Source organism: Podarcis muralis, chromosome 9 (genome assembly GCF_964188315.1).
Source record: "Podarcis muralis chromosome 9, rPodMur119.hap1.1, whole genome shotgun sequence".
NCBI lineage: Eukaryota > Metazoa > Chordata > Lepidosauria > Squamata > Lacertidae > Podarcis > Podarcis muralis.
Genome location: NC_135663.1, coordinates 3,514,062 through 3,657,701, shown reverse-complemented (window position 1 = coordinate 3,657,701; position 143,640 = coordinate 3,514,062). Strand labels below are relative to the sequence as shown.

The 143,640-nt window shown below is 45.1% G+C and overlaps 3 protein-coding genes and 1 long non-coding RNA gene across 5 annotated transcripts; 1 reads left to right on the top strand and 3 right to left on the bottom strand.

The window, feature by feature from the left end:
• Positions 1 to 59,218: 59,218 nt before the first annotated feature.
• On the bottom strand, positions 59,219 to 64,229 carry LOC114589770 (uncharacterized). Of its 2 annotated transcripts, XM_028716192.2 has the most exons (5): positions 64,012 to 64,229; positions 63,756 to 63,809; positions 62,766 to 62,885; positions 60,888 to 60,986; positions 59,219 to 59,681 (listed from the first exon to the last, which is right to left on the bottom strand). In XM_028716192.2, the coding sequence occupies exons 1-5, from the start codon at positions 64,031 to 64,033 to the stop codon at positions 59,539 to 59,541; spliced, it is 438 nt and encodes a 145-aa protein (XP_028572025.2). In that variant the 5' UTR covers positions 64,034 to 64,229; the 3' UTR covers positions 59,219 to 59,538. The 2 variants fall into 2 exon arrangements, 1 of the variants encoding a protein (XP_028572025.2); XR_013394313.1 differs by lacking the exon at positions 62,766 to 62,885 and having other exon boundaries at positions 64,012 to 64,226.
• Positions 64,230 to 72,449: 8,220 nt separating this feature from the next.
• LOC144328829 (uncharacterized) lies at positions 72,450 to 87,728 on the bottom strand. The gene is made up of 5 exons (XR_013394115.1): positions 86,317 to 87,728; positions 81,238 to 81,336; positions 78,045 to 78,208; positions 75,458 to 75,567; positions 72,450 to 73,367 (listed from the first exon to the last, which is right to left on the bottom strand). It is a non-coding gene; the product is annotated as an uncharacterized LOC144328829 (long non-coding RNA).
• A 5,664-nt stretch (positions 87,729 to 93,392) lies between these two features.
• On the bottom strand, positions 93,393 to 120,116 carry LOC114603767 (lithostathine-1-alpha-like). The gene is made up of 9 exons (XM_077934600.1): positions 120,015 to 120,116; positions 119,052 to 119,123; positions 116,709 to 116,798; positions 115,352 to 115,471; positions 113,298 to 113,396; positions 110,151 to 110,237; positions 100,181 to 100,332; positions 98,476 to 98,591; positions 93,393 to 94,015 (listed from the first exon to the last, which is right to left on the bottom strand). Exons 2-9 carry the CDS (start codon positions 119,062 to 119,064, stop codon positions 93,844 to 93,846), a joined length of 849 nt encoding a protein of 282 aa, XP_077790726.1. The 5' UTR covers positions 119,065 to 119,123; positions 120,015 to 120,116; the 3' UTR covers positions 93,393 to 93,843.
• Positions 120,117 to 122,654: 2,538 nt separating this feature from the next.
• LOC144328923 (killer cell lectin-like receptor subfamily G member 1) lies at positions 122,655 to 136,638 on the top strand. Its single transcript, XM_077934589.1, has 5 exons — positions 122,655 to 122,756; positions 124,216 to 124,314; positions 127,949 to 128,035; positions 129,185 to 129,339; positions 136,519 to 136,638. Exons 1-5 carry the CDS (start codon positions 122,741 to 122,743, stop codon positions 136,636 to 136,638), a joined length of 477 nt encoding a protein of 158 aa, XP_077790715.1. The 5' UTR covers positions 122,655 to 122,740.
• The last annotated feature ends 7,002 nt before the right edge of the window (positions 136,639 to 143,640 follow it).

Below are 143,640 nucleotides of genomic sequence, written 5' to 3'. Positions count from 1 at the left end.
CCTCATCTCACACAGACGCAGGACCGCTTCTACTCTGCTCTCCTGCCAGGTCAGCTCCCTAGCAGAGCCACGCAGGGAAGCCTGTCTGGACGCAGGATTTATTTACGCAAAAGCATAGGTTATGGAAGTTCCGCGTTTCCTGACAAGTGTGAGAAGGGAGGAAGACTGCCAGCGTTACGTTGCTGAGAACTCCTGCCAGGAAGGGCAGTGAGGACTGCTGGAGAGCGGAGCCAAAAGCCAAGAGAGACGGCTGCTTCGGAGGTCCAGCTTGCTGGCAAACTTGTGAGTACGCTTAAAGCCCCGGGGGGAGGAAGATGGCTGCTCAGCAACAGCAAGGCCATGAGAGCTACCCCGGTGAAAGACTGCATGGGGCCAATTGGGAAGACTGGAGAAAGCGCATGTACTACTGGCTGGCAGAAAGGCAGCTTTGGGAGTGTACACAAGCTGATTCAGTCTTTGCCCAGCCCAGTGAGAAGTCTGCAGGCGCAGTGGAAGCTTGTGAAGCAGACGTGGCTGATGCTGTAGAGAGAGAGCAAAGGGTGCTAGCCATTTTAAGGGCCAGCGTTGAGGCTTGGCTGTTGCCAAAGCTCCAAGGGAGGAAGCCCTGGGTCGCGTGGCAGGCACTGAAGACGGCATGTCAGGCCGCAGTGGGAGCCAGACCAGAGGGGGCTAGAAGATGCCCAGAGAGAGCACTAAGCCCAGAGGGGGCTGGGACTGTTTTGGGAAGCTGTTTCTATGCTTCAACACATCTGTGTGATGGACTGTGTGCTGGAGAGAGGCTGAGAGCTGGGAAGCGGAAGGCAGTTGCAGTCTGTTCCTCAGGCAGCAGAGCACCCGGGAGTGGGGGTGCAGGCCAGGCTGGCCATTCCAAGAGCTCTGAGAAAGCCAAATGCTCCGAAAGTTGTTTGTGCTCTGAGGCGACGTCCAACAGCGCTGGGAAACATCCGCTAGAGGCCCAGGCTGCCAAGGACACCGGCCGGCGTGGAATGTCAACAAAGCAGATAAGCGGCGGTTCCAGGGCTGGTTCCCAGCAAAGACGTGGGAAAGCAGCAGGCCAGGAGAAAAACAAAGACAGGCTCTTTCTGGTGGAGATGCCTATTGAAAATGGGACTGGTGGAAAAATGGGACTGGTGGAAAATGGGGCTAGTGGAAAGTCCATTAAAGACGCCCAAGTGCAGTGTGCAAATGTCCCACCACACCATGATTGTATACACTTGTGGCACAGGAAATTCGGACATGCAAGGTGGTCATATGTGCGAAAAGCCATTGACAACACAATTGGGTGTAGGTTCAAGGCATGTGACAGATACCTAGATTGTCAAGCCTGTAAGCAATCGAAGGTCACAACATGCACATACCCCAGGTCAGAGAGGAGAACCAGCAAACCCTTTGAACTTGTGCATGCAGATTTATCAGGGCCCATGCCAACACCTTCTTTAGCTGGGTCTAAATGGGTTCTGACGCGGGTGGCGCTGTGGGTTAAAGCCTCAGCGCCTAGGACTTGCCGATCGAAAGGTCGGCGGTTCGAATCCCCGTGGCAGGGTGCGCTCCCGTCGCTCGGTCCCAGCGCCTGCCAACCTAGCAGTTCGAAAGCACCCTTAAGTGCAAGTAGATAAATAGGGACCGCTTTATAGCGGGAAGGTAAACGGCGTTCCGTGTGCTGCGCTGGCTCGCCAGATGCAGCTTGTCACACTGGCCACGTGACCCGGAAGTGTCTGTGGACAGCGCTGGCTCCCGGCCTATAGAGTGAAATGAGCGCACAACCCTAGAGTCTGTCAAGACTGGCCCGTACGGGCAGGGGTACCTTTACCTTTACCTTTACCTTAAATGGGTTCTGGTTCTGATTGACGATTTTTCTAGGCATTCTTGGGTTTTCTCGCTTAGACAGAAGTCAGAAGCAGCTGCACTGATCAGAGATTGGATCACAGCGGTAGAGCTGCGGTTCTCTACCAGGGTGATTTCCTTTCAATCTGATGGGGGGGGAGTTCACAGGTTCTGCGCTGCAATCGTTTTTCAGGCAGAAGGGTATCAGTCATCGATTGACGGCCCCCTACTCTCCGCAACAGAACGGGAATGCAGAGAGAAAGTTTCGCACGCTACAGGAAGCTGCAAACGCTATGTTGGCAGACTCGGGTTTGCCACAGCGCTTTTGGGCTGAGAGTTATAAGACAGCATGTTTTCTGCAGAACAGGGTGTACAATTCTAGTGTAGGCAACACACCATATTTCTTACTGCATGGGAAGAAACCAAAAGTGGACTTTCTGCGCGTTTTCGGCTGTGAGGCTTGGGTCCTCATTCCAAAGGCCATGCGCAGAAAGGGTGAGCCAAGATCTAGGAAGATGATCTTTGTAGGCTATGAGCCGGGTTCAAAGGCATGGCGTTTTGCATACCCTACTGGCAACCAGTCTAAGCTGCTCATTAGCGGCAGTGCTGAGTTTTGCGAGCAGAGTGGGTGGAAACGTCTCCACGGGAACCCGGATGTTCTGTTAGACTCAGATGAGGAGGAGGAGGACAAGGCTGAACCTGTTGCTGAGGTGCACGGTCCACAGCCACAGAGTCCAGAGCCGGGATCTCCAAGGGAGAGGCTCCGTGTCTCTCCAAAAGGGAATCCCAAGACCCCTCCACAGGTCTCTGTCAAGTCTGAGCCAAGGAGTGAGCCATCCTCGCCAGCAGAACCAGCTGTACGCCCGAAAAGGTGCAGCAGGTCAGAGGGGGAGGTTTCTGACACGGGATGGTAGGGTTGATCCAGGTGAATCAGGCGCAGTTCCAGAATTCACACTGAGGAGGTCAGCAAGATCAACCAAAGGAAAGCCACCTGAAAGGTATGAAGCCACTAGCATCTGGGTTGGTGTGGCTAGGTGTGAACCTGAATCCTTTGAGGATGTTCAGAAGTTGCCTCGGGAAGAAGCCAGCAAATGGCATGAGGCGATGCAGAAGGAGATGAACTCAAGGAGTCTCTTGGTGTGTTCTCACTCACTCAGCTGCCGGCTAAAAAGCAAGCTGTCAGCTGCAGATGGGTTTATCGACTTAAACCCACAGAAACGGGAGAACCACAGTATAAAGCGAGGTTAGTGGCCCGAGGATTCACACAGAAGAAGGGTGTCCACTTCACGGAGGTCTATTCGCCGACCTCGAGAGCCGAGACTTTGAGAACGCTTTTGGCGATAGCAGCACAGAGAGGTTGGAAGGTGAACCATTTTGATGTAGATGTCGCCTACCTGAACTCAGATCTCCAGGAGGAGTTGTACATGCTTCCTCCTCCAGGGTTTGAAGTCAGTGAGCCAGGCGTCGTGTGGCGATTGCACAAATCCATCTATGGATTACGCCAATCTGCCAGGAATTGGAATATGTGCCTACATGAAGCCTTATAAGTGCTAGGTTTTAAGAGATCTCTTGCAGACAGTTGTCTTTACATTAGAGATTCAGGCTTGAAACAGCAAGTGGTTCAGGTGTTTGTTGATGATATCTTGATCATGGCACAGACAGGTGAACAGGTGGAGAAGTTTGCTAAAGAGCTTGGAAAGCGGTTCAAGCTAAAACAGCTTGGAGATGTCAAATCCTATTTAGGCGTAGAGATCACAAGAGCAAGTGATGGAAGCTTTTTGCTTCACCAGAAAGGTAAGATTGAACAGTTGCTTGAGAAATTCAGGATGAGTAATTGTGCAGGAGTGAGAAGTCCTATGGAGACTAGTTTTGTGAAGGACAGCCAGCAAGTAGAACGCGCTGCGTTCAAAAATACTGAAGTGTTTCAGTCAGCCCTAGGGAGTTTGTTGTATTTGTCTCAGCGGAGCAGACCAGACATATCGTTTGCTGTCAATCTGCTCAGTAGAGAGGCTTCAAGTCCTAGTGTACAAGCCTGGAATGGCATCAAGAGAGTTCTGAGATATTTGCAGGAGACCAAAGACTTTTGTCTTAGGTTGCCAGCACAAGGAGAAGTGAAACTGACTTGCTTTGTGGATTCGAGTTGGGCTAACCTTGAGGATCGCAAATCAGTGTCAGGCCTAGTGGTGAAGTTTGGGGACACAGTAGTTGGGTGGAGGTCCCGGAAGCAAAGTCTCATAGCGCTTTCATCTACTGAAGCTGAGTTCAGTGCATTATCAGAGGTTTGCAGAGAGCTGGAGTTCTATGTGTGTTTGGTCGAGGAAATCTGTGGAGAGAATTGTCTGCCCGTTGTGGTGCATGAAGACAATCAACCATGCCTCAAATTGGCTGGTTTATATATAATCACCAGCTGGTTGTATATTACACACACCGGAAGATAGCAGTATCCCCAAGGAAGAGCACTATGGACTCCTGTCTCTGCTAATTAGATTTGGGACAACTGGACTAAAAAAAAACTTCACTTATTGGGAAAATATTTGCTTTGTCATTATGTACAGCTCATCAGGCCCTGGAGAGGGGAGGGAAGAGAACCAAACAAGATGGCGGCGGCCGGCGCGGACGCGAAGGGGGACTGAGAGGAGGCAGCTCGGCGGCGGGGCGCTCCTTTGCCGGCCCCCCCTCAGAGGAGGTGCCCCGAAAAGGAGGGGAGAAGCCGGCCCAGCTGGAGCCTCCCTCCCCGTAGGGCCTCGCTCCCACCCCAGCCTGGTTTCCTGTCACCCCCCCTCCCCACACCTATTGACATCTGTGGGGCGGCTCTCTTTTTTGGGGGTGGGCCCATTTTTTGGGGGGGAATTAGTCCTCCTTCCTCCGTCGCCCCCTCCCTTGTATTTCTTTTTTTGAGGGAAGGTGCCTGTTCTCCCACCCCCCAGTTCTGAAGGGGAAGGGTGTATATGTGGGGTTTGGGGGCCCCCCGCAATCGCCCCACATCGATCTTCCTCCCCCCCCCTAGATTGGGGTTTTTTAAAATAGGCATATTCCTCCTCCCTTTAATATCTTCCTTATATCTATCTTTCACCTCCACCCTTCGATTTTGGGGTCTGCTTAGCATTCCAGCCAACCCCCCCAAAAAAGGAAGGGGCTTTATTTATTTATTTATTTTTAAGATATTTATTAAAGTTTTAGACAATAAAACAAACTTCACATTCACAACCAAAAAGAAAAAACACCATCACAATCAATCAAAAAAAGCCAAAAAAGAAAAGAAAGTACAATAAAAAAACCCCCATACAAAATAGAAGAAAAAGGACATAAAAAAAGAAAACATAAAAAACCAGTTTCTTAGATATTATTTTCATAACCCTCCTTCCAGACTTCCTCACATCTCCCTTTTCTGTGTTCCCTTTTACAAAATCTTATTCAGCAATACTTCACCCTCTTTCAAATCTTATTTTGTATTATACATTTCAACTATTATGTCTCCAATTTTTCCCTTTTTTATCAGTTATTTGAGTTTGACATAACATTATTCTAACTTCACCTTTGTTCTTATAAACCAGTTTTTGCATACTTATTTCAGCTATGTCACTAATGCCATATTATCTTTATATCCTGCATCATTCTAACATTCATACAATTTACAATGCTTTAGCAAGTAGTCTTTAAATTTCTTCCAGTCCTCTTCCACTAGCTCTTCTCCCAGGTCTCGGATTCTGCCAGTCATTTCTGCCAATTCCATATAGTGTATCAGTTGCATCTGCCATTCTTCCAGAGTGGGCAAATCCTGTGTCTTCCAATGTTTTGCGATGAGTATTCTTGCTGCTGTTACTGCATACATAAAGAAAGTTCTATCCTTCTTTGGCACCATTTGGCCAACAATGCCCAAAAGGAAGGCCTCTGGTTTCTTAGGGAAGGTATATTTAAATACCTTTTTCAATTCATTATAGATCATTTCCCAGAAAGCCTTAACCCTTGGGCATGTCCACCAAAGGTGAAAGAATGTTCCCTCAGTTTCTTTGCACTTCCAACACTTATTATCTGGCAAGTGGTATATTTTTGCAAGCTTGACTGGGGTCATGTACCACCTGTATAACATTTTCATAATATTTTCTCTCAGGGCATTACATGCCGTGAATTTCACACCAGTGGTCCATAACCGTTCCCAGTCAGCAAACATAATATTATAACCAATGTCTTGAGCCCATTTTATCATAAATGTCTCAGCCCGTTTCATCCTGAGTGTTCCATTTTAACAGCAAATTATACATTCTTGAAAGTACCTTAGTTTTAGGTTCTAACAGTTCTGTTTCTAGTTTCGATTTTTCCACCTGGAAGCCTGTTTTTTTGTCCATATTAAAAACCTCCCTAATTTGACGATAATGTAACCAATCTCGCACTTTGTCCTTTAGTTTCTCAAAACTCTGCAATCTCCATGTGTCTCCCTCATTTTCTAATATCTCCCAATATTTTGGCCACTTGGCCTCCATATTGAGTCTTTTCTGAGCCTTAGCTTCCATTGGTGACAACCACCTTGGGATCTTATTTTCTAATAAATCTTTGTATCTTGTCCAGACATTAAACACTGCTTTCCTGACAATATGGTTCTTAAATGCTTTATGAGCTTTAACCTTGTCGTACCACAAATATGCATGCCAGCCGAACACATTGTTGAACCCTTCCAAATCCAGAGTATCAGTGTTCTCTAGAAGTAGCCAATCTTTCAACCAGCAGAAAGCTGCTGATTCATAATACAGTTTCATGTCTGGCAGGGCAACCCCCCCTCTTTCTTTAGCATCAGTTAGTATTTTAAATTTTATTCTGGGCTTTTTGCCCTGCCAGACAAACTTAGAGATATCTCTCTGCCACTTCTTGAAACAATCCATCTTGTCCACAATCTGCAAAGTCTGGAACAAAAACAGCATTTTTGGCAATACATTCATCTTTATAGCAGCAATTCGACCCAGCAAGGAAAGCTTCAATTTTGACCAAATTTCTAGATCCTTTTTGATTTCTGACCAACATTTTTCATAGTTATCTTTAAATAAATTCAAGTTTTTAGCCGTCATATTAACCCCTAGATATTTCACCTTTTTTACCACATTTAACTCTGTCTCCTTCTGAAACCTTTCTTTTTCCATAGTTGTCAATTTTTTTTCCAAAACCTTAGTTTTTTGTTTGTTTAATTTAAATCCCACCACCCGACCAAATTCTTGAATCAGTTCTAAAACTCTTTTCGTACTAGATTCTGGCTCCTGTAATGTCAAAACCAGGTCATCTGCAAAAGCCTTAAGTTTGTATTGTTTAGCTCCGACCTGAATTCCTTCAATCAACCGGTCCCTTCTGATCATGTTCAAGAGCACCTCCAGGACCGAAATAAATAACAATGGAGAGATAGGGCAGCCCTGTCGTGTTCCTTTTTCAATTTTAAACTCTTCTGACACCACATTATTGACTATCAATTTTGCCTTTTGTTCTGAATAAATTGCATCTATGCCATTTTCAAACCCCCGTCCCACTCCCATCCCTTTAAGATTTTTCTTCATAAAGTTCCAAGAAATATTGTCAAAGGCCTTCTCTTCATCAATAAAGATCAACACTGCTTTTGTATTAGTGTTCATTTGCAATAGTTCCAAAATGTCAATAATGTTCCTTGTATTATCAGACAAATGTCTGCCTGGGAGAAAGCCTGCCTGGTCTTTGTGAATCACTTCATTTAACACTTTTTTTTAATCTATTAGCTAAAATATCTGCAAAATTTTTGTAATCCACATTTAAAAGGGAAATGGGACGGTAGTTCTTAAGTTGTGTCTTTTCAGTTTCAGATTTAGGTATAAGTGTGATGAAAGCTTCTTTCCACGACTCCGGTGCCTTCTTCCCCTCCATGATCTCGTTACAAACCTCCTTCAGTGGTTGAATTAGATAGTCTTTCAAGATCTTATAATACTTGGAGGTTAGCCCATCCGGCCCTGGAGATTTGCCCAATTGCATGTTCTGGATGGCACCTTCAATCTCTTGTTCTGTTATTTTATAATTCAGTATTGTCTTATTTTCTTGAGATAGTTTTGGTAATCCGTTGTTTCTTAAAAAATGGTCTATCTCAGTCTCTTTTTGCGGCCCTTGGGTATAAAGTTGTTTAAAGTATCTCTGGAAGCATTTTCTAATTTCCACAGGGTTCTGAATGTTTCTCCCTTCAATCTCTAGGTTAGTAACCGTGTTCAACTTCTGTCGTTTTTTCAACTGCCACGCTAGCAGTTTTCCACATTTATTTGCCGATTCAAAAGTCCTTTGTTTCATTTGTTTAATTTTCCATTCAACTTCCTGATTTATCAATTTCATATATTGTGCTTGATAAAGTTTAATTTCTCTCAGGATCTCCTGTGACTTTGGTTTCGATCTTAATTTTTTCTCTCCTTCTTTTATTTTCTCCAGAATCTTATCTTTTTTCTCATTCTGAGCTCTTTTTTTAATTGCATTCTGTTGTATCAGAAACCCCCAAAAAGGAAGGGGCTTTAAGACTCCTTTTCTCTTTCTCCCCTTTTTGAGGCTGGCATTTCCTCCCCCCCCCCATTCAACCTGATCCTCTTCCCACAACGGTGGGATTTGGCAGCCCCCAACATCTAAAGCAAAGGTTTTAACACCCCCACCCCTTTTTCTTTCGTCATCATGGTCATATTCACTCTGTGAATATGTGAGATACAACCAAGAACTTTATCAGATCATAATTCAATAACTTTACACTTAAAATGGGATACCCAGGGCATATATAAGTGGAGAATGAATGATTATCTATTTGAAAAAGAGGATGTGATTGGAAAGGCTAAAACAACTTTGAAAGAATATTTCGAGTTAAACAATAATAAAGAAACTAATATGAATATAGTCTGGGATGCCAGTAAGGCTGTGTTAAGAGGTTTTTTGATACAAGAAAATAGTTATAGGAAAAAGGTGAAAGAACAAAAAAAAGAAGAGTTAATTACCCAATTAAGAAAATGTGAAAAAAATCTGATAGAGAAACCGAATGATGAACAAAATAAGCAGCTATACAAGATGCTGCAAACGCAATACTCAACATTAATAAATCAAGAGGTCGAATGGGGAATTAAGTTAATGAAACAGAAATTTTTCGAGTCTGCAAACAAAATGGGGAAACTACTGGCATGGCAACTAAGAAACAGGAGAAAACACAATGTGATCAATAGAGTAAAAGTAGAAGAACGTGTAGTGGAGGATCCCAACGAAATAAAAAAGAGCTTCATTAACTTCTACAAAAATTTATATAAAAGAGAAGAAGGAGATGTAACAGAAATAGGAAAATATTTGGAAGAGAATAGAATCAGCAGTGTATCGGAGGAAGAAAGAAATTTATTAAATAAACCTATAAAAGCAGAGGAGATTCAGGAGGCGATAAAAAGGATGAAATTAGGGAAAGCTCCGGGGCCAGATGGCTTATCGGCCAAATATTACAAAGTATTAGACGAACTCGTAACTCCAGTTCTTTGTGAAGTAATGAATGAGATCTTAAGAGGAGGAGGAATGCCAGCGTCATGGAAAGAGGCATACATCACATTAATACCTAAACCAGACTCGGACAAACTCAATATTAAGAACTATAGGCCAATTTCATTATTAAATAATGATTATAAGATTTTTGCAGATGTGATGGCGGGTCGACTTAAAAAATGCCTAGTCAATCTCATTCACCATGATCAAGCTGGTTTTTTGCCTAATAGACAGATTAAAGATAACATAAGACATATAATAAATCTTATTGAATACTTAGAAGGTAAAAATGAAATTCCAGCGGTATTAATGTTCATAGACGCCGAAAAGGCGTTTGATAACGTCTCTTGGCAGTTTTTAATAAAATGTTTGGAGGTGGTTGGGATAGAGGGAGCATTCCTGGAAGGAATAAAAGCAATTTATTCACAACAAAGTGCTAAACTAATTATCAATAATAGCTTAACAGAATCTTTCGACATCTCCAAGGGAACAAGACAGGGGTGCCCCCTATCGCCTCTACTATTTATCATGGTGTTAGAAATAATTACAAACAAGATAAGGAAAACACCAGAAATACGGGGAATAAAAATTGGACGGAAGGAATATAAACTTAAAGCTTATGCTGACGACCTTATGTTATCATTGGAGGACCCAGAAACAAGCGTTGGTAGAGTGTTAGAGTTGTTAGAAGAATTCGGAAAATTATCTGGCTTCAAATTAAATAGAATAAAAACGAAAATGATGACAAAAAATTTGAATGAAGAGATAAAAAACCACCTTGAATCGCAGACTGGAATTAGAGTAACTAAAAAAATAAAATATCTTGGAATCTGGCTGACAATGAAGAATATAAATTTAATGGAAGATAATTACATGAATACATGGAAAGAAATAAGGAGGGATTTAGACACCTGGAGCAGAATAAAACTATCCTGGTTGGGGAGAATGGCCGCAATAAAAATGAATCTATTACCGAAACTGCTGTTTCTGTTTCAAACTATACCAATAATTAGGGGAATTTCAACATTTAATGATTGGCAGAAAGTACTCTCCAAATTTATATGGCAAGGAAAAAGGCCAAGAATTAGATTTAAATTATTGACAGATCAAAGAGACAGGGGAGGATTTGCAGTCCCGAATTTGAAGTTGTATTATGAAGCCTCATGCCTCTGTTGGGTAAAAGAATGGACTACAATTAAAAATACAGATCTGTTAGATCTAGAAGGTTTCGATATAAGGTATGGATGGCACTCTTATTTATGGCGGGACAAGGGAAAGGTCCACAAAGGATTCTCTAATCATGTTATTAGAGGATCACTGTTGGAAGTATGGGAGAGAAATAAAAAGTTATTGGAAAGAAATACCCCATGGTGGTTATCACCAATCGATATTCTAACAGTAAAGAAAACCAATATCGAAGGGAAAAGATGGACATACGAAGATCTGTTAGTAAAAACAGAAAACGGATGGAAGATCAGACCATACGAAGAGATAAGGAACAAACTGACAGGTTGGATCCAATACCATCAAATAAATGCTATGTGGACCGAAGACAAAAAGAATGGGATGAGTGGAAAAAAATCTAGATTCCAGATAGAAATACTAGAAAACGAGACAAAACTCCTATCAAAAATGTACAGTCAGCTATTGGAATGGGACACCGTAGATGAAGAAGTAAAAGATGTAATGGTGAAATGGGCGATAGACTTTGGATATAATATAGAGTTTGAAAAGTGGAAGAAACTTTGGAATATAGGTATGAAGTTCTCACCTTGTACAACACTTAGAGAAAATATGTATAAAATGATGTACAGGTGGCATATCACACCTGTTAGATTAGGAAAAATGTACAAGAATGTAGACAAATCATGTTGGAAATGCAAAATTAAGGAGGGTAATTACTATCATATGTGGTGGTCCTGTGAGGTGATTAAAAAATTTTGGGAATCCATATACAATGAACTAAAAAAGATATTTAAATACAACTTTAAAAAGAGACCAGAGGCCTTCCTTTTCGGGATAGTTGGAGAAGAAATTAGAAAGGAAGACCAAACACTTTTCCAATATGCTACAGTAGCCGCTAGAACAGTGTTTCCCAACCTTTTTTGGGCAAAGGCCCACTTGTTTGATGAAAAAAATCTCGAGGCACACCACCATTACAGCCCCGTGACGTCAGCGCGCAGCGTCGCGCCGGGAGGGATGCACGAAAGTGTAAGTTTCAATTTTTTCCCCTCCCATCCTGTGTAAAGGGGAATGCACTCTGCTAAGTAAAGGCACTTGCCACATCAGCGTCAACGTCACAGCACCCACCGGCACCCAAGAGAGAAGGGGTCTCAGCAGCCCTTTTGCCAGGAAGAGGAGCAAGAACGAGAGGAGGAGGAGGAAGAGGAAGAGAGTCCCCCCCAAAAAACATTCTCCTTTTGATCTTCCTTATTTGCAATTCCTCATTGCAAAACAGCGGTTGATATAGAGCTGATTTTTTTGTTATTACAGTCCCCACCCCCTCACCTAGAAAAACACCCCCTGTCAATTTTATTATTATCATTATTATTATTATTATTCCCCGCCACTCTGGGAGGCTGAAGCCCTTTAAGGCTTCCTTCTGTCCACTCTCTGTGAATTACCTGCCCGGAGCGGGTTTCGGGGGGGGGGGCGCTGCTGCCGGTGTCCTCCCCGTCGAGTCTCGCCTTGCCCGGCGCGTGGCGGCCGCCCTTTCCCACACTCTGCCGGCTGCGCTGCCAAGCCCCGCGGCTCGGCCTGTCAGTGTTACCGGGCTCAGCGGGCGGTAATTCCCGAAGAAAGCCGGCAGCGCTTGAAGAGCTGGCAAGCCCCCATTTGCATGTCTGTTTTCTGCAGCCCTTGGAGAGGATTAAGTTCCCTCCTTCCTGCCGGGGAACCTCCAAGCTTTGGGGGTGGGGGGGGAGGAGGCAGCAAAGCAAGGCAGGAAGGAGAGCGCGGCTTGGCTGGGTGAGCTTTGGCAGGGGCAGGGAATGAGAGCCGCGAAGCGGGCGCTGCGGGCGGAAGGGCTGCCCGCCGAGCTCGCAGGCAGCCAGGCAGGCAGACGGCGAGAGCCCCGCACTGGGCGGCCTCTCCTCGCCGCCGCCGCCCCGCCTCTCGCCGCCCGACTTGCCCGCCTCCCTCCCACGGAGGTAGGCTGGTGTGCCGTGGGAGGGAGGCGGGCGAGTCGGGCGGCGAGCACACGCGGGGCGGCGAGCGAGCTCCCTCCCACATCCCATCGCCGCTCGCTTCGGCCGGCCTACTGGGCTGTCGCAGGCGGAAGGCCTGCGCATGCGCGAGGTTTTCGCGCCTTCCTCCAGTAGGCCGGCCGAAGCGAGCGGCGATGGGATGTGGGAGGGAGCTCGCTCGCCGCCCCGCGTGTGCTCGCCGCCGCCGCCCCGCCTCTCGCTGCCCTACTCGCCCGCCTCCCTCCCACGGAACACAAGGCAACGTTCCGCGGCACACTAGTGTGCCGCGGAACACCGGTTGGGAAACACTGAACTAGAGCATGCACCACTCTGGCGAGACAGTCTGTGTGCAGGTAGGGTCTCAGCCTGCGTACCAGATGGAGCTGATGAACAGCTGCCCTGGACACAGAATCAGGAAAGTCTGGTCCCATAAGATCCATAGCAGGGGTGGGCAATTTGCGGTTCTATGGTTGTGTGTGGCCCTTGCCTGAATTTCATGAGGTCTATTTAAAAATAAAACACTGAAAGCAATCAGTTCAGACCTCTGGCAAGAGTGATCTGCCAGACTGTTTTTAGGCAGGCTGGCAGGTGGGTGGCAAAAGAGTGACAGGTGAGGCAGGAAGAGGGCTCTAGCCTTGTGCACCACAGCCTTCAGGACCCCCCCCCACCTCCTCACTCCCAACAGATTACATCTGAGGGACAGGAAGCCCCTCACCCTGACGGTTGTTCACCCCTGGCTTGGAGCAAGGTTTTGTTGAGTGTGCAATTGGATGCAAAACATTGAGTTGGGGGTGAGAAAGTGCAGTTAGAAAGCTGGCAATGATGCCGTTTGGAAAAAAAGGAGCAGAGAAATTAGCTACGTTAGTTTATAAGTGTTTATTAAGCAGTCAAGGAACAGGCAATGCCAGGGCCAGCATGTGCCCAGGTTATAGAATGTGCTGCATTCTTCCAATCAAATGCCCAAGCCAGGCCAAAACCCCTGCTTCTTCAGGGATGGAAGCTTCCGTACTGCGCTGTCTTCTGGCAGAAAATGCTTTATTTCACCCTTGCAAATACCTTAGTTACTGAACTAAGTCAGATTCATAAATGAATTGTCACTGTAGAGTAGATAAGAACTGCTGACTCCTATAGAGAAACTGTCACGGATAGAGGGTGTAAGCAAGGAGCAAAGCACGCTTTGTGCTTTTTCTTGTTTTGGTGTGGGGTGTCTGATGGAGAATTTGTGCATTTGGAAACACTGCTTTTTTAAAAATACTGTAAAAAAAGAAAGCCTGGCTGGCTTGGAGAAGCCAATCCAGAGTGCTTACTGCTGAATGTCTTTGTTCTGCAATAGGGTGGTGAACGTTTTGTGTTTTGAGTCTTCACTCCTGGGATGGTCTTCAGGAAGCAAGAATTCTCCCATCTCTACCTGTTGAATTTCTGCCTGTTGGGCACAGTTTAAGGGGGCTGGGAGGGAGCTGGCAACCAATTCCATGTCCTTGCCCATGCGTTTGGCTCTGCTTCTCAAAAACTAGCCTGTAGAAAACAGACTCGGATTTTGGCTTCCACTGTCTCTACATACAAAGGACAGTTCCAATCTTCTAGTACTTGTCCCTAATTAATTTTTTTAAATAACTTTTTTGGGAACTTCTAGCTACAATAAGTTGCTAGAGTTGTTATTCTCAGGGTCCAGCTGCATATACACAACAATTTATTCTAGAGTGAATGGGGACAGGGCACTCATTTTTTCCTAAATGGTCTGTGCAGCTGATCCATTGCGTATTTTTTGACTCTGAAAAATGCTTCTCAATAAACTGGTTTCATTCTGAAAATAAAGAATGGTGGGCACCTTTTTCTTTTTCTTCCTCCTCCCGTACCTGCAGTTGGAGCCAAGGAGGATCTGCAACAAAATGTTACATATGGATTTGCAGCTGTGTGTGCTTTTCTCTGCCCCTCCAGATAAGTGGAGTTTTTTAATCCAGGCAGGCAGACGGCGAGAGCCCCGCGCTGGGCTGCCTCTCCTTGCCGCCGCCGCCCCGCCTCTCGCCGCCCGACTCGCCCGCCTCCCTCCCACGGAGGTAGGCTGGTGTGCCGTGGGAGGCAGGTGGGCGAGTCGGGCGGCGAGCACACGCGGGGCGGCGAGCGAGCTCCCTCCCACATCCCATCGCCGCTCGCTTCGGCCGGCCTACTGGGCTGTCGCAGGCGGAAGGCCTGCGCATGCGCGAGGTTTTCGCGCCTTCCTCCAGTAGGCCGGCCGAAGCGAGCGGCGATGGGATGTGGGAGGGAGCTCGCTCGCCGCCCCGCGTGTGCCCGCCGCCCCGCCTCTCGCCGCCCGACTCGCCCGCCTCCCTCCCACGGAACACAAGGCAATGTTCCGCGGCACACTAGTGTGCCGCGGAACACCGGTTGGGAAACACTGCGCTAGAACACTTACAGCACAAAACTGGAAAACATCGAAAATCCCATAAAATGCAGAAAAAACCCACACAAGCTCCCAGATTCTTGCAAACCCCTCCTCAACTGTTCCCCCACCCAGCACAGCACACAGAAATTCAAACCCACAATTTTTTTTAAAAAAAACACAACATGGCCCAATGGTCACAGAAAACCATAAAAATGCAGAAAAAACCCACACAAGCTCCCAGATTCTTGCAAACCCCTCCTCAACTGTTCCCCCACCCAGTACAGCACACAGAAATTCAAACCATAAATATTTTTTTTTTAAAAAAAAACAGCATGGCCCAATGGTCACAGAAAATCATAAAAATGCAGAAAAAACCCACACAAGCTCCCAGATTCTTGCAAACCCCTCCGCAACTGTTCCCCCACCCAGCACAGCACACAGAAATTCAAACCCACAAATTTTTTTTTTTAAAAAACAACATGGCCCAATGGTCACAGAAAACCATAAAAATGCAGAAAAAACCCACACAAGCTCCCAGATTCTTGCAAACCCCTCCTCAACTGTTCCCCCACCCAGCACAGCACACAGAAATTCAAACCACAATTTTTTTTTAAAAAAAAAAACAGCATGGCCTAATGGTCACAGAAAATCATAAAAATGCAGAAAAAACCCACACAAGCTCCCAGATTCTTGCAAACCTCTCACCAACAACAAGTCCTTGAATTCTAAACACCCCAACCCAAAACCCAAAACCCACCAAAAAAGTTTCAAAAGTTTAACTTACCAAATGGCTGCAGAAGAAGTTTTGGAAAAGCTTCAAAAATTCAGCAAAGTCTTTAAAAAAGCTCAGAAAGGCTACCACAACGCGTGCTATGTGCTGCTCCTCGAAGTGAAGTCGCAACTGCACCTCTTCAAGCAATGCACCCTGGGTTTTAACGGTTTTAAGACAAAGGAAACAAACTTGCAAGACGTTTTCGTCTTGCGAAGCAAGCCCATAGGGAAATTCGTCTTGCGAAGCAACTCGCAAACGGAAAACCCTTTCGTCTTGCGGGTTTTTCGTCTTGCGAGGCGTTTGTCTTGCGGGGCACCACTGTACTGTAGGTGTTCCCTTGCCACTTCTTTCCCTTTCTTGGGCCCCAGTTCCTTCCTTCCATTGTTCATTCAATTCTCTCCAGACTAGGCACTGTTTTCCTTTCGTGTGAAGACAGAGGCACAGGAGGTTGCATGCTACAGTGGTGTGGCAGGAGAGGGTGGGAAGCGTGGCAGGAAGATTCAAGGACAATCAAAGAAACATTTCAGCATTTGAGTGTAGTATAGTCAAGTATTGTATCGTATTCACCTTTCCAGTGTATTCTAGCTAATTTCATGCATATATCTTTTTCCTGGTGACACTACTGCAGTGATATTACATTTCAGGTGTCAAGGATAGGAAGAGGCACCCAGACACACACAGCAGCTGCTGCTGACAGCGAACACCTGATGCTCTACACAAAGAAGCGCCTGCTTGATCATGGCACCTACAGAGATCAGCAGAGCTCTTTCTTGGCATTTCCTGGCAGTTGGTCACTGAGTGTTAGTTTTGTTCTGACTGCTGTGGTGGCTGAAATTTAGATGACTATTTGGATGGTTTAGCTGTTGTTATTCAGTCTAATGACTTCATCAAATTCATAAATGTATGAATGAACAAAATGTGCACCAATTTTTTTAATTAATTAATTAATTAATTAATTAATTAAAATACATACATACATGACAAAAGTTCAACTTCTGTCCCCTGGATCCTTGACACCTGTTGTAATATCACTGCAGTAGTGTCAGCAGGAAAAAGATATATGCATGAAATTGGCTAGAATACACTGGAAAGGTGAATACGATACAATACTTGACTATACTACACTCAAATGCTGAAATGTTTCTTTGATTGTCCTTGAATCTTCCTGCGACACTTTCCACCCTCTCCTGCCACACTATTCTAGCATGCAACCTCCTGTGCCTCTGTCTTTACACGAAAGGAAAACAGTGCCTAGACTGGAGAGAATTGAATGAACAATTTCTACCCTAAAAGCTTCTGGAAAGAGAAGGCTGTGATCCTGTTAGATAAACTTTGATCTAATATCACAGGAGTCCTTTGCAGACCTTGCAAGATATCAGTAATCAAAAGGACAAACTAGAAACCAGATCTATCCGTTCTAACATTGCTAGGTAGATACACACAGTTAATCTATTGAAACGTACACAGACTGAATTCTTCCACACTTTATTTCACTGCCCAACTAAGCCTTGGCAGGTGTAAAACAATGGCTCTTTTCCAGCCTCAGAATAGCAGGATTGACAAGGTGGTATAGAGTGCAGATTATCAATTATTTCATCCACTTTTTAATAGGTTTCCTTTTGCAGACGCACCGTTTTAGGCCTTGGCACAAAACATCATGCCAACACGAATAAATATTGTCGCAGCCCCTTGTGATGATGACACAGTTGTTCGAATCTGGTTTTGCAGGACCTTTATTTCTTGGACGATTACTATCCCAGTAGCTGAAAAGGAGAGGAGAAACTACTCAGTCTGAATACTTATTTTATTGTGTACCTCTTAGAATCAAATACTTGCCTATCCTCCACACACTTATTCATTATTTTTGCAGTAACCCAGAGGAGTAACATTCAGAGAAGAATTCTCTTTTGGTCTAGCAGACTCCCCTGCCTCTCCGCCCTACCCTGTAGTCAGAGCTTACACACTTTCTGCACTACCACCAACACCAGATGAGTCTCATTTTATTCCCTGTATCAAGAAGTTTTTAATGATTGCTTTTTTATGTTTTGATATATGCTGTGAGCTGCCCAGAGGGGTTGGGGGAAACTAGCAGATGGGTGGGGTATTATTATTATTAGTGTCTGATTGGAAGGCAAATCATGTGCTAGCCTGCAGAAACACGTACATCCAGCCAGCACTTATTGTGCTTTCCTCAGGAAAATAAGGGGGGAAATATTCTTGCAGGCAAACCCTATAAATTAATAAATGGTAGGATTTTGATTATTTGGAGTGTTGAAGGGAAGATTGCAGGCCAGTGGAAAAATACAGGCTAAACCTCCTTTCCAAGGCAGTGCCTCACCTGTGACAAAGTTGCACGGTGTGATGGCCTGGGACCCGTGCTCTGACTCGAAACCAGAGGAGTCTCAATCCGCACCGGATCCTTTGCCTCAGGCGGCATCTGAACCTAGTCTGGGGCCTGATTCTGAAGAGCCCCAGTCTGCACAGGTTCCCCTGCAACAAGCACCAGCTGGGTCGAGTCAGGGGCCTGATCCTGCCCTGGCTCCAGATGCGGGCATGACCTCGTTGCCTTCAGCTGGGCCATCACTCACAGCTGCTCCACTACCAGTTGGGTCAGGAGAGGCTGAGGTGGCCTCTGGGTCCATTAACCCACCGACATCTCCCGAGATGCAGAGACTGAGGTCTGAGAGAAGGAGAGACCTGAGTACTCGCGGGAGGAGTGCTTGCCTTTGGGCGAGACAGGGAGGTGAGTCACCGGGGGATCAGGACTGGCTGTTACCCTGACAAAGAAAAAAGGCTGTCAGACCTCAGCCATAGGCGCCGACTCCATGGGGCCTGAGGGGGCCCGAGCCCCCTCAAAAATTTTATTGGGGGGGCTCTGCCCCCCCAATAATTTAAGAAAATTATTCAGCGGCGCCCAGCAGAGCAGCCCTCTCGGCCACGGCAGCCCGGCTCTCCCAGCCCCCGGGGGCCGCCCTCCTCCCTCGCCTTGGCTCCCGCGGCCGGCGAGGGGAGCCTGGGCCGCGCGCGGCTGCTGCTGCCGCCGCCGCCTCTCCTGGGGGCGCCGCCTCCCGGGCGGGGCCGCTGCAGAAGGGTGAGTGGCGAGGGCGGGATGGGGCTGCGCGCTCCTTTCCTCGGCTGCCCTCGTCGCGCGCCTTGGCTCCCCGCCGCCACCGCCAGCCTTGCGCCCTAGCGCGCCCCCCACCGCCGCTGCGGCTGCGCTCCGCAGACTGGCCGTTTTATTTGGCTTTGAAAGCCCAGCAGCTGCAAATCAGGCGCTCTCCCCCTACCCGTGCCCAGCGCCTCTCCCCTTTCTCTCCCGCTTCTCCCTTTCCCAAGGAATCTGAGAAGACCTGTGTTTAATGAAACGTGAAGTGTGAAAACTTCCTGAGCTGCAGAGGCGACTCCTTAATGATGTTCCCAGATGTGGCGGGGCTGGAGAATGGGGTGAAGGCGCGCAGAGGCGCCTGCCGGAGAGGGAGAATCTCACCTTGCTGCGGGCACCGCTAGGGCCCGGGTAATGGGGGGAAAAGAGCTCTCCAAGCCGCGCGTAATTACGCACCGCAGAGATTCTGCCCTTGCGATGGGCGGCTTCCACCTCGCTCTGGAAAACAACCAGTCCTTGTTATCTTTTTTTATTAATTATTATTTCTTTTCGCGCTGGGGACTTGTTTCATGGGGCTGAGGGGAGGGGAAGAGTCCGATCACTTGTTTAGAAAACGAAAAAGCGGGGGGGGGGAGCGGGCTGCCAGCACCTCCGAGCTATTCCGGTGAAATTCAATTTGCACTGAATTCTAAAGATCCTCTCGCCGATTCTCTTCCAGGCTGTTACGCGCCGCAAAGACAGCTTGGAGGAACAGCCCACAAGGCAAAGCTGAAACTCCTTCCCTACCACAAAAATACTTTGTATTGGACTTTGTGGTTGGAAATAATTTCACTGGGTGCCCACCGGATACCCGAGCGGTTGCAGGGAGAATGGGGCTTTGGTAATCCTGGTCCCTAGTTAATTCTGAGAGGGTGTTTTTCGGTTTCCCATGTGAGGGACAGAAAGGATGAAATTTCCACCCTATCTGACACAGCCTCATAGAATCATAGAGTTGGAAGAGACCACAAGGGCCATCGAGTCCAACCCCCTGCCAGGCAGGAAACACCATCAGAGCACTCCTGACATATGGTTGTCAAGCCTCTGCTTAAAGACCTCCAAAGAAGGAGACTCCACCACACTCCTTGGCAGCAAATTCCACTGTCAAACAGCTCTTACTGTCAGGAACTTCTTCCTAATGTTTAGGTGGAATCTTCTTTCTTGTAGTTTGGATCCATTGCTCCGTGTCCGCTTCTCTGGAGCAGCAGAAAACAACCTTTCTCCCTCCTCTATATGACATCCTTTTATATATTTGAACATGGCTATCATATCACCCCTTAACCTCCTCTTCTCCAGGCTAAACATGCCCAGCTCCCTTAGCTGTTCCCAGTGGCGTAGCGTGGGGGGTGCAGGGGGGCCGCCCGCACCAGGCATCTAGGGGGGGGGGGCGCTCGCACTCAAGTGCTAAAATCCACGGGTTAGGGGGCGCAAATTACTTGCCTTGCCCCGGGTGCTGACAACCCACGCTACGGCACTGCTCTGCTGCTATAGCTATTCATCAGTATGAATATTTAACTTCAAATCGCTATTAGCATGCCACGTTTTCCATGCAGTCATTTTAGCCTGCGTTTTGGCAGAACAACACGACTTGCAAAAAAACATAAGATTCTGGGCATGTTATGTAGATGGCATTTAGTCCTTAGATGGGCCTTATCAGGGTGAGTTTCGTTTCTAAAACCTGCTTTACGATAAAGCTTATTCTCTCAAATATTTAACCCAAAATCCAGAGGGCAATGAGATCATCACTTCTCCATTCTCACCACCTTCATTGCCATCTAAAGAGCTGCATGTTCCAGGTGTTTTGCGTACATTTAGTAAAGTGTAGCTTGTTTTCCTTTTTAAAAAAGCAAGGTGAAAATAATACCCCATGGCATCCCTCGCGCACCCGCAGCGTTCCCGCCCGGGGAGGCGGCGCCCCCAGGAGAGGTGGCGGCGGCAGCAGCAGCCGCGCGCGGCCCGGGCTCCCCTCGCCGGCCGCGGGAGCCAAGGCCCGCGACGAGGGCAGCCGAGGAAAGGAGCGCGCGGCCCCGTCCCGCCCTCGCCACTTACCCTCCTGCAGCGGCCCCGCCCTGCGGGGAACTTAGAAAACTTCCCGGGGCAGGACCCCGGTATGGGCCCCCCCAATATTTTTTATAAGTCGGCGCCCCTGACCTCACCCCAGGTAGTGGGAGCAACATTGCTGTTTGCTAGAACCTGTCTGAGACCCTGAGCCTGACCTTGCCTGGTTTCCTGCCTTGGCCCTGTCAGACTGATTTGGGACTGGACCTGGACCACGTTGCTCGGGTTACCCCCGGGCCCAGCACACACAGCTTACAGAGAGGGCAATCCTAATACACTCCTTTTGCAAGAGGACAGTCCTAATCAGGTCCACCAGGCAATTTGTTAGTAGCATTTTCCAGTCTTTATCTTTTGTCCATTCAGAGAACAAAGCAGGAGAAGACAGAGAGGGAACAGGGGTTGTGGGAGGGGTGTCTACCATTGGCAAGTGCCACAGTTCAGTAGCAGAGCATCTGATTTGAAAGCAGAAAGTCATTTTATGACTTACTAAATGTGTGCTCTTTTTGTGTGCTAGGGAAGTTGGGAAGAACCTTTGAAAGTGGGATACTCTGGAGTACACTGGAAAGAGGACATTTTTCAGGGTTTACAGCCGACATTTCCTTACTTTTATTTGCTGCATCTTTTGCTATCTTAAATCTCTGCTGGGGTTCTCTCATCAAAGAGTACTCACCCCACACTTGGGTCTTGGCTTCCAGGATTCCCAACACTCAGAGTGTGGGCTGCCTTTGCACTCTGATTGAAGCAGGGGTGTCCAAACTTTTTTCAAAGAGGGCCAGATTTGATGAAGTGAACGTGCGTGAGGACCGATCAAAGTTTTTTTTTGGGATTGAAGTTGTTTACCTTTTTTTAGGATTTTACCCCAGAAAATAAACTGCTGCATGGGCCATATTAAACTAACCGGCGGGCTGGATTAGGCCCCTGGGCCTGACTTTGGACATGCCTGGTAAAGCATCTGGGAAGCTTGAAAAGCAATTGCTTTGGTGCACTCCAGGTCCCTTCCCTCTGGAGTGCTGGAGGAAGTGGAAGGGTGGTGGCAGCAATGACCAGAGAGTGAATCCCACTGGTTGCCCTCCAGGGTTGTTGTGTTGCAGCTGGGCAACAAAGGTGGTTTGAGAGCCTCATTTAATCACACCTTTCCTGGCTGTGGATTTTGTTCTTTTCTATTTTAACCATGTGCAATTGTTATTGTATTTTGTAAACCACTTTGAAGCTCTCTGGAAACGAATTGGTCTATAAATTAAACCATCATAATAAAGAACAATATAAACACACAAACATCTTGGCTCTCTTCAAATACTTATTGGTTATGAAAGTTCCCAGATGAGGAGGAGTTTGGACTTACAGTTTATCCAGGCGAAAGCCCTTTTGATAGCAGCGCCAATCTGAGCCTACCATGTTAATTCCAATAAAATAATCGGTCGGTCTGGGCTTCACTATGGCTACAGCAAAGGCCTACATCACAGAAAAGAAGAAAGTCTAGATAAGGGGGAAACGAAGGAGCAAAAATGCCTAGGTCTTGGTCTCATTGAGGAGCAGGAAATTTCAGCTGGTAGAAATGCAATGGGCAGATTGATCACCAGAAGAAGACGGTTTGCGCATGTAACACCAATCGGGCACAACTGCACTGGCTGCTGATTAGTAGTCCAAATCGAAGTGCTATAAAGCTTTACATGGCTGAGGATCCAATATCTTAAGGATTGCCTCTCCCCTTAGGAACCCACCATACCCCGTGCTTGTCATGTGAGGCCCTCCACAATGGCCCAGAGAGGTGAGAAGGATTGCAAAAAGAGAAGGGGCCTTTTCTGTGGTGGCTCCCAATTATGGAATGTTCGTCCCAGAGAGGCTTCTCTGGCGTCATCATTACATGCCTTTAGGCATCAGGCAAAACCATTCCTCTTTCCCCAGGCTATAAAGTAATCTATAGCCTGTAATAGTGTGGGGGAGAGGACTGTTATTATGATTGTTTTATTATTAGGCTGTCTGTTAGTATGCTTTTTTATTATTTCATGGCAGAGTGGGGATTCAAATCCTGGTTTCCCAGGTCTCATTATTCCTGGTCTCCCCATACAATTGTATCCTGAACTATTGTGTTTCTATCACTGAAAAATATGTAATTTTTTAAAAATGTTGTACACCACCCTGGGTTTTTATGATAAAGGAATAAATGGAATAAATGGAATAAATAAATACTAATACTAATATGCAACCTTTTCCTCCAAAGGAGCTCAAGGTGCCGCATGACCTTCTCCTCTCCCCATTTGTCCTCACGACAGTCCCGTGGGGTAAGTTAGGATGAAAGGCAGTCCTGACCAGTAAGCTTCATGGCAGAGTGGGGATTCAAATCCCGGTTTCCCATGTCTCATGTCTGTCCCTTATCAGTCTCTACAACCACGGCAGATGCTGAAATCTACTCCCAAAGTCACACTCTTCCATTGTCCCTGAAGAATTTGTTGCATGATCTGCTCACCTGCTCCTCATCACTTTCAACACATAACAATCTTGTATCGTATTTCATCCTTTCGCAGTATTGAATGCACTGTTTCCAAGTCCTTGGGGTGGCAATGAAGTCAAATATATATAGGGCTCCATGCCAAACAATCCATTCCTCGCGTAACCTGTGGTGAATGTCACCTTTGAGCAATGCCCAGAATGTGAGAGGAATAAAATGAGAGACAGGACAAGTGAGGTTGTAGTAGAAGCCAGCTTGTAGGACTCTGCAGAGTTTAAAACACTGATATTAGGGGGAACCTTGGGAGCACCTTGGGTGGGGGAACCACCCTCACTGAAAAAAATCTAGCATTGTCCTCAAAGACCCACTAGGACCCGCTGGCTACGCACTTAAAGGATAAAGTTGCTCATTTGTTTCTCCAAATGTTGCATCTCCAGTTGAAGAAGCCAGTGGCTCTATAGAGGATGTTTAGTGGGATCAATTTCACCTTATGCAATTAGCTGATGTGGAGAAGGTACTGGCAGCAATGCATCCAACCCCATGGCCCCTCAACTCCAATCCCTCCTGGCTTAGCAAATCTATCAGAGGTGGCTGACTGGTTGGGTCCAGATTGTGGTTAATGCTTTGCTGCATGAGGGGGTGGTCCCTGCTGCATTGAAAGAAGCAGTGGTGTGACCACTCCTAAAGAAAGCAGCTCTGGCCCCTTTGGATTAGAACAGCTATGGGCCATTGCCAATGTTCCCTTTTGGGGGAAGGTAGAGGAGAGGGCCATGGTAGATGCCCCAATGGCTAGAAGTGGCTTTTACCAGCTGCAGCTGGTTCAACAGGTCTGGTCATTCCTGAACCAAGATTCCTTGCCACAACAGTTCATACTTTGCTCAGTTCAAGACTGGATTAATGCAGAATGCTCTATTTGAGGCTTCCCTCGTGCTTGACCTGCAGTTGGTGCTGAATGCTGCAGCATGATTGCTGACAGGAGTGAGGCCTTGTCAGCATATAACTTCTTTGCTCAGGGATCTGCGCATAGCTTATTTGGTCTGAGAAGTACCATTCATGTCCTTCCTCTTTTTCTTTTTGCGCCCATTAAAAATTCACTAGCCAGCTTTCTAACAGATTTGGGTCAACAGCCCAAAGTACCAGACACAGACTGAAAGGTGCAAGGGAGCTCCACCAGGTCTCCTGTGAAATGCGACTTTGCTGTAGCCAATTCCTTCTAGACAGTTTCAGAACTGGTTTTGAGTGCAGAGTATATACCAAATAACCTAGAACGACCCACCATTTGAACAGTAGGAAAGAAAATATAGGAAACAAAAGCAGTACTACTGGTGTAATGGGAAAGAAAATACTTTTTTCTTACTTCACAGGCTCAGGATGAATTCCCTTAGCATGGAAAGGAGGACATGTGGGGACTGGTCATTGAGTCATGAGTCAAGTTCAGTATTTGGCCCTCAGGACAAATGCCTCAACAGACATGCTAATGCACCAGCTTGTTCCTAAAAGTACTATGGGATTAACCAGACATCCATAATAATAATAATAATAATAATAATAATAATAATAATAATAATAATAATAAATATTTATACCCCGCCCATCTGGCTAGGTTTCCACTGTAATGGAGCTGTTGCTCTCATAGGCTCAACAACATGGCCTTTTGACTGTGTCCATACTATTTAAAATCCTGTACCTGATAGAGAACTTGTACATAGTACACAGAGAACTTGTGACCTTCCCTATGTTGCTGGTTCACAGCTTGAGGCCGTCACCCTGCAATTTCACAGGGAAGAGCCCTAGTGGGCCAGAGCTAGTATGCTCATCCCTACAGCCCTCTGCGCATGTGCTCACTTGAAAAACCTGAAGAGAGCTACCCATTCTCTGTTTCCAGCTGTGCTAATCTGACTGATATTTCAAAACAGGATTGGCACCAGAATTGTGCCATTCTAGCCTGTAATGGAAAAGAGAAGTCCATCCCAATGGTTCTGAAATCGCCTATTGCCTCAAAGGTTCTGGCACCTTGACCTTGACCAATAAAAGTGGTTTCTGAGTAACTTACTAATAGCCTGCTGTAGTTCACTGATTTTCTTTTTCTCTTCGGATATTGCTGCAGATATATTCTCAGCTTTCTTGAATTTTGTGATATCTAAGAGAGTGGCAACAATTGAAGTCGGGAGGAATCTCAAACAGCCATGTAAAGATACTGAACAGCCATGTTTCTCAAAATCTAATATTTACTTTTCATATATAGGAACCTAGGAAGTTGCCTTATACAGAATCAGACCATTCATTAATCTAGATGAGAATTGTCTATGCTGACTAGCAATGGCTCTGCAGGACTTCTGAAAGAGGTCATTCCCACCTCTGCCTGGAGATGCTGAAAATTGAACCCGGGGCCTTTTTTAACACAACAACAACAACAATGGCATTTGCACGTCCACTCAGCTGCAGTCCTTTCCTGGAGCTTCTGGATAGCTCAGTCAGTAGAGCATGAGACTCTTAATCTCAGGGTTGTGGATTTGAACCCCCCCATTGGGTGAAAGATTATTGCACTGCATGGGGTTGAGCTAGAAGACCCTTGTGATCCCTTCCAACTCTGCAACTCCAAAACGTAGGTTAATCAGCCTCGTATAACCCACATGCTTAACTCTAAATAATGCATTAAGGTGTTCAAGCCATAGAGTATGCTGCCCTGCTAGACTCAGCTACATTGGGAAGAAATCGGTAATCAAGCCTATTGTTTTTCCCCAGGCTACTTGAGAAGCTCAGTATGTGATGAGGTTTGATCTGGTTGCTCAAGCTCAGCCCCATGCTCCTCATGAGCCACTCTTGAGTTCCTGTACCAATACTCTAGGATATTCCTCCACATTGTTGCTAAGCTAAGTTTTCCTGCCGTGCACCTTTTCTGAAGCACCTGGCTCTGACCTTTGAAGAGTTTGTAAGCAAATCATTCTTTAACTTACCAAGTGCGTGTTCTTGTTTGCTGGGGGAAGAGGGAAACTTTGGAAGTCACTTGGAAGAGCCTATTTTAAAGGTCTAGCAGGCTATACTTTCATGCTGACATTTGCTGCATATTTTGTGACTGTAAATCTCTGCTGGGTTCTTGCCCCAAACTTGGATCTTGGAATTCAGGAATTTTCTTTCTTATATCAATATATTTTTCCACCAACACGGCGCGCACACACACACACACACACACACACACACACACACCATCCTTATGGAGGAGTTGAGAATAGAATGAGCTTGAGGCAACCCACCCATTCCTGTTCGACTTCCCTGAACTGAGTAATGAGAAGAAATGGTGGGCTGTGGAAGGAGCTCCTGCGCAGACAAAAAGTAACATATGACTTACCATCTGCCTCAAAAAGATCCGGAAAGGTGTCTTCTACCATTTGCAGAATCTTTGTCGTTCCTTCTTCAAATATGGCTCTCCTTTGCACTTCCTTAACATCTAAAGGTGATGATGGGGAAAGTTGTTCAACGCATGTGGGAGAATAGCTTTGCTTCCCCCAGCACCCCTTTGGAAGGGATTAAGTTGCATTTGGAATGAGACTTCTGTTGTATAAGTTCCAATATGTAATGCACTTCCCAAAATTCGTAAAGGAAGAATTTCTCCTCTAGGAAGGTCCATTTTCAAGCCTCAAGATCTGATTTAGAGTCCTTAGCCCAATATCTTCATAGATAGATAGATAGATAGATAGATAGATAGATAGATAGATAGATGAATGAATGTGTGTGTGTGTGTGTGTGTGTGTGTGTGTGTGTATTCTGAATTGCAAAGGTGCCGGGCCCATACAGGAGATGGACATGATGGCTACCTCATCTTGACAAGGAGATTGAGACCTAGAATCCCCTCCTCCCTCCACCTGACCCTTGACAGAGGTGTTCTCCATGACATCTGTGGGTACTCCAGCCTCTCGATACCCTTGGGAGTTGAAGAAAGCATTCCAGCCTTGGGAAGCTCTCCTTCCCCCAGAGGTGAAGCAACCTGCTCTGGTACTTGGAGCAGCACTCGTCCCAGGGGGTGTGGTGTGCCACCCACGGGCGATGTGGTATGTGCCCCGGAGGTCATGGCACGCGTCCCGGGGGCATGGAATGCCGCCCGTAGGGGTGGCGTGCTTCCTGGGGGGATGCATATCGCTGGGGTCGGTGCACAGTGAGTAGGGCGCGCCCCGGGAGTCACTGCTGATTGGGGGTCGGCATTTTGCCCCCCCTTTTGGAATGACACCCAGTGCAGCCGCCCCCCCCCCCATGGAACGCCCCTGCCTCCCCCTGACTGAGTCTCTTTCAGTAGCAGGATAGCTGCCGCCAGGTGGGCTTGGCTTGGCTGACCAGGGTTGGGTCTTCCCTACTCTCACAGTCCAGATTTGTCAAGAAAGGAACAGCTGAATGCACATATTTACGCTGGGCCATGAACATTAGGAAGGTTTTCTACAGGCTCCCAAGATTAACAGTCTGGCCCCCAACCTGCTTCATCCGTGAGGTAGTGTAGCTGCTTTGGGTACTTCTACGATTTGAGGACCCTAGGCCGCAACAGATGGTAGAGATTGCAGTGTGCTCATCCAAGGAAGGGGTTAATCGCCTGAGTACAAAGGAGCAAGGCACATTCCAGAAGAACTCCCAGAAGAACCAGTTGGGAAACGGCTGGTGCTGGGGTCTAAGCCACTGAGCCTAGGGCCTGCTGATTGGAAGGTCGCTGGTTCGAATCCCCGTGATTGCTCAGTCCAAGTGCCTGCCAGCCTAGCAGTTTGAAAGCATGCAGTGCAAGTCGATAAATAGGTACCACTGCAGCGGGAAGGTAAACGGTGTTTCCGTGCGCTGCTCTGCTTTTGCCAGAAGCGGCTTAATCATGCTGGCCACATGACCCAGAAAAACTGTCTGTGGACAAATGTCAGCTGCCTCGGCCAGTAAAGTGGGATGAGCGCCACAACCCCAGAGTCGTATGTGACTGGACTTAACTGTCTGGAGTCCTTTGCCTTTTTTTAACAAACCAGTTAAAAGTCTCTGAGCATTTCTTCAGGGACAACCCTACGGTGCCACTGGTTTCAATGGGAGAGAGTACATTAAATATTTATCTCACCAACTGAAATCAGGGGGTGAAAGGGCTTAGTGGAGACCAGAACCTATCCTTTCCATTTAAAGGTCTCCACTGAAATGAAGCAAGCAAGAGTGAATTGTAATTCTGCCCATTACCCTTTTATATTTTCCTAGAAGACTGGAACTTACACAGATAGGTCAGCATTATTGCCCCTATAACGGAGCCCATCACAAGCACTACGCCAACATACAGGGAATATGAAGATTCGAAGAACTTTTTCACTTTTTCCTGCAAAGGTGTTAGTTCTCCTTGATGGACAGGAGGAGAGAAAATTCTGCTTTAGGCATCAACAGACAACAACCCAGTGCCACCCCAGTCAAGAAATTTCCCATAATCTCTGGCAACCCATCTAGATCAACATATGGCAGTCAGCTTCCCAAACCCATGGTGGGGGGTTGCTCCACTGTGAAATGCCAGGGGGCCAGACCCTTTGGAAAGTAAAGTGGATGAAGGACTCTGGCATGGAAGTATTGCTTCTTGAAGATACTTTTCTGCCCATGTTCCCTGTCTGGGGGCCTCAGGAGCATGAAGAGACATCACCCGGGACCAGACGTACCTTGGTCTGACCCAGCAAGGTCTTGCTATGTTCTCATAGAATAATAGACTAAGGCGGAAGGGACTACGAGGGTCATCTAGTCCAACCCCTGCAATGCATGAATCTTTCCCCAATGTGGGACTCAAACACATGACTCTGAGATTAAGTGTCCCACTCTGCCCACTAAGCATAATGTTCTTATAGTGAAAGGTAGAGCTGAGATGAGAGTTCACATCGAGAAGTTGATCCTCAACTAGCAGAGTAGATTGGACACAGCATACTCATGGGAAGATTGGGGTTGTGGAGTTCCATCTGGCTGCCCCCCATCAAGTAAGTGGAAGGGGCTGCACCAGTGGATGAGTTGTAGTGAGGGCGAGGGCCCATCAAGGAGAGCTTTCATTTCAAGCTGGGGCTGTTCACTGCCAGCAGCAGATGGTGGACACAAGCTCAAGTTCATTGCTCCTCAGTTGGACTTGGTGGATGCCCTGGTCCTATAGAAAATGCTTGTCCTAACTCTGGTCTTCCCCATCATAACTTTCCTTTACTGTTCCTTCCTCCTCCATGTGCTAATGAGCATACAGACCTGGTGCTTTTGCGGCCTTGTCTCCTGCGGGTGGTTCAGCTTTCTCCGGCTTATCTATATAAAGACAGCATGAACATAGTAATGTTATATGATGAGATGAGATGAGATATGATCAACATAAAAATAAACTTTGAGCAACAGCCCGAAATATCTCAGCTCTGTCAATTCTCTACAGTATAATGTACTGGAGGGAACATATCAAGTCAGCAGATCTCTGTGTTCCTGTGAAGAGAAAATAGTAACCGAAGGGACTTACCTGGTGGCTTTTTAGGAGCCATTGAACTGGTTTCTTATTTTATTCGCAACCTGTGGGAGTATAAAGTAGACAGTGAAGTCAATGCCTTATTTAAAAGCAGAGTCACAATGGGCAATTTATAGGCAGTGTTGCCATGGAGACCCTCTCCCAGTTAATATAATTGTTAGAGGGAGTTACTGTAACAATGCACTTACCTGCATTTCTTATCACCCTGATCTACCTCTCTACAATCCCACTATAGAACGCTGCAGGCATCTTTTAAAGTGTTGTGTGGTTCACAATAACACAATACATTTGATAGTCTTTAAGTTGCCAAAATAATAATGTATTGTTTTTGCTGCAGAAAGACTAATAAGGCAACTCTGAAGATGTTCTTATACTGCTAATTCCTTCATACTTGACCTTGATTGTTTAAAGCAGTTAAGCAATCACTGTTTCACTGTGTGTGTGTGTGTGTGTGTGTGTGTGTGTGTGTGTGAGAGAGAGAGAGAGAGAGAGAGAGAGAGAGAGAGAGTGTATATATGTACTTTGCTTGTTGAACTTAATTCATTCCGGGAGTCTGTTTGACTCCAGGAACCATTTGAAAACCAAGGTACGGCTTTCAATTGGCTGCAGGAGCTTCCTATCTGCCATTGGAAGCCACGGAAGCCCTGTCGGAAGTTTGGCATCCAAAAAATGTTCGCAAACTGGAACACTTCCGGGTTTGTGGTGTTTGGGAGCCAATTTGTTTGGGAGCCAAGCTGTTCGACAACCAAGGTACCGCTGTAATGTACATTATAAAAAAGCTTGAGGAAATGATTTAGGAGCAGATATAGTATAAATAGTTTTGTTTGAGTAACCTTCCCTCTATCTTAGGGAAAGGTAAAGGGACCCCTGACCATTAGGTCCAGTTATGACCGACTGGGGTTTGCTGCGCTCATCTCGCTTTATTGGCCGAGGGAGCCAGCGTACAGCTTCCGGGTCATGTGCCCAGGATGACTAAGCCGCTTCTGGCGAACCAGAGCAGCGCACGGAAATGCCGTTTAACTTCCCGCCGGAGCAGTATCTACCGCATTTTTCGCCCCATAGGACGCACCGCCCTATAGGATGCACCTTGGGTTTTTTTGGGGGGGGGAAATAAAGAAAAAAAATTATTCCCCCCCCCCCCCGGCATGGGGCTGGCGCAGGGGAAGCCCGAGCTTCCCCCGACCCCAGCCCCCAGAACAGCCTGCTATCCGCAAGCCTAGGGAGCCGCGCTGGTTCTCTTAAGCGCGCCCGAGGCTTCGGAATGCAGGCAGCTCTGCGCAACCTTTGGGAGCCTGGCGCGGCTCCCCGCTGGGCTCCCTAGGGTTGCGCAGAGCTGCGGGAAGCCCGGGAGGGCAGGCAGGTCTGCGCAACCCTCTGGAGCCTGGCACGGCTTGGTGCCGGGCTCCTGAGGGTTGTGCAGTGCTGCGCGGAGGCCGGGAGCGCAGGCAGCTCTGCGCAACCTTCCGGAGCCCAGCGCGGCTTCCCGCTGGACTCCCGAGGGTTGCGCACAGCTTCCTGAAGCCTGGAATACAGCGAAAGCCTGTATTCGCCCAATAGGACGCACACACATTTCCCCTTCATTTTTGGAGGGGGAAAAGTGCGTCCTATAGGGCGATAAATACGGTATTTATCTGCTTGCACTTTGACATGCTTTTGAACTGCTGGGTTGTGTTCAAATGCTATGGCAGCTTCTTCAGTTTTGCCGAAGGTTGTTGAGCTTTTTGAGCAAAAATGCAAGAAAAGAATAAGAAAAAACAAAAAACGGCTGTTTTGTCTTTTTATTGGGGGGTGGAAATGGCAAAAACGGCACTTCCAACATAGGCTGCCATACACCCAGATTTCCCTGGACATTTGTCCGATTTTACGCCCGGTCACTGCTGTCAGCTGCAGTATTCCGTATATGTCCAGGTAACCCTATGGCAATCCTAAGCTAACTTCACAGCATGAACTTTGGCTCAACTATAGATAGCATGAGATAGCTGCATAAGTTTACATGAGACTTCCTGAAATGGTTTACTTCCAAACTACAAAGGTCAGGTTCATGTGCTTTTCCACAAGCATGGGCATTAAAACACGGGGTTAGTCACAAAGTAGTAAAAGTTCCTGTATTATTGATACCGGAATTCAAGAGTGGCTTGTGAGAACCATGTGGCATGAGCTGGAGCAACCACCTCCAACCTCTTTACACACTGAGCTTCTCAGTAGGCTTGGGGGGGGGGGGATGACTGTAGGTTTGATTATCCATTTCATCCCAAGGTAAAGTAGGTGGACATAAGTAAGCCTGGCCGGACAAATTAGCTATGGTATTAGCCCATTTATGCATTAGAGTTAAGAATGTTGGTTAAGAATTAAGAGTTAAGAATGTTGGCAGGAGTGCCTGGCGTGCTCTGGTCAATGGGGTCACGAAGAGTCGGACACGACTAAACGACTAAACGACAACAATGCAGAATTCTTTTAAAATTCAAATCTACTAACTTGGGGGACCATCCCGCCATATTCCATGATAAGATCTTCAATGTATTGTTGGCGGCAATTGTATTGTTGACCTGCAGAATTCCTTATTGGAGTTATAGCCTCATAGTCAAACAAGACTTGAACTTCATGTTTTCCCCAGAGGTTTGCATGGTATTGGGTGTTAAAAACTCTATTGAACTGTTCATTAAAGAATCATTATATCAATCCACTTCTACAGTTGGATTTAATTCCCTACCTTTGTCCACAAACACAGACCCGCCTCCTATTAAAGGGTTAAAAACTCCTTTTTAGTAGTTGGAATTTGGCTTGATTTCAGGTCAGCGAGGCCTAATTCTTCCGGATTAAGAAATTTTCTTTGGAGTCATTCAACAGAAGTTATAGAATAAAGCCACTTCCGACATCAGGAGGAGGTAGTGTTGCGGGCTTCCAGCCCCCGCGTGATCAGGGGAATCCTCGGGCCACGTCATCCCCTGAGCCAGCCAATCGGCTGGCTCAGGGTGTGTGGCTTGCCTCATTTAAGGCAAGCGCGGCCCCAGGATCTCCCTCTTTGGTCTGAGCAGCTGCTGTGGTTGTTATGTAGATGTGTTGGGGGAGGGGGCGCCATCACCCCCCCCAATATTAATGGGTAGTCCTGTAAAGGATTCCGGGGGGCGTGGCCTCGTCCGAAGCCTATGAAGGTCAGGGCCTAAAGCGCCCCCTCGAGTGGTGACCCCGGGGGAGTCACTAGTTGATGTGCATCAGCAGGGCTCCCCCTGCTGTTGTTAACCCTTCCCAGTCTTCAAGCAAACAGGCTGAAGCTGGATAGTCGGTTAGGACCAATGCCTAAGCCAATACCGCTCTTTACCTGTGACCAATAAAGTCGTGGCCAATTTTAGCCCATTAACCTAAAACAATGGTGTCATGAGTCTTTATTTATACTGGGGGGAGGCGGGAACTCGGCATGCAACTTGAAGGGACAGTACAGTTATATTCTCTGATAAGAGGGTGTTCCTTACCGATTTGGTTATCTTTATTTATAGAGGGGAGTTTCTCCACCTCATCCCTTTGTTTAGCTGTGATGGTTAGATGTTATTTCCATAAATTGATCCGTGATTGTACAGAGGTACCTCAGGTTATCTAGAAATGGGTGGGCTTCTACTAAGCTTAAAAGAATGCCTCTGTCTAAGCTTGTCGTTTTGCCCCAGTTTATTTCTCAGTTTTGCCTTGTTTATGTTCTCTGCCAAGGCCAATTCTAGGGCCAAATTTATCAAAGAACTTGTATTCCCAAGTTCTTGCATGTCCCCTTGCTCGACTCTTTTTTCTGTCCTGAAGGAAAAACTGTGTGATTTTACTTTGTCTTCTCCAAGGTTCAGGAGTTGTTGTTGTTGTTGTTTAGTCGTTTAGTCATGTCTGACTCTTCGTGACCCCATGGACCAGAGTACGCCAGGCACCTCTGTCCTCCACTACCTCCTGCAGTTTGGTCAAACTCATGCTGGTAACCTCGAAAACACTATCCAACCATCTCGTCCTCCGTCGCCCCCTTCTCCTTGTGCCCTCCATCTTTCCTAGCATCAGTGTCTTCTCCAGGGAGTCTTCTCTTCTCATGAGGTGGCCAAAGTACTGGAGCCTCAGCTTCACGATCTGTCCTTCCAGTGAGCACTCAGGGCTGATTTCCTTAAGAATTGATGTGTTTGATCTTCTTGCAGTCCATGGGACTCTCAAGAGTCTTCTCCAGCACCAGAATTCAAAAGCATCAATTCTTCAGCGATCAGCCTTCTTTATGGTCCAGCTCTCACTTCCATACGTCACTACTGGGAAAACCATGGCTTTAACTATACGGACCTTGGTTGGCAGGGTGACGTCTCTACTTCTCAAGATGCTGTCTAGGCCTGTCATTGCCCTTCTCCCAAGAAGCAGGCGTCTTTTAATTTCGTGGCTGCTGTCACCATCTGCAGTGATCATGGAGCCCAAGAAAGTAAAATCTCTCACTGCCTCCATTTCTTCCCCTTCTATTTGCCAGGAGGTGATGGGCCCAGTGGCCATGATCTTCATTTTTTTGATGTTGAGCTTCAGACCATATTTTGCACTCTCCTCTTTCACCCTCATTAAAAGGTTCTTTAATTCCTCTTCACTTTCTGCCATCAAGGTTGTGTCATCTGCATATCTGAGGTTGTTGATATTTCTTCCGGCAATCTTAATTCCAGCTTGGGATTCATCCAGCCCAGCCTTTCACATGATTTATTCTGCATATAAATTGAATAAGCAGGGAGACAAAATACTGAATAGGTTCAGGAGAGCTACTTGTAAAGTTTGGCATAATTCCCAGAGCTTTACAATCCCTCCTTTTATACACCACATTGGTCAACCACTTGGGGAGAGAATGGAGCAAAAGCTGAAATCTTAAGCTTACACAGAGTTCCACAAGAAGTTACATCCATCAAAGTGGAGAGGGGTTAATTGTTCCCTTTCTTCCTCACCTTATCAGTAAAACACTGACTCTCTCTCAGTGTTTTTCTCAGCCCTCACCACCCCTATCACCGCAGTCTCCCTAGCAGTCTCTCAACTGGGTTTTCTGATCCGGTAAGTTGCAATTACAGTTGTACCTCAGTTTTTGAACAGCTTAGTTCATGAAGAACTTGGAATTCGAACGCCGCAAACTTGGAAGTAGGTGTTCCAGTTTGCGAACTTTTTTTGTAATCTGAATGGGCTCTGTTCTGAGTGTTGCACTTCTGTTTTGAGTGCCACACTTCCATTGCCCACTTGCTTACTTCCCAGCCCAGCCTTCCCTCACTCAGTGCTGGGGCCACAGGCAACACCCAGAACCAGAGGAGGGGGTAGATGTTGCTGCAGCAGCAGCGGAGGGACCGGTGTGTGTGTGTGACATCCCTTGCCTGCTCACTTGCCGCCTGGCCCGGCCTTTCTTCACTCAGCGCTGGGGCTGGGGTGATACCCAGAATCTGAGGAGAGGGTGGTTGATGCTGCAGAGGTGGTGGTGGAGGAGGGACCCAACGCTGGGGGTTGGTGGTGGCATTCCTTGTCCACTCCTTTGCCGCCCAGCGCTGGGTCCCTCTGCCACCTTCGTCGCCTTATCATACTACAAGCAGGTATGGCTTCCGTATTGATTTCCATATCCTTCCAAATCTAATCCAATTCCCTTAACCAAATCAGACTGAGAATCCATTAATTTAAATCTTTAACATCCATTAATTTAAATTTAATCCTCGGTCTTTCCCCCTACCAGATAAATTTTGATAACTCTTTTTGCCATTGTTTGAAGCAGCTCATATTACAGTGGTACCTCAGGTTACATACGCTTCAAGTTACATACACTTCGGGTTACAGACTCCGCTAACCCAGAAATATTACCTCGGGTTAAGTATTTTGCCTCAGGATGAGAACAGAAATCGTGCTCCAGCGGCGCGGCAGCAGCGGGAGGCCCCATTAGCTAAAGTGGTGCTTCAGGTTAAGAACAGTGTGAGGTTAAGTACGGACCTCTGGAACGAATTAAGTAGTTAACCTGAGGTACCACTGTACATTTGTCTAGGATTGTCTGAAACAGAAATGACATATTAGGAAAGATATTCATTTTTACCACCAAAATCATTCCCATTAGAGGAAATTTCATTCTACTCCATCTCTCCATCTCTTCTTTATTCTTACTCACCATAATGATATAATTGTTTTGGATCAGATTAGCATTGTTATTTGTTATCCCCAAACAGTACCCAGGTATTTTACCTGGTGAGAGCCAGTGTGGTGTAGTGGTTAAGAGAAGTGGACTCGTAATTCGCGTCCCTGCTCCTCCACATGCAGCTGCTGGGTGACCTTGGGCCAGTCACACTTCTTTGAAGTCTCTCAGCCCCACTCACCTCACAGAGTGTTTGTTGTGGGGGAGGAAGGGAAAGGAGAATGTTAGAAGAAAAATCTACTTCTTCTTCTTCTTCTTCTTCTTCTTTTTCTTCTTCTTCCACTTCTTCTTCTTCTTCTTCTTCTTCTTCTTCTTCTTCTTCTTCTTCTTCTTCTTCTTCTTCTTCATTTTAATACTTTCTTGCAGTTTCTCTTTCCCTTGCCCGTCTATTTTTTTTTTGGTGTCATCTTAGTTTTATTCTTGTATCGCAATACTGCTTCATTACTTCCAATACCTTAACCACAGGTTCCACCAGGTTTTCCAAGAACAACAGCGCATCATCTGCAAATGCCTTCAGTTTATAAGAATGGGAACCCACTTGAAGGCCTTGTATATGTGGAGTTTGGAACTGACAGGGTTAAAACTCTGTGGTGTCCTGTATCTGGGAGGAGCTCAACGCAGAGAAGCACGTCACAGTCTGTGTCAGTTTGCAGACTTGCTTTCGATTCTGCCTGAGAGACGCAGCTCAGCTTGAAGGCTGCGTGTGTGCTGTTGGAGCACAGAATGTCGGAGGTTTCTGATGGATTTACTGCTCTGTAAATAAACGCTTCTAGAGATAAGAACCGAACTGTCTTTGGACTTGATTTATCCCTCATCTCACACAGACGCAGGACCGCTTCTACTCTGCTCTCCTGCCAGGTCAGCTCCCTAGCAGAGCCACGCAGGGAAGCCTGTCTGGACGCAGGATTTATTTACGCAAAAGCATAGGTTATGGAAGTTCCGCGTTTCCTGACAAGTGTGAGAAGGGAGGAAGACTGCCAGCGTTACGTTGCTGAGAACTCCTGCCAGGAAGGGCAGTGAGGACTGCTGGAGAGCGGAGCCAAAAGCCAAGAGAGACGGCTGCTTCGGAGGTCCAGCTTGCTGGCAAACTTGTGAGTACGCTTAAAGCCCCGGGGGGAGGAAGATGGCTGCTCAGCAACAGCAAGGCCATGAGAGCTACCCCGGTGAAAGACTGCATGGGGCCAATTGGGAAGACTGGAGAAAGCGCATGTACTACTGGCTGGCAGAAAGGCAGCTTTGGGAGTGTACACAAGCTGATTCAGTCTTTGCCCAGCCCAGTGAGAAGTCTGCAGGCGCAGTGGAAGCTTGTGAAGCAGACGTGGCTGATGCTGTAGAGAGAGAGCAAAGGGTGCTAGCCATTTTAAGGGCCAGCGCTGAGGCTTGGCTGTTGCCAAAGCTCCAAGGGAGGAAGCCCTGGGTCGCGTGGCAGGCACTGAAGACGGCATGTCAGGCCGCAGTGGGAGCCAGACCAGAGGGGGCTAGAAGATGCCCAGAGAGAGCACTAAGCCCAGAGGGGGCTGGGACTGTTTTGGGAAGCTGTTTCTATGCTTCAACACATCTGTGTGATGGACTGTGTGCTGGAGAGAGGCTGAGAGCTGGGAAGCGGAAGGCAGTTGCAGTCTGTTCCTCAGGCAGCAGAGCACCCGGGAGTGGGGGTGCAGGCCAGGCTGGCCATTCCAAGAGCTCTGAGAAAGCCAAATGCTCCGAAAGTTGTTTGTGCTCTGAGGCGACGTCCAACAGCGCTGGGAAACATCCGCTAGAGGCCCAGGCTGCCAAGGACACCGGCCGGCGTGGAATGTCAACAAAGCAGATAAGCGGCGGTTCCAGGGCTGGTTCCCAGCAAAGACGTGGGAAAGCAGCAGGCCAGGAGAAAAACAAAGACAGGCTCTTTCTGGTGGAGATGCCTATTGAAAATGGGACTGGTGGAAAAATGGGACTGGTGGAAAATGGGGCTAGTGGAAAGTCCATTAAAGACGCCCAAGTGCAGTGTGCAAATGTCCCACCACACCATGATTGTATACACTTGTGGCACAGGAAATTCGGACATGCAAGGTGGTCATATGTGCGAAAAGCCATTGACAACACAATTGGGTGTAGGTTCAAGGCATGTGACAGATACCTAGATTGTCAAGCCTGTAAGCAATCGAAGGTCACAACATGCACATACCCCAGGTCAGAGAGGAGAACCAGCAAACCCTTTGAACTTGTGCATGCAGATTTATCAGGGCCCATGCCAACACCTTCTTTAGCTGGGTCTAAATGGGTTCTGACGCGGGTGGCGCTGTGGGTTAAAGCCTCAGCGCCTAGGACTTGCCGATCGAAAGGTCGGCGGTTCGAATCCCCGTGGCAGGGTGCGCTCCCGTCGCTCGGTCCCAGCGCCTGCCAACCTAGCAGTTCGAAAGCACCCTTAAGTGCAAGTAGATAAATAGGGACCGCTTTATAGCGGGAAGGTAAACGGCGTTCCGTGTGCTGCGCTGGCTCGCCAGATGCAGCTTGTCACACTGGCCACGTGACCCGGAAGTGTCTGTGGACAGCGCTGGCTCCCGGCCTATAGAGTGAAATGAGCGCACAACCCTAGAGTCTGTCAAGACTGGCCCGTACGGGCAGGGGTACCTTTACCTTTACCTTAAATGGGTTCTGGTTCTGATTGACGATTTTTCTAGGCATTCTTGGGTTTTCTCGCTTAGACAGAAGTCAGAAGCAGCTGCACTGATCAGAGATTGGATCACAGCGGTAGAGCTGCGGTTCTCTACCAGGGTGATTTCCTTTCAATCTGATGGGGGGGGAGTTCACAGGTTCTGCGCTGCAATCGTTTTTCAGGCAGAAGGGTATCAGTCATCGATTGACGGCCCCCTACTCTCCGCAACAGAACGGGAATGCAGAGAGAAAGTTTCACACGCTACAGGAAGCTGCAAACGCTATGTTGGCAGACTCGGGTTTGCCACAGCGCTTTTGGGCTGAGAGTTATAAGACAGCATGTTTTCTGCAGAACAGGGTGTACAATTCTAGTGTAGGCAACACACCATATTTCTTACTGCATGGGAAGAAACCGAAAGTGGACTTTCTGCGCGTTTTCGGCTGTGAGGCTTGGGTCCTCATTCCAAAGGCCATGCGCAGAAAGGGTGAGCCAAGATCTAGGAAGATGATCTTTGTAGGCTATGAGCCGGGTTCAAAGGCATGGCGTTTTGCATACCCTACTGGCAACCAGTCTAAGCTGCTCATTAGCGGCAGTGCTGAGTTTTGCGAGCAGAGTGGGTGGAAACGTCTCCACGGGAACCCGGATGTTCTGTTAGACTCAGATGAGGAGGAGGAGGACAAGGCTGAACCTGTTGCTGAGGTGCACGGTCCACAGCCACAGAGTCCAGAGCCGGGATCTCCAAGGGAGAGGCTCCGTGTCTCTCCAAAAGGGAATCCCAAGACCCCTCCACAGGTCTCTGTCAAGTCTGAGCCAAGGAGTGAGCCATCCTCGCCAGCAGAACCAGCTGTACGCCCGAAAAGGTGCAGCAGGTCAGAGGGGGAGGTTTCTGACACGGGATGGTAGGGTTGATCCAGGTGAATCAGGCGCAGTTCCAGAATTCACACTGAGGAGGTCAGCAAGATCAACCAAAGGAAAGCCACCTGAAAGGTATGAAGCCACTAGCATCTGGGTTGGTGTGGCTAGGTGTGAACCTGAATCCTTTGAGGATGTTCAGAAGTTGCCTCGGGAAGAAGCCAGCAAATGGCATGAGGCGATGCAGAAGGAGATGAACTCAAGGAGTCTCTTGGTGTGTTCTCACTCACTCAGCTGCCGGCTAAAAAGCAAGCTGTCAGCTGCAGATGGGTTTATCGACTTAAACCCACAGAAACGGGAGAACCACAGTATAAAGCGAGGTTAGTGGCCCGAGGATTCACACAGAAGAAGGGTGTCCACTTCACGGAGGTCTATTCGCCGACCTCGAGAGCCGAGACTTTGAGAACGCTTTTGGCGATAGCAGCACAGAGAGGTTGGAAGGTGAACCATTTTGATGTAGATGTCGCCTACCTGAACTCAGATCTCCAGGAGGAGTTGTACATGCTTCCTCCTCCAGGGTTTGAAGTCAGTGAGCCAGGCGTCGTGTGGCGATTGCACAAATCCATCTATGGATTACGCCAATCTGCCAGGAATTGGAATATGTGCCTACATGAAGCCTTATAAGTGCTAGGTTTTAAGAGATCTCTTGCAGACAGTTGTCTTTACATTAGAGATTCAGGCTTGAAACAGCAAGTGGTTCAGGTGTTTGTTGATGATATCTTGATCATGGCACAGACAGGTGAACAGGTGGAGAAGTTTGCTAAAGAGCTTGGAAAGCGGTTCAAGCTAAAACAGCTTGGAGATGTCAAATCCTATTTAGGCGTAGAGATCACAAGAGCAAGTGATGGAAGCTTTTTGCTTCACCAGAAAGGTAAGATTGAACAGTTGCTTGAGAAATTCAGGATGAGTAATTGTGCAGGAGTGAGAAGTCCTATGGAGACTAGTTTTGTGAAGGACAGCCAGCAAGTAGAACGCGCTGCGTTCAAAAATACTGAAGTGTTTCAGTCAGCCCTAGGGAGTTTGTTGTATTTGTCTCAGCGGAGCAGACCAGACATATCGTTTGCTGTCAATCTGCTCAGTAGAGAGGCTTCAAGTCCTAGTGTACAAGCCTGGAATGGCATCAAGAGAGTTCTGAGATATTTGCAGGAGACCAAAGACTTTTGTCTTAGGTTGCCAGCACAAGGAGAAGTGAAACTGACTTGCTTTGTGGATTCGAGTTGGGCTAACCTTGAGGATCGCAAATCAGTGTCAGGCCTAGTGGTGAAGTTTGGGGACACAGTAGTTGGGTGGAGGTCCCGGAAGCAAAGTCTCATAGCGCTTTCATCTACTGAAGCTGAGTTCAGTGCATTATCAGAGGTTTGCAGAGAGCTGGAGTTCTATGTGTGTTTGGTCGAGGAAATCTGTGGAGAGAATTGTCTGCCCGTTGTGGTGCATGAAGACAATCAACCATGCCTCAAATTGGCTGGTTTATATATAATCACCAGCTGGTTGTATATTACACACACCGGAAGATAGCAGTATCCCCAAGGAAGAGCACTATGGACTCCTGTCTCTGCTAATTAGATTTGGGACAACTGGACTAAAAAAAAACTTCACTTATTGGGAAAATATTTGCTTTGTCATTATGTACAGCTCATCAGGCCCTGGAGAGGGGAGGGAAGAGAACCAAACAAGATGGCGGCGGCTGGCGCGGACGCGAAGGGGGACTGAGAGGAGGCAGCTCGGCGGCGGGGCGCTCCTTTGCCGGCCCCCCCTCAGAGGAGGTGCCCCGAAAAGGAGGGGAGAAGCCAGCCCAGCTGGAGCCTCCCTCCCCGTAGGGCCTCGCTCCCACCCCAGCCTGGTTTCCTGTCACCCCCCCTCCCCACACCTATTGACATCTGTGGGGCGGCTCTCTTTTTTGGGGGTGGGCCCATTTTTTGGGGGGGAATTAGTCCTCCTTCCTCCGTCGCCCCCTCCCTTGTATTTCTTTTTTTGAGGGAAGGTGCCTGTTCTCCCACCCCCCAGTTCTGAAGGGGAAGGGTGTATATGTGGGGTTTGGGGGCCCCCCGCAATCGCCCCACATCGATCTTCCTCCCCCCCCTAGATTGGGGTGTTTTAAAATAGGCATATTCCTCCTCCCTTTAATATCTTCCTTATATCTATCTTTCACCTCCACCCTTCGATTTTGGGGTCTGCTTAGCATTCCAGCCAACCCCCCCCAAAAAGGAAGGGGCTTTATTTATTTATTTATTTTTAAGATATTTATTAAAGTTTTAGACAATAAAACAAACTTCACATTCACAACCAAAAAGAAAAAACACCATCACAATCAATCAAAAAAAGCCAAAAAAGAAAAGAAAGTACAATAAAAAAACCCCCATACAAAATAGAAGAAAAAGGACATAAAAAAAGAAAACATAAAAAACCAGTTTCTTAGATATTATTTTCATAACCCTCCTTCCAGACTTCCTCACATCTCCCTTTTCTGTGTTCCCTTTTACAAAATCTTATTCAGCAATACTTCACCCTCTTTCAAATCTTATTTTGTATTATACATTTCAACTATTATGTCTCCAATTTTTCCCTTTTTTATCAGTTATTTGAGTTTGACATAACATTATTCTAACTTCACCTTTGTTCTTATAAACCAGTTTTTGCATACTTATTTCAGCTATGTCACTAATGCCATATTATCTTTATATCCTGCATCATTCTAACATTCATACAATTTACAATGCTTTAGCAAGTAGTCTTTAAATTTCTTCCAGTCCTCTTCCACTAGCTCTTCTCCCAGGTCTCGGATTCTGCCAGTCATTTCTGCCAATTCCATATAGTGTATCAGTTGCATCTGCCATTCTTCCAGAGTGGGCAAATCCTGTGTCTTCCAATGTTTTGCGATGAGTATTCTTGCTGCTGTTACTGCATACATAAAGAAAGTTCTATCCTTCTTTGGCACCATTTGGCCAACAATGCCCAAAAGGAAGGCCTCTGGTTTCTTAGGGAAGGTATATTTAAATACCTTTTTCAATTCATTATAGATCATTTCCCAGAAAGCCTTAACCCTTGGGCATGTCCACCAAAGGTGAAAGAATGTTCCCTCAGTTTCTTTGCACTTCCAACACTTATTATCTGGCAAGTGGTATATTTTTGCAAGCTTGACTGGGGTCATGTACCACCTGTATAACATTTTCATAATATTTTCTCTCAGGGCATTACATGCCGTGAATTTCACACCAGTGGTCCATAACCGTTCCCAGTCAGCAAACATAATATTATAACCAATGTCTTGAGCCCATTTTATCATAAATGTCTCAGCCCGTTTCATCCTGAGTGTTCCATTTTAACAGCAAATTATACATTCTTGAAAGTACCTTAGTTTTAGGTTCTAACAGTTCTGTTTCTAGTTTCGATTTTTCCACCTGGAAGCCTGTTTTTTTGTCCATATTAAAAACCTCCCTAATTTGACGATAATGTAACCAATCTCGCACTTTGTCCTTTAGTTTCTCAAAACTCTGCAATCTCCATGTGTCTCCCTCATTTTCTAATATCTCCCAATATTTTGGCCACTTGGCCTCCATATTGAGTCTTTTCTGAGCCTTAGCTTCCATTGGTGACAACCACCTTGGGATCTTATTTTCTAATAAATCTTTGTATCTTGTCCAGACATTAAACACTGCTTTCCTGACAATATGGTTCTTAAATGCTTTATGAGCTTTAACCTTGTCGTACCACAAATATGCATGCCAGCCGAACACATTGTTGAACCCTTCCAAATCCAGAGTATCAGTGTTCTCTAGAAGTAGCCAATCTTTCAACCAGCAGAAAGCTGCTGATTCATAATACAGTTTCATGTCTGGCAGGGCAAACCCCCCTCTTTCTTTAGCATCAGTTAGTATTTTAAATTTTATTCTGGGCTTTTTGCCCTGCCAGACAAACTTAATGATATCTCTCTGCCACTTCTTGAAACAATCCATCTTGTCCACAATCTGCAAAGTCTGGAACAAAAACAGCATTTTTGGCAATACATTCATCTTTATAGCAGCAATTCGACCCAGCAAGGAAAGCTTCAATTTTGACCAAATTTCTAGATCCTTTTTGATTTCTGACCAACATTTTTCATAGTTATCTTTAAATAAATTCAAGTTTTTAGCCGTCATATTAACCCCTAGATATTTCACCTTTTTTACCACATTTAACTCTGTCTCCTTCTGAAACCTTTCTTTTTCCATAGTTGTCAATTTTTTTTCCAAAACCTTAGTTTTTTGTTTGTTTAATTTAAATCCCACCACCCGACCAAATTCTTGAATCAGTTCTAAAACTCTTTTCGTACTAGATTCTGGCTCCTGTAATGTCAAAACCAGGTCATCTGCAAAAGCCTTAAGTTTGTATTGTTTAGCTCCGACCTGAATTCCTTCAATCAACCGGTCCCTTCTGATCATGTTCAAGAGCACCTCCAGGACCGAAATAAATAACAATGGAGAGATAGGGCAGCCCTGTCGTGTTCCTTTTTCAATTTTAAACTCTTCTGACACCACATTATTGACTATCAATTTTGCCTTTTGTTCTGAATAAATTGCATCTATGCCATTTTCAAACCCCCGTCCCACTCCCATCCCTTTAAGATTTTTCTTCATAAAGTTCCAAGAAATATTGTCAAAGGCCTTCTCTTCATCAATAAAGATCAACACTGCTTTTGTATTAGTGTTCATTTGCAATAGTTCCAAAATGTCAATAATGTTCCTTGTATTATCAGACAAATGTCTGCCTGGGATAAAGCCTGCCTGGTCTTTGTGAATCACTTCATTTAACACTTTTTTTTAATCTATTAGCTAAAATATCTGCAAAATTTTTGTAATCCACATTTAAAAGGGAAATGGGACGGTAGTACTTAAGTTGTGTCTTTTCAGTTTCAGATTTAGGTATAAGTGTGATGAAAGCTTCTTTCCACGACTCCGGTGCCTTCTTCCCCTCCATGATCTCGTTACAAACCTCCTTCAGTGGTTGAATTAGATAGTCTTTCAAGATCTTATAATACTTGGAGGTTAGCCAATCCGGCCCTGGAGATTTGCCCAATTGCATGTTCTGGATGGCACCTTCAATCTCTTGTTCTGTTATTTTATAATTCAGTATTGTCTTATTTTCTTGAGATAGTTTTGGTAATCCGTTGTTTCTTAAAAAATGGTCTATCTCAGTCTCTTTTTGCGGCCCTTGGGTATAAAGTTGTTTAAAGTATCTCTGGAAGCATTTTCTAATTTCCACAGGGTTCTGAATGTTTCTCCCTTCAATCTCTAGGTTAGTAACCGTGTTCAACTTCTGTCGTTTTTTCAACTGCCACGCTAGCAGTTTTCCACATTTATTTGCCGATTCAAAAGTCCTTTGTTTCATTTGTTTAATTTTCCATTCAACTTCCTGATTTATCAATTTCATATATTGTGCTTGATAAAGTTTAATTTCTCTCAGGATCTCCTGTGACTTTGGTTTCGATCTTAATTTTTTCTCTCCTTCTTTTATTTTCTCCAGAATCTTATCTTTTTTCTCATTCTGAGCTCTTTTTTTAATTGCATTCTGTTGTATCAGAAACCCCCAAAAAGGAAGGGGCTTTAAGACTCCTTTTCTCTTTCTCCCCTTTTTGAGGCTGGCATTTCCTCCCCCCCCCATTCAACCTGATCCTCTTCCCACAACGGTGGGATTTGGCAGCCCCCAACATCTAAAGCAAAGGTTTTAACACCCCCACCCCTTTTTCTTTCGCCATCATGGTCATATTCACTCTGTGAATATGTGAGATACAACCAAGAACTTTATCAGATCATAATTCAATAACTTTACACTTAAAATGGGATACCCAGGGCATATATAAGTGGAGAATGAATGATTATCTATTTGAAAAAGAGGATGTGATTGGAAAGGCTAAAACAACTTTGAAAGAATATTTCGAGTTAAACAATAATAAAGAAACTAATATGAATATAGTCTGGGATGCCAGTAAGGCTGTGTTAAGAGGTTTTTTGATACAAGAAAATAGTTATAGGAAAAAGGTGAAAGAACAAAAAAAAGAAGAGTTAATTACCCAATTAAGAAAATGTGAAAAAAATCTGATAGAGAAACCGAATGATGAACAAAATAAGCAGCTATACAAGATGCTGCAAACGCAATACTCAACATTAATAAATCAAGAGGTCGAATGGGGAATTAAGTTAATGAAACAGAAATTTTTCGAGTCTGCAAACAAAATGGGGAAACTACTGGCATGGCAACTAAGAAACAGGAGAAAACACAATGTGATCAATAGAGTAAAAGTAGAAGAACGTGTAGTGGAGGATCCCAACGAAATAAAAAAGAGCTTCATTAACTTCTACAAAAATTTATATAAAAGAGAAGAAGGAGATGTAACAGAAATAGGAAAATATTTGGAAGAGAATAGAATCAGCAGTGTATCGGAGGAAGAAAGAAATTTATTAAATAAACCTATAAAAGCAGAGGAGATTCAGGAGGCGATAAAAAGGATGAAATTAGGGAAAGCTCCGGGGCCAGATGGCTTATCGGCCAAATATTACAAAGTATTAGACGAACTCGTAACTCCAGTTCTTTGTGAAGTAATGAATGAGATCTTAAGAGGAGGAGGAATGCCAGCGTCATGGAAAGAGGCATACATCACATTAATACCTAAACCAGACTCGGACAAACTCAATATTAAGAACTATAGGCCAATTTCATTATTAAATAATGATTATAAGATTTTTGCAGATGTGATGGCGGGTCGACTTAAAAAATGCCTAGTCAATCTCATTCACCATGATCAAGCTGGTTTTTTGCCTAATAGACAGATTAAAGATAACATAAGACATATAATAAATCTTATTGAATACTTAGAAGGTAAAAATGAAATTCCAGCGGTATTAATGTTCATAGACGCCGAAAAGGCGTTTGATAACGTCTCTTGGCAGTTTTTAATAAAATGTTTGGAGGTGGTTGGGATAGAGGGAGCATTCCTGGAAGGAATAAAAGCAATTTATTCACAACAAAGTGCTAAACTAATTATCAATAATAGCTTAACAGAATCTTTCGACATCTCCAAGGGAACAAGACAGGGGTGCCCCCTATCGCCTCTACTATTTATCATGGTGTTAGAAATAATTACAAACAAGATAAGGAAAACACCAGAAATACGGGGAATAAAAATTGGACGGAAGGAATATAAACTTAAAGCTTATGCTGACGACCTTATGTTATCATTGGAGGACCCAGAAACAAGCGTTGGTAGAGTGTTAGAGTTGTTAGAAGAATTCAGAAAATTATCTGGCTTCAAATTAAATAGAATAAAAACGAAAATGATGACAAAAAATTTGAATGAAGAGATAAAAAACCACCTTGAATCGCAGACTGGAATTAGAGTAACTAAAAAAATAAAATATCTTGGAATCTGGCTGACAATGAAGAATATAAATTTAATGGAAGATAATTACATGAATACATGGAAAGAAATAAGGAGGGATTTAGACACCTGGAGCAGAATAAAACTATCCTGGTTGGGGAGAATGGCCGCAATAAAAATGAATCTATTACCGAAACTGCTGTTTCTGTTTCAAACTATACCAATAATTAGGGGAATTTCAACATTTAATGATTGGCAGAAAGTACTCTCCAAATTTATATGGCAAGGAAAAAGGCCAAGAATTAGATTTAAATTATTGACAGATCAAAGAGACAGGGGAGGATTTGCAGTCCCGAATTTGAAGTTGTATTATGAAGCCTCATGCCTCTGTTGGGTAAAAGAATGGACTACAATTAAAAATACAGATCTGTTAGATCTAGAAGGTTTCGATATAAGGTATGGATGGCACTCTTATTTATGGCGGGACAAGGGAAAGGTCCACAAAGGATTCTCTAATCATGTTATTAGAGGATCACTGTTGGAAGTATGGGAGAGAAATAAAAAGTTATTGGAAAGAAATACCCCATGGTGGTTATCACCAATCGATATTCTAACAGTAAAGAAAACCAATATCGAAGGGAAAAGATGGACATACGAAGATCTGTTAGTAAAAACAGAAAACGGATGGAAGATCAGACCATACGAAGAGATAAGGAACAAACTGACAGGTTGGATCCAATACCATCAAATAAATGCTATGTGGACCGAAGACAAAAAGAATGGGATGAGTGGAAAAAAATCTAGATTCCAGATAGAAATACTAGAAAACGAGACAAAACTCCTATCAAAAATGTACAGTCAGCTATTGGAATGGGACACCGTAGATGAAGAAGTAAAAGATGTAATGGTGAAATGGGCGATAGACTTTGGATATAATATAGAGTTTGAAAAGTGGAAGAAACTTTGGAATATAGGTATGAAGTTCTCACCTTGTACAACACTTAGAGAAAATATGTATAAAATGATGTACAGGTGGCATATCACACCTGTTAGATTAGGAAAAATGTACAAGAATGTAGACAAATCATGTTGGAAATGCAAAATTAAGGAGGGTAATTACTATCATATGTGGTGGTCCTGTGAGGTGATTAAAAAATTTTGGGAATCCATATACAATGAACTAAAAAAGATATTTAAATACAACTTTAAAAAGAGACCAGAGGCCTTCCTTTTCGGGATAGTTGGAGAAGAAATTAGAAAGGAAGACCAAACACTTTTCCAATATGCTACAGTAGCCGCTAGAACAGTGTTTCCCAACCTTTTTTGGGCAAAGGCCCACTTGTTTGATGAAAAAAATCTCGAGGCACACCACCATTACAGCCCCGTGACGTCAGCGCGCAGCGTCGCGCCGGGAGGGATGCACGAAAGTGTAAGTTTCAATTTTTTCCCCTCCCATCCTGTGTAAAGGGGAATGCACTCTGCTAAGTAAAGGCACTTGCCACAGCAGCGTCAACGTCACAGCACCCACCGGCACCCAAGAGAGAAGGGGTCTCAGCAGCCCTTTTGCCAGGAAGAGGAGCAAGAACGAGAGGAGGAGGAGGAAGAGGAAGAGAGTCCCCCCCAAAAAACATTCTCCTTTTGATCTTCCTTATTTGCAATTCCTCATTGCAAAACAGCGGTTGATATAGAGCTGATTTTTTTGTTATTACAGTCCCCACCCCCTCACCTAGAAAAACACCCCCTGTCAATTTTATTATTATCATTATTATTATTATTATTCCCCGCCACTCTGGGAGGCTGAAGCCCTTTAAGGCTTCCTTCTGTCCACTCTCTGTGAATTACCTGCCCGGAGCGGGTTTCGGGGGGGGGGGCGCTGCTGCCGGTGTCCTCCCCGTCGAGTCTCGCCTTGCCCGGCGCGTGGCGGCCGCCCTTTCCCACACTCTGCCGGCTGCGCTGCCAAGCCCCGCGGCTCGGCCTGTCAGTGTTACCGGGCTCAGCGGGCGGTAATTCCCGAAGAAAGCCGGCAGCGCTTGAAGAGCTGGCAAGCCCCCATTTGCATGTCTGTTTTCTGCAGCCCTTGGAGAGGATTAAGTTCCCTCCTTCCTGCCGGGGAACCTCCAAGCTTTGGGGGTGGGGGGGGAGGAGGCAGCAAAGCAAGGCAGGAAGGAGAGCGCGGCTTGGCTGGGTGAGCTTTGGCAGGGGCAGGGAATGAGAGCCGCGAAGCGGGCGCTGCGGGCGGAAGCGCTGCCCGCCGAGCTCGCAGGCAGCCAGGCAGGCAGACGGCGAGAGCCCCGCACTGGGCGGCCTCTCCTCGCCGCCGCCGCCCCGCCTCTCGCCGCCCGACTCGCCCGCCTCCCTCCCACGGAGGTAGGCTGGTGTGCCGTGGGAGGGAGGCGGGCGAGTCGGGCGGCGAGCACACGCGGGGCGGCGAGCGAGCTCCCTCCCACATCCCATCGCCGCTCGCTTCGGCCGGCCTACTGGGCTGTCGCAGGCGGAAGGCCTGCGCATGCGCGAGGTTTTCGCGCCTTCCTCCAGTAGGCCGGCCGAAGCGAGCGGCGATGGGATGTGGGAGGGAGCTCGCTCGCCGCCCCGCATGTGCTCGCCGCCGCCGCCCCGCCTCTCGCTGCCCTACTCGCCCGCCTCCCTCCCACGGAACACAAGGCAACGTTCCGCGGCACACTAGTGTGCCGCGGAACACCGGTTGGGAAACACTGAACTAGAGCATGCACCACTCTGGCGAGACAGTCTGTGTGCAGGTAGGGTCTCAGCCTGCGTACCAGATGGAGCTGATGAACAGCTGCCCTGGACACAGAATCAGGAAAGTCTGGTCCCATAAGATCCATAGCAGGGGTGGGCAATTTGCGGTTCTATGGTTGTGTGTGGCCCTTGCCTGAATTTCATGAGGTCTATTTAAAAATAAAACACTGAAAGCAATCAGTTCAGACCTCTGGCAAGAGTGATCTGCCAGACTGTTTTTAGGCAGGCTGGCAGGTGGGTGGCAAAAGAGTGACAGGTGAGGCAGGAAGAGGGCTCTAGCCTTGTGCACCACAGCCTTCAGGACCCCCCCCACCTCCTCACTCCCAACAGATTACATCTGAGGGACAGGAAGCCCCTCACCCTGACGGTTGTTCACCCCTGGCTTGGAGCAAGGTTTTGTTGAGTGTGCAATTGGATGCAAAACATTGAGTTGGGGGTGAGAAAGTGCAGTTAGAAAGCTGGCAATGATGCCGTTTGGAAAAAAAGGAGCAGAGAAATTAGCTACGTTAGTTTATAAGTGTTTATTAAGCAGTCAAGGAACAGGCAATGCCAGGGCCAGCATGTGCCCAGGTTATAGAATGTGCTGCATTCTTCCAATCAAATGCCCAAGCCAGGCCAAAACCCCTGCTTCTTCAGGGATGGAAGCTTCCGTACTGCGCTGTCTTCTGGCAGAAAATGCTTTATTTCACCCTTGCAAATACCTTAGTTACTGAACTAAGGCAGATTCATAAATGAATTGTCACTGTAGAGTAGATAAGAACTGCTGACTCCTATAGAGAAACTGTCACGGATAGAGGGTGTAAGCAAGGAGCAAAGCACGCTTTGTGCTTTTTCTTGTTTTGGTGTGGGGTGTCTGATGGAGAATTTGTGCATTTGGAAACACTGCTTTTTTAAAAATACTGTAAAAAAAGAAAGCCTGGCTGGCTTGGAGAAGCCAATCCAGAGTGCTTACTGCTGAATGTCTTTGTTCTGCAATAGGGTGGTGAACGTTTTGTGTTTTGAGTCTTCACTCCTGGGATGGTCTTCAGGAAGCAAGAATTCTCCCATCTCTACCTGTTGAATTTCTGCCTGTTGGGCACAGTTTAAGGGGGCTGGGAGGGAGCTGGCAACCAATTCCATGTCCTTGCCCATGCGTTTGGCTCTGCTTCTCAAAAACTAGCCTGTAGAAAACAGACTCGGATTTTGGCTTCCACTGTCTCTACATACAAAGGACAGTTCCAATCTTCTAGTACTTGTCCCTAATTAATTTTTTTAAATAACTTTTTTGGGAACTTCTAGCTACAATAAGTTGCTAGAGTTGTTATTCTCAGGGTCCAGCTGCATATACACAACAATTTATTCTAGAGTGAATGGGGACAGGGCACTCATTTTTTCCTAAATGGTCTGTGCAGCTGATCCATTGCGTATTTTTTGACTCTGAAAAATGCTTCTCAATAAACTGGTTTCATTCTGAAAATAAAGAATGGTGGGCACCTTTTTCTTTTTCTTCCTCCTCCCGTACCTGCAGTTGGAGCCAAGGAGGATCTGCAACAAAATGTTACATATGGATTTGCAGCTGTGTGTGCTTTTCTCTGCCCCTCCAGATAAGTGGAGTTTTTTAATCCAGGCAGGCAGACGGCGAGAGCCCCGCGCTGGGCTGCCTCTCCTTGCCGCCGCCGCCCCGCCTCTCGCCGCCCGACTCGCCCGCCTCCCTCCCACGGAGGTAGGCTGGTGTGCCGTGGGAGGCAGGTGGGCGAGTCGGGCGGCGAGCACACGCGGGGCGGCGAGCGAGCTCCCTCCCACATCCCATCGCCGCTCGCTTCGGCCGGCCTACTGGGCTGTCGCAGGCGGAAGGCCTGCGCATGCGCGAGGTTTTCGCGCCTTCCTCCAGTAGGCCGGCCGAAGCGAGCGGCGATGGGATGTGGGAGGGAGCTCGCTCGCCGCCCCGCGTGTGCCCGCCGCCCCGCCTCTCGCCGCCCGACTCGCCCGCCTCCCTCCCACGGAACACAAGGCAATGTTCCGCGGCACACTAGTGTGCCGCGGAACACCGGTTGGGAAACACTGCGCTAGAACACTTACAGCACAAAACTGGAAAACATCGAAAATCCCATAAAATGCAGAAAAAACCCACACAAGCTCCCAGATTCTTGCAAACCCCTCCTCAACTGTTCCCCCACCCAGCACAGCACACAGAAATTCAAACCCACATTTTTTTTTTAAAAAAAACAACATGGCCCAATGGTCACAGAAAACCATAAAAATGCAGAAAAAACCCACACAAGCTCCCAGATTCTTGCAAACCCCTCCTCAACTGTTCCCCCACCCAGTACAGCACACAGAAATTCAAACCATAAATATTTTTTTTTTTAAAAAAAAACAGCATGGCCCAATGGTCACAGAAAATCATAAAAATGCAGAAAAAACCCACACAAGCTCCCAGATTCTTGCAAACCCCTCCGCAACTGTTCCCCCACCCAGCACAGCACACAGAAATTCAAACCCACAAATTTTTTTTTTTAAAAAACAACATGGCCCAATGGTCACAGAAAACCATAAAAATGCAGAAAAAACCCACACAAGCTCCCAGATTCTTGCAAACCCCTCCTCAACTGTTCCCCCACCCAGCACAGCACACAGAAATTCAAACCACAATTTTTTTTTAAAAAAAAAACAGCATGGCCTAATGGTCACAGAAAATCATAAAAATGCAGAAAAAACCCACACAAGCTCCCAGATTCTTGCAAACCTCTCACCAACAACAAGTCCTTGAATTCTAAACACCCCAACCCAAAACCCAAAACCCACCAAAAAAGTTTCAAAAGTTTAACTTACCAAATGGCTGCAGAAGAAGTTTTGGAAAAGCTTCAAAAATTCAGCAAAGTCTTTAAAAAAGCTCAGAAAGGCTACCACAACGCGTGCTATGTGCTGCTCCTCGAAGTGAAGTCGCAACTGCACCTCTTCAAGCAATGCACCCTGGGTTTTAACGGTTTTAAGACAAAGGAAACAAACTTGCAAGACGTTTTCGTCTTGCGAAGCAAGCCCATAGGGAAATTCGTCTTGCGAAGCAACTCGCAAACGGAAAACCCTTTCGTCTTGCGGGTTTTTCGTCTTGCGAGGCGTTTGTCTTGCGGGGCACCACTGTACTGTAGGTGTTCCCTTGCCACTTCTTTCCCTTTCTTGGGCCCCAGTTCCTTCCTTCCATTGTTCATTCAATTCTCTCCAGACTAGGCACTGTTTTCCTTTCGTGTGAAGACAGAGGCACAGGAGGTTGCATGCTACAGTGGTGTGGCAGGAGAGGGTGGGAAGCGTGGCAGGAAGATTCAAGGACAATCAAAGAAACATTTCAGCATTTGAGTGTAGTATAGTCAAGTATTGTATCGTATTCACCTTTCCAGTGTATTCTAGCTAATTTCATGCATATATCTTTTTCCTGGTGACACTACTGCAGTGATATTACATTTCAGGTGTCAAGGATAGGAAGAGGCACCCAGACACACACAGCAGCTGCTGCTGACAGCGAACACCTGATGCTCTACACAAAGAAGCGCCTGCTTGATCGTGGCACCCACAGAGATCAGCAGAGCTCTTTCTTGGCATTTCCTGGCAGTTGGTCACTGAGTGTTAGTTTTGTTCTGACTGCTGTGGTGGCTGAAATTTAGATGACTATTTGGATGGTTTAGCTGTTGTTAGTTATTCATTCTAATGATTTCATCAAATTCATAAATGTATGAATGAACAAAATGTGCACCAATTTTTTTAATTAATTAATTAATTAATTAATTAATTAAAATACATACATACATGACAAAAGTTTAACTTCTGTCCCCTGGATCCTTGACACCTGTTGTAATATCACTGCAGTAGTGTCAGCAGGAAAAAGATATATGCATGAAATTGGCTAGAATACACTGGAAAGGTGAATACGATACAATACTTGACTATGCTACACTCAAATGCTGAAATGTTTCTTTGATTGTCCTTGAATCTTCCTGCGACACTTTCCACCCTCTCCTGCCACACTATTCTAGCATGCAACCTCCTGTGCCTCTGTCTTTACACGAAAGGAAAACAGTGCCTAGACTGGAGAGAATTGAATGAACAATTTCTACCCTAAAAGCTTCTGGAAAGAGAAGGCTGTGATCCTGTTAGATAAACTTTGATCTAATATCACAGGAGTCCTTTGCAGACCTTGCAAGATATCAGTAATCAAAAGGACAAACTAGAAACCAGATCTATCCGTTCTAACATTGCTAGGTAGATACACACAGTTAATCTATTGAAACGTACACAGACTGAATTCTTCCGCACTTTATTTCACTGCCCAACTAAGCCTTGGCAGGTGTAAAACAATGGCTCTTTTCCAGCCTCAGAATAGCAGGATTGACAAGGTGGTATAGAGTGCAGATTATCAATTATTTCATCCACTTTTTAATAGGTTTCCTTTTGCAGACGCACCGTTTTAGGCCTTGGCACAAAACATCATGCCAACACGAATAAATATTGTCGCAGCCCCTTGTGATGATGACACAGTTGTTCGAATCTGGTTTTGCAGGACCTTTATTTCTTGGACGATTACTATCCCAGTAGCTGAAAAGGAGAGGAGAAACTACTCAGTCTGAATACTTATTTTATTGTGTACCTCTTAGAATCAAATACTTGCCTATCCTCCACACACTTATTCATTATTTTTGCAGTAACCCAGAGGAGTAACATTCAGAGAAGAATTCTCTTTTGGTCTAGCAGACTCCCCTGCCTCTCCGCCCTACCCTGTAGTCAGAGTTTACACACTTTCTGCACTACCACCAACACCAGATGAGTCTCATTTTATTCCCTGTATCAAGAAGTTTTTAATGATTGCTTTTTTATGTTTTGATATATGCTGTGAGCTGCCCAGAGGGGTTGGGGGAAACTAGCAGATGGGTGGGGTATTATTATTATTAGTGTCTGATTGGAAGGCAAATCATGTGCTAGCCTGCAGAAACACGTACATCCAGCCAGCACTTATTGTGCTTTCCTCAGGAAAATAAGGGGGGAAATATTCTTGCAGGCAAACCCTATAAATTAATAAATGGTAGGATTTTGATTATTTGGAGTGTTGAAGGGAAGATTGCAGGCCAGTGGAAAAATACAGGCTAAACCTCCTTTCCAAGGCAGTGCCTCACCTGTGACAAAGTTGCACGGTGTGATGGCCTGGGACCCGTGCTCTGACTCGAAACCAGAGGAGTCTCAATCCGCACCGGATCCTTTGCCTCAGGCGGCATCTGAACCTAGTCTGGGGCCTGATTCTGAAGAGCCCCAGTCTGCACAGGTTCCCCTGCAACAAGCACCAGCTGGGTCGAGTCAGGGGCCTGATCCTGCCCTGGCTCCAGATGCGGGCATGACCTCGTTGCCTTCAGCTGGGCCATCACTCACAGCTGCTCCACTACCAGTTGGGTCAGGAGAGGCTGAGGTGGCCTCTGGGTCCATTAACCCACCGACATCTCCCGAGATGCAGAGACTGAGGTCTGAGAGAAGGAGAGACCTGAGTACTCGCGGGAGGAGTGCTTGCCTTTGGGCGAGACAGGGAGGTGAGTCACCGGGGGATCAGGACTGGCTGTTACCCTGACAAAGAAAAAAGGCTGTCAGACCTCACCCCAGGTAGTGGGAGCAACATTGCTGTTTGCTAGAACCTGTCTGAGACCCTGAGCCTGACCTTGCCTGGTTTCCTGCCTTGGCCCTGTCAGACTGATTTGGGACTGGACCTGGACCACGTTGCTCGGGTTACCCCCGGGCCCAGCACACACAGCTTACAGAGAGGGCAATCCTAATACACTCCTTTTGCAAGAGGACAGTCCTAATCAGGTCCACCAGGCAATTTGTTAGTAGCATTTTCCAGTCTTTATCTTTTGTCCATTCAGAGAACAAAGCAGGAGAAGACAGAGAGGGAACAGGGGTTGTGGGAGGGGTGTCTACCATTGGCAAGTGCCACAGTTCAGTAGCAGAGCATCTGATTTGAAAGCAGAAAGTCATTTTATGACTTACTAAATGTGTGCTCTTTTTGTGTGCTAGGGAAGTTGGGAAGAACCTTTGAAAGTGGGATACTCTGGAGTACACTGGAAAGAGGACATTTTTCAGGGTTTACAGCCGACATTTCCTTACTTTTATTTGCTGCATCTTTTGCTATCTTAAATCTCTGCTGGGGTTCTCTCATCAAAGAGTACTCACCCCACACTTGGGTCTTGGCTTCCAGGATTCCCAACACTCAGAGTGTGGGCTGCCTTTGCACTCTGATTGAAGCAGGGGTGTCCAAACTTTTTTCAAAGAGGGCCAGATTTGATGAAGTGAACGTGCGTGAGGACCGATCAAAGTTTTTTTTGGGGATTGAAGTTGTTTACCTTTTTTTAGGATTTTACCCCAGAAAATAAACTGCTGCATGGGCCATATTAAACTAACCGGCGGGCTGGATTAGGCCCCTGGGCCTGACTTTGGACATGCCTGGTAAAGCATCTGGGAAGCTTGAAAAGCAATTGCTTTGGTGCACTCCAGGTCCCTTCCCTCTGGAGTGCTGGAGGAAGTGGAAGGGTGGTGGCAGCAATGACCAGAGAGTGAATCCCACTGGTTGCCCTCCAGGGTTGTTGTGTTGCAGCTGGGCAACAAAGGTGGTTTGAGAGCCTCATTTAATCACACCTTTCCTGGCTGTGGATTTTGTTCTTTTCTATTTTAACCATGTGCAATTGTTATTGTATTTTGTAAACCACTTTGAAGCTCTCTGGAAACGAATTGGTCTATAAATTAAACCATCATAATAAAGAACAATATAAACACACAAACATCTTGGCTCTCTTCAAATACTTATTGGTTATGAAAGTTCCCAGATGAGGAGGAGTTTGGACTTACAGTTTATCCAGGCGAAAGCCCTTTTGATAGCAGCGCCAATCTGAGCCTACCATGTTAATTCCAATAAAATAATCGGTCGGTCTGGGCTTCACTATGGCTACAGCAAAGGCCTACATCACAGAAAAGAAGAAAGTCTAGATAAGGGGGAAACGAAGGAGCAAAAATGCCTAGGTCTTGGTCTCATTGAGGAGCAGGAAATTTCAGCTGGTAGAAATGCAATGGGCAGATTGATCACCAGAAGAAGACGGTTTGCGCATGTAACACCAATCGGGCACAACTGCACTGGCTGCTGATTAGTAGTCCAAATCGAAGTGCTATAAAGCTTTACATGGCTGAGGATCCAATATCTTAAGGATTGCCTCTCCCCTTAGGAACCCACCATACCCCGTGCTTGTCATGTGAGGCCCTCCACAATGGCCCAGAGAGGTGAGAAGGATTGCAAAAAGAGAAGGGGCCTTTTCTGTGGTGGCTCCCAATTATGGAATGTTCGTCCCAGAGAGGCTTCTCTGGCGTCATCATTACATGCCTTTAGGCATCAGGCAAAACCATTCCTCTTTCCCCAGGCTATAAAGTAATCTATAGCCCGTAATAGTGTGGGGGAGAGGACAGTTATTATGATTGTTTTATTATTAGGCTGTCTGTTAGTATGCTTTTTTATTATTTCATGGCAGAGTGGGGATTCAAATCCTGGTTTCCCAGGTCTCATTATTCCTGGTCTCCCCATACAATTGTATCCTGAACTATTGTGTTTCTATCACTGAAAAATATGTAATTTTTTAAAAATGTTGTACACCACCCTGGGTTTTTATGATAAAGGAATAAATGGAATAAATGGAATAAATAAATACTAATACTAATATGCAACCTTTTCCTCCAAAGGAGCTCAAGGTGCCGCATGACCTTCTCCTCTCCCCATTTGTCCTCACGACAGTCCCGTGGGGTAAGTTAGGATGAAAGGCAGTCCTGACCAGTAAGCTTCATGGCAGAGTGGGGATTCAAATCCCGGTTTCCCATGTCTCATGTCTGTCCCTTATCAGTCTCTACAACCACGGCAGATGCTGAAATCTACTCCCAAAGTCACACTCTTCCATTGTCCCTGAAGAATTTGTTGCATGATCTGCTCACCTGCTCCTCATCACTTTCAACACATAACAATCTTGTATCGTATTTCATCCTTTCGCAGTATTGTATGCACTGTTTCCAAGTCCTTGGGGTGGCAATGAAGTCAAATATATATAGGGCTCCATGCCAAACAATCCATTCCTCGCGTAACCTGTGGTGAATGTCACCTTTGAGCAATGCCCAGAATGTGAGAGGAATAAAATGAGAGACAGGACAAGTGAGGTTGTAGTAGAAGCCAGCTTGTAGGACTCTGCAGAGTTTAAAACACTGATATTAGGGGGAACCTTGGGAGCACCTTGGGTGGGGGAACCACCCTCACTGAAAAAAATCTAGCATTGTCCTCAAAGACCCACTAGGACCCGCTGGCTACGCACTTAAAGGATAAAGTTGCTCATTTGTTTCTCCAAATGTTGCATCTCCAGTTGAAGAAGCCAGTGGCTCTATAGAGGATGTTTAGTGGGATCAATTTCACCTTATGCAATTAGCTGATGTGGAGAAGGTACTGGCAGCAATGCATCCAACCCCATGGCCCCTCAACTCCAATCCCTCCTGGCTTAGCAAATCTATCAGAGGGGGCTGACTGGTTGGGTCCAGATTGTGGTTAATGCTTTGCTGCATGAGGGGGTGGTCCCTGCTGCATTGAAAGAAGCAGTGGTGTGACCACTCCTAAAGAAAGCAGCTCTGGCCCCTTTGGATTAGAACAGCTATGGGCCATTGCCAATGTTCCCTTTTGGGGGAAGGTAGAGGAGAGGGCCATGGTAGATGCCCCAATGGCTAGAAGTGGCTTTTACCAGCTGCAGCTGGTTCAACAGGTCTGGTCATTCCTGAACCAAGATTCCTTGCCACAACAGTTCATACTTTGCTCAGTTCAAGACTGGATTAATGCAGAATGCTCTATTTGAGGCTTCCCTCGTGCTTGACCTGCAGTTGGTGCTGAATGCTGCAGCATGATTGCTGACAGGAGTGAGGCCTTGTCAGCATATAACTTCTTTGCTCAGGGATCTGCGCATAGCTTATTTGGTCTGAGAAGTACCATTCATGTCCTTCCTCTTTTTCTTTTTGCGCCCATTAAAAAATCACTAGCCAGCTTTCTAACAGATTTGGGTCAACAGCCCAAAGTACCAGACACAGACTGAAAGGTGCAAGGGAGCTCCACCAGGTCTCCTGTGAAATGCGACTTTGCTGTAGCCAATTCCTTCTAGACAGTTTCAGAACTGTTTTTGAGTGCAGAGTATATACCAAATAACCTAGAACGACCCACCATTTGAACAGTAGGAAAGAAAATATAGGAAACAAAAGCAGTACTACTGGTGTAATGGGAAAGAAAATACTTTTTTCTTACTTCACAGGCTCAGGATGAATTCCCTTAGCATGGAAAGGAGGACATGTGGGGACTGGTCATTGAGTCATGAGTCAAGTTCAGTATTTGGCCCTCAGGACAAATGCCTCAACAGACATGCTAATGCACCAGCTTGTTCCTAAAAGTACTATGGGATTAACCAGACATCCATAATAATAATAATAATAATAATAATAATAATAATAATAATAATAATAAAAAATATTTATACCCCGCCCATCTGGCTAGGTTTCCACTGTAATGGAGCTGTTGCTCTCATAGGCTCAACAACATGGCCTTTTGACTGTGTCCATACTATTTAAAATCCTGTACCTGATAGAGAACTTGTACATAGTACACAGAGAACTTGTGACCTTCCCTATGTTGCTGGTTCACAGCTTGAGGCCGTCACCCTGCAATTTCACAGGGAAGAGCCCTAGTGGGCCAGAGCTAGTATGCTCATCCCTACAGCCCTCTGCGCATGTGCTCACTTGAAAAACCTGAAGAGAGCTACCCATTCTCTGTTTCCAGCTGTGCTAATCTGACTGATATTTCAAAACAGGATTGGCACCAGAATTGTGCCATTCTAGCCTGTAATGGAAAAGAGAAGTCCATCCCAATGGTTCTGAAATCGCCTATTGCCTCAAAGGTTCTGGCACCTTGACCTTGACCAATAAAAGTGGTTTCTGAGTAACTTACTAATAGCCTGCTGTAGTTCACTGATTTTCTTTTTCTCTTCGGATATTGCTGCAGATATATTCTCAGCTTTCTTGAATTTTGTGATATCTAAGAGAGTGGCAACAATTGAAGTCGGGAGGAATCTCAAACAGCCATGTAAAGATACTGAACAGCCATGTTTCTCAAAATCTAATATTTACTTTTCATATATAGGAACCTAGGAAGTTGCCTTATACAGAATCAGACCATTCATTAATCTAGATGAGAATTGTCTATGCTGACTAGCAATGGCTCTGCAGGACTTCTGAAAGAGGTCATTCCCACCTCTGCCTGGAGATGCTGAAAATTGAACCCGGGGCCTTTTTTAACACAACAACAACAACAATGGCATTTGCACGTCCACTCAGCTGCAGTCCTTTCCTGGAGCTTCTGGATAGCTCAGTCAGTAGAGCATGAGACTCTTAATCTCAGGGTTGTGGATTTGAACCCCCCATTGGGTGAAAGATTATTGCACTGCATGGGGTTGAGCTAGAAGACCCTTGTGATCCCTTCCAACTCTGCAACTCCAAAACGTAGGTTAATCAGCCTCGTATAACCCACATGCTTAACTCTAAATAATGCATTAAGGTGTTCAAGCCATAGAGTATGCTGCCCTGCTAGACTCAGCTACATTGGGAAGAAATAGGTAATCAAGCCTATTGTTTTTCCCCAGGCTACTTGAGAAGCTCAGTATGTGATGAGGTTTGATCTGGTTGCTCAAGCTCAGCCCCATGCTCCTCATGAGCCACTCTTGAGTTCCTGTACCAATACTCTAGGATATTCCTCCACATTGTTGCTAAGCTAAGTTTTCCTGCCGTGCACCTTTTCTGAAGCACCTGGCTCTGACCTTTGAAGAGTTTGTAAGCAAATCATTCTTTAACTTACCAAGTGCGTGTTCTTGTTTGCTGGGGGAAGAGGGAAACTTTGGAAGTCACTTGGAAGAGCCTATTTTAAAGGTCTAGCAGGCTATACTTTCATGCTGACATTTGCTGCATATTTTGTGACTGTAAATCTCTGCTGGGTTCTTGCCCCAAACTTGGATCTTGGAATTCAGGAATTTTCTTTCTTATATCAATATATTTTTCCACCAACACGGCACACACACACACACACACACACACACACACACACCCCATCCTTATGGAGGAGTTGAGAATAGAATGAGCTTGAGGCAACCCACCCATTCCTGTTCGACTTCCCTGAACTGAGTAATGAGAAGAAATGGTGGGCTGTGGAAGGAGCTCCTGCGCAGACAAAAAGTAACATATGACTTACCATCTGCCTCAAAAAGATCCGGAAAGGTGTCTTCTACCATTTGCAGAATCTTTGTCGTTCCTTCTTCAAATATGGCTCTCCTTTGCACTTCCTTAACATCTAAAGGTGATGATGGGGAAAGTTGTTCAACGCATGTGGGAGAATAGCTTTGCTTCCCCCAGCACCCCTTTGGAAGGGATTAAGTTGCATTTGGAATGAGACTTCTGTCGTATAAGTTCCAATATGTAATGCACTTCCCAAAATTCGTAAAGGAAGAATTTCTCCTCTAGGAAGGTCCATTTTCAAGCCTCAAGATCTAATTTAGAGTCCTTAGCCCAATATCTTCATAGATAGATAGATAGATAGATAGATAGATAGATAGATAGATAGATAGATGAATGAATGTGTGTGTGTGTGTGTGTGTGTGTGTGTGTGTGTGTATTCTGAATTGCAAAGGTGCCGGGCCCATACAGGAGATGGACATGATGGCTACCTCATCTTGACAAGGAGATCGAGACCTAGAATCCCCTCCTCCCTCCACATGACCCTTGACAGAGGTGTTCTCCATGACATCTGTGGGTACTCCAGCCTCTCGATACCCTTGGGAGTTGAAGAAAGCATTCCAGCCTTGGGAAGCTCTCCTTCCCCCAGAGGTGAAGCAACCTGCTCTGGTACTTGGAGCAGCACTCGTCCCAGGGGGTGTGGTGTGCCACCCACGGGCGATGTGGTGTGTGCCCCGGAGGTCATGGCACGCGTCCCGGGGGCATGGAGTGCCGCCCGTAGGGGTGGCGTGCTTCCTGGGGGGATGCATATCGCTGGGGTCGGTGCACAGTGAGTAGGGCGCGCCCCGGGAGTCACTGCTGATTGGGGGTCGGCATTTTGCCCCCCCTTTTGGAATGACACCCAGTGCAGCCGCCCCCCCCCATGGAATGCCCCAGCCTCCCCCTGACTGAGTCTCTTTCAGTAGCAGGATAGCTGCCGCCAGGTGGGCTTGGCTTGGCTGACCAGGGTTGGGTCTTCCCTACTCTCACAGTCCAGATTTGTCAAGAAAGGAACAGCTGAATGCACATATTTACGCTGGGCCATGAACATTAGGAAGGTTTTCTACAGGCTCCCAAGATTAACAGTCTGGCCCCCAACCTGCTTCATCCGTGAGGTAGTGTAGCTGCTTTGGGTACTTCTACGATTTGAGGACCCTAGGCCGCAACAGATGGTAGAGATTGCAGTGTGCTCATCCAAGGAAGGGGTTAATCGCCTGAGTACAAAGGAGCAAGGCACATTCCAGAAGAACTCCCAGAAGAACCAGTTGGGAAACGGCTGGTGCTGGGGTCTAAGCCACTGAGCCTAGGGCCTGCTGATTGGAAGGTCGCTGGTTCGAATCCCCGTGATTGCTCAGTCCAAGTGCCTGCCAGCCTAGCAGTTTGAAAGCATGCAGTGCAAGTCGATAAATAGGTACCACTGCAGCGGGAAGGTAAACGGTGTTTCCGTGCGCTGCTCTGCTTTTGCCAGAAGCGGCTTAATCATGCTGGCCACATGACCCAGAAAAACTGTCTGTGGACAAATGTCAGCTGCCTCGGCCAGTAAAGTGGGATGAGCGCCACAACCCCAGAGTCGTATGTGACTGGACTTAACTGTCTGGAGTCCTTTGCCTTTTTTTAACAAACCAGTTAAAAGTCTCTGAGCATTTCTTCAGGGACAACCCTACGGTGCCACTGGTTTCAATGGGAGAGAGTACATTAAATATTTATCTCACCAACTGAAATCAGGGGGTGAAAGGGCTTAGTGGAGACCAGAACCTATCCTTTCCATTTAAAGGTCTCCACTGAAATGAAGCAAGCAAGAGTGAATTGTAATTCTGCCCATTACCCTTTTATATTTTCCTAGAAGACTGGAACTTACACAGATAGGTCAGCATTATTGCCCCTATAACGGAGCCCATCACAAGCACTACGCCAACATACAGGGAATATGAAGATTCGAAGAACTTTTTCACTTTTTCCTGCAAAGGTGTTAGTTCTCCTTGATGGACAGGAGGAGAGAAAATTCTGCTTTAGGCATCAACAGACAACAACCCAGTGCCACCCCAGTCAAGAAATTTCCCATAATCTCTGGCAACCCATCTAGATCAACATATGGCAGTCAGCTTCCCAAACCCATGGTGGGGGGTTGCTCCACTGTGAAATGCCAGGGGGCCAGACCCTTTGGAAAGTAAAGTGGATGAAGGACTCTGGCATGGAAGTATTGCTTCTTGAAGATACTTTTCTGCCCATGTTCCCTGTCTGGGGGCCTCAGGAGCATGAAGAGACATCACCCGGGACCAGACGTACCTTGGTCTGACCCAGCAAGGTCTTGCTATGTTCTCATAGAATAATAGACTAAGGCGGAAGGGACTACGAGGGTCATCTAGTCCAACCCCTGCAATGCATGAATCTTTCCCCAATGTGGGACTCAAACACATGACTCTGAGATTAAGTGTCCCACTCTGCCCACTAAGCATAATGTTCTTATAGTGAAAGGTGGAGCTGAGATGAGACTTCACATCGAGAAGTTGATCCTCAACTAGCAGAGTAGATTGGACACAGCATACCCATGGGAAGATTGGGGTTGTGGAGTTCCATCTGGCTGCCCCCCATCAAGTAAGTGGAAGGGGCTGCACCAGTGGATGAGTTGTAGTGAGGGCGAGGGCCCATCAAGGAGAGCTTTCATTTCAAGCTGGGGCTGTTCACTGCCAGCAGCAGATGGTGGACACAAGCTGAAGTTCATTGCTCCTCAGTTGGACTTGGTGGATGCCCTGGTCCTATAGAAAATGCTTGTCCTAACTCTGGTCTTCCCCATCATAACTTTCCTTTACTGTTCCTTCCTCCTCCATGTGCTAATGAGCATACAGACCTGGTGCTTTTGCGGCCTTGTCTCCTGCGGGTGGTTCAGCTTTCTCCGGCTTATCTATATAAAGACAGCATGAACATAGTAATGTTATATGATGAGATGAGATGAGATATGATCAACATAAAAATAAACTTTGAGCAACAGCCCGAAATATCTCAGCTCTGTCAATTCTCTACAGTATAATGTACTGGAGGGAACATATCAAGTCAGCAGATCTCTGTGTTCCTGTGAAGAGAAAATAGTAACCGAAGGGACTTACCTGGTGGCTTTTTAGGAGCCATTGAACTGGTTTCTTATTTTATTCGCAACCTGTGGGAGTATAAAGTAGACAGTGAAGTCAATGCCTTATTTAAAAGCAGAGTCACAATGGGCAATTCATAGGCAGTGTTGCCATGGAGACCCTCTCCCAGTTAATGTAATTGTTAGAGGGAGTTACTGTAACAATGCACTTACCTGCATTTCTTATCACCCTGATCTACCTCTCTACAATCCCACTATAGAACGCTGCAGGCATCTTTTAAAGTGTTGTGTGGTTCACAATAACACAATACATTTGATAGTCTTTAAGTTGCCAAAATAATAATGTATTGTTTTTGCTGCAGAAAGACTAATAAGGCAACTCTGAAGATGTTCTTATACTGCTAATTCCTTCATACTTGACCTTGATTGTTTAAAGCAGTTAAGCAATCACTGTTTCACTGTGTGTGTGTGTGTGTGTGTGTGTGTGTGTGTGAGAGAGAGAGAGAGAGAGAGAGAGTGTGTATATATGTACTTTGCTTGTTGAACTTAATTCATTCCGGGAGTCTGTTTGACTCCAGGAACCATTTGAAAACCAAGGTACGGCTTTCAATTGGCTGCAGGAGCTTCCTATCTGCCATTGGAAGCCACGGAAGCCCTGTCGGAAGTTTGGCATCCAAAAAATGTTCGCAAACTGGAACACTTCCGGGTTTGTGGTGTTTGGGAGCCAATTTGTTTGGGAGCCAAGCTGTTCGACAACCAAGGTACCGCTGTAATGTATATTATAAAAAAGCTTGAGGAAATGATTTAGGAGCAGATATGGTATAAATAGTTTTGTTTGAGTAACCTTCCCTCTATCTTAGGGAAAGGTAAAGGGACCCCTGACCATTAGGTCCAGTTATGACCGACTGGGGTTTGCTGCGCTCATCTCGCTTTATTGGCCGAGGGAGCCAGCGTACAGCTTCCGGGTCATGTGCCCAGCATGACTAAGCCGCTTCTGGCGAACCAGAGCAGCGCACGGAAACGCCGTTTAACTTCCCGCCGGAGCAGTATCTACCACATTTTTCGCCCCATAGGACGCACCGCCCTATAGGATGCACCTTGGGTTTTTTTTGGGGGGGGGAAATAAAGAAAAAAAATTATTCCCCCCCCCCCCCGGGCATGGGGCTGGCGCAGGGGAAGCCCGAGCTTCCCCCGACCCCAGACCCCAGAACAGCCTGCTATCCGCAAGCCTAGGGAGCCGCGCTGGTTCTCTTAAGCGCGCCCGAGGCTTCGGAATGCAGGCAGCTCTGCGCAACCTTTGGGAGCCTGGCGCGGCTCCCCGCTGGGCTCCCTAGGGTTGCGCAGAGCTGCGGGAAGCCCGGGAGGGCAGGCAGGTCTGCGCAACCCTCTGGAGCCTGGCACGGCTTGGTGCCGGGCTCCTGAGGGTTGTGCAGTGCTGCGCGGAGGCCGGGAGCGCAGGCAGCTCTGCGCAACCTTCCGGAGCCCAGCGCGGCTTCCCGCTGGACTCCCGAGGGTTGCGCATAGCTTCCTGAAGCCTGGAGTGCGAGAGGGGTCGGTGCGCACCGACCCCTCTCGCTCTCCAGGCTTCAGCGAAAGCCTGTATTCGCCCAATAGGACGCACACACATTTCCCCTTCATTTTTGGAGGGGGAAAAGTGCATCCTATAGGGCGAAAAATACGGTATTTATCTGCTTGCACTTTGACATGCTTTTGAACTGCTGGGTTGTGTTCAAATGCTATGGCAGCTTCTTCAGTTTTGCCGAAGGTTGTTGAGCTTTTTGAGCAAAAATGCAGAAAAAAGAAAAAAAGAAAAAACGGCTGTTTTGTCTTTTTATTGGGGGGTGGAAATGGCAAAAACGGCACTTCCAACATAGGCTGCCATACACCCAGATTTCCCTGGACATTTGTCCGATTTTACGCCCGGTCACTGCTGTCAGCTGCAGTATTCCGTATATGTCCGGGTAACCCTATGGCAATCCTAAGCTAACTTCACAGCATGAACTTTGGCTCAACTCTAGATAGCATGAGATAGCTGCATAAGTTTGCATGAGACTTCCTGAAATGGTTTACTTCCAAACTACAAAGGTCAGGTTCATGTGCTTTTCCACAAGCATGGGCATTAAAACACGGGGTTAGTCACAAAGTAGTAAAAGTTCCTGAATTATTGATACCGGAATTCAAGAGTGGCTTGTGAGAACCATGTGGCATGAGCTGGAGCAACCACCTCCAACCTCTTTACACACTGAGCTTCTCAGTAGGCTTGGGGGGGGGACTGTAGGCTTGATTACCCATTTCATCCCAAGGTAAAGTAAGTGGACATAAGTAAGCCTGGCCGGACAAATTAGCTATGGTATTAGCCCATTTATGCATTAGAGTTAAGAATGTTGGTTAAGAATTAAGAGTTAAGAATGTTGGCAGGAGTGCCTGGCGTGCTCTGGTCAATGGGGTCACGAAGAGTCGGACACGACTAAACGACTAAACAACAACAATGCAGAATTCTTTTAAAATTCAAATCTACTAACTTGGGGGACCGTCCCGCCATATTCCATGATAAGAATCATTATATCAATCCAGTTCTACAGTTGGATTTAATTCCCTACCTTTGTCCACAAACACAGACCCACCTCCAATTAAAGGGTTAAAAACTCCTTTTGAGTATTTGGAATTTGGCTTGTTGATTTCAGGTCAGCGAGGCCCAATTCTTCCGGATTAAGAAATCTTCTTTGGAGTCATTCAACAGAAGTTATAGAATAAAGTCACTTCCGACATCAGGAGGAGGTAGTGTTGCGGGCTTCCAGCCCCCGCACAATGAGGGGAATCCTTGGGCCACGTCATCCCCTGAGCCAGCCAATCGGCTGGCTCGGGGTGTGTGGCTTTTCTCATTTAAGGCAAGCGTGGCCCCAGGATCTCCCTCTTTGGTCTGCGCAGCTGCTGTGGTTGTTATGTAGATGTGTTGGGGGAGGGGGCGCCATCACCCCCCCCAAATATTGAAGGGTAGTCCTGTAAAGGATTCCAGGGGGCGTGGCCTCGTCCGAAGCCTATGAAGGTCAGGGCCTAAAGCGCCCCCTCGAGTGGTGACCCCGGGGGAGTCACTAGTTGATGTGCATCAGCAGGGCTCCCCCTGCTGGTGTTAACCCTTCCCAGTCTTCAAGCAAACAGGCTGAAGCTGGATAGTCGGTTAGGACCAATGCCTAAGCCAATACCGCTCTTTACCTGTGACCAATAAAGTCGTGGCCAATTTTAGCCCATTAACCTAAAACAATGGTGTCATGCATCTTTATTTATACTGGGGGGAGGCGGGAACTCGGCATGCAACTTGAAGGGACAGTACAGTTATATTCTCTGATAAGAGGGTGTTCCTTACCGATTTGGTTATCTTTATTTATAGAGGGGAGTTTCTCCACCTCATCCCTTTGTTTAGCTGTGATGGTTAGACGTTATTTCCATAAATTGATCCGTGATTGTACAGAGGTACCTCAGGTTACAAACGCTTCAGGTTACAGACTCTGCTAACCCAGAAATAGTACCTTGGGTTAAGAAGTTTGCTTCAGGATGAGAACAGAAATCGTGCTCACATGGCGCAGCAGCATCAGGAGGCCCCATTAGCTAAAGTGGTGCTTCAAGGTTAAGGTCTTATTTCAAATAAGCAGGAGATGTGTTATACGTTCTGCCTGGGTGAGGAGGCCTTTTGGTTTTGGATAATTTGCAATAACTAGTTTTTGTGGAATCATCACCCTTTTTCCTGATGAAAATTACGCTGGGTCTCTGAGTAATTAGTTATTAGATTGCCAAGGCCAATTCTAGGACCAAATTTATCAAAGAACTTGTATTCCCAAGTTCTTGCATGTCCCCTTGCTCGACTCTTTTTTCTGTCCTGAAGGAAAAACTGTGTGATTTTACTTTGTCTTCTCCAAGGTTCAGGAGAGCTACTTGTAAAGTTTGGCATAATTCCCAGAGCTTTACAAGCCCTCCTTTTATACACCACATTGGTCAGCCACTTGGGGAGAGAATGGAGCAAAAGCTGAAATCTTAAGCTTACACAGAGTCCCACAAGAAGTTACATCCATCAAAGTGGAGAGGGGTTAATTGTTTGTTCCTTTTCTTCCTCACCTTATCAGTAAAACACTGACTCTCTCTCAGTGTTTTTCTCAGCCCAGCACTACTCCTATCCCAGCAGTCTCCCCAACAGTCTCTCAGCTGGGTTTTCTCATCCGGTAACTTGCAATTACAGTTGTATCTCAGTTTTTGAACAGCTTAGTTTACGAAGAACTTGGAATTCGAACGCCGCAAGCTTGGAAGTAGGTGTTCCAGTTTGCGAACTTTTTTTGTAATCCGAATGGGCTCTGTTCTGAGTGTTGCACTTCCGTTTTGAGTGCCACACTTCCATTGCCCATTCACTTACTTCCCTGCCCAGGCTTCCCTCACTCAGTGCTGGGGCCGCAGGCAACACCCAGAACCGGGGTAGGGGGTAGATGTTGCTGCTGCAGCAGCGGTGGAGGGAAACAGCACCGGTGTGTGTGTGTGACATCCCTTGTCTGCTCACTTGCCGCCTGGCCTGGCCTTTCTTCACTCAGCGCTGGGGCTGGGGTGGCTGCTGGTGATACCCAGAATCTGAGGAGGGGGTGGTTGATGCTGCAGAGGTGTAGTGGAGGACGGACCCAGCGCCGGGTGGTGGCATCCCTTGTCCACTCGTTTGCCGCCCAGCGCTGGGTCCCTCTGCCACCTTCGTCGCCTTATCATACCACAAGCAGGTATGGCTTCTGTATTGATTTCCATATCCTTCCAAATCTAATGATCTTATGTTCTTTAAGGATATCAGTTCCCTTAACCAAATCAGACTGAGAACCCACCTCTTTCTTTAACATCCATTAATAATTTAAATTTAATCCTTGGTCTTTCCCTCTGCCAGATAAATTTTGATAATTCTTTTTGCCGTTGTTTGAAGCAGCTCATATTACATTTCACTAGGATTGTCTGAAACAGAAATGACATCTTAGGAAAGATATTCATTTTTACCACCAAAATCATTCCCATTAGAGGAAATTTCATTCTACATCTCTCTATATTTTCTTTATTCTTACTCCACATAATGATATAATTGTTTTGGATCAGATTAGCATTGTTATTTGTTATCCCCAAACAGTACCCAGATATTTTACCTGGTGAGAGCCAGTGTGGTGTAGTGGTTAAGAGCAGTGGACTCGTAATCTGTTGAACCGGGTTTGCTTCCCTGCTCCTCCACATGCAGCTGTTGAGTGACCTTGGGCCAGTCACACTTCTCTGAAGTCTCTCAGCCCCACTCACCTCACAGAGTGTTTGTTGTGGGGGAGGAAGGGAAAGGAGAATGTTAGCCGCTTTGAGACTCCTTAAGGGGAGTGAAAGGTGGGATATCAAATCCAAACTCCTCCTCCTCCTCCTCTTCTTCTTCTTCTTCTACCTTCTTCTTCATCTTAATACTTTCTTGCAGTTTCTCTTTCCCTTGCCAGTCTACATTTTTTTGGTATCGTCTTAGTTTTATTCTTGTATCGCAATCCTGCTTCATTACTTCCAATACCTTAACCACAGGGTCCACCAGGTTTTCCAAGAACAATAGCACATCATCTGCAAATGCCTTCAGTTTATAAGAATTGGAACCCACTTGAAGGCCTTGTATTACCTTGTATATTACAGAGACCGGAAGATGGCAGTATCCCCAAGGGAGTGCACTATGGACACCTCTCTCCCGTCTCCATTAATTAGATTTGGGACAACTGGACTCTGTGAGCAAAAAAAACCGCCTTCACTTATTGGGAAAATATTTGCTTTGTCAGTGTGTGCAGCTCATCAGGCCCTGGAGATTTGCATTCATTCAAAGTAGCTACTGTAGGTGTTCCCTTGCCACTTCTTTCCCTTTCTTGGGCCCCAGTTCCTTCCTTCCATTGTTCATTCAATTCTCTGCAGACTAGGCACTGTTTTCCTTTCGTGTGAAGACAGAGACAGAGGAGGATGCATGCTACAGTGTGTGTGGCAGGAGAGGGTGGGAAGTGTGGCAGGAAGATTCAAGGACAATCAAAGAAACATTTCAGCATTTGAGTGTAGTCATAGAATCATAGAATCATAGAGTTGGAATAGACCACAAGGGCCATCGAGTCCAACCCCCTGCCAAGCAGGAAACACCATCAGAGCACTCCTGACATATGCTTGTCAAGCCTCTGCTTAAAGACCTCCAAAGACGGAGACTCCACCACACTCCTTGGCAGCAAATTCCACTGTCAAACAGCTCTTACTGTCAGGAAGTTCTTCCTAATGTTTAGGTGGAATCTTCTTTCTTGTAGTTTGGATCCATTGCTCCGTGTCCGCTTCTCTGGAGCAGCAGAAAACAACCTTTCTCCCTCCTCTATGTGACATCCTTTTATATATTTGAACATGGCTATCATATCACCCCTTAACCTCCTCTTCTCCAGGCTAAACATGCCCAGCTCCCTTAGCCGTTCCTCATAAGGCATCGTTTCCAGGCCTTTGACCATTTTGGTTGCCCTCCTCTGGACACGTTCCAGTTTGTCAGTGTCCTTCTTGAACTGTGGTGCCCAGAACTGGACACAGTACTGCAGGTGAGGTCTGACCAGAGCAGAATACAGTGGCACTATTACTTCCCTTGATCTAGATGCTATATTTTCAAAAAGGGGAAAAGAGAGGACCCAAATAATTATCGCCCATTCAGTCTGACATCAATACCAGGGAAGATTCTGGAGCAGATCATTAAGCAAACAGTCTGTGAGCACCTAGAAAGGAATGTTGTGATCACCAATAGTCAGCATGGATTTCTGAAAAATAAGTCATGTCAGACTAACCTGATCTCGTTTTTTAAGAGAATTACAAGCCTGGTAGATGAAGGGAACGCAGTGGATGTAGCCTACCTTGATTTCAGCAAGGCATTCGACAAGGTGCCCCATGATATTCTTGTAAAGAAGCTGGTAAAATGCGGTCTTGACTATGCTACCACTCAGTGGATTTGTAACTGGCTGACTGACCGAACGAACCCAAAGGGTGCTCATCAATGGTTCCTCTTCATCCTGGAGAAGAGTGACTAGTGGGGTGCCACATGGTTCTGTCTTGGGCCCAGTCTTATTCAACATCTTTATCAACGACTTGGATGATGGACTCAAGGGCATCCTGATCAAATTTGCAGATGACACCAAACTGGGAGGGGTGGCTAACACCCCAGAGGACAGGATCACACTTCAAAACGACCTTGACAGATTAGAGAACTGGGCCAAAACAAACAAGATGAACTTTAACATGGAGGAAGGTAAAGTATTGCACTTGGGCAAAAAAAATGAGAGGCACAAATACAAGATGGGGGACACCTGGCTTGAGAGCAGTACATGTGAAAAGGATCTAGGAGTCTTGGTTGACCACAAACTTGACATGAGCCAACAGTGTGACGCGGCAGCTAAAAAAGCCAATGCAATTCTGGGCTGCATCAATAGGAGTATAGCATCTAGATCAAGGGAAGTAATAGTGCCACTGTATTCTGCTCTGGTCAGACCTCACCTGCAGTACTGTGTCCAGTTCTGGGCACCACAGTTCAAGAAGGACACTGACAAACTGGAACGTGTCCAGAGGAGGGCAACCAAAATGGTCAAAGGCCTGGAAACGATGCCTTATGAGGAACGGCTAAGGGAGCTGGGCATGTTTAGCCTGGAGAAGAGGAGGTTAAGGGGTGATATGATAGCCATGTTCAAATATATAAAAGGATGTCATATAGAGGAGGGAGAAAGGTTGTGTTCTGCTGCTCCAGAGAAGCGGACATGTAGTAATGGATCCAAACTACAAGAAAGAAGATTCCACCTAAACATTAGGAAGAACTTCCTGACAGTAAGAGCTGTTTGACAGTGGAATTTGCTGCCAAGGAGTGTGGTGGAGTCTCCTTCTTTGGAGGTCTTTAAGCAGAGGCTTGACAACCATATGTCAGGAGTGCTCTGATGGTGTTTCTTGCTTGGCAGGGGGTTGGACTCGATGGCCCTTGTGGTCTAGTCCAACTCTATGATTCTATGATTCAGAAAGAAGGCTGATTGCTGAAGAATTGATGCTTTTGAATTCTGGTGCTGGAGGAGACTCTTGAGAGTCCCATGGACTGCAAGCAGATCCAACCTATCCATTCTTATGGAAATCAGCCCTGAGTGCTCACTGGAAGGACAGATCCTGAAGCTGAGGCTTCAATACTTTGGCCACCTCATGAGAAGAGAAGACTCCCTGGAAAAGACCCTGATGTTGGGAAAGATGGAGGGCACAAGGAGAAGGGGACGACAGAGGACAAGATCGATGGACGGTGTTCTCGAAACTACCAGCATGAGTCTGACCAAACTGCGGGAGGCAGTGGAAGACAGGAGTGCCTGGCGTGTTCTGGTCCATGGGGTCACGAAGAGTCGGACACGACTAAACGACTAAACAACAACAACAACAACAACAACATAGTCAAGTATTGTTTTGTATTCACCTTACCAGTGTATTCTAGCCAATTTTATGCATATATCCTTTTCCTGGTGACACTACTGCAGTGATATTACAACAGGTGTCAAAGATAGGAAGAGGCACCCAGACACACAGCAGCTGCTGCTGACAGCGAACACCTGATACTCTACACAAAGAAGCGCCTGCTTGATCATGGCACCTACAGAGATCAGCAGAGCTCTTTCTTGGCATTTCCTGGCAGTTGGTCACTGAGTGTTAGTTTTGTTCTGACTGCTGTGGTGGCTGAAATTTAGATGACTATTTGGATGGTTTAGCTGTTGTTAGTTATTCATTCTAATGATTTCATCAAATTCATAAATGTATGAATGAACAAAATGTGCATTAAATACATGACAAAAGTTTAACTTCTGTCCCCTGGGTGATAGAAAAGCTTTTCTACCCTAAAAGCTTCAGGAAAGAGGGCTGTGATTCTGTTAGATAAACATTGATCTAATATCACAGGAGTGCTTTCCAGACCTTGTAACATATCAATAATCAAAAGGACAAACTAGAAACCAGATCTATCTGTTCTAACATTGCTAGGTAGATACACACTGTTAATCTATTGAAACATACACAGGGTATGACTGAATTCTTCCACACTTTATTTCAGGACCCAACTAAGTCTTTGCAGGTGTAAAACAATGACTCTTTTCCAGCCTCGGAATAGCAGCATTGACAAGGTGGCAAAGAGTGCAGATTTCCAGTCATTTCATCCACTTTTCAATAGGCTTCCTTTTGCAGATGCACCGTTTTAGGTCGTGGCAATAAACATCACGCCAACAACTATACATATGCTCACAGCCCCTTCTGATGATGACACAGTTGGTTGTATCTGGTTTTGCAGGACCTTTATTTGCTGGAAGATTATAACCCCAGTAGCTGAAAAGGAGAGGAGAAACTACTCAGTCCGAATACTTACTTTATTCTGTACCTACTAAAATGAAGTGCTTGCCTATCCTCCACACACTTATTCATTATTTTTGCAGTAACCCAGAGGAGTAACATTCAGAGGAGAATTCTCTTTTGGTCTAGCAGACTCCCCTGCCTCTCCGCCCTACCCTGTAGTCAGAGCTTACACACTTTCTGCTCTACCACCAACACCAGATGAGTCTCATTTTATTCCCCGTATTGCAAAGTTTTTAATGATTGAATTTTTTATTGTTTTGATATATGCTGTGAACTGCCCAGAGTGGTTGGGGGAAACTAGCAGATGGGCGGAGTATTATTATTATTATTATTATTATTATTATTATTATTATTATTTATTTGATTGGAAGGCAAATCATGTGCTAGCCTGCAGAAACACGTACATCCAGCCAGCACTTATTGTGCTTTCCGTAGGAAAATAAGGGGGGAAATATTCCTACAGGCAAACCCTATAAATTAATAAATGGTAGGATTTTGATTACTTTAAGTGTTGAAGGGAAGATTGCAGGCCAGTGGAAAAATACAGGCTAAATATCCTTTCCAAGGCAGTGCCTCTCCTGTGACAAAGTTGCACGGAGTGATGGCCTGGGACTCGGGCTCGGACTCGGAACCAGAGGAGTCTCAATCTGCACCGGATCCTTTGCCTCAGGCGGCATCTGAACCTAGTCTGGGGCCTGATTCTGAAGAGCCCCAGTCTGCACAGGTTCCCCTGCAACAAGCACCAGCTGGGCCGAGTCAGGGGCCTGATCCTGCCCTGGCTCCAGATGCGGGGATGACCTCGTTGACTTCAGCTGGGCCATCACTCACAGCTGCTCCACTACCAGTTGGGTCAGGAGAGGCTGAGGTGGCCTCTGGGTCTAGTAACCCACCAGTGTCTCCCAAGATGCAGAGACTGAGGACTGAGAGAAGGAGAGGCCTTCGGGCGAGACAGGGAGGTGAGTCACCGGGGGATCAGGACTGGCTGTTACCCTGACAAAGATAAGAGGCTGTCGGACCCCGCCCCAGGTTGTGGGAGCAACATTGTTGTTTGCTAGAACCTGCCTGAGACCCTGTGCCTGACCTTGCCTGGTTTCCTGCTTCGTGTCCTGCCTTGGCCCTGTCAGACTGACTCCTCATGGAACCCTTGGATTCGGGACCGGACCTGGACCTCGTTGCTCGGGATACCCCTGGGCTCAGCACACACCTTACAGAGAGGGCAATCCTAATCTTAATCAGCTCCACCAAGCAATTTGATAGTAACATTTCCCAGTCTTTGTCTTTTGTCCATTCAGAGAACAAAGCAGGAGAAGACAGAGAGGGAACAGGGGTTGTGGGAGGGGTGTCTACCATTGGCAAGTGCCACAGCTCAGTAGCAGAGCATCTGATTTGAAAGCAGAAAGTCATTTTATGACTTACTAAATGTGTGCTCTATGTTTGTGTTAGGGAAGTTGGGAAGAACCTTTGAAAGTGGGATACTCTGGAGTTCACTGGGAAGGGGACATTTTTCAGGGTTTACAGCTGACATTTCCACAGTTTTCTTTGTTGCATCTTTTGCTGTCTTAAATCTCTGCTGGGGTTCTCTCATCAAAGAGTACTCACCCCCACTTGGGTCTTGGCTTCCAGGATTCCCAACACACAGAGTGTGGGCTGCCTTTGCTCTCTGATTAAAGCATCAGAGAAGCTTGAAAAGCAATTGCTTTGGTGCACCCCAGGTCCCTTCCCTCTGGAGTGCTGGAGGAAGTGGAAGGGTGGTGGCAGCAATGGCCAGAGAATAAATCCCACTGGTTGCCCTCCAGGGTTGTTGTGTTGCAACTGGGCAACAAAGGTGGTGTGAGAGGCTCATTTAATCACACCTTTCCTGGCTGTGGATTTTGTTCTTTTCTATTTTAACCATGTGCATTTTTTAAAATGTTTTGTAAACCACTTTGAAGCTCTCTGGAAACTAATTGGAATTTAAATTAAATCAACATAATAAATAACAATATAATCACATATATATCTTGGCTCTCTTCAAATACTACTTGCTTATGAAAGTTCCCAGGTGATGAGGAATGTAGACTTACAGTTTCTTGATTCTAAACGATCTATCATAGCAATGCCATTCTGAGCCTACCATGGAAACTCCAATAAAATAATCGGTCGGTTTGTTCTTTATTTTGGATACAGCAAAGACCTACAACACAGGGGAAAAAAATTCTAGTTTTCGTCTTAAAACTTTCCACATAATGCCCTATATATTGTTCTGTGTGTAGCAGTAGCTTACAGTGGCAGGATTTATCATAAACTACAGTACACACATCCGTTCAAATACCTGAATGCAGCCACCTTGACTCAAACATGGGGAGCTCACTACATGACTGGAAACTCTGCAAAGTCAGTGTGCGTTTATGGGGGGGAAACCTGCACCAAGGGCGGAGACTGCAAGCACAATGATGTGTCTTTTTCTTCTCTGTGTTTCTGTGAGGCTCGCTCTTGTATGATAGGGCTGCCATAAGTTTGAATTTTCCCAGACATTACCAGGATTTCAAAGGTAGAATAGAGATCCCATGGGGAATTTCTGAAATGTGGCACTATGTCCTGGATCTTAGGCAAGTCAACTGAAAAAAAATCACCGTTGTTTTTTACATTTTTTGTAGCTGAAACAATGGCTGCTACATTGGGAGACCTTGTTCTCATAAAACCTTAAAATCTGCCAGTTGATGTTCAGGTGAATCCAGGTTAAGAGGGGCAAAGGGTGCATTGGGGATGCAAATGTTTATGAGATTCCTTTGGGGAAAGCATCTATCCCTTTGGGATGTCATATTCTTCCCTTCAGAAAAGCAAGAAAAAAATGGAGGGGTGAGTATGTTTATATCTTCTCAGTCCTTTTCAGGAGGTCTGAAAAGAATGGGGAAGGCCAATAAGAATGATAAGGGGGAAATGAAGGAGCAAAAATGCCTAGGCCTTGGTCTCACTGAGGAGCAGAAAACTTCAGCTGGTGAAAAATGCAATGGCCAGATTGATGACCAGAACAAGTTCCCCTTAGGAACCCACCCCATACCCTGGGCGCCTCTCTCTCTCTCTCTCTCTCTCTCTCTCTCTCTCTCTCTCTCTCTTATTATTATTATTGAAGATTTTATTAGGCAAACAGATTCTTAAAATACATGCAATACTAACAAAATAACATTCACTATGTTATAAAGATGATAAAGAATATAAACAAAAAGAAAAGAATAGAAAAGAACAGAAGAAAGAAAAAACAAAGAAAGAAGAATGGAAGTGTGCATAAAGGCAAAGACATAATGATATCCACTGTCTGAATCAGCAAAGAAAAGAAACTTCTGACCATAGCCAGTGTACTAATTTACAATTACACTATTATTTACACAGCTGTGTGAAGTTGTTTTTCGTTAACTTAATTTAACTTTATCTAACAAATACTTTATATTGCATGGTTCATTCAATAGCTGCCAGAAAGCATCTGAGGCCTTTCTCAATGTCCCCCATCCCAGAAAAGTTAGGAGGATTGCAAAAAGAGAAGGGGCCTTTTTTGTGGTGGCTCCCCAATTATGGAATGTTCTTCCCGGAGAGGCTTCCCTTGTGCCTTCATTACATGCCTTTAAGCAAAGGGCAAAACCATTCCACTTAATTAATCTATGGCCTGTAAAAGTGTGGGGGAGAGGACTGTGATTATGATCATTATTTTATTATCAGGCTGTCTGTTAGTATGCTTTTTTATTACAGTGGTACCTCGGGTTAAGTACTTAATTCGTTCCGGAGGTCTGTACTTAACCTGAAACTATTCTTAACCTGAAGCACCACTTTAGCTAATGGGGCCTCCTGCTGCTGCCGCGCCACCGGAGCATGATTTCTATTCTCATCCTGAAGCAAAGTTCTTAACCTGAAGCACTATTTCTAGGTTAGCAGAGTCTGTAACCTGAAGCGTATGTAACGTGAAGCGTATGTAACCCGAGGTACCACTGTACTATATAAGCTTTTGTTCTGTAGTGCCTCTGGGCAGACCTTCTCAACTGGCACGTTGAGTTGAGTGAGGTACCACTGTATTTCATTGTGTTTCTATCTCTGATATTCTAGAATGTGTTCTTAATGTTGTACACCACCCTGGGCTCTTTTGATAAAGGAATATTTTGATAAATGAAATAAATAAATACTAATACTAATATGCCACCTTTTCCTCCAAAGGAGCTCAAGGTGCTGCATGCCATTCTCCTCTCCCCATTTGTCCTCACGAGAGACCCGTGGGGTAAGTTAGGATGAAAGGCAGTCCTGACCAGTAAGCTTCATGGCAGAGTGGGGATTCAAATCCCGGTTTCCCAGGTCTCATTATTCCTGGTCTCTCCATACAATTGTATTGTGAACTTGAGTACTTGAAAAGAGGTTTCTGGCTCTTGCTCATACAGCAGAGGAGCAGGAAGCCATGATGTTCCCACTTACACATGATGGCAAGTTACCCAGAGGATCAGGATGGAGCAGCATCCTGCTGTGATGGGTCAATCCTACCTCTTATATATGATATGTATATATAATGCCAGAGCTGCGGCAAAACATGTCTGTCCCTTATGAGTCTCTACAATCACAGCAGACGCTGAAATACCCCCAAAGTCACACTCCTTCATTGTCTCTTAAGAATTTATTGCATGATCTGCTCACCTCCTCCTCATCATTTTCAACACATAACAATTTTGTTTCGTATTTCATGCTGTTGCAGAGTTGTATGCACTGTTTCCAAGTCCTTGGGGTGGCAATGAAGTCAAATGTATATAGGGCTCCATGCCAAACAATCCATTCCTCATCTAACTTGCGGTGAATGTCATCTTTGAGCAATGCCCAGAATGTGAGAGGAATAAAAAGAGAGAAAGGACAAGTGAGGTTGTAGTAGAAGCCAGCTTGTAGGACTCTGCAGAGTTTAAAACACTGATATTAGGGGGAACCTTGGGAGCACCTTGGGTGGGGGAACCACCCCCACTGAAGAAAATCTAGCATTGTCCTCAAAGACCCACTGGCTACACACTTAAAGGATAAAGTTGCTCAACTTCAGAGTGCATTTGTTTTCCCAAATGTTGCATCTCCAGTTGAAGAACCCAGTGGCTCTATAGAGGATGTTTAGTGGGATCAATTTCACCTTATGCAATTAGCTGACATGGCAGCAATGCATCCAACCCCATGGCCCCTCAACTCCAATCCCTCCTGGCTTAGCAAATCTATCAGAGGGGGCTGACTGGTTGGGTCCAGATTGTGGTTAATGCTTTGCTGCATGAGGGGGTGGTCCCTGCTGCACTGAAAGAAGCAGTGGTATGACCACTCCTAAAGAAAGCAGCTCTGGCCCCTTTGGATTAGAACAGCTATGGGCCATTGCCAATGTTCCCTTTTGGGGGAAGGTAGAGGAGAGGGTCACTAGCCAGCCTTCTAACAGATTTGGGTCAACAGCCCAAAGTACCAGACACAGACTAAAAGGTGCAAGGGAGCTCCACCAGGTCTCCTGTGAAATTCGACCTTGCTGTAGCAAATTCCTTCCAGACAGTTTCAGAACTGCTTTTGAGTACAGAGTAATATAGCAAAAAAACTAGAACGACCCACCATTTGAACAGTGGGAAAGAAAAGATAGGAAACAAAAGCTGTACTACTGACGTGACGGGAAAGAAAATAATTTTTTCCTATTTCACAGGCTCCTCTGTCCTTCCGCAGGATGAATTCCCCTAGCATAGAAAGGAGGACATGTGGGGACTGGTCATTGATTCATGAGTCAGGCACAGTATTTGGCCTGCAGGACAAGTGCCTCAACAGACAACTGTGTCCTCCAAATCAGCCTCCTGATTTCATCATGCTCATACACCCACTTGTTCCTCAAAGGACTATGGGATTAACCAGACATCCGTAATACTAATACTAATACTAATACTAATACTAATACTAATACTAATACTAATACTAATACTAATTTATTTATACCCCGCCCATCTGGCTAGGTTTCCACTGAAATGGAGCTTTACCCAGAAAGGCTCAACAACATGGCTTCTTTGACTGTGTCCATATTATTGATAATCCTGTACCTAATAGAGAATTTGTACATAGTACACAGAGAACTTGTGACCTTCCCTATGTTGCTGGTTCGCAGCTTGAAACCGTCACCATGCAATTTCACAGGGAAGAGCCCTAGTGGGCCAGAGCTAGTATGCTCATCCCTACAGCCCTCTGCACATGTGCTCACTTAAAACACATGAAGAGAGCTACCCATTCTCTGTTTCCAGCTGTGCTAATCTGACTGATATTTCAAAACGGGATTGGCACCAGAATGTGCCATTCTAGCCTGTAATGGAAAAGAGAAGTCCATCCCAATGGTTCTGAATTCGCCTATTGCCTCAAAGGTTCTGGCACCTTGACCTTGACCGATAAAAGTGGTTTCTGAGTAACTTACTAATAGCCTGCTGTAGTTCACTGATTTTCTTTCTCTCTTCAGCTATTGCCATAGATACATTCTCAGCTTTCTTGAATTTTGTGATATCTAAGAGAGTTGCAACAATTGAAGTCGGGAGGAATCTCAAACAGCTATGTAAAGATACTGAACAGCCATGTTTCTCAAAATCTAAAATTTACCTTTCATATATAGGAACCTAGGAAGTTGCCTTATACAGAATCAGACCATTCATTAATCTAGATGAGAATTGTCTATGCTGACTAGCAATGGCTCTCCAGGACTTCTGAAAGAGGTCATTCCCACCTCTGCCTGGAGATGCTGAAAATTGAACCTGGGGCCTTTTTTAACAGAACAACAACAATGGCATTTGCACGTCCACTCAGCTGCAGTCCTTTCCTGGAGCTTCTGGATAGCTCAGTCAGTAGAGCATGAGACTCTTAATCTCAGGGTTGTGGATTTGAACCCCCCCCCCCCATTGGGTGAAAGATTCTTGCACTGCATGGGGTTGAGCCAGAAGACCCTTGTGATCCCTTCCAACTCTGCAACTTCAAAACGTAGGTTAATCAGCCTCGTATAACCCACATGCTTAACTCTAAATAATGCATTAAGGTGTTCAAGCCATAGAGTATGCTGCCCTGCTAGACTCAGCTACATTGGGAAGAAATAGGTAATCAAGCCTATTGTTTTTCCCCAGGCTACTTGAGAAGCTCAGTATGTGATGAGGTTTGATCTGGTTGCTCAAGCTCAAGCTCTTGACTTCCTGTACCAATACTCTAGGAAATTTCTCCACATTGTTGCTAAGCTACGTTTTCCTGGTTTGATCTGATTGCTCAAGCTCAGCCACATGCTCCTCATGAGCCACTCTTGAGTTCCTGTACCAATACTCTAGGATATTCCTCCACATTGTTGCTAAGCTAACAATGCCGTGCACCTTCCTGCCGTGCACCTTTTCTGAAGCACCTGGCTCTGACCTTTGAAGAGTTTGTAAGCAAATCATTCTTTAACTTACCAAGTGTGTGTTCTTGTTTGCTGGGGGAAGAGGGAAACTTTGGAAGTCACTTGGAAGAGCCTATTTTAAAGGTCTAGCAGCCTATACTTTCATGCTGACATTTGCTGCATATTTTGTGAGTGTAAATCTCTGCTGGGTTCTCTCACCAATGGGTACTTGCCCCAAACTTGGATCTTGGAATTCAGGAATTTTCTTTCTTATATCAATATATTTTTCCACCAACACAGCACACACACACACACACACACACACACACACAGACACACACACCATCCTTATGGAGGAGTTGAGAATAGAATGAGCTTGAGGCAACCCACCCATTCCTCTTTGACTTCTCTCAACTGAGCAATGAGTAGAAATCACATTTGGTGGGCCATGGAAGGAGCTCCTGAGCAGACAAAAAGTAACATATGACTTACCATCTGCCTGAAAAAGATCCGGATAGTTGACTTCTACCATTTTTAGAATCTTTGTCGTTCCTTCTTCAAATATGGCTCTCCTTCGCACTTCCTTAATATCTAAAGGTGATGATGGGGAAAGTTGTTCAACGCATGTGGGAGAATAGCTTTTCTTCCCCCAGCACCCCTTTGGAAGGGATTAAGTTGCATTTGGAATGAGACTTCTGTGGTATAAGTTCCAGTTTACAATGTACTTCCCAAAATTTGTAAAGGTAAAAAATTTCTCCACCAGGAAGACCCATTTTTCAGCCTCAAGATTTTGTTTAGAGTCCTTAGCCCAATATCTTCATTATATATCTCATTTCCCATGCAGGTCTTTAGGGAATTGCTTAGAAAACAGAAGCATCAGGAAGTCGTAGGGATACAATACTATGTCAGTTTCCTGGGGAAAAAATTTCCGAGTAGATAAGCCTTTACTTCTATGGCCGCTCATGGTAGGGGCTTTTGAGGGAAAAGAATTTGTGAGGACATTTTCCCCATCAGGTTCATGTAGAAGAAAGTGATGTAGGAAAGGAAGGGCGAGCCTTTTTGACCCAGCAGGGGTCTTTCTTTCTTTCATCTCTCTTTCCAACCCCACGGGCTAACTTCGAAAGGTGGTTGGTTGGGACAACTCACTTGTAAATCATCTGATGCTATAATGACATGAGTGGTTGACACCTGTCAAAGTTGTTAATGAGCTGAATACTGGGGACAAATGTGTGGTGAAGGTGATCATCCCAGGAGTTATGGAGTAGAATAAAACCCTGGCTGATGACCGAAGAAGGCCCCAATGTCTTTTTTGAGAGCAGTAATGTTTTTTCTGTGTGGAATGTATGAGAAGCAGAAATACTGACAAAGCCTTAGTTGAGCTAATAAAGTGCATCAGTGTGTAGAGGCACAAGATTTGTTACTCCATGTGGTCAGCAATGCTGAGTGACCTCTGTGAATCTCCTGATAAGGCTTGGAATCATATTAACCACCTGAAACACTGTGAAAGTGTTTTGTGCAGGTGATTACTCCATGACCTGCCATTTGTGAACTTTTCTGTGCTTGTTTACCCCCACACATTTTGTACAGCTCTGATCACTTTCTTCCCAGGGGAAGTTCAGGTCATTTCCGTTTCCCAGATTCATTTCCTGTTTGGATTTTCTGCTGCTGTGTTCAAAACAAATCTTTCCAAACAGATCTTAGCCTTTTGAATTCTGTGGGGGTCATCTCCCACTTAGTGGGAGAACCCCTCTTTAAGAACCCCATTTTCAAAATACTGCTGTGCATTGTTTTGAAGGCACCTGACCACAAACATGTATACTCAATTCACACACACCCTTGACCTGCCCCCACATTATTATTATTATTAATTATTATTTACTTATTGCTCTCATGGTATCTTGTATATCCTTGTTGTCATGAGATCTCGCAAGTTCATCCCAGAGCCCAGTAAGCAAGTCTGAGAACATAAAGGTCTTTCTGTGCCAAGAAAACCTGGTACTTGAAAGCTCTCTGCCTTGAGAACAATTATTTGTGGGGTTTCAATCAAGTGGTGTTTGACCACATAACGTTGGTAATAATATTTATTAAGTTTTCCATTTTAATCATCCAATAAGAACAACAGTAAAATATTTCAAATTACAATACAATCAAAAAAGGCTAAATATATTGCCAAATTATATATTTTTGGGTGACTTCCCATGCTCTGAATTTTGTGGAGTGCTAATCTAATATCACATTGCATTTCTTAATTAGTCAATAAACCATTCCGATATTAATCCTTCACTTAATTTTCATTTATGTTTACAACCACTGGTCTGTTCAAACTTTCGTCTTCATAGTTCTGTGTGAAATATTTTCCCTTGTTGTTATCCACATTCCAGCAATTCCATTTTCAATTTCTGCCAGCAGGAGCCATAATACACCACATCCCAGACAAAAAGATACCATTAGCTCCTGGCAGCCATCCGGAAATCCCCTCTATAGTCTTGCACCATCTCCCAACATTCTGGTACCTCTGCAAAAACAAAGTAGCTCCAGTCCAGAATTTTTTCCTTTCTTCCACTGAGGGAACAGCAGTAGTGTTCTTTCAAACCCACTTACATATTTCAAACTGTTGCCTTTTGGGGGAGGTTTACCAGGTAAAACTGCAAATACATATATATATCAAAATAGAATAAAAAAGGCTCACCTCCCCATGGGGCTATACAATTAATCCATCAATTAATTCAACTAGTGACTCAGTCCTTTGTACTGTTGTTTCTGCTCCTCAGTGATCTTTAGTTTCATTTCTGCTCACGGCGGTATTTTAACTGTGTCATTGTCCGTCATTAATCCCCTGGAGATATCCAGAACTCTCCTCTTGGTCTCCTTCCAGCTGTTGATGAGGTAATGCCTCCACACTAAAACGATCGCTCCATCAGGAATTCCTTTCATATTTCCCTTAATGATCATTGCCAGAATCATAGTCAAAATATCATACAGTCCGTTTCGTAATTGAGATAGTGTCCACTTACATACTTGAAGCCATTGTGTTTTGGTGACGACGAGAAGTCTTTCCCCAGATCAAATCCTTCTCAGTAGCTGATTAAATTTGCAAATTATTTTATTTCCACTGGTTCAGGACATGCCTGTTAGTTAAGTCTGAATTTTTATATTAAAAAAAGGTGTCCTCTGCCCCTGGTGCTGTCTTTGGAGAGTTGCCACAACCATGCTGTGTATACCCAGCACCCCTTGCCCCCCTCTTCCTTCTGGACGGGCAGCAGGTATTGGACAATCTGCGGGTGGAGTGCCCCCAACCTGGGGTTGGGGGGATTGAATCATAGAATCATAGAATCATAGAGTTGGAATAGACCACAAGGGCCATCGAGTCCAACCCCCTGCCAAGCAGGAAACACCATCAGAGCACTCCTGACATATGGCTGTCAAGCCTCTGCTTAAAGACCTCCAAAGAAGGAGACTCCACCACACTCCTTGGCAGCAAATTCCACTGTCGAACAGCTCTTACTGTCAGGAAGTTCTTCCTAATGTTTAGGTGGAATCTTCTTCCTTGTTGTTTGGATCCATTGCTCCGTGTCTGCTTCTCTGGAGCAGCAGAAAACAACCTTTCTCCCTCCTCTATGTGACATCCTTTTATATATTTGAACATGGCTATCATATCACCCCTTAACCTCCTCTTCTCCTGGCTAAACATGCCCAGCTCCCTTAGCCGTTCCTCATAAGGCATCGTTTCCAGGCCTTTGACCATTTTGGTTGCCCTCCTCTGGACACGTTCCAGTTTGTCAGTGTCCTTCTTGAACTGTGGTGCCCAGAACTGGACACAGTACTCCAGGTGAGGTCTGACCAGAGCAGAATACAGTGGCACTATTACTTCCCTTGATCTAGATGCTATACTCCTATTGATGCAGCCCAGAATTGCATTGGCTTTTTTAGCTGCCGCGTCACACTGTTGGCTCATGTCAAGTTTGTGGTCAACCAAGACTCCTAGATCCTTTTCACATGTACTGCTCTCAAGCCAGGTGTCCCAGGTGGGAAGATAATTACTCCCATATTATCCTCTATTACCAGCACAGAAGGGCTGTGGTGTAATTGGCACAGCCGATTGCCATGGCAGACAAACAGGAAGTGCTTGACCACACTAGTGAAACTGCGCTAGTTAATTGTGCCCAAGATGTGATTGTACTGTGCCAGCAAAGCCACTTTCAGCCCAGCTCTGCATTCCCATGAGATCTTATTAGAGCATCCTGAAGCCCCTTAAGCAATTCTGAGAGTTTAAAAGCTCTTTTTGTGCCAGGAAAACCGGGTGTTTTCATTTTTTTGCCAATTATTTTTTATAAATTTTCCAATTTTTTAACAGGTTAACAACAAATTAATTCAAATTAAACACACACACACAGGACTTTCTGCCCCGTTTTAGAGATGCTTCTTTGCTCCTTCGCTGCTCACAGTAAAGTGCTTTAAAAAAATTTAAAATTCTAATACTTTCCCATCCATTCTCTATTTCAACTGGCTGTGCATGTTCAAATTCTGCTTAGACTTTTATTGAACTATTTCCCCAATTGATCAAATAGAATTGCTCTTCCTTTATCAATCAATACAGCTTGTTCATCATGCCTTTATGCCTTCATGACATTTTAATTGATAATAATAATGATGTGATCTGCTTTAGCCCTAGCATTCTATTTAAGTTTTACAATCCTCACAAACATTGGGGGAAATCTCCTGGTCGACCTTGTTTTTTAGTTTCTTTTTCACAAAACAGACCTCCACTCTCTACTTTCCCTGGCTTAATGCATTCTGCTCCCATCATTCACTCCTTGGTATGCAGTTCACTAACCCCAACAAACCTTGATCGTATCCTAGGGTTGCCATATTTCAAAAAGTGGATTTAAAAAAATAATAATTGGTCAAAGCTGTTGGGCTACATACACATACACACACAAATGTGATTTTGAGCTATTTTTAAGGAAATACACCAACACCCACACTTCAGACAAGAGCTTCGTGCACCCAGATTTTCCTGGACAATTTAGCAATTTCTACCTGGACACTGTTTCCGATGGCCAAATCCCAGCTATGTTGGGGAAATTCTGGATGTATGGCAACCCTGTTTTACCTATTCTCTAGTCCCCATTAACCCTGTCCATGCCAAATGCTGGAGGGAGAATGAACTTTATACCTTTATACAAATCGCTTCTACCCTTCATATTGCCTGATTCATTTTTGCTTACAAACTACCTCCAATTTTTAATATAGCAACTACATAAAACTCAGAACCGCTCCTTCCTCTCTCTCCAATTAGGTGTTGAAAAACATTATTCTCCCACACCAACCACACAAGAGTCACCAGTTCTGTTATGCAACTCTCTTTAAGCAAAAACAGTCTTTGACAGGGTCTCTATTCTTTAATCTGCTGGCATCTGTTTGTCCCCCATGGCACTGCCCATATCCAATACTGAATACGGAGGCAAGAATGGAACTTGTACTTGTGAATCTTTACCATGTTATAATACATTCCCCCACCAGCCCAGCCCACCCCCCACCCCATTATGCTGCCAAAACCATTACCACCACCTTCTGTCCTTTGTCTCGCCAGACTCAGTCTCCTTTTTCTTTGCATACCCACAGCTTAATGTTCACGACTGCTTCTCCCTCTCTGCCTGGGTGCTTTAATTAACAAAGATATCATCCTTATTCCGCACAGATGGTTTATCACACTCGACTGTATACCCAGTTATAATCCATCTGCTCCTTTGCACATTCTTATCCACAGGTCAGGGGTAGGTATGCAGAAGTCCCTCGTAATCCTTTGCAATAACACAACTCCACTTATTCCCTTTAATTGAGAAACTTGGCGAATTCATCCAACATAGTTAATTTGAGTTTTAAACCCTTCTGGAATCCTTAGAATTCCAATGCTCAGGGGTGGGGGAGCAGCTCCCTTGCAATTAAAACGACTTGAAACATTGTCTGCCCCTTCCTTCTTGAACGGGCTCGTCTTCGCAGGGATAACATCTTTATGAAAGGGGAATCTGAAGCATAACACAGTTGTAGAATGAGGCTGTCTTTGTTAAACTCCTTCCATTCAGTGGCAATCCATGTTTTAATTCTTGCCGTAAGCAGTCCTTATGCAATTTGTCTCAGACGTTCTGCTGCCAGGAATCTCAAGGTTGTCCATCGGAGTCCGTTTCACAAAAGAGGAGCTCATATTTCCAAAAGTCCTGTCTCTTCCTCCCCTCCATTCATTCCAAACCACAGTCAATGTTGCCAACCAGGAGAGATTCCCCTACTAAACCATTTACAGTTTTTCCTGAGAGCTCCTCTTGCTCTCCACAACCAATCCTCCTTCAGCACTGCAAGTTGTAAATCTTTATAGCCTCCTCACTCCACAGTGTAAGTTGTAAACTGCATCAAGTCAATTGGAGGCGAGTTCTTCTTCTCGACTCCCCTTCTCAACTCCCCTCCTTCGCAGTCTCAATGCAGTTCACAAAGCAGCTCAAATCTTCACACACCCAGTTTTAGCTCACAGACTTCCAGCCTCACAAACCTCCTTTAACAAACCTTACTTGGAGACATATATACTAGTAAAAACAAAATAACACCTCTTTCTTTTATCCATTTTCTACTATGGCAGGAATTGCCAATGGAGCCTTGTTCCTTCCATTTGATAGTTGAATTAAAATTGCAGTTGGTTGGTCACATCTTGTACAGAGCACTCCTTCAGTTTTCAATCCAATTTTCCGAATTGCAAAGGTGCCTGGTCCTTGCAGCAGATGGACATGAAGGCTTCCTCATCTTGACAAGGAGATCGAGACCCAGAGTCCCCTCCCCCATCCACCTGACACTTGGAAGAGGGATTCTCCAGGACGTAGGTGGGTACTCCAGCCTCCTGATACCCTCGGGAGTTGAAGAAAGCATTCCAGCCTTGGGAAGCTCTCCTTCCCCTTGCCTGAGTCTCTCTCACTAGCAGGAGAGCTGCTGCCATCTCGCAGACCAGAAAAGGAAACCAATTATATGTGGGATTTCAACCATCTGCCCAAGGTGGATCATACTGTACCTGCAAAGCCACTTCCAGCCCTGACTTTACTTGCCCCACAGGTGATGTCATATGAGATCAGCTATGGGGCAGGTGGGCTTAGCTTGGCTGACCAGGGTCAGGTTTACCCCACTCTCACAGTCCAGATTTGTCAAGAAAGGAACAGCTGAATGCACATATTTACAGTGGGGCATGAACATTAGGAAGGTTTTCTACAGGCTCCCAAAAGCAACAATCCAGCTCCCAACCTGCTCCATCCGTGAGGTAGTGTAGCTGCTCTGGGTTCTTCTCAGATTTGAGGACCCTGCAACAGATGGTAGAGGTTGCAGTGTGCTCATCCAAGGAAGGGGTTGGTACGAGAGGGTTAATCACCTGAGTACAAAGGAGCAAGGCACATTCCAGAAGAACTCCCAGGGGGAGGGACTGAACTTTCAGGGGACAAACCCAGCAGAGATAAAGCTACCAAATCTCCCACTTCTTTACTGTGCTATAGTCAGAGACCTGAAAGAAAGTGTGGCTATGAATTTCAGATGAGAATTATTCCTCTCTTCCAACGAAGGACAAAGGAGCAGAGGAGTGGGAAATAGGATGGAAGGCTACGAATGTGGGCCCAGGAATTTATGTTGCCCTACAAACCAGTTAAAAGTCTTACATGTTTATCTCACCAACTGAAATCAGGGGGTGAAAGGCTTAGTGGAGACCAGAACCCATCCATTCCTTTTAAGGTTTACACTGAAATGAAGCAAGCAAGAGTGAATTGTAATTCTGCCCATTACCCTTTTATATTTTCCTAGAAGACTGGAACTTACACAGATAGGTCAGCATTACTGCCCCTATAATGGAGCCCATCAGAAGCACTGTGCCAACATACAGGGAATATGAAGATTCGAAGAACTTTTTCATACGTTGCTTGGAAGGTGCTTGTTTTCCTTGATGGACAGGAAGAGAGAAAATTCTGCTTTAGCCATCAACAGACAATATCCCAGTGCCACCCCAATCAAGAAATTTCCCATAATCTCTGGCAACCCATCTAGATCAACATATGGCAGTCAGCTTCCTAAACCCATGGTGGGGGGTTGCTCCACTGTGAAATGCCAGGGGGCCAGACCCTTGGAAGGTAAAGTGGATGAAGGAATCTGACATGGAAGTATTGCTTCTTGAAGACACTTTTCTGCCCATGTTCCCTGTCTGGGGGCCTCAGGAGCATGAAGAGACATCACCTGGGACTCGAAGGACCTTGGTCTGACCCAGCAAGCTCTTGCTATGTTCTCATAGAATCATAGACTTGTAGAGGCATAATGGACCACGAGGGTCTTCCAGTCCAACCCCCTGCAATGCATGAATCTCTCCCCAGTGTGGGGCTCAAACCCATCACCCTGAGATTAAGTGCCCCAGTCTACCTACTAAGCTTAATGTTCTTATAGTGAAAGGTAGACTTGAGGAGAGACTTCAAGTCGAGAAGTTGGTCCTCAACTAGCAGAGTGGATTGGACATCCTCAATGTGTCTGTTACCCTGGCCTGGCACAAGGACACAGCATACTCATGGGAAGATTGGGGTTGTGGAGTTCCATCTGGCTGCCCTCCATCTAGTAAGTGGAAGGGGCTGCAGCAGTGGATGGGTTGTAGTGAGGACAAGGGCCCATCAAGGACAGCTTTCATTTCAAGCTGGGGCTGTTCACTTCCAGCAGCAGATGGTGGACACAAGCTCAAGTTCATTGCTCATCAGTTGGACTTGGTGGATGCCCATTGCATATAGAAAATGCTTGTCTTCACTCTGGTCTTCCCCATCACAACTTTCCTTTACTGTTCCTTCTTCCTCCATGAGCTAATGAGCATACAGACCTGATGCTTTTCTTGCTTGTTTTGCTGTTGTTTTTTTAGCTTTCAGTGGCCTCATACCTATATAAAGACAGCATGAGTATAGTAATATGATGTGATATATGATATGATCAACATAAAAATAAACATAGAGCAACAGCCTGAAATATCTCAGCTCTCTCAAGTGTCTACAGTACAATGTACTGGGGGGGGACATATCAAGTCAGTAAATCTCTGTGTTCCTGTGAAGAGAAAATAGTAACCGAAGGGACTTACCTGGTGGCTTTTTAGGAGCCTTTAAACTGGTTTCTTATTTTATTCACAACCTGTGGGAGTATAAAGTAGACAGTGAAGTCAATGCCTTATTTAAAAGCAGAGTCACAATGGGCAATTCATAGGCAGTGTTGCCATGGAGACCCTCTCCCAGTTAATATAATTCATAGAATTAGAATAGACCACAAGGGCCATCGAGTCCAACCCCCTGCCAAGCAGGAAACACCATCAGAGCACTCCTGACATATGGTTGTCAAGCCTCTGCTTAAAGACCTCCAAAGAAGGAGACTCCACCACACTCCTTGGCAGCAAATTCCACTGTCGAACAGCTCTTACTGTCAGGAAGTTCTTCCTAATGTTTAGGTGGAATCTTCTTTCTTGTAGTTTGGATCCATTGCTCCATGTCTGCTTCTCTGGAGCAGCAGAAAACAACCTTTCTCCCTCCTCTATATGACATCCTTTTATATATTTGAACATGGCTATCATATCACCCCTTAACCTCCTCTTCTCCAGGCTAAACATGCCCAGCTCCCTTAGCCGTTCCTCATAAGGCATCGTTTCCAGGCCTTTGACCATTTTGGTTGCCCTCCTCTGGACACGTTCCAGTTTGTCAGTGTCCTTCTTGAACTGTGGTGCCCAGAACTGGACACAGTACTCCAGGTGAGGTCTGACCAGAGCAGAATACAGTGGCACTATTACTTCCCTTGATCTAGATGCTATACTCCTATTGATGCAGCCCAGAATTGCATTGGCTTTTTTAGCTGCCGCGTCACACCGTTGGCTCATGTTAGAGGGAGTTACTGTAACAATGCACTTACCTGCATTTCTTATCCCTCTGATCTACCTCTCTACAATCCCACTCCTGAATATCATCACCATCACCATCATTTTATTTGTATGCCGCCTTTCCACAGTTAAAAGCAATGCTCAAGGCGGCTTACAACATGAAAATATTTGCATAATTACAAAAATCCTAAACAATAAATAAACCACATCAGAAAAATACACAACCAAATGGAAAACAATTTCCACATAAATCAAAATCTAAAACTAAGAATACAGCATTAATGTCACAGTTTAAAATGACAAAGGTAAAAAATAACAGCAGTTTTTAAAAACCAACAAAAAGCCCCAAAACGGAGCCCTCTCTGACCAGCAGCAGCAGCCCTTTATGGAGCCTGTCAGGCCCCGCCCTAGGCCAGGTGGTGAGTGACAGGACTGGGGCCCTCAGGCGCTCAGCAGGGGAGTCTATCATGTCTATAGAATGCTGCAGGTACCTGTTAAAGTGTACAGTGGATGCTTGGGTTGCGAAAGTGATCTGTGCGGGATGCACGTTTGCAACCCGCAGCGTTCACAACCCGCATCTACACACGCGCGGGTTGCAATTCAGCACTTCTGTGCATGCGCAAACCGCGATTTAGTGCTTTTGTGCATGCGCGACCACCGAAACCCGGAAGTAACCCATTCCAGTACGTCCGGGTTTCGGTGGTCTGTAACCCAAAAAACGCAACCTGAAGCGGCTGTAACCCGAGGTATGACTGTAGTGTGGTTCTCATTAACACAATACATTTTTTAGTCTTTAAGCTGCCAAAATAAAATGTATTGTTTTTAGAGCACAAAGACTAATAGGGAAACTCTGAAGATGTTTTTATACTGCTAATTCCTTCATACTCGACCATGATTTTTTAAAGCAGCTAAGCATAAGAGAGTCTGTGTACTGGTCCAGTAAACGCTTCCGCTGCGCCACCAGCAACAGCTCTCTTTGCAGAGCATTAATTAAGTCCAGTGCAGAGATTCTTGTTGCAGTACAAGCTTCAAAGTCTCAGCAGCAAGGAAATAACGACACAGGGAAGCCTGTCTTTCCAAAGACAGGTTTATTGCAGAAAGATAACAGAAACACCTCCGGAGCTTTCAGACATTTTTGCTTCACACCCCACAGGCAGAGAAAACAAACACTCTTTATATACTGAGCAACTTAACAACTTAACGAGCTTGACTACTTAAAGTCACATGACATTGCTAACTTGCCAGCGTCTTAGGTTTCAAACCCTAACAAAGCAATCACTGTTTCACTGCTTGTGCTATTAGAAAAGAATTTTGTGTGTGTGTGTGTGTGTGTGAGAGAGAGAGAGAGAGAGGGAGTCAGAGTGAGTACAGTCATACCTTGGTTGTCAAACGTAATGTCTTCTGGGAGTCCGTTTAATAATAATAATAATAATAATAATAATAATAATAATAATAATAATAATATATTATTTATACCCCGCCCATCTGGCTGGGTTTCCCCAGCCACTCTGGTGGCTTCCAACAAAATATTAAAATACAATGGTCTGTTAAACAGTAAAATCGTCCCTAAACAGGGTTGCCTTCAGATGTCTTCTAAAAGTTTGGTAATTGTTTTTCTCTTTGACATCTGGTGGGAGGGCGTTCCAAAGGGTGGGTGCCACTACCAAGAAGGCCCTCTGCCTGGTTCCCTGTAACTTGGCTTCTTGCAGCAAGGGAACCGCCAGAAGGCCCTCGGAGCTGGACTTCAGTGTCCGGGCAGAACGTTATGGGTGGAGACGTTCCTTCAGGTATATTGGACCGAGGCCGTTTAGGGCTTTCAAGGTCAGCACCAACACTTTGAATTGTGCTTGGAAACGTACTGGGAGCCAATGTAGATCTTTCAAGACTGGTGTTATGTGGTCTCGGCGGCTGCTCCCAGTCACCAGTGTAGCTGCCGCATTCTGGATTAGTTGAAGCTTCCGGGTGACCTTCAAAGGTAGGCCCACATAGAGCGCATTGCAGTAGTCCACGCAGGAGATAACCAGAGCATGCACCACTCTGTTGAGACAGTCTGCGGCAGGTAAGGTCTCAGCCTGCATACCAGATGGAGCTGGTAGACAGCTGCCCTGGACACAGAATTGACCTGTGCCTCCATGGACAGTTGTGATCTCTCTGAACAGGGTGACTGGGCAGTAAAATAGCAAATGCATTTCAGTGTAAGCAAGTTGGGGGGGGGTCCTTTTTCACACAGTGCTGTTAAACTTGACCCCCCCCCCCCAAGAGGAAGGGGTGGCTGTCAGCTTGGATGGTTTTGAAAATGATGTTCTGGCCCTCACTGGATGAAGAATTGGAACTTGAGGTATGGCTTCTGCCAAAATCATTCATGCCGAGATCAGTGCAGTATGTACATAGGTGAAAGTAAGTTCCAAGACTCGGCAGATGTGACACATGGCTAACAAGCTAAGACCTTGACCCAAGAAGCAACCCCCCCCCCCCCGCCTTATATGAAAGCAGAGTAGGCACAAATTGAGCACTGCAGACAGGCAAGCAAACAGGAACTCTTTCTGGAGGGCTGGACCTGATCTCTCTGGCATCTCCATGACCTTGGTGAGAGTGGTAGCTCTGAACCAGACTGAATGCCCAACTCCTGCTGAGTGGATGGGCTAAGGGCAAGCTGTAGCAGCACCAGAGGGGGGTCAGGATTGGAGGCGAAACTGGCACAGGAGGTGTGGGTGGAGGGGGTGCAACGTGTCTAGGTGACATATGAGAGGATAGAGAGGAGCATTGTTACTCTCCCCAGGATCTAACTCCCTCCCAGGGTGATGCATCTCTCTTGAGGACCAGACAAGTCCTGCTGGTGGGCTTCTCAATGAGGCGTCTGAATGGTCGCTGTGAAGACAGAATTTTCGACAAGATTGTTTGGCCTTGCAGGAATCTTCTAATGTTCTTATGACAGAGATTTTTCATGAGCCTGGTAGGTCCAGCCTGTGCAAAATATTTTCCTACCTTGAACCCATTGGAAGTTAGAGAAAGACTATTTTGCTTGAATCTGGGGGATGTGATATCACAGTAATATGCCCTGTACAAAATACAGGAAATAACTGTTGGTGCACATTTTCAATTTATTTCAACAGATGGAACTGTTCTTCATTTTATTGTATCCAGTGTTATCTGACTGCTTTTCTGTAGGGATGGTTGATTCCTACATCTTAAGGCGTGGCACCCATAAACTTCGGATCAGGTGACTTCTTACAAACATAATTTGTTTGCAAAAAGCAAGGATAGTCATGCCAGCAACGTAGCAGTGGACAGAACTTGCTAACTAAAATACAGTCTTCACCCGTTTCGGCATCTGGCTGGCCAAAGGAGCTATCCCAATATCTGAAAAGAAGAGGCAGCACTAATTAGTACAGGAAGGATGCTTATTTCATCTCTACCTTCCAGCATTATATAAATGTTAAAAACACACACACCCTCTTTTATATTTGTGATGGTTTGTTCAAAGGTTGGTTTCTTTTCTCAAATCATTCCCAAGTATAGGATCAGAACCACTGTAATACATTGTCCACAAGGTCACACTCCTGTCTTGCTCAGCTGACTCAGTCCTGTTGCCAGGCCTGAACCCAGATTGGAACAACAATTACTATTGCTATTGTTCTTGTTTTTATATTTGTACCCCACCCATCTGACTGGGTTGCCCCAGCTACTCTGAGCAGCTTCCAACCTACATGAAAACATAATAATCTAGATGATTTGTGTTCTCCCAAGAATGTGTGCAGCTGTCCCACCACAACCCTCTCCAGTCCCTTCCCTCAAAGGGGGTATTTGTGACCAGTCAATAGTTCTTTCTGTCTTTAATTACACAACCTGAATTTGCCAATATGTGACGGAATCCCACCCCACAATAGCAACTGCTTAGAAGAGCCCTAACTCAGCATGTTTGACATGGATTAAGGAATGGATAGTATTAAAAAAAAACCCACACTAGATAGTTGGATCTGGAAGGATATGGTTGCCATGCATATCTGTGATATGAAAAAGTGAAGGTCCGTAAATGGCTTTTTCCCCCAGCCAGAACTTAAGCAAACTTAGTTTTGGCACCTCTCAGGTGGGTGCCTGTCAGGAATTGGAGGCAGAGAAGGAGGAGAGGGGGGAGAGAATGGGCATTTACAGAGATCCTGTGCCTTTAATTAGCAGTTGCTCTTCTTCGGAGGAGGAAGAAAACAAAGGGCTGTCGGGAGAGAATTAATCTGAGAGGGGAGGGCCATTTCTGGGGCCCAGCCACTCTCGGAGCAGAGGTAGAAGGGGGGCTGGGGTTAGGGAATAGATTTGCTGGGGGAAGAAGCGGAAGTTGCCATTCGAGGCGACTGACTGATCATGATGGTGTCGTTCTTTGAACTCTTGTAAATACTTTGAAGCTACCAATAAATCACTGTAAAAATGGCTGGATTCCCGGATTGCTTATCTCAGCTAGCATTCACAGCACTTCTCTAACAGTGCCATTTCCATTCTAAGAGAACAAGGGAGGTGATCAGGGTGTGTTCCAGCACCTCTTTTTCTAGAAAAATACCACTATGCATAAAGACTTCTTAAATCACTCTGTGATGAATTTATTTGGATTATGGACCAGGTATAATTATCTGCTTGAAAGGAAAACACCACTGTGGTTATCCCCCATAGAGGGTTGTGCTCAGAAAGAAATATGAAGGAGAATTGGGGGGCTTACAAAGATATATTGTTATGCTGAAAGCAGTTATAAGCTTAAAAAAAGAAAAGAAAAGAAAGACCTGGTAGTGGGTTGGTTTCAGTATCATCAAGTAAATGAACTATTGAAGAAGGATGTGTTTTATGGAACAAGGATCTGGTACTGAATGGGGTTGCTTGACAGTAATGAAAAACTGATTTCTAAAATATTATTAGAATGGGACACTAAAGATGAATTGGTTAAGGCAACAATGACACAGTGGGCCAAAGACCTAGGTCATAATATTGATATGGCTACTTGGGATAAGTTATGGAATTTACGGCTTGTTATACATTAAGACGGCGTTTCCGTGTGCGGCTCTGGCTCGCCAGAGCAGCGATGTCACGCTGGCCACGTGACCCGGAAGTGTCTCCGGACAGCGCTGGCTCCCGGCCTATAGAGTGAGATGAGCGCACAACCCTAGAGTCTGGCAAGACTGGCCCGTACGGGCAGGGGTACCTTTACCTTTACCTTTATACATTAAGAAAAAACTATCTTAAAATCATGTACAGGTGGCATTTAATGCTAAATAAACTTGCCAAGATGTATAAAAATGTGTCAAGTAAATGCTGGAGATTTAAGCAGGTAGATGAGTCTTTCTTTCATTTGCGGTGGACATGTAAAAAAATCTAAAGATTTTTGGGAAATGATATTAATGAAATGAAGAAAATGTTTAAATGGGCTATTCCCCAAAGACCAGAAGCTTATAATATATATATTATAATCAAATCAAATTGCAGATAGGTTTCAAGATAAAAGCAGCGGAAGAAAAATGACCAACAAGTTGTAAAAGAGAATTTTTCACAATAGATGAAAATATAATGCAGTAGAAAAGGTCTGAACAAAAATGCTGTTGTGGTGAGGGTGGGAAGTCAGCTTAGGAAATGATGTATTTGATTTAAAGGTTCTGTGAAAATATGTGATATAAACCCTAACTAGAGCTATTCTTCTAGAAAAAGAGTTTGCTGGCTCTTACCATGTTCTTTTAGAATGGCAATGGCGACCACCTGAGAGGTGCCAGAAATGATTTCCTGTAAGTTCCCCCTGAAAAGTGCCCTGGTGAGTTAAATAGACAAACACAAAAAGAGGCTGCCAGTCTGCCCTCATGTAGGAAATGAAGCCAAACATGCTATTTGGAAACAGTTCTGCAGTTGCTGAGAGGCTCCCTCAGGCCACACCGTAAACATCCGTGTTTGTATCTGGCCTTTTTCTCTGAGGGGTGTTTATACTGGTGTCAGAAGCAGGGACACATGATCTGAAGCACCGAGGTATGCCAAGGTCTTGACCTCATATGCCCGTCTAATGTTCGTATACACCTTGTCAAGAGTATTTTCTCCTTTTGTTGCACACTCAAAATGCTGATGGAATTTTGGGAGTACTGCCCTCACATCTGTGTGATTGAAGTCCCCCGCAATAATGTGCACAGCCTCTGGGTATCTGCTCAATTTAGCATTGATGTTTTCATGCATACTGCTCATGGCCCTGCATGCATTTGCAGTTGGTGCTATGTACACCGCTGTTAACACCACTGTTGTAAATTCCCGGGGAAGATAGAAAGGTCTGCATTTAATTGTCACTTTCCATTTATAACTTCATTTTTGTTTCTCAGAATCTCAGCGTTATCATTTAGTTGCTTCATTTCTCCGTACATTTGTATACAGTGGTACCTCGCAAGACGAAATTAATTCGTTCCGCGAGTTTTTTCTTCTTGCGAGTTTTTTGTCTTGCGAAGCACGGTTTCCCATAGGAATGCATTGAAAATCAATCAATGCGTTCCTATGGAAACTGCCTTCAGACCAGGTCCGGGGACAGTCTGTCCCCCGACCTCTTCTGAAGCCGGCGGTGGGCGAAAGTTTGCTCCCGACCGCCAGCATTTAAAAAGAGGTCCCCATAGGGAAATTCGTCTGGCGAAGCACCTCAAAAAACAGAAAACTCTTTCTTCTTGCGAGTTTTCCGTCTAGCGAGGCATTCGTCTTGCGAGGTACCACTGTAGTGGGTTCTATTTCATCAGATGTTCCTTCTAGTCTTGACATAGTTTCATCTAGATCCTCTATGTCATTTCTTATTCCACTTTTCCATTTCAATAATCTCTGGTTTACTTTCATTCCTCATTTCATTGACTGTTCCTTTTAATCTTTTCCATTTTTAATCTATTTTTCCCCCTTCAAAGTTTCTATTTTTCTATTGAGAGACTTTGTTTACTCTGCTATCATCTGCTTAAGAGCAGTCACAGAAAAAGGAGATTCCAACTAAACATCAAGAAGAACTTTCTTACAGTAAGAGCTGTTGGACAGTGGAAAGGCCTCACTCAAGAGGTGGTGGACACTCCTTCCTTGGAGGTTTTTAAGCAGAGGTTGGGTGGCCATCTGTCAGGGATGCTTTAGCTGAGATTCCTGCACTGCAGGGGGTTGGACCAGAAGACCCTCAGGGACCCTTCCAAGTCTAAGATTCTATGATCATATGGTGTTCTTAAAGTGACCTGCAGGGATTCATTGATACTTGAGACACTGAGACTTGAGAATTCAGCTTCTGGGTCCCATGTATCCAGGTCTAACAATGTCTGTGCCCCCCGATCAAACATTGCCAAATACCAAGTATTAGTGTGTGTCCTTTTGGAGTGTTTCTGATGTGACTGGGCAGTAAGAACACTACCAGCCCACTCCTCATTGACAGAACAGTTAAAAATGTTTGCAATGGAAGAAGAGGTTGGATTTGATATCCCGCTTTATCACTACCCTAAGGAGTCTCAAAGCGGCTAACATTCTCCTTTCCCTTCCACCCCCACAACAAACACTCTGTGAGGTGAGTGATCAGGGCTGAGAGACTTCAGAGAAATGTGACTAGCCCAAGGTCACCCAGCAGCTGCATGTGGAAGAGCGGGGAAGCGAACCAGGTTCACCAGATTACGAGACTACCACTCTTAACCACTACACCACACTGGCTCTCAATGGAAGCCTGTATCTTGTGAAAAACAAAACCAGTGAACCAGTGCTGGATTCTAGATTCAAAGAATACCAGGAGCTCTTGTTTAAAAAAAAAAAAGGAAAAGGAATGCAGTGCAGTGCAGGAGATAAGGAAATTTTGTTCACAAACTCACGTTACTTTAGCATCCACACCACTAACCCATTCAACACCGTGAGGTTTCTTTGGGTTCTTCTTGACGCCAATCCATAAATTTTGTTTCTTATTCCTAGCTTCTGTATCTATATACATCTTCAACAGAACAGAACAAATCAGACTCAAAGTCTTTTCTGGGCATGTAGGGCTATAAACAAAATTGTCATGTTTAGGAATGTTAGAGAATTCTACTGGAAACAGAGGCAGAAATTGCTACTGTTTACTTATTTGTCCCGTGTATAGCTTGGAAATTTATTAGGTAGTTATTTTCTAAAATTAAAAAAATCCATTGTTTACAACAATAAAAACATACAAAATAAAAAAATTAAGCATAACTCTCAGGAATGTAAAATCTCAAAAATGTAACCAAAAAACCTTATACAGTGGTACCTCAGGATGCGAACGGGATCCGTTCCGGAGCCCCATTCACATCCTGAATAGAATGTAAGCCGCGACTGCACGGGTCGCGTTTTGCCGCTTCCGCGCATGTGTGTGACATCATTTTGAGCATCTGCGCATGCGCGAGCAGCGAAACCCGGATGTAACACGCTCCGTTACTTCCGGGTTGCCGCGGAGCGCAACCTGAAAGTGCTCAACCTGAAGCACATTCAACCCGAGGTATGACTGTAAAAGATCTGAAAAATATCTGTGATTCAATCCAAATATGATAGGTAATTGCTGCTGATGATGATGATTTCAATCTGGAAACAAAATATATTTGATTACATTTCCCCCAATTGAATTACATTTCATCTGGACTGAAATAAATGGAGTGGAATAATGTAATGAGGGCATAATTTGCGTAATTATATAATAGTTTAAATTACTCAAGCCCATCAATAAGTGGTGCAATGTTTTGTTGTCAGACTTTGCGTGGATTGGTAGCAATGCTTCTGAATGCCAGCTGCTGGAGAATGTGGGAGGGGAAGAGTGCTTTAGTGCTTGGATCCCACTTGTGGGTTTCCCACAGGCACTATGGCCACTATGACAGCAGGATCCTGGACTAGATGGGCCATTGGCCTGATCCAGCAGGCTCCTCTTATGTTCTTATGGGTTGTAGATATGCCATTCTGCATATCTATGTTCCATTTGTGAGTCCTAGAGCGTGAAACAGGCACCACCAAAAGTGGAGAGAACTGAAATTGTCTTGCATCCCTGGCTGCAGGTGACCTTTGTAGGCACCGAAAAGGAATAAAGCTCATATGTATGGTGCAGCTGATCAAAGGGACACAGTACAGTAGTGGGCAGCCTGAGGAAGCTCCATCAGACCTTGATTCCTGCCCATAAACCCTAGAGTGAGAGGCCAGGGTGAGGCCAGCAGGCTCAGGGGACCTTCCTTGTTGGGAGAGATGTTGGGGTCACCTGTGAGTTTGCTTGAGTCCTGGGTGAGAGCCAGGGATGGTGGGTTTACTCCTGAGAGAGTCATTAGTCTAATGACTAAGAGGTGTTCACTGTAGATAAAGGGTTAGCAAAATTCCAGTTCTGATATCAGTATATTTTTATTAGTGTTGTATGATCAATGGTTTGATTTTATACTTTTGTAATATTTGTGTTTTTAATCTGCTCTGCCCTGTTTAGAGATATTTCTATATATTAAGCAGTATAGAAATGGTTTAAAGGTAAAATAAAAAATGAAACCATTAGCCTGTGCAAGATTATTCCTAATTTGTATGTGTCCACCTCACCTGTTCTTCCTGGGTTGTAATGGAAACCAGATGGGTATTAACCTCCTGACATTTATTCACAGCAGCTGCCCATGATGCTTTGTCATTGGAAAACAAGTAGATGTTCCATCTAAAGACCCTCCATCCTGAATTAAGTTTCTGCCGAATATCATCTTTGATCCAAGCCAGAAAAAGAGCAAAACAGAAGGAGATTTAGTGTGTAGTAGGTCTGTGCAGATTTTTCTTGTGCTTTTCTTCTAAAAATTAATAAATTACAAACTCAAAATGAATTGCATGCATCTATTTCATTACAATCTCTCATAATGTATTTAAAGTAGCAGCTTATAAGTACATGAGAAGAGCTCTGCGGGATCAGGTCAAAATGGGCCCATGTAGGCACTGTGGTCTAAACCACTGAGCCTCTTGGGCTTGCCAATTAGAAGGTCGGCGGTTCGAATCCCCACAACAGGGTGAGCTCTCATTACTCGGTCCCAGCTCCTGCCAAACCTAGCAGTTCGAAAGCATGCCAAAAAGTGCAAGTAGATAAATAGGTACCACTCCGGCGGGAAGGTAAACAGCGTTTCCGTGCTCTGCTCTTGTTTCACCAGAAGCAGCTTAGTCATGCTGGCCACATGACCCAGAAAAATTGTCAAACACCAGCTCCCTCGGCCTGTAAAGCGAAATGAGCACTGCAACCCCAGAGTCGTTCATGACTGGACTTAACTGTCAGGGGGTCCTTTACCTTTTTAAGTCCAGCAACCTGCTTTCACAGCAGCCAACCAGATACCTCCATGCGAAGCCCACGTGCAGGATCTAATCACAACAGGACTCTCCTCAGTTGTGATTCTTAGCAACAGAGGCCTCAGAGGCATCCCTACCTCGAGAATGTGGCCCTGGTTTCACTATGGAATGGCATGGTGAACTGGGCAGCTGCCATTATGACACCCAAGCCGCCTCTCCAGTGTTGTGGAGCTGACTGGTTCCTTGGTGGTTCCTTGGTATTCTGGTGAGCTTTGTGCTATGAAGTGAGCCAGATGAAGACTAGAGCACAGGTGGCTCAAGACTTCTTCTTCTTCTTCTTCTTCTTCTTCTTCTTCTTCTTCTTCTTCTTCTTCTTCATTTGTACCCCACTCATTTGGCTGGATTGCCCCAGCCACTCTGGGCGGCTTCCAGCATATATAAAAACAGTAAAACATTAAACCTTAAAAGCTTCCCTATACCGGGGTGCCTTCAGATGTTTCCTAAATGTTATGTACAGTAGTACCTTGGGTTAAGAACTTAATTCGTTCTGGAGGTCCGTTCTTAACCTGAAGCACCACTTTAGCTAATGGGGCCTCCCGCTGCCGCCGTGTCACCACCACGCAATTTCTGTTCTCATCCTGAAGCAAAGTTCTTAACCCGAAGTACTATTTCTGGGTTAGTGGAGTCTGTAACCTGAAGCGTCTGTGACCTGAAGCATCTGTAACCCGAGGTACCACTGTAATTACTCATCTCCTTAACAACTGATGGGAGGGCGTTCCACAGTGTGGGCGCCACTGCTGAGAAGGCTCTCTGCCTAGTTTCCTGTTTGTTTGTTTTTTAATAATATTTATTACTTTTACAACAATTTAAACACTACAAAAAAAACAAAGAAAAAACAGTACATTACAATACAAAAACATCACACAACACCAAAACATCAAACTAACAAGACAAAACAAAAACAATTTAAAAACACATCGGAAAAAAGAGGAAAAAAGTCCAATATCTTATCTTTCTTTCACATATTTCCACGACCTCCTCACACCTCCCTTTTTGTATTTTACTTCAATTAATTATTTCTTCTTCTTTTTTTAAATATATATTTATTAAAGTTTTTTCAATACAAAAGCATATTACAAAAACAACATTGATTGTTTAGCATCTTTCCATTATTGCTTTGGACTCCCCCACGCCTCCCGCAGACACTTACATCATTATACAATTGTTTCCAAACAAATTATCATTTTATCCATAATCTTAATTTTGTTCATTGACATATAATTTAATCTTAAATCTAATTTAGTGGTAGACAATCATTTCTATTCTGACATCCCGGTCAACATTCAGCCAAATTACAATACTTTTGTAAATAAATCTTAAATTTCTTCCAGTCTTCTTCCGTCCTTTCTTCTCCCAGGTCTCGAATTCTGCCGGTCATCTCAGCTAGTTGCATATAGTCCATCAGCTGCATCTGCCATTCTTCCAGAGTGGTACTTCAATTAATTATTTCAGCAATTCCTTTCCATCGTCCCCTGTTTTCTATCCTATAATTATCTTAACACATTTTAACCTTATTTTTCCTTTAATACTCTATTAATCTATTTATACTTAATTCCTTATAACATTTCTACTAAAGCCATATCACTTCATTCCAACATTCTTCTTCTTTTTTTTTTAAAAAAATCTTTTTATTAAGTTTCACATACAAAACCAAAAAGAAAAGAACAAAAGAGAAAGACAAACATCAAATCATCCATTACAAAAAAAGAGGTTAAGAAATAAGAAAATAAAAATATAATAAACATTTTCCATTCCAGTTATTAGTCTTCACCTTTGTTTCTTTATATCCTTAATAGTCCACATCTCTCTTCATCCCCCTACTGACCTCCTTCCCTCCTGCTTTCAGGCTGCTTAATATCTATAGTTTGTCTCTCCCGCAGCTTGTGTTTGTAAATGAATTACACATCATGAGATTTATATCAAACCAGCTGTAGTCTTTAGATTTCTATAGTTCCCTTCAATGTAGGTCATAAATTTATTCCAATCGCTCATAAACTTTGTATTCTTTTGGTTCCTAATTCTTTGTGTCATTTTTGCTAGACTAACGAATTCAAATAGTTTTGTTTGCCATTCTCCAATTGATGGGGTGCTTTGATTCTTCCAATTTTGGGCAATTAACAATCTGGCCGCAGTTGTAGCATATTGAAATAGTACTTTATCCTCTTTTTTAATCTCGTCCCCTACGATTCCTAGTAGGAATGCTTCCGGTCGTTTAGGAAATGTGTATTTAAATATTTTCTTTAACTCATTATAAATAAGTTCCCAGTATTTCTTCATTTCGTCACATATCCACCACATGTGAAAGAAATCGCCCTCCTTGGTCTTACACTTCCAACAGTTCCTGTTTCCTGTTTTGTACATTTTCCCTAGCTTTGCTGGGGTGATGTACCACCTATACATCATCTTTTCTAAGTTCTCTCTAAGCGTTACACATGCCGTGAATTTCATTCCACTAGTCCATAATTTCAACCATTTATCGTACTCTATATTATAACCCAGATCCATTGCCCATCTTGTCATTACCCCTTTTATTTCTTCATCTTTCGTGTCCCATTCTAATAATATGTTATACATTTTAGATAGTAATTTATATTTGCCTTCAATTATCTCTATCTGAAACTTCGATTTTTTTATCCGCTGTCCAAATCGCATTTATTTGGTGGAATTGTAACCAGCCCGATAACTTGTCTTTCAGTTCTTCAAACGTTTTCATCTTCCATCCACTATCCGATCTTATCAGTAGATCTTCGTATGTTAATCTTTCTCCCTCCATATTAACCTTTTTTATTATTAGGATATCCATTGGGGATAACCACCAAGGTGTTTTCCATTCTAACAGTTTTTTATTTCTCTCCCACACTTCTAAAAGAGGCCCCCTGATAATATGATTTGAGAATCCTTTATGTATCTTTTCTTTATTTTGCCATAAATAAGAGTGCCAGCCGAACCTATTGCCGGACCCTTCCAGGTCCAGCAAATCGGTGTTTTCTAAGGTAATCCAGTCCCTGATCCAACAAAGACTGGCAGCTTCATAATAAAGTTTCAAGTTTCATTCCAACATTCTTCTAACATTCATAATTTTTACAATATTTCTGTAAATAGTCATTAAACTTTTTCCAATCTTCTTCCACCGACTCTTCTCCCTGTTCTCGGATTCTGCCGGTCATTTCTGCCAGTTCCATATAGTCCATCACCTTCATCTGCCATTCTTCCCTGGTGGGTAAATCTTGTGTCTTCCAATACTTCACGATGAGTATTCTTGCTGCTGTTGCATACATAAAAAAAGTTCTATCCTTCTTTAGCACCAATTGGCTGACCATGCCCAGGAGAAAGGCCTCTGGTTTCTTCAGGAAGGTATATTTAAATACCTTTTTCATTTCGTTATAAATCATCTCCCAGAATGTCTTAATCCTTGGGCATGTCCACCAAAGGTGAAAGAATGTACCTTCAGTCTCATTACATTTTCAACATTTATTATTGGGCAAATGGTAAATTTTTTCAAGCTTAACTGGTGTCATGTACCACCTATAAATCATTTTCATTAAATTTTCTCTTAGGGCATTACATGCCGTAAATTTCATACCTGTGGTCCATAACTGTTCCCAGTCAGCCATCATTATGTTATGTCCAACATCTTGTGCCCATTTAATCATAGCTGATTTCACCGTTTCATCCTGAGTGTTCCATTTCAACAGCAAGTTATACATTCTTGACAAATTCTTGGTTTTGGGGTCTAACAATTCTGTTTCCAATTTTGATTTTTCCACCTGGAAACCAACTTTTTTGTCCAATTTGTATGCCTCCATTATTTGGTAATAATGGAGCCAATCTCGCACTTTGTTTTTCAATTTTTCAAAGCTCTGCAATTTTATTCTGTCTCCATCTTGTTCCAGAATTTCCCAATATTTCGGCCATTTGGCCTCCATATTGAGTTTTTTCTGTGCCTTCACTTCCATTGGTGACAACCATCTTGGGGTTTTCTTTTCTAACAAATCCTTATATCTTATCCAAACATTAAACAATGCTTTTCTAACAATATGATTTTTAAACGCTTTATGTACTTTTACCTTATCATACCACAAATATGCATGCCAGCCAAATACATTATTGAAACCTTCTAAATCCAACACTTCAGTGTTTTCAAGAAGCAGCCATTCTCTCAGCCATGTGTAGCCTTGTCACATGTGTTTCTTGTAAACAAATCAAGTCCAAATGCTCTTTTTTCAATAAATGAAAGACTCTCCGCCTTTTTTCTGGGGAATTCAGTCCATTCACATTCCAACTCAAAACCTGCAACCCCATCATGTAATTACACTGGTATCCCTGGTATCCCCCCAACTGCACCCAATGCTTGCTCTTCTTCTGTTGGTGGTGGTGATAACACGTTCACTGGGAGGTCCAATCCAAAGGATAATGCCGATATCTCCAGTATTCCCCTGTTTGGTGATCTTCTGTCCGAAGCTCTTTGCTCTAGTCCTCTGTCTGGTGATCTTCTATCCAGTGCTGTTGGCTCTTTTCCAAGTCCCTTCTGCAGATCTTCTTTGTATTTAAACAAAAACTTTACTTTATCTTCTACTGATCTTATTTTTATTTTCCTTCCTTTGAAACTGAAAGATAGACCTTGGGGAAACTCCCACCTAAAGATGATTTTATTCCTTCTCAGCAGAGCAACAATATCTCCGTAGTTAGGCCTAAGATCCAAAAGGTATTTTGGAACGTCTTTAAAAATTTCCACTCTTGACTGTTGTACTTCTAGGTTCTTCTGATAGTGCCAGCCCAAGATTTTGTCTCTCTCTTCTTTAGTCCGAAGGGAAATCAAGCAGTCTCTTATTCTATTCTTCTCTTTTTTCCCTCCTCTTCCAAGTCTAAATGCCCTCACAATTTTAAACTCTTCTTGACCCAAGTCCAAGTCCCAAAAGTTAGCAAATTCCTCTGTAAGAAAATCTATCAAGCTTTCCTTCTCCAATTCCGGTATAGCTCTAATCCTCAAATTTGTCTGTTTTTCTTTAAGTTCAATCATAGCAAGCGACAACTTATGTTCGTCAAGCTGCCTCTGTAGGATTGGAACTCTCTCATTCTCCAGTTGTGTTACTTTACATTCAGCTGCTGCTGCTTTCTCCCTAGCTTCCTCCGCAGTCTGCCGTATCAAAGTAGATTCCTGTATCAATTTCTGGATGGTTTCTGTATTGGTGTTCACCTTTTGTCCCAGATTGTTTATACCTTCTGTATTTAAATCTATTTTATTAGTTGCAGCATCCACTTTCTTATTAAGCTGTTCCAGTGAATCATTTATCTTTCTTAATGCAACCGCTAAAGCCTCTTCTGTCGACATTCCTCTTGGTTTTGAATGTACTGATGCAGAAGCAGCAGCCGCAGAAGAAGCAGCAGGGGGGCCTGATGTTGAAGCTCTCCTGGGTTGCTGCCAAGTCTTACCAGACCTCAGTGTTCCCCCAGCTGTTGGCTGGTCTGTTTTTTCCCTTTCACTTGCCATAACACTTAAAAAATTCAAGGTCAGTCCCAGTGTCTCACAGTTTTTTATCTTGTGACTGGAAATTCCCCTAGCCCAGCTCTTGTAAAGAACCAATTTCAAAGACTTCCACTAGGGGGAAACAGTTTCTATTTATAATAGTCAATTAGTATCCTCTTTTAAACACAAATCCAAACTTAGTTTCAATTTTAAGTTACTTTACTCCCTTTTAGAAACAGCCGGAGACAGTAGAAACAATGCATTTCTCTTATTTTACTAACTGTCAAGGAACGTTCTAAGCACTGTCAATGAACATTCCAAAACGTCAGTCCTGCTAGCAGCCCGTTTCCAGGGTCAGAGCGGCGGTATTTTAACTTCACTCTCTCCTGCAGGCAAACTCAGTCCACAATTTCCCCCCTCTTCTCCTGCCACCAAGGGGGGTTTATACGCTTTACCGATGGAAATTTAATCTTTTACAAAAGGCTTTCCAAGACTTCAGCTTGCAGCCTTATTGCTTCAGTGTATTTACAGATAGGGATGGCGGACTTCCTGTGTTGAACCTCCCCGTTTCGATACCAAATTAAACGTTTAGAATCCAATTATCCCACTTCAGCTCTACTCATGGGTAAGTACTTTAAAGTCAAATTGTCCACAGGAAAAAGTCTGCTCTTCGGCAACAGCTATGCGGCTTCGCTCCATGGAAGAAGCAGACGATTCGAAGCACCGCGCCACTCACCCCACTTCACTCCGGATCCCCGAAACTGGGTTTACCCACGAGTAGGGGAGGCGCAAAAGGTGCCCATTGAATCCCACGCTCACAGGCTTCTCCCGCCTGTGATTTTTTGCGGGTCTCCGCCTTCGCCGTGGCGGCCAGACCCAAATTCCCACGGGGCAAATTCCTCCCGATCAGAGGAATTCCGCCATTACCAGAGGCACCTCCCCGGAAGTCCTCTGCCTAGTTTCCTGTAGCTTCACTTCTCACAGTGAGGGAACTGCCAGAAGGCCCTCGGTGCTGGACCTCAGTGTCCGGGCAGAACAATGGGATGGAGACACTCCTTCAGGTATACAGGACCGAGGCCATTTAGGGCCGTTTAGACTTGCACTGAAGTCATCCAAACACTGCTTGGAGGACATAACGATGCCAACAATGGGGCAGTGCAAGCCGCAAAGAAGGATCATTGGGCAGCTTGCACTGCATTTTCTCTAGTGCAGGGGTCAGCAAACTTTTTCAGCAGGGGGCCAGTCCACTGTCCCTCAAACCTTGTGGAGGGCCGGACTATATTTTGAAGGGGGAAAGAAAGAAAGAATTCATATGCCCCACAAATAACCCAGAGGTGCATTTTAAATAAAAGCACACATTCTACTCATGAAAAAACACGCTGATTCCCAGACCATCTGTGGGCCAGATTTAGAAGGTGATTGGGCCGGATCCGGCCCCTGAGCCTTAGTTTGCTTACCCATGTGCTAGTGACTATAAGCCTGGCCACTTGCCTCGACTTCTGTCCCTCCTTGCTTATTATATCTAACAGAAAGTGGTTAGTGCTTCATTACATGAGGGGATGGTCGCTGCTGCCTTGAAAGAAGTGGTGGTGTGACTTCTCCTAAAGAAACTAGTCACGGACCCCTTAGACCAGGGTTTACCACACTCGGGTCTCCAGCTATTTTTGGACTACAGCTCCCATCATCTCTAGCTAGCAGGACCAGTGGTCAGGGATGGTGGGAGTTGTAGTCCCAAAACAGCTGGAGACCCAAGTTTGGGAAACCCTGCCTTAGACTTAAATCTATTCTGACCCATCACAAATACCTTCTGGGGATGGGGGAGGTGATGGAAAAAGTAGTGGTGAGGCAGCTACAGGGATTCTTGGATGACACAGATTTAGATCCATTCGAATCTGGATTCAGGCCTGGTCATGGGACAGAGTTACCCTTGATTACATTGAGGGATGACCTCTGCAAGAGAATGGGACAAAGGGAGCACAACCTAGTTCCCGCTTCTTGATCTTTCTGTGGCTTTTGATACTACTACCCATGGGATCCTTCTGGGCCAGCTCCATGGAATGGGAATGGGGGGCGCACTGTGCTGCAGTGGTCCAGAGAGTAGCATTGATCAAGTGCTTTTTTGCCCTCGTGGTGCTTATTTTTTATTTATTTATATTATTTATTCAATTTATTTGCCACCCATTATCAAAAGATCCCAGGGCAGTGTACAACATTAAAAACACATTACAGAACAACAGTAATAAAAACATAATTTAAAGCATACTGAGTCTAGAAGAAGAAGAAGAGTTTGGATTTGATATCACTCTTTATCACAACCCGAAGGAGTCTCAAAGCGGCTAACATTCTCCTATCCCTTCCTCCCCCACAACAAACACTCTGTGAGTTGAGTGGGGCTGAGAGACTTCAGAGAAGTGTGACTGGCCCAAGGTCACCCAGCAGCTGCATGTGGAGGAGCGGAGACGCGAACCCGGTTCACCAGATTACGAGTCTACCGCTCTTAACCACTACACCACACTGGCTATAATAATAAAGCCTAATAATAAAACAATCATAATAACAACAGTCCTCTAACCCACACTTTCACGAGCCACAGATTATTTAACAGCCATAGGCCTGGGTAAAGAGGAATGTTTTTGCCTGGCACCTAAAGACATGTAATGATAGCACTAGGTGAGGCATTCTGGGGAGCCACCACAGAAAAGGCATGTTTTCATGTTGTCACCCTTCGCACACCTCTGGGATGGGGGGACATAGAGAAGGGCCTCAGAAGACAAGCTCAGGGTCCGGGTCAGTTTGCATGGGGAGAGGCAATCCTATTGAAGTCCTGAGCCATGCAAGGCTTTATAGTTCAACACCAACACTTTGAATTGGGCCCGGAAACTACTCAGCAGCCAATGCAGTTGTGCCAGGATTGGTGTTATATGCTCAAACTGTCTTGTTCTGGTGAACAATCTGGCCATTGCATTTTGCACCAGCTGAAGTTTCCAAACAGTCTTCGGAGGCAGTCGCAAGTATAACACATTGCAGTATTCCAACCTAGGGGCTACCAGGGCTTAGAATGCAGAGGTCAGGCTATCCCTGTCCAGATAGCGATGCAGCTGGGCCACCAGCCGAAGCTGACAGAAGGCACTCCATGCCACCGAGTCCACTTGGACCTCAAGAGACAGGTGGTTACACTACTGAGTGCCACAGGGCACTATTTTAACTCCAATATTATTCAATGTTTATATGAAGCTGCTGGGAGTGGCCATTTGGAGTTTGGGGAAAAGGTGCCACCAGAACACTGATGACACTCCACTCTATTTCTCAATAACATGTGACTCAGCAGAAGCTACACAGGCCTTTGACTGGTGCCTGGACACAGAGATGAGATGGATGAGAGGAAATAAGCCAAGCATGAATCCTGGGAATACAACAGCACTGTGTGGGAGTAGTTCACTTGGCCACGAATTTGGTACAACTGCCTGTTCTGGGTGGAGTTGCAATCCTTCTAAAGAAGCAGGTATGCAACTAGAGGTGCTTCTGGATTGAGCTTTGTCACTAGAGGAACAGCCTCCATAGCTAGAAGTGCCTTTTACCAGCTGTGCTTGGCCTACCCCAAGCAGCCCAGCCCAATTCATTCGCGAGCCATGTAGAAAAGTGACCTTCAGGAGAAGGTGCAGCCTAAGGGGAGGCTCTTTTTCCACTCTGGTTCTTCAGCACGATGGTCTCAGCATTACTTACCAATTTCAACTTGCAGTTCTTCGTTTAGCATAGTCAGATTGACAAAGTAGTCCGATAAGTTCACAACCATGGCAAATTTCCCATAATCTAAAAGGTTTACAAGAATCCAGGTCAAGATCTTAAATCGCAATCTATATCTATTTCAAATCATCTCCCTACATTCTGCCATGCAGGGGAGCATCAGGCTTAATGTTGCATTTTAATCTTGTTTTTTAAGTTGTATTTCAATCAATTGTTTTTATACCTGGTGTTAGCCGCCCTGAGCCCGGTCTTGGCTGGGGAGGGCGGGGTATAAATAAAATTTATTATTCCAGTCCTAATAATGGACTAGAGGGAATTGACAGAAAGGACTGACAGAACCCGAGACCAGGAAGAAGAGACGGTGGATGAAGATTGGAAGAAAGTTTAAAAATTCATTTAAAGAAATATTGTAAAGTTAATGAGTGTTAGAAAAATGTTGGAATGAAACTACTTGGCTTTAGTAGAAATGCTATAAGGAGATAAGTATAAATAAGTTTTAAGTTTTAGGGCTTTTTATGGTAAGATAAGGTTAAAATAAGTTAAGATAATTAAATGACAGAATATAGTGAAAGATGGAAAGGATTTGCTGAGATAATTAATAATTAGAATATAAAAAAGGGAGGTGTGAGGAGTTCGATGAAACAAGTTAATGAAAGATAAAGATGTGGGAATAGTGGATTTGTTTTTCAAAATTTTTTCTTGTTTTTGTTTTTGGTGTTGATGTTTTGTGTGTTTTGTATTTTTTTCCTTTTTATTGATTTGTACTGTTTAATTACTTTTTTCTCTTTTTCTCTTTTTCCTTTTTTTCTTCTGTAATTTTAAATTCTCAATAAATATCATTTTTTAAAAAAATTATTATTATTATTATTATTATTATTATTATTATTAGGCCCATGGGCACATTTGCATATGCTGAGAAAAATCAGGACACGGGCCTTGTGCCTCCTTCCCAAAGTCTGGGAAGCGTCTGCCCACCTAGTCCAGCATCCTGTTCTCACAGTGGCCAACAGTGGGAAACTTGTAAGCAGGATCCGTGCAGAAGAGAACACCCCCTCCTGTGGCTTCCAGCAACTGAGATTCAGAATCTTAAGTGTGGAGGCAGAGCAGCGTTAGAAATCAGCCAGGCGCCAGGCGCATTTTACACCATTTGCAACCAAGTGACGTCTCCACCATCTGGAGGTGCATGCCTGGGGAAGAAGATGCGATGCTCTGACAGGGTGCGAGAGCTCACCCACCTCCTTACCAAAGCTGAGCAAAAGCTGCTCATGTTTTGGGAAGGAGGCGGGAGAGCTCTCGCACCCTGCCAGAGCATTGCGCCTTCTTCTTTAAGTGCTTGCAATGGTTCCCATGTTTCTTTGAGGGAAGTCAAGCACTTTAAATGTGTGCTGAATGAGCTTTAAATGTATGTAAGGGTAAAGGTAAAGGTAAAGGTAAAGGTAAAGCACCCTGGACAGTTAAGACCAGTCAAAGGTGACTGTGGGGTTGCGGCGCTCATCTTGCTTTTCAGGCCAAGGGAACCAGCATTTGTCCACAGACAGCTTTCCAGGTCATGTGGCCAGCAAGACTAAACCACTTTTGGTGTGGATATGACCTTGTGCTCCTCACCAGTGTAAGGTGAAGGGTACTACTTTGACGGGGCCCCTGGCACAGTTTTCAACCCAGCCTCGGCCATCTCCTATTTTGAGAATTTAAGGGCCAAATGCCCATGTGTGCATGTCAGAAGAAGCATGCAAAGCCCAGGGGAGGCACAGGTATGGTGAACACAGCCAGGTGCAGCTTAGAGGGACCCAGAGCAAAGTAGCCTCTGATGAGCCTTTTACTTGGTCAGGGTTATTTGGTTGTGGGAATCATTAGCACCAGTCTAGATGCCTGCTTACTTTCACACAATGCTCACAATATAGCATCACTCTCAGGAACTGTAGGGAATTAATATGGCACATAGATGCAGACAATATATATATATATATAGAGAGAGAGATTTTGTTTTTTTAATGTTGAGTCAGTCCATTACAGGCTTTGTGACAAAAGTCATTTCCAGCCTAAGATATGCCTGGGATTCACTTCCAGACCAGCACTGTTAGGTAACAGGTCACAGTTTGCACTCCTTGTCAGCTTGAGGCAGAGAAGCAGCAGGATAAGATTATAGAGCAAAAGGGGAAAGCCGAGGCGTGGCTACCCCAATGCTCAAGAGCATGGGTAGGCAAACTAAGGCCCGGGGGCCAAATCCGGCCCAATTGCCTTCTAAATCTGACCCGTGGACCGTCCGGGAATCAGTGTGTTTTTACATGAGTAGAATGTGTGCTTTTATTTAAAATGCATCTCTGGGTTGTTTGTGGGGCATAGGAATTCGTTTTTTCCCCCCTTCAAAATATAGTCCAGCCCCCCACAAGGTCTGAGGGACTGGACAGGCCCCCTGCTGAAAAAGTTTGCTGACCCCTGCTCAAGATGCACGCCATGCTTCCGTGGGTCGCGCTACGTCCCCAGGAAGCGTGCCAGCCCCCAGGAAGCGTGCCCCCGCCTGCTGTCCGCCCCCCCCCCCCGGTGCCAGAGCATGAAGCGCCGCCACTGCTGATCAGAAGAGCCTAAGGATGTCTGATTGGTTTAGAATGACAACTGTGGGTTGCAATTGCTATGGGAAGTCTGATATAATTAATTGGTTGGTTATTTGTAATCACGTGTCCAGGTTAGAAGTGTGTAGGAGTAGATGCTTGTGAAGATCATTTCAGCCTCCCTCAGAATTTTTAGGAGGCTGACCCGATGGACTCCTTTATTCAGTAAAGTCATATCTTTTCACTTGGAGCCTCCAACCCTTTCTTTCGGGTTTCTGTGAGGGACACATCCAGCCCAGGAACCTTTTTTTTAAAAAAACTATCTTTAACACCGTCACATTTCACTGGCACATTTCACTGGCAACCCACCCCTTTCCCCGGCAGCTTTTCTTCCCGCTGAGCAATTGGAATAGGCTTTTATTGTTGTGAACCACTGCGCTATATTTTTATGACACGGTGGTGTATAAACATTTTCAGAAATGGAAAAATACTGGGGGAAACGACCCAAAGCAGTGTCGGGGAAACACTTGCAGAGAAAGAAGCTTTCTGAAAACTCTGACCAAAACACATTGCTTACCATTCAGACTGTTCCACTTTGGGTAGTAGGTATTAGCAAAATCCCGAACCTTCTGCTGTGCTGCTAACACTTGCGCATGCTTTTTATAATTGAGAACATCTAAAAAGAAAGGAGGAATGAAAGAGTGGACATACCAACACACTAGTTTTATGCCAGCTGGAAGTGTGGCATCTATAGCATCTAGATCAAGGTATAGATCAAAGTATAGCATCTAGATCAAGGGAAGTAATAGTGCCACTGTATTCTGCTCTGGTCAGACCTCACCTGGAGTACTGTGTCCAGTTCTGGGCACCACAGTTCAAGAAGGACACTGACAAACTGGAACGTGTCCAGAGGAGGGCAACCAAAATGGTCAAAGGCCTGGAAACAATGCCTTATGAGGAATGGCTAAGGGAGCTGGGCATGTTTAGCCTGGAGAAGAGGAGGTTAAGGGGTGATATGATAGCCATGTTCAAATATATAAAAGGATGTCATATAGAGGAGGGAGAAAGGTTGTTTTCTGCTGCTCCAGAGAAGCGGACACAGAGCAATGGATCCAAACTACAAGAAAGAAGATTCCACCTAAACATTAGGAAGAACTTCCTGACAGTAAGAGCTGTTCGACAGTGGAATTTGCTGCCAAGGAGTGTGGTGGAGTCTCCTTCTTTGGAGGTCTTTAAGCAGAGGCTTGACAACCATATGTCAGGAGTGTTCTGATGGTGTTTCCTGCTTGGCAGGGGGTTGGACTCGATGGCCCTTGTGGTCTATTCCAACTCTATGATTCTATGATTCTATGATTCTACCCTGTGTAAGTATACCTGAAGGGGCTTGCATGTGGAGCAGGTGGAAGGAGGAGGAGAGGTCAGGTCGGGGCAGCAAAGGGGGCTAAGTTGTGGTGGAATTGCATCATGCTAGACTGATGGGCAGTGGCTGAGGAGGTGCACCAGCCAGAGGGAAGGAGGAAGAAGAAGAAGAGTTTGGATTTGATATCCCGCTTTATCACTACCCGAAGGAGTCTCAAAGCGGCTAACATTCTCCTTTCCCTTCATCCCCCACAACAAACACTCTGTGAGGTGAGTGGGGCTGAGAGACTTCAGAAAAGTGTGACTGGCCCAAGGTCACCCAGCAGCTGCATGTGGAGGAGCGGAGACGCGAACCCGATTCCCCAGATTACTATTCTACCACTCTTAACCACTACAGCACAACACTGGAGGGAGTAAGGGAGAGGTTGCTCCTTCTCCCTTCTGCCTGTTGCTGTTCACGCAGGGCCAGGTTCCTTGTCAGTCACACCAACAGCAATGCAACCACCATTTGGGGTTGGCTGAGCTCAAATATGGGGGAAAGCATGTCCCGTTTGAAGTCCGAACAGGACAGGGGACTCTTTTGTCTAAAACAGGGGCAATGCCATTTTTCTAGGGACAGGTGGTATCACTGCTGATTGCAACATGAATCTACACCTGCCTAGTTCTGGGGTTCGCAACCTACAGCCCATGGGCCACAAGAGGCCCACGGAGGTCGTTTAACCGGCCCATGAGCCACCTCCAAACTGAGCTGCCCGCTAGGTGAGTCCCTGCACACTACTCTAAACCGGTGCAGTGCGGTGCAGGGACTCGCTTCCGCAGTGGCACAAATCTCGTCTGTGCAGATGCCGGAAATCACGTCTGCGCAGATGCCAGAAACTGTATCTGCGCAGACGCCCAAAATCATGTCTGCACAGACGCCTGAAATCGTGGGCCCACAGAGAGATCTCCACTGGAGTAAACCGGCCCAGTAAACCTACCCCTGGCCTAGTTAGTCACTAAAAGTCTCTGAGCTGTTCAAAGGCAACACTGCCATTGAAATCTCTCTCTCTCTCTCTCTCTCTCTCTCTCTCTCTCTCTCTCTCTCTGTGTGTGTGTGTGTGTGTGTGTAAAATTGGACTCTCATCTCGTTCACTGAAATCAAAGGGAAGAAAAGGGGCTTCTTCTAGTTGCCATTCTTTTCTCTCTCTTTTTTTTTCAAGGGTTCTTTACACTGAAGTTAAACCAGCCAAGGCGATGGGGGGGGGGGTCCTTTGCTAGAAGAGTTAAACTTACACACTGTGACCAATGCAACTGTTCCGAGGAAGAGGATCGTGGCAGCGCATGCGGCGGCAGCTTTACCCACAGGGGAGTTGGCCCACGTTATTCCCCGTTTCCAAAGATCGTCGGTCTTACCTTAGAGGACAAGAGGACAGAAAACCTCACTTTTACCACCCCGCAGGGAAGCGATGGGCACAGTCAGTGCAAAACAGAACTCCATACCCTGCCCATCATAGTGATGACAAGTGGATGTGGCTTTGGGGGGGGAAGCCATCTTCAGCAAAACTGGACTCCTTGGTGGGCCAGGATTGGCCCGCAGGCCAGAGGTTCTGCACCACTAGTTTAGGGGGACACCTGGGCTCTCCACAGCTTTCTCTTTGGAGACCTGACTAGGCGCCCAATAGCTAAGCCGGATCACAGTCCTCAGTTGCAGGCAACTCCACAGCAGGCCAGGAAGCCTGCACCAAATCCTTTGCACTGCACAACATGCACTTACTTGGAGCCTCGATACCTGCAACGCTCCCACAGTTATCATCATGAGAAAGGAAAAGGAAGAGTTGTGCACATTGCCTTGAAGTTCTGGGAGGAAGCACCAGATGGAAAGGAGGTGGATGAAGTCTGTGACCTACAGCGCCAAATCCATTATGCGCATGCACGCACACACACTATTGTGGGTTTGATTCCTATGCGGGCCACCTGCAAACTCCTGCATTGCAGAGTGCCAGCGGTGGGGTGGGGGTTGGAGTAGAAGATCCTTTGGGTCCCTTCCGACTCTATGACTCTGTGATTCTGTGTGACCTTTTTCCAAGGACCTCAAGGCAGTGAACCTCATTCCTCTTCTTCTTCTTTTTTATTAAATATTTATTAAAGTTTAACAGATATCTGTTAAACCTCATTCCTCTTCTTCCTGTTAATGATTACAACAAGCTGAAGGCACAGGCAGCTTTTTAAGCAGAAGCTCAATGGCCATCTCTCATGGATGCTTTAGCTGAGATTCCAGCATTGCAGGGGGCTGGACTAGATGACCCTTGGGGTTCCTTCCAACTCTTTGATTTTATGAAAAATGTTAAATGTCAAAGAAATGATTGTGTAGATGCCCTACCTCATATTCCCATACTGTAATATGAATTTGGTTAATTTTCTCCCTCTCTCTCTCTTAAACAATATATCATATTTTTTTGGGGGGGGGGATAATATAGGGTGGCAGTTTTAGCAGGAAACATACCATGGCTTCCCTTTCGGAGACTGTAACATGTGGGACACACCTGCTTAGAAATAGACTTTCTCCCATCTATGCCTCCCTACCCCACAATTGTTTTTCTTATGGTGCCCCCACTGGAATTTCCTTCTATGTGCTTTGGAGCATACAGACCCTTGGCTGCTGGTTGTGCTGGTGCTTTCTTGGCAGCAGTTTCGGGCTTTTTACGTTGTGGGAGGTTCTTTTTCCCTTTCCCCTTTTTATCTGAAAAAGAGCAATGGAAGCTTAATCTATACATGCTTATCAATATGGAGCCGCAACCAGCAATACCTAAGCAATACCATGAAAGTTACATAGATAACAAAATACCCTTTAAACCAGGGTCAGCCTGCTCATTGGCCCTGAGGAGGACATCAGCTCAGGTGGCAGCCTATGAACACCTGAAAATGGTGGCAGACCTGGGCCCCTGAGGAACATGCTGCTCACTGCTGACCAGGAAGAGCAGGGTTACCACTGCCTGATCCTCTCCAGCCCCCCTTCCCCTTCCCCACCACCTTCAGCACCATAGGGTTTCCCCGGGCCACCTCCAGTTGCCTCTGATTCTGCCCCTGATTCTGGACTGCTCTCTGCCACAGCCTCTTCTTGCTCACTTAACCTTGTTGCCTCTTCAGCTTTCAAGACCTCCTTCTCCCCGTTTGCTCCCTCTTCTCCCTCTGACTGCTCATCGTCACCCCACCACCAACCCCCTGGCTCTGAGTCTTGTTCCCTTGGCAGTTCATTAGTTGGTACCTCCCGCCACCCCTCTGCATCCATCCATGACAATCCCCCTCCCTGGGGAGTTCTACCAGGGCGACACTGGGACTCCAATGGACTGGCTGCAACAGGAAGGGAGTGCAACTTGTACAGCACGTTGGCAACAAATATTCACACAGTTGTTCAAAAATAATTTTACACCATTTATCAAATATGTGAGAAAGAGACAATTGCTTACAAAGTGCCACGAAAACTTACAAACTACCTAAAATAAAGTGAACTTGCAATATCAGATTTTACTAGGTTCTTACAAATTCTTGACTCAGCTATTCAGTCTTGTATGCTTAAGCCAAGAAATTGTCTCTTCAAACATATTTAGCACTAGTAGACGCATCAATATGGCCTGAAGCTCAACATCAAAAAAACTAAGATCATGGCCACTGGGCCCATCATCTCCTGTCAAATAGAAGGGGAAGAAATGGAGGCAGTGAGAGATTTTACTTTCTTGGGCTCCATGATCAATGCAGATGATGACAGCAGCCACGAAATTAAAAGACGCCTGCTTCTTGGGAGAAAAGCAATGACAAACCTAGACAGCATCTTAAAAAGCAGAGACATCACCTTGCTGACAAAGGTCCGTATAGTTAAAGCTATGGTTTTCCCAGTAGTGATGTATTGAAGTGAGAGCTGGACCATCAAGAAGGCTGATCGCCGAAGAATAGATGCTTTTGAATTATGGTGCTGGAGGAGACTCTTGAGAGTCCCATGGACTGCAAGAAGATCAAATCTCTCCATTCTGAAGGAAATCAGCCCTGAGTGCTCACTGGAAGGACAGATCCTGAAGCTGAGGCTCCAAGACTTTGGCCACCTCATGAGAAGAGAAGACTCCCTGGAAAAGACCCTGATGTTGGGAAAGATGGAGGGCACAAGGAGAAGGGGATGACAGAGGACGAGATGGTGGGACAGTGCTCTCGAAGCTACCAGCATGAGTTTGACCAAACTGCGGGAGGCAGTGGAAGACAGGAGGGCCTGGTGTGCTCTGGTCCAGGGGGTCACGAAGAGTCGGACATGACTAAACGACTAAACAACAACAACAACAGACGCATCAATGGCACGAGACAACTGAAGAAGCCTAGAAAACTGTGCTCAGGGAGTGTGCTATCCTCCAACCCCAACAAATCGGCCCCACCGGGGGCAAAACAGCAGCCCCTCAACTGCATGGACTGCTAGGGCGAAACGGGGATAGAACGCTGACACCCTGTCATCTTTATTACTCCATCTGCTGCTTCATCAGCACCTCACAGATACCGGGAACAACGTTGAACTTACCCTTTTCTTGAATCTCCTTAGACTTATTTTTAAAAACAAGAAAAAATGAAAAAATGAGTATAAAATTATTTTTGAACAACTGTGTGAATATTTGTCGCCAACGTGCTGTATGAGTTGCACTATCTTTATTAATGGCACAGGTTGCATTTTTCTAGCAAGAGTAACAGGAAGGGAGGCAGGTAGGTAGGTGGGGCTGGTTGAAGGCAGCCCGGTGTTGGTGGGGAAGTGCCCCCTTTGCCTTAAAGAATCAGCTCCCTTAGGGCCCAAATGGGAGCAGAGAAGCTCCAGCTTAGCATTCTACTATCACATCCCTCCCTTGAGAGGCAATGGGGCAGAAGGGAGCCACCACCACCTTCTCAGGGAGGACCTGCAGCCAGAGACAAAAGGCCTGCATGCCTGTGAGAAGGAAGAGGGGAAAGAGCAGAAACAACTTACCCGCCTTTGCCATTTTAGGTTGTCATTTTGATTGCTGTCTCTGAGTGTGGATTGGTGTTCTCTGTTCTTTCCCTACAATCACATAATATGGAGTGGAGAAAGAATATCTTAGGACAAATGCAGCATTTGAAAACCGGTCACATGAGTTCTCCATATGTCGCAAAGTTGGCATTAATAATAATAATAATAATAATAAATATTTATGCCCCGCCCTCCCCAGCCAGAGCCGGGCTCAGGGCAGCTAACAACAATAAAATTACAGTAAAATTACAGTAAAAACATAATGGGGGGGGGGGACCAATTTAAAATACAGGTTAAAATGCTATTTAAAATGCAGCCTCCAAGATGTGCTATTATGTCACCCCTCCCCTTTGTGCATACTTCAAGCAGCTGGTAGAGTCTGAAAGATATATTTGAAGGGAAAACCTGCACCTTGCAATCTTTTAACTGCTGTAAATTAGCTAGGAAGTTGGCCTAAAGAACTTTCAGGATCCTCCAATTCTATAGGCTGCATTCAACTGAATCCTCAAGAATGGAGCGAAGATGGGAAGGAGGAGGAAATGAGCAGACTCGTAATAAAATAAGATAAAGGAGAGCTGGACAGTGGGCAGCACTCTGAGATGACCCCTGACCACTGGTCCTGCTAGCTAGGGGTGATGGGAGTTGTAGTCTAACAACAGCTGGAGGCCCAAGTTTGAGAGACCCTGATGTAGACGATGAAGAAGTACAAAGAAGAAGGTACAAAATACAATATAATCTAATGCCTGGTTGCATTAAGAATCGTTTAGGTAAATTTAATGAAGGCAAATCAATAGAATTCTTCATTCAAAGATGCAGCACAAAGATGTTACCATAAAACTTAACATGGGTGTCAGTTCTTAAAAAATCCATGTCCCAGATCTTATCTAAGCATATATCAATCCTAGCTCTCTTTCCTCTTTCTACCAGGTGTTGCTCACTCACCTGGCTGTCTCCTGGGGCACCTCTTCACTTCCCTGATGCACACCTGCTTAGTCTTTCTTCCTCTTTTCCAAGGGTGCATGAGGGGCCAAGCGGAATGGCTCCATTGTTGAACTGGCAGAGCACTTGGCCAATCAGGGACTGGAAGAAAGCGAATCAGGGAAGTTCTGGAACATTCTGCATCACAGAGGAAGATGGATGAGGCTGTTGACAGAAGGACCCCAGGTGGAGAGAAGACAAGTGTAACAGGGTGCCACAACATCCAAAAAGGAGCAATGTAAGGTAGGGAAATGTTATTACGCCATAGTCAGATTCTAAATTGTATCCTCAAGCCTTTCAAAAGTGTTTTATACTGTACATTAGTGTTACATACATGTTTTAAACAAATAAATGTCACATTTGTGTTTTGCGTCAGGAGATGGAATTTGAACAGGTCTTCAATATAATTTTTATCATGTGTGTATTTCTTTTTTTTTTGATAACAGAAAGAACAGTGAACCCCCAAAGAAACGGAACTGCTCTAAATAATCACAGTTAAATGCGAAGGAATTGGCATTATGATAACGTTTTCAGAGTAGCCATTTTAGTCTTGTGTGACAAAAACAAGAAATATTAATTTGGCACCTTAACTACAAACAAATGTAGCATTGTGCTGTTGTGGGCTACATGCCACTTTAACAGACAAATGCTGTGTTAGCATGAGTTGTTTATAGAAATGATTTGGGCGAGGAGTTGTAAAAAGTAGGGTCAGAGGAAAATGAAAAGTGCCCACAAATTTCTTAACAGTGTGATTTACAGGTTACAATAATATTAATTTTTTTTGGGGGGGGTGTCCCCAATGCCAGCACTGCGTATGCAATAACCCATTGTGACTCCCCTTTTAATTTAAATATTGACTTAGCAATCTACTTTATGTTCCCACATATAGAGAAGAAAATGAGACACCAATTCAAATGGCCCCTAAAAATCCACCAGGTAAGTTCCTTCCTTTACTATTTCCTCTTCATAGGAACGCAAATGATCTAAGCCACAGGCTTCAGTGAAGCTCAGGTGGGCACAGCTGTGAAAGTGTGCTGTGCAGGCCTGCCAATGAAACAACCCAGTGCTCCCCGTGGGGACCTGATATTGCTGCCCCCCCCCAGTCTCATGCAGGTGAACGGCAGAGACACTGGCACAGGAGTCATAGAATCATAGACTCATAGAATTGCAGAGTCATCTAGTCCAACGCCCTGCAATGCAGGAATCTCAGCTGAAGCATTCATGGGAAAGGGTTGCCTCCATGGAGCTGTCCTGCTATGAGGGTTGCTACTTCCACAAGCTCATCAGCATCACCTTCCCCTTCCTTCCTTCCTTCCTTCCTTCCTTCCTTCCTTCCTTTCTTTCTTTCTTTCTTTCTTTCTTTCTTTCTTTCTTCCCTTTTTTTTTTAAAAAAAAATAATTAATTGCATTTTTCAGAAAAGAACAATAAAACTATGCAGACCACATGAAAAGCCTTGCACAAAGAGATTGCCTCACAGGGTTCTTGTGGGAATTAAATGAGGAGGGAGAGAGTTATTATTACTGGACCACAGTGACACGTGCTTTAGTTACATCACGATTGGATTGCTGTAACGTGCCTTTAAAAAGTGCTCGGAAACTTTAACTGAGCCAAAGAGCTGCTGTCTGGGGCTGGTTATAGGGAGAACATGACTCCCTTGTTAGAACAGTTCAGCTGCTGCATGGGCATAGCCAAGGAGGGAGCGGCGGCGGCGGCGGGGGGCGGGGGGGGGGGCTGGCCTCTCCTAGGTCCTCAAAAAGTATTGAAAAGCATAAAAAATCTCCAATGAACTGCCCCCCCCCCCCCCACAGAAGCTACTGGTCTGTTTCTGTGCACCATTCAAAGCACTTGTTGTGACTTATAAAGCCCACTATGACTTAAGTCCAATCTATCTGAAAGACGGCATAATTCTGTGGGGAAAAAATATTTATGGAAATGTTGGCCCAGCTCCAGGTTCTAGTGAACATATATTGTAATTTTCCAGCTCCAGCTCCCAAGAAAGATGCAGGTAAGGAACATGCTTATGCTGCAAACATATAAACTGTCTTTATTGTTGCATTTTTAATTGTAGATGCCTGGGACTTTAGGTTACAGATAGGTAGCCGTGTTGGTCTGCCATAGTCAAAACAAAAAAAATTCCTTCCAGTAGCACCTTAAAGACCAACTAAGTTAGTTCTTGGTATGAGCCACTCCGGGCGGCTTCCAAGAAAACACTAAAATACAATAACCTATTAAACATTAAAAGCTTCCCTAAACAGGGCTGCCTTCAGATGTCTTCTAAAAGTCTGGTAGTTGTTCTTCTCTTTGACATCTGGTGGAAGGACGTTCCACAGGGCGGGTGCCACCACCGAGAAGGCCCTCTGCCTGGTTCCCTGTAACTTGGCTTCTCGCAGCGAGGGAACCGCCAGAAGGCACTTGGCACTGGACCTTGCAAGGATACAGCCCCTGAGCAGTTGGCTGGCCCATTGACTTAGGAAGCTGGCTGTCGCTTGTTGATCTAGATGCGATGCCACAGAGTATGAAAAGCTTGTTTACTGTGATGAGAGTGGAATGAATCACTGGTTGTTAAATCAGAATTTTCTGTCCTCTTGCCTCTTAAGCAACACCAGCTGAAGACAAGAGTTTCTTTAAAACGCCCCGTGGTGAAGCTGTAGTCGTATTTTTTCTCTTCCTCCTGTTTCTCGCCTCTGTTATGATGGCCGGTCTATGTAAGTTCAACTTTTTCAAATACATAAAACACTTCAGAATGACTGTGGTGGCCTTTACTTCAGTGTGAAGAGAAGGAATAATCCAGTCTCTGCTGAGGTTCTTTATCCATTGATTTCAGTGTGTGAACTAAACATGCGATTAAAATCTCTACTGTTGATATCAATGGCACATTTTTCTGTTCTCAAATAATTTGTCAAGACACTTTCTGTGCTTTGCAGGCTAATAGAACTTCATGGAGTGAATTAGGGCTGGGCTGAGTTGAAAAGGACTATTTCTCAGGCATTTCACCCACCTCAAAACCAGCTGTTCAGTTTCAGTAACAGCCAACTTTTTGTTCTTCTGAGCCCTGCTCTGAGGTGCTTTTTCAGTTTTGTGAAATTCAGAATGTTTCTCCATGGAGGGTGCCATTATACTGTTCAGTAGCTATACAGTACCTATAGATATAAACATAGAGCTTTACAAAGTGGGAAGATCATTCCTCCAGTAGTTGATTTATTCAAGTGTGATTATTATTATATGAAAGTCTTGTGAAGGCATCATTAGCCAAGGTCAGGCCTGGATTTATGTTCTCAATGTTTTGTTGTCATGTTCATTGTTTAGCATTACTCTGTATATTCTGTGAGTTGGTGCGCTGGCTATCTTTTGGGGTTGAAGATCTGAATGTCAAGTGTCATCAACAACGATGTGCCATCTCCCCTTGGGCTGAGCCATGGCATGGAATCAGCCTATGGGGAAATTATTTCTAGAACATGGGAAGCCTTGACTAAGAATCAGGCCTAGCATTTGTGGCTTAGGAGTGAGGATGGAGCTGTTGGTTGGCAAGGAAAAAATAGGTATAAAAAGAGAATTCCCTGGAGGCCAAGATCCAGGTATGGGGCAACTACTTTTTGCTTTGAGAACCCCAGCAGAGATTAATATCACAAAATATGCAGCCTGGTAAAGCGTGGAAATATAGGCTGTTGGACCTTTAAAATATGCCCTTCTTCAGTTCCTTCCAAAGTTTCCCACTTCATCCAGCATAGAAAAAGACCACACATTTGGTAAGTTAAAAATGGTTTACTCACAAACTCTTCAAAGGTCAAATTCATGTGCTTTCCCATACAGCAGTAAGAAAACACAGGCAGCAAAACTTAGATTAGTTCCAAAGTGATGAAAGCTCCTAAGTTATTGTTATAGGAACACAAGGATGGCTTGTAGAAAATCATGCATTCTGAACTTGGAGCAACTAGCTCAGACATCTTTAAATGCAGGCATTCACAAGGTAGATGAGGGAACAATAGGCTTGACTTTTTTTTCCTCCCCAGGGTGAGTGTGAGTGATATAATACCTTCATGTATTATTAGACTTATGTTGGTTATAGGAGGCTGGTTATCCCACAAGAGCCATGTCATTCTCTGGCAAATGACTGTTGGTTGTTGGAGCACCGTTTATTTTCTCCCAAATTCTTCTCTTTTTTAGATTGTACATTATGGGCAGAACGCCAGTCATTCTTCTCCGGAGTAAAACAGATTCGGAATGTTGTTGAAGGATATGATCCATCTTCTGTAGGCGTGGATGGTAAGCAATGTTTTTCTTTTTCCTTTTTCCTCTTTTTCCTTCTTCCCAACCCTGGGGTATTTTCTCCCAGCAGAAGTGATTTCAGGGATGCAGCTCAGCTGGAAGAAAAACTGCTTTGGCAAAAGTTTAATGTAGTGTAAAGTGATGATCAGGCGATGGGTCTTTTGAGGGTGGTATTGATTTATTTTCAGTATTTAGATCCCATCCTTCACCCATAATTTGCCGGGCAGATCACAGCACAGAATGATCTACATGACACCCCACATGTATAACTTGGTAACAAAAACTTGTTAGAAGGCAATCGCTGAAAGACATGGCAGAAGAAGAAAAACCTGCCAACCTAAAATCGAAACTCAATGGGAGTGGGAACTTTGCCTAGCTCCCCTTTCCCTACACAAACACCTACATTCACAACATCCAAAAAACACAAACCCAAGAACTCATGTCTCCTGGAGAGACCCTGTGTTGGCCAGAGGCATCCCAGCAGGAAAGGAACATAAAAGGGATTCGAAATCAGACACATGACATGGACAGTTCTAGCACTTGTCCACACTGGAGTTTTCTGTGTGTTTGCATTTAAGTTGCATGGTCTACGTGATGTTACCCTCAAGCAAGAGCAATTGTGATGCTTTCCCCCCTGTAAAGTCGGGTTTATCCATTATAGGAATAATCCAATGTTAGGGCAGTGGTTTTCAACCAGTGTGCCGTGGCACCCGGGGTGCCTTGAATGATGGTTAGGGGTGCCACAGGCAACACGGGTCTCTGTCTCTCTTTCCCTCCCTCCTCTGATGCCCTCTCACATTGTGCTGGGCCTGGGGGTTAACCTGAGCCACGCGGTCCAGGTCCAGTCCCGAATCCAAGGATTCCGCAAGGAGTCAATCCTACAGGGCCAAGGCAGGAAACCAGGCTAGGACAGGCACAGGGTCTCAGGCAGGTTCCAGCAAGCAGCAATGTTGCTCCCGCAACCTGGGGTGGGGTCTGGCAGCCTTTTATCTCTGATGGGGTAACGGCCAGTCCTGATCCCCTGGTGACTCACCTCCCTGTCTCGCCCAAAGGCAAGCACTCCTCCTGCGAGTACTCAGGTCTCTCCTCCTCTCAGACCTGAGTCTCTGCAGCTCAGGAGATGTCAGTGGGTTACTAGACCCAGAGGCCGCCTCAGCCTCTCCTGACCCAACTGGTAGTGGAGCAACTGTACGTGATGGCCCAGCTGAAGGCAACGAGGTCATCCCCGCATCTGGAGCCAGGGCAGGCTCAGGCCCCTGACTCAGCCCAGCTGGTGCTTGTTGCAGAGGATCTGGTGCGGAATGAGACTCCTCCAGCTCCGAGTCCAAGTCCCAGGCCATCACACACATCTCTGCCTCCCAATGACTTGCACAGCTGTTTGTTGCAGCAGCCCTGGCTAAAAGCTCCCCAAGCAAATGGTGCCTCTGGGGTTGGCCAGGGGGTGCTGGTTGCCAGGAGCTGAAGTGGGCTTGAAGTAAGCAAGCAAGTGGGCGAGGGAGCCCAGACAGCCAGTTCACCTGCCCTTGCTGTTGGGAATGGACAGACAAGCCCCAGGCCCCTGTGAGGCAGTGTGAGGAAGCATCTCTCTTTGGGGTGGGGGGCAGCTCAGAGACCAGGGGTGGCAGCAGTGACTGCCCGGAAGACTCTCAAGGAGAGGAGAGGAGAAAGGAGAGGAGGCTGAGCGAACACTCCACAAGGGAGAGTGTTCACAAAAGGGTGAGAAGTTGCCAGATCTGCAGGCAAGGGGTAACATAACTGGACTCCTGAGCCCCACAGGGCTGTCACAGAAAGAATGTAGTTGGTCAAGGGAGCCGTGGACTCAAAAGGTTGAGGTAGGGGGAGTCAGGCTCCAAACTGCTCTACTTGGAGTTGCGAATGCTTTGTTCTGTTACTGTATTTCTGGTTTGGTGGAGCAATAGTCACTTTCTGCTGCTCCCCTTTCTATGCCCACTGTGCCCTCAGAAGTTCCATCCCATCTCCTGCAGTTCTCACAATTATTTAAAATATGCTCTGCTGGATCCCTCATATTTGCACAAAATCAGAAGCATGCGTGTGTCGGTTTGCAAGCCCCCTCCACAGAGGCTGGCCCCTCTCACTGTCCTCGGAGCTTGCTTACCGGTAACCTCCTCTGGCTGATATCTCAGACAGACCAGGGAGATTTTGATCGGCGACATTTTCCCAAGCGTGGGTAAAATGCAAAACCCCTTCCTCCTGCTTCCGCAGGGGAAAGAAAATAAGTCAGAAATGTATTTACATGATGTTTATTTCTGACATTACAGCACTAGAGAAAACCATGTCCTTTCAGTTCAGTTCTTCTAGCACGTCTGACAAACTTCCTGAACATGCGCAATCGGAAGGTTTCAAGTTACACTCTTCACAAAGACTTATCCAGCCTGTGAACGTCCTGGGAAATTCTTCTTTCCCACAGATAGGCACATCATGTGATGTCAACAATCTGGCTGTCTGCAGCAGTGATGTTTCAATATACTGACAGCGTGTACATAATGTGCACTGCTACCATTTCCACAGATGACATTGAACAGAGAGAGGGATTGCTGTTGCAGTTGCTGGGCCAACTCTTGTCCGGCATTTTTGATTACAGACCTTGCTTGTTCAAGTATGCATACAAAGGCTATATGCAGGGGTGGCGCTGTGGTCTAAACCACCAAGCCTCTTGGGCTTGCAGATATTAAGGTCAGCGGTTCCGCGCAATGGAATGAGCTCCCGTTGCTCTGTCCCAGCTCCTGCCAACCTGGCAGTTTGAAAGCATACCAGATCAAGTAGATAAATAGGTATTGCTGTGGCATGAAGGTAAACAGCGTTTCCATGTGCTCTGGGTTCCATCATGGAATTCCATTGCATGATTTAGTCATGCTGGCCACATGACAAGGAAAGCGGTCTGTGAGCAAACGCCAGCTCCTTCAGCCTAAAAAGCAATACAGTGGATGCTCGGGTTGCGAACGTGATCCATGCGGGAGGCAGGTTTACAACCCGCAGCGCCACATCTGCACACGAGCGGGTTGCGATTCGGTGCTTCTGTGCATGCATGACCTCTGAAACTCAGAAGTAACCCGTTCCAAGTACTTCTGGGTTTTGGCACGCCCATAACCCAAAAAAACACAACCAGAAGCGTCTAACCCGAGGTATGACTGTATGAGCGCTGCACCCCATAGTTTCCTTTGACTGGACTTAACTATCCAGGGGTCCTTTACATTTATCTTTACCTTTTATATGTAGGGACATTAACAGGGCTTTCCTGTTTATCAAAACTTTGACTTTGCTCATTGGCTAAAAGCACTGAAAGGCTGGAGCAGGTTTCTTCCACAATGAAATTGTGTTAAATAATGCCTGTTGCTACTTTCGTTGGATAAATAAATAAAAGTTTACGAATAGTGCCAGCATTTTCTCCATCCACCATAGATGACAGACATAACTAATGGTGCAAAGCAGCCCTATGCCCTGCACTGGCATTAATCTCTTCAACTGTGTGTTCCCAGAGGTCTTTTGCTACTGGACTGGTGCTGCTGTCCAAAGTTCTGCTTCTTGTTTCATGCCAGGGTGTGGCAAACTCTTGAGAAATGGTTTCTTAATAGTATGATTCCCCTGATTTGAATTGTTTCAAACCTTTTAGACCTGGAAATACTCGCTGTGGCTCAAGGCTTAGCAGACGAACTGCTCAACTCGACTCTCCTAAACGATGAAATTAAATCTGATATCGGTGAGTTACTTTGCGACTGTGGTGCTGAAAAACTGGAGCACAGGGGGAACTCGCTCTGAGGCTCAGCACCTGATTAAAAAGAAATCCTCTTTTACAGACCTCCTGGAGGTGCAGGTGTCCTAACATCCAATGCACACAGCACCTTAGTTGTAGTTGAAGCTGGTTCTGAGATGCATGTTTGGTTGAAAAGACAATATTTAGTGCATTCCCCCCCCCCATCTCTGCTCCAGAAGGTTAATTGAACTTACCAGCTTCGGGAAAGGGAAAGGAAGCTCTTTCTGTTGGAAGAGTAAAATTGCCAATGGAAATATATAAGCTGAAATCACATTTCTGTATTTGGGTTATGGCCACATTGGTCATAAGGCAAATGAAGAGTAGAACCCAAAGTGCAACCTGGGTTGTATGCAGCAGAAGAGCACCTAGGAGAAGAAGCCAGGCTGGATGAGGAAGTGAGTTGGGAGAGGGGTTAGCAGCCTTCAGCAGTTCTGTGTAGCTGATTGCAGCTTCTGAGAGCTCATAACCAGGAGCTCCTGACCTTGAAGATGTATAAAGATACCCATTTAGGAATACAATAGGGGCTCTGAATCTGCCTGAAACTGGGAAGGACTGAATCTCTGCACTGGGGGCTACTATGTTTGCAGTTTCCAGGCTCCTTGTGAAACAGAAAACACAAAGTTATGGTCATCGTGCTTTCCCAATGCAAGCCAAAGGGAGGGTTGAAACTTACATTTTCCAAATATTGCTTCGGATTTTGGATCCAAGGTGAGCAACCTTCCCTGGACCCAAGGTTCTGAATTGGGCACTGGAGCAAGGGGGGGTGTGTCTTGCTCAGCCCTACTGGTATAGAAATCCATTGATGGGCACACACCCCAAAAGGGGAAGGAAAGTAATGATATCACAGTGAAGATGGATCTATGTCTACTAGTCAAATAAACATGCTCATGTATTTGCCTACTCAGAGGTTAGGCTCATTGCAGGATTGCAGCTTTGATATGATGTACTGGGGTGAACTGTAATTCAGAGAGCAATACATTTTGACTTGATAAGCTCTTGCTTTTTAATCTGCATGAACACATAAACTGGCTTCCACTGAATATCCTCCTTTCTTTTCTCTTTCTGCTACTCTTGCATTGCTGCCTTGGCCCCAAGACAAGATTGCTGAATTGCTGAAGGACCCACAATGGAAGATGCATAACAGGGCCTTGTACTACTTTTCCAAAGAGAAACAATCGTGGGAAGAGTCCAGAAAGCATTGTATTAAGAAAAAAACTGCGTTAATTTCTGTCAGCAATGGTGAAGAACAGGTTAGCAGAACACTGGGATGCATAAAAGGCAAAGAAAAAGTCTCACAGGTTTCTTTTGTTTTTTGCACATGAGCATTTTATTCTTTCTAACTCTCCTGTGATCAGAAGAAAGGTGGAGAAGCACCTTCACAAGGTCTGTACTCCAATGAAGGGAGCATCCTAGAGGTGTGCAGAAATAGAAGCAACAACAGACAATTTAGACAAAATATTACACAGTTACACATTAAAATGTTACATTAATGCAACGTTACTAATAAGCTCTTAATACAGGATGGCAAATATGGTCTAATAGGCATTACTGAAACCTGGTGGGATGAGACTTATGACTAGAATGTAGAAATTGAGGGTTATAACATGTTCAGAAGGAACAGACCAAACAGGGAGGGGGGAGGAGCAGCATTATTATATGTAAAGGATATGTACACTTGTGGCGAGATCCATAACCTGGAGCATAGAAAGCAGGATGAGCGTATATGGGTAAAAATTGTAGGTGAGGGAAAGAACAGTGGTCTTACTGTGGGTGTCTGCTATAGCCCTTCAGACAGAGGACTTTGATAAGGACTTCTTAGAGCAGATGACCAAACATTCAAAAAGGAGAGAGATAGTAGTCATGGGAGACTTCAGCTACCCTGATATTTGTTAGAATTCAAACTCTTCCAAGAATGGAAGGTCCAACAAATTCCTCCATTGCCTCACTGACAATTTCATTTCTCAGAAGGTGGAATATGCAACAAGGGGATCATCTCTCTCAGACCTGGTCATCTCCAAAAGGGAGGAACTGATGGACAAAGTGGAAGTACTGGCAATCTTGGGAGGAAGTGATCATGTTCTCCTGGATTTCATAAGAGAGAGGCAAAGGAAAACTGAGTGTAGTTGGACATGCACTCTGGACTTTAAGAAGGCTGATTTCAAAAAGCTTAAGGAATTGCTGTGTGAATCCCATGGTCAGAAATACTCAAAGAGAAGGGGGGCAGGTCCAAGATGGCTTGGATTTTCTTAAAGGTGAAGTATAGAAGGCACAAATGAAGACAATTGCAACAAGGAGGGAAAGTGGGAGGCACCTAAAGAAACTCTGTGGCTGCATAAGAAGCTTATAGTTGATCTACCAGCTCTTAGGAAAGGATGCTGTCATTATTAAGATCCAGCGTGGGTTTCTCAAAAACAAGTTGGTGTGATGAATCTCATTTCTTTTTTTGATGGAGTTACAAGCTTGGAGTATCGGGGGAATGCTGTGGACATAGTGTACCTTGATTTCAGTAAGGCTTTTGACAAAGTCCTCCATGATATTCTTGCAAGGAAGCTGGTAAAATGTGGGCTGAATGATATCAATAGTCTGAGCCATTCAGATATTCCAGAGGTAATCCAGGGCTTCAACAGGAGCACCAGTCATATCATCCAGAAAAACCAGCAGAGCTGTCTGAAAAGTCAGTGGATCCATTAGCCTCCAAGGGTAGACCATCCAAATAGGTCTTCTGCCTCTGCAGAGGAGAGAAGATCTCAACAGGAAGCATTCTGACCATGACAAGGGGCTGATATGAATATCCCCCACTTTCAGATCACCTTGTTCCTGCCTACTTGAGAAATAGGTCCAGAGTGTGGCCTGCCACATGCATTGGGCCAGTAACTCTCAGTTTGCATTTCTTAGTACAAAAAGTATTGATCAGATGTGTAGAGATCTTTCCTATTCTAATTCAAGAAGGTTCTGGAACCTTCTCTGTGTGAAAGAAACAAGCAGAAAGTTCATGATGTTTGGGTTATGCCTTCAGAGAAGCTGAGTACAGCCGGCTTAAACTGGTTCTCTTATCTTTTTCAGTCAAGGTCATGTTGGCTATAAAAGCAGGGCCAGAAGGAGCCTGGGTTTCACTCTCTCTTTCCGTCTCTTTTCCGTCTGGTGTGCTGTTCTGCACATAGTATGCTTAGTGTTAAGGTTTAGACTGACTATAGATTATTGTAAGTTTAAGTTAGGTCTGCTGCAACTGGATTTCTTATGGACAGTGCCAATCCTGAATGTATTGGATTTGTGACCACCATTATGCTAATTTGCCTTTAGTAGCAGTAAAGCTCTGCTGGATGAAATACAATTGCCTCTGGTCTTGGAAACAGAATTGTTAGATCCAAAAACTAAGAATTTGTCAAGAATGTATAACTTGCTGTTGGGATGGAACACTCAGGATGAAACGGTGAAATCAGCTATGATTAAATGGGCACAAGATGTTGGACATAACATAATGATGGCTGACTGGGAACAGTTACGGACCACAGGTATGAAATTTACGGCATGTAATGCCCTAAGAGAAAATTTAATGAAAATGATTTATAGGTGGTACATGACACCAGTTAAGCTTGAAAAAAATTACCATTTGCCCGATAATTTTGTTGTTGTTGTTTAGTCGTTTAGTCGTGTCCGACTCTTCGTGACCCCATGGACCAGAGCACGCCAGGCACCTCTGTCCTCCACTACTTCCCGCAGTTTGGTCAGACTCATGCTGGTAACCTCGAAAACACTATCCAACCATTTCGTCCTCTGTCGCCCCCTTCTCCTTGTGCCCTCCATCTTTCCCAGCATCAGTGTCTTCTCCAGGGAGTCTTCTCTTCTCATGAGGTGGCCAAAGTACTGGAGCCTCAACTTCACGATCTGTCCTTCCAGTGAGCACTCAGGGCTAATTTCCTTAAGAATGGATGCGTTTGATCTTCTTGCAGTCCATGGGACTCTCAAGAGTCTTCTCCAGCACCATAATTCAAAAGCATCAATTCTTCGGCGATCAGCCTTCTTTATGGTCCAGCTCTCACTTCCATACATCACTACTGGGAAAACCATGGCTTTAACTATACGGACCTTTGTTGGCAAGGTGACGTCTCTACTTCTCAAGATGCTGTCTAGGCCTGTCATTGCCCTTCTCCCAAGAAGGAGGCGTCTTTTAATTCCGTGGCTGCTGTCACCATCTGCAGTGATCATGGAGCCCAAGAAAGTAAAATCTCTCACTGCCTCCATTTCTTCCCCTTCTATTTGCCAGGAGGTGATGGGACCAGTGGCCATGATCTTCGTTTTTTTGATGTTGAGCTTCAGACCATATTTTGCGCTCTCCTCTTTCACCCTCATTAAAAGGTTCTTTAATTCCTCCTCACTTTCTGCCATCAAGGTTGTGTCATCTGCATATCTGAGGTTGTTGATATTTCTTCCGGCAATCTTAATTCCAGCTTGGGATTCATCCAGCCCAGCCTTTCGCATGATGTATTCTGCATATAAATTAAATAAGCAGGGAGACAAAATACAGCCTTGTCGTACTCCTTTCCCAATTTTGAACCAATCAGTTGTTCCATATCCAGTTCTAACTGTAGCTTCTTGTCCCACATAGAGATTTCTCAGGAGACAGATGAGGTGATCAGGCACTCCCATTTCTTTAAGAACTTGCCATAGTTTGCTGTGGTCGACACAGTCAAAGGCTTTTGCATAGTCAATGAAGCAGAAGTAGATGTCTTTCTGGAACTCTCTAGCTTTCTCCATAATCCAGCGCATGTTTGCAATTTGGTCTCTGGTTCCTCTGCCTCTTCTAAATCCAGCTTGCACTTCTGGGAGTTCTCGATCCACATACTGCTTAAGCCTTCCTTGTAGAATTTTAAGCATAACCTTGCTAGCGTGTGAAATGAGTGCAATTGTGCGGTAGTTGGAGCATTCTTTGGCACTACCCTTCTTTGGGACTGGGATGTAGACTGATCTTCTCCAATCTTCTGGCCACTGCTGAGTTTTCCAAATTTGCTGGCATATTGAGTGTAGCACCTTAACAGCATCATCTTTTAAAATTTTAAATAGTTCAGCTGGAATACCATCACTTCCACTGGCCTTGTTATTTGCAGTGCTTTCTAAGGCCCATTTGACTTCACTCTCCAGGATGTCTGGCTCAAGGTCAGCAACCATACTACCTGGGGTGTACGAGACATCCATATCTTTCTGGTATAATTCTTCTGTGTATTCTTGCCACCTCTTCTTGATGTCTTCTGCTTCTGTTAGGTCCTTACCACTTTTGTCCTTTATTATGGTAATCTTTGTACGAAATGTTCCTTTCATATCTCCAAATTTTCTTGAACAGATCTCTGGTTCTTCCCATTCTGTTGTTTCCCTCTATTTGTTTGCATTGCTCGTTTAAGAAGGCCTTCTTGTCTCTCCTTGCTATTCTTTGGAAATCTGCATTCAATCTCCTGTATCTTTCACTATCTCCCTCGCATTTTGCTTGCCTTCTCTCCTCCGCTATTTGTAAGGCCTCGTTGGACAGCCACTTTGCTTTCTTGCATTTCCTTTTCATTGGGATGGTTTTCGTTGCTGCCTCCTGTACAATGTTACGAGCCTCCATCCATAGTTCTTCAGGCACTCTGTCCACCAAATCTAAATCCTTAAACCTGTTCCTCACTTCCACTGTGTATTCATAAGGGATTTGGTTTAGATTGTATCTTACCGGCCCAGTGGTTTTTCCTACTTTCTTCAGTTTAAGCTTGAATTTTGCTATAAGAAGCTGATGATCTGAGCCACAGTCAGCTCCAGGTCTTGTTTTTGCTGACTGTATAGAGCTTCTCCATCTTTGGCTGCAGAGAATATAATCAATCTGATTTCGATGCTGCCCATCTGGTGATGTCCATGTGTAGAGTCGTCTCTTGTGTTGTTGGAAAATCGTGTTTGTGATGACCAGCTTGTTCTCTTGACAGAACTCTATTAGCCTTTGCCCTGCTTCGTTTTGATCTCCAAGGCCAAACTTGCCAGTTGTTCCTTTTATCTCTTGCCTCCCTACTTTAGCATTCCAATCCCCTATAATGAGAAGAACATCCTTCTTTGGTGTCACTTCTATAAGGTGTTGTAAGTCTTCATAGAATTGGTCAATTTCAGCTTCTTCAGCACCAGTAGTTGGTGCATAAATTTGGATTACTGTGATGTTAAAAGGTCTGCCTTGGATTTGTATCGAGATCATTCTATCATTTTTGAGATTGCATCCCAGTACAGCTTTCACCACTCTTTTGTTGACTATGAGGGCCACTCCATTTCTTTTACGGGTTTCTTGCCCACAGTAGTAGATGTGATGGTCATCCGAACTGAATTCGCCCATTCCCGTCCATTTTAGTTCACTGATGCCCAGGATGTCAATATTTATTCTTGCCATCTCATTTTTGACCACCTCCAACTTACCCAGGTTCATGGTTCTTACATTCCAGGTTCCTATGCAATATTTTTCTTTACAGCATTGGACTTTCCTTTCGCTTCCAGGCATATCCGCAACTGAGCGTCCTTTCGGCTTTGGCCCAGCCGCTTCATCAGCTCTGGATCTACTTGTACTTGCCCTCCGCTCTTCCCCAGTAGCATGTTGGACGCCTTCCGACCTGAGGGGCTCATCTTCCAGCGTCATAACTTTTATATGCCTGTTGTCTTTGTCCATGGAGTTTTCTTGACAAGGATACTGGAGTGGCTTGCCGGTTCCTCCTCCAGGTGGATCACGTTTGGTCGAAACTCTCCACTATGACCTGTTCATCTTGTGTGCCCTGCTCGGCGTAGTTCATAGCTTCTCTGAGTTCTTCAAGCCCCTTCGCCACGGCAAGGCAGTGATCCATGAAGGGGAGCCCGATAATAAATGTTGGAAATGTAAGGAGACTGAAGGTACATTCTTTCACCTTTGGTGGACATGCCCAAGGATTAAGACATTCTGGGAGATGATTTATAATGAAATGAAAAAGGTATTTAAATATACCTTTCTGAAGAAACCAGAGGCCTTTCTCCTGGGCATGGTCAGCCAATTGGTGCTAAAGAAGGATAGAACTTTTTTTATGTATGCAACAACAGCAGCAAGAATACTCATCGCGAAGTATTGGAAGACACAAGATTTACCCACCAGGGAAGAATGGCAGATGAAGTTGATGGACTATATGGAACTAGCGGAAATGACTGGCAGAATCCGAGACCAGGGAGAAGAGTCGGTGGAAGAAGATTGGAAGAAGTTTAAAGATTATTTACAGAAGCATTGTAAAATTAATGAATGTTAGAAGAACGTTGGAGTGAAGTGATATGGCTTTAGTAGAAATGTTATAAGGAATTAAGTATAAATAGATTAATAGAGTATTAAAGGAAAAATAAGGTTAAAATGTGTTAAGATAATTATAGGATAGAAAACAGGGGAAGATGGAAAGGAATTGCTGAAATAATTAATAGAAGTGGAATACAAAAAGGGAGGTGTGAGGAGGTCGTGGAAATAGGGGAAAGGAAGATAAGATATACAAATATATATATTTTTTTCTTTTTTGTCTGTTTGATGTGTTTTTAAATTGCTTTTGTTATGTTTTGTTAGTCTTTTTTGCATTGTATTGTATTTTTTTGTATTTTTTGTTGTTCTCTCTTTGTAGTGTTTAAATTGTTGTAAAACTAATAAATATAATTTTTAAAAAAATACAATTGCCTCTAGTCTATTTTGGGGGGAATCCTGCAATTTCTTTACATTTTTACTCTGAAAACTATACATTGGAATCTTCTTTGGAACAATGTTGAGTAGAAGTAAGTCCTGAGCCATCCCAGAGCCGCTCACCTCAGCATGGATGTTTAAGTTCCTAAAAACCAGCAGTCTGAGTGTCCTCTATCAGCTCAGGCAGTGAGGCTGCTGGGCAGAGAGGCAGGTGGTAAATTAGCAGAACCCCATTTCTGTCCCAGCTGCCCAGTGCCAGGAACACACAATCTAGCTCCCCTCATCAATTGGACAGAGAGCCTGGAGAGAGAGAATTTCTATAGACCACAGCAACTGCTCCTCCCTGACCCTCCAGTCTGCCCTGATGCTGCACTGAGTTCCCAGGTGGGCACAGCTGGGTGAGACTTAGTCCTCACACCTTGACCGCTGGGCAAAGAAGCAGGTAGTAAATTAGCAGAATCCGGTATCTGTCTCAACTGCCCAATGCCAGGAATACACAATCTAGCTCCTCTTATTATAGGATATGCTTTAAAGAACTCAAGCCTGCTTCATCAGATGCATCTGACAAAGTGGACTTTAGTTCCCTAAAGCTTAAGCCATAATAAAAAGGGATCGTCTTTAAGTTATCACAAGATTAGTATTATTTTACAAGTCTGTAATATTTGGGGGATGAACCACTCTCTGGAAACCTTTGAAAGGGGAATCTAGACACTCATTTCTTCTTTCTGGTTGTGCTTTTTTGCAGGACTTTATAAACAACGAAGGAGCTAAGTTTAAGAAGCACTTCTGGATAGGACTAAGGAAGAATAACAAAAAACTGAATGGATTGGAATGGCTTGATGGTTCAGCAGTTCCTGAAGTGTGAGTTTGTAAATAAACATTCTTAATGCCTTCATTGCAGACAGACTCCCAGAAATCCATTTTCGTTTGTCAACTTTTAATTTGTCAATAGGGTCTAGAAACTTATCTCTTGTCACTTTTGTTTGCACTCAGATTTCGAAACTTTCCCATGTTAGTTCAGGCACAGGGATCTGCTCTTCATTATGCATGGACCTAGCTTAATCTATTAACAAATCCACCCATGATGTTTCTTTTCAAGTAGATGGCAAGTGGAAGCCAATGGGTTTTCTTTAGGGGTGGGGGAAGTTAACTGATAGTGGTTTGTTTGGAGAGAAACAAAACATGGGTTTGGGTTCACACATTCTAAAAAGCCAGACACTGGTTTCTTTCTGGCTTGTTTCCTCTGCTAACAAGAGGAACATTCTAAAACATTGGGGTTTTAGTTAAAAAAATTGTAAAGGAGGTGCAAGGGGGGATATTTAATCGCTGCAAGACATTTAGTAGCCATTTGAAACTGTTATCATTGATTGCTTTGTTTTCTCAGGAGCCCTTGGTGAGAAACCTATCTCCGCAATGTTCCTGCATACGTATATTTATTGCTCCAATGAAGAAAATAAAGCAAACGTTTAGTTTGAATTGATTTGTGCTGCCATCTTTTTTTCAGATTCTGGGATACTGAGATGAAGCAGCCCAGCGCATCGCTAGATGACAACTGTGTTTATATCACACAGAAATGCAGACGTAGACATTGTTGGCACGATGCTGCCTGTTGGCACAAAATGTCATTTATCTGCAAGAAGGCTCCAGATCAGAAATGGGAGAGGTAGAAGCCTTTAAAGGAATAAAAATGTGCTCTGTGATTTCTGTTCAAAATGAGCCTAAACCCATCTGGGTGCTTCAAAAGCACCCACTTCCTTTAAATCAATCAAGTAAAGTATTACATATGCAACACCACTTGTGTTCTTACTTTGTATCTATTATTTTGACATTCACTATCTATACAGTGGTACCTCGGGTTACACACGCTGCAGGTTACATACGCTTCAGGTTACAGACTCCGCTAACCCAGAAATAGTGCCTCGGGTTAAGAGCTTTGCTTCAGGATGAGAACAGAAATCGTGCTCCGGCGGCGCGGCAGCAGCAGGAGGCCCCATTAGCTAAAGTGGTGCTTCAGGTTAAGAACAGTTTCAGGTTAAGAACGGACCTCCGGAACGAATTAAGTGCTTAACCTGAGGTACCACTGTACACTACAAGTTACACAAAAAGGTCAATAGTGATGTCACAGAACGGGGCTTCCCAATGAGAGCTTGATGGCGGCTCTTTGCTGACCACTTCAGAACAGCAATACCTTTTAACTATTAGAAAGGAGGCAGCTGGTGGGTCTGGAAATCTCTCTTGGTTTCTGATTAAGTGAAGCAGGAATATGGAGGAACTCCCTTAGGCATGTTTAGGGCGCCTCTCAGGTTACTAGGAGACCACATTTTGGTCACATCCATACCATGCATTCAAAGCACATTCCTTTCCCCCCAAAGGATCCCAGGAACTGTAGTTTAGGTAGAAGGTAAAGGTAAAGGACCCCTGGACAGTTAAGACCAGTCAAAGGTGACTATGGGGTTGCGGCGCTCATCTTGCTTTTCAAGGGAAACCAGTGTTTGTCCACAGACAGCTTTCCGGGTCATGTGGCCAGCAAGACTAAACTGATATTGGTGTGGATATGACCTTGTGCTCCTCACCAGCCTAAGTTGAAGGGGTACTACTTTGACGGGGCCTCTGGCACAGTTTTCAACCCAGCCTCGGCCATCTCCTATTTTGAGAATTTAAGGGCCAAATGCCCATGTGTGCATGTCAGAAGAAGTATGCAAAGCCCAGGGGAGGCGCAGGTATGGTGAACACGGCCAGGTGCAGCTTAGAGGGACCCAGAGCAAAGTAGCCTCTGATGAGCCTTTTACTCGGTCAGGGTTATTTGGTTGTGGGAATCATTAGCACCACTCTAGATGCCTGCTTACTTTCACACAATGCTCACAATATAGCATCACTCTCAGGAACTGTAGGGAATTAATATGGTGCTGCTTTGATCATTGAGTTTCAGGTGACTCTGGTAGACCCTGAGGAAGGGTCTTAGGCAGTGATTTCTGAGCTCCACAGGGAGTCATCTGTTATATTAGCATTAATAGACAACACATTCCCCCCCCCCCCCAGAAAAGTCTGCAATATATATATATAGATTGAGATTTTATTTTTAAAATGCTGAGTAAGACCATTACAGGCTTTGTGACAAAAGTAATTTCCAGCCTAAAGTATATCTAGGATTGATTCTGGAATCATTTGTTTGCTAATAAATTAAAACTGTTTTATCGCTGAATCAAAGCAAATGACTACTATCTCGCATTCCCGTGTTCCTTTCTCTTTTAACATTCATTTCCACAGAGAGGGAGGGACGGAGGGAGGGAGGGAGGAAGAAAGAAAGAAAGAAAGAAAGAAAGAAAGAAAGAGCATTATTCTATGAAAATCATAGCCACACTTTCTTTCAGAACTCTTTCCATAACACACTATAGACCTCTGGATGAACAAGGTGGACTTGTGTTCCAAGGCCCCATGACACCTCAGTTGCCTATGGAGTAAATAACCAAACAAGACATTATATAGGTTGATGGACTTGAAAAGGCCTTCAGATCTCTTGTGTATGGTGAATCCATGGCTCTCCCACAACCTTAACAGTTCTTTGTGATGTCAGCAGAACTGTGCATGGTCCTCTCCAATGAGGTGCAAGTGGGTCTTCTTTCCACTCTTTGACCCACACTTCAGTACTTCCACTTTGTCCATCAGTTCCTCCCTTTTTGAACAGGTCTGAGAGAGGGGATCCCCTTGTTGCATATTCCAACTTCTGAGAAATGAAATTGTCAGTGAGGCAATGGAGGAATTTGTTGGACCCATTCTTGGAAGAGTTTGAATTCTAACAAATATCAGGGTAGCTGAAGTCTCCCTAGCTGAAGACTACTATCTCTCTCCTTTTTGAATGTTTGGTCATCTGCTCTAGGAAGTCCTTCTCAAAGTCCTCTGTCTGGAGGGCTATAGCAGACACCCACAGTAAGGCCACTGTTCTTTCCCTCACCTACAATTTTTACCCATATACGCTCATCCTGCTTTCTGTGCTCCAGGTCATGGATCTCGCCACAAGTGTACATATCCTTTACATATAATAATGCTGCTCCTCCCCCCTCCCTGTTTGGTCTGTTCCTTCTGAACATGTTATAACCCTCAATTTCTACATTCCAGTCATGAGTCTCATCCCACCAGGTTTCAGTAATGCCTATTAGACCATATTTGCCATCCTGTATGAAGAGCTCATTAGTAACATTGCATTAATGTAACATTTTAATGTGTAAGTGTGTAATATTTTGTCTAAATTGTCTGTTGTTGCTTCTATTTCTGCACACCTCTAGGATGCTCCCTTCATTGGAGCACAGACCTTGTGAAGGTGCTTCTCCACCTTTCTTCTGATCACAGGAGAGTTGGAAGCAATAAAATGCTCATGTGCAACCCCCCCCCCCAAAAAAAAAAACCTGTGAGACTTTTTATTTGCTTTTTATGCATCCCAGTGTTCTGCTAACCTGTTCTTCACCATTGCTGACAGAAATTAACGAAGTATTTTTCTTAATACAATGCTTTCTGGACTCTTCCCACGATTGTTTCTCTTTGGAAAAGTAGTACAAGGCCCTGTTATGCATCTTCCATTGTGGGTCCTTCAGCAATTCAGCAATCTTGTCTTGGGGCCAAGGCAGCGATGCAAGAGTAGCAGAAAGAGAAAAGAAAGGAGGATATTCAGTGGAAGCCAGTTTATGTGTTCATGCAGATTAAAAAGGAAGAGCTTATCAGGTCAAAATGTATTGCTCTCTGAATTACAGTTCACCCCAGTACATCATATCAAAGCTGCAATCCTGCAATGAGCCTAACCTCTGAGTAGGCAAATACATGAGCATGTTTATTTGACTAATAGACATAGATCAGTTGCTTCTGAGACTCCCAACTCCAATAGCCAGATCTGCTTAGTTTCCAGACTGCCAATCGGAAGGGCTCTGACATCGAGGTGGAGGACAGATTTCCTTACACCTCTTTTCCTGTCTTGTGCCAAAGCTCCCTCCTTGCAGCATCCTTGCAGACTGTAGTAACAATGCTTTTTTGGCGGGAAGCAATATAGTAGATATGAAATGAACATTTTCCCTGGGTTTATCCTTTCTGTGCAATTCCTATTAGGTATGGCAGATAGCCAATCATGAAAGAGCATAAGTTGAGTGGGAGATGTTCCTAGAATGTAGAAGGCTCTACATCACAAGGAAAGCGGTTCTAGGTATTGGGGGGTGAAAGAAGCTCATGAAGAAACCAAGGCAGAGAGAAACTCGGAAGCAATACTGTATCTACAAGGAAAGGCTATGATATTGTGGTATTTTAAGTTCAGAAAAAGGCAACTATGGCTATCGTCTCCTGGTCCTTATGGTGAACATCCCAGGGGCCATAATCTACATCAGATCTCTCTCTCCAGAATTAAGGACAGAGCCCCAACCACAGAGAGGGATATCTGATGTCAGATCCGTACCCCCTGCTGCCATGGAAACCTCTGCAGCCCTAGCCCAGCAATGTTAGAGGCTGGGATCCGATGACTAAATGCTAAAAAATGGAACGTTGTTTGGTGAAAGTTTGGTCTAATGTCCGAGGAGGACCATGAGATTACTTGGATCCAAAGGATCCAATGCCTTCTTGTTTAGGGAAGTTTTGGTTTGACGTTTTATTATTCCCTTGTTTATGGAAGTTTTGTTTAACGTTTTATTGTGCTTTTAATTTTCTGTTGGGAGCCACCCAGAGTGGCTGGGGAAACCCAGCCAAATGGGTGGAGTATAAGTAATAAATTATTATTATGATTCACACAACATATTCCCAAACCAGGAACTCATGCATGCCTGCCCACGTGTTGGTATAATTCAATCCCAATTATTTCCCTACCATTGTTTCTAACAGGAAGGAAATGGGCTAATAAAATAAAATAGGGTCTGGATGTGAGCCTGTGGGGCAAGGCATTGGACAAGGTGCTACAACCACCTTTGGTTCTCCCTCCTGCACACCTCCAAACTCACGTCCAAGGCTTGAGTGGGCGGGTGTCAGGATGCTGTCAGCAGCTCCCGATTGGTTGTCCAGGAAAGTATAAAGACAAGGGAAGGTTTCTTACTGTCCTTTTTTAATTCAAAATTTACAGAGAGAGGCTATAGAACCCAGCCTCTTGGATAATGACATTGTCCCGAGTGAATCTCAACCTCTCCCATCTCTCCCACTTCCTCATTCTTCATTCATCATCGTCAACATCATCATCACCACCACCTCTACAGGTGCTGCTATATGCCCTCTGTCTTTGAGCTCTTTGCTCTCCTACAGTGGTGCCCCGCAAGACGAATGCCTCACAAGATGGAAAACCCGCTAGACGAAAGGGTTTTCCATTTTGGAGGCACTTCGCAAAACGAATTTCCTTATGGGCTTCCTTCGCAAGACGAAAGCCCATAGGGAAATCTCCGGGACAGCGGGGAAGCACAGCGCGTCTTCCCCACTGTCCTCGGACCTCCTCCTAAGGCTGGTGGCGGGGCGGAGAGACCTCCTCCTGCCGCCAGCCTTTGTTTCTCCGCTATCCCGGACGGCTTTTGAAGGCAGGCGGGGGGGGGGGAGCAAAGACTTTCGCCCCCCGCCGGCCTTCAGAAGAGGTCCAGGACCTCTTCTGAAGGCCGGCGGGGGGCAAAAGTCTTTGCTTCCCCCTGCCTGCCTTCCCGGGGCCTTTTAAATCGTCCTCCGCTGTCCCGGGGTGATTTTAAAATGCTGGCGGGTGGCAGCGAAGGCTTCGCTGCCTCCCGCCAGCATTTTAAAATTGCCCCGGACAGCGGAGAAGTCTCCGCTGTCCTGGGGTTTTTTAAAATGCTGGGGGTGGGAAGAAAAGCCCTTGTCCCCCCCCAAGCCTTCAGAAGAGGTCGGGGGACAGACTGTCCCCGGACCTGGTCTGAAGGCGGTTTCCATAGGAACGCATTGATTGATTTTCAATGCATTCCTATGGGAAACCGTGCTTCGCAAGAAGAAAAACTCGCAAGAAGAAAAAACTTGCGGAACGAATTAATTTCGTCTTGCGAGGCACCACTGTACTTTTAAGGCTCCACCATTTGGGGGAGCTGCCCTACCAGATGCCCCACAAGTGGCCCTGCAAAGTGTGGTTGGGGTGGGAGGGGATGATGCTCTTTTCAATACTACAATCAAGCTGCCATGTTTTTAAATAATAAAAAAACGAACAGGGTGGTGATACAATGGCTACTGCAATCGACACAAGATAATATCACCAAGGCAACCACCTGTAAAGAAACAATAAATGTCAATAAAAATGGCAAAAGTACTTTCTTTCCCAAATCTGTTTCATCTTGAACTAGCAAACACAGTAAATATTGTCTCCACTTGTGATAAACCAGTGGGTCAGTGCTCAGGCAATCCGAAGTGTCGTCGCTAAATCTCTTAGTCATCGAGCTGTCAAGATCTATTGCAACAGAATTGCACTGAATTAACATGTAGAATAAGAAAAAACTAAAATTAAAAATACATTGAGAATGCATAATTAAAGCATACCTTTGTAGTAAATGATATACAAAAGAAGACAGTATGTAAGTGGCTTAAAGCAGGGGTATAGCTACAAGAAGAAATGTGAGGCTATAACTAGTCCATTCACACATACATAGTTAATACCCCGTGTCCCACTAATACAAATAAATAAATAAATTTACCTGCCCATTTGGGGGAGTTGCCCTACCAGCTGCCCCCACAAGTGGCCCTGAAAAGTGTGGTTGGGGTGGGAGGGGATGGTGTTCTTCTCAATACTACAATCAACCTGCCATGTATTTAAATAAGGCAGGTCTGGGATGTTAGTGCTGCAGCTGAAGAACCCACTGCTCTGTGACTCCTCTTTAAACACCAGACCTTCAGCAGATCAGATGACATGAGGCACCAGTAC

Excerpts from the sequence above, each read along its gene's own strand:
- LOC144328923 (XM_077934589.1), top strand. Across the intron at positions 124,315-127,948 it reads ATCTTCTGTAGGCGTGGATG|ACCTGGAAATACTCGCTGTG; the intron begins GTAAGCAATGTT and ends CAAACCTTTTAG. Across the intron at positions 129,340-136,518 it reads TCAGCAATGGTGAAGAACAG|GACTTTATAAACAACGAAGG; the intron begins GTTAGCAGAACA and ends GCTTTTTTGCAG.
- LOC114589770 (XM_028716192.2), bottom strand. The coding sequence starts at position 64,033 with ATGGCTCCTAAAAAGCCACCAG. Across the intron at positions 63,810-64,011 it reads GGCTCCTAAAAAGCCACCAG|ATAAGCCGGAGAAAGCTGAA; the intron begins GTAAGTCCCTTC and ends GTCTTTATATAG. Across the intron at positions 62,886-63,755 it reads CAAGGCCGCAAAAGCACCAG|GAGAACTAACACCTTTGCAG; the intron begins GTCTGTATGCTC and ends CTGTCCATCAAG.
- LOC114603767 (XM_077934600.1), bottom strand. Across the intron at positions 110,238-113,297 it reads AAAGTGGAACAGTCTGAATG|ATTATGGGAAATTTGCCATG; the intron begins GTAAGCAATGTG and ends TAAACCTTTTAG. Across the intron at positions 98,592-100,180 it reads TTACAACCCAGGAAGAACAG|ATGTATATAGATACAGAAGC; the intron begins GTGAGGTGGACA and ends GTTCTGTTGAAG.